Genomic DNA, 126,843 nt, shown 5'->3' with positions numbered 1-126,843 from the left:
TTATAGTAAACAAATCACAGCTTTTACGTGAAATTTCTTATAAAAATAACATTATCACAGTTTGCAAATCTAAAACTTCATAAACAACATAAGCGTACCTAGCAAACAGCACATTATAGTGAAAATAATTAAAGTAACAGAAACGAATACATAAAGTTCATACACGCCAACATTGAAAATCAGAATACAAAATAATAAATATATCTTATTGAAAAAAAAAGAACACAGATTTACAAAGGTCTTACATTTGTTTTTTTTTTTTTTCCTCTGTCTTTTAATAATATTTTCAATTGATGGTGTAATGTACTTCGATACAGCAAGCCTCTCTACACCTCTTAACCTACGAAGCGCAATCCGTTACACTTGCTCTCAAATTGTCTTAATTCTTTTCGTTCTCGATATTATGCTTCAGGATCGAATTTTAGATTGTTAAACACATTAAATACAAATTGAAATAATACCACTTAGCCTTACGTCCTCACTCAGTACAGTGAGTAAATTCATCCTTTCATCACTAACGATATCTTTATATTTTTCAACATGGAACACATCATAATGCCGCTATAAATTATATTTTATGCACCTGACATGTTTTTACAAGTAAGATATTGTCCATCTCTCTATTTTGGTTCTTTAAAAAAAAGAATAACACTTTCCAGTCATTGTTAAACTCAGTTCCAGATTTCTGCTTTGCGACATCCATGGAGATACACGTAGTACATAGTTCATCCCTGATCTCTACGAAACGAACTGGCACCGTGCCTAGTTTCCCCTTCACCTCACCGCTACCTTACAGACGGATAGCAGTCTTGCTCGCGAGGGAAAAAACATGATTTCATTTTCCCTTACGGGTAAAGGCTGGTTCACAATAAACCGGGAACGGAAACTGCAACTAGAACAAGAACAGAAATAATGTTAAAATAAATGTATTCAAATGTGAGCATTCACAATAGTTAATTGTGAATGCTCACATATAAATACATTTATTTTAACAATATTTCCGTTCTAGTTCTCGTTGTCGTTTCCGTTCCCGGTTTATTGTGAACCAGCCTTAAGACGTTCATACGAGAAGCCAATTGTCAGCCCTAGCCTATGTTGAGTTTTTGTGCAATTTATTAGATCGCGATTTTTGCAGTTTCTTTCTATTTAAAAATGACCCGCATTCTATTTTCACTAAATTCTAGATTGTTGTGGAGTAACGGTTACCGCGTCTAGCCGTGAAACCAGGTGGCCCGGGTTCGATTCCCGGTCGGGGCAAGTTACCTGGTTGAGGTTTTTTCCGGGGTTTTCTCTCAACCGAATATGAACAAATGCTGGGTAACTTTCGGTGCTGGACCCTAGACTCATTTTACCGGCATTATCATCTTCATCTCATTCAGACGCTAAATAACCTAAAATGTTGATAAAGCGTCGTAAAATAACCTACTAAAAATATATTATTGATTATACTAATTCTCTAACCCTGACGTCCCTTTAGCCTGTGTTATTTGTCCATACTATGCAACATAAAACTTGCTACAACCTTTTTTATCTGTAAGTTTGAGGCACTGAAGGAAACAAAAAAAAAAAAAAAGAGCGGTAACAATCGAACGAATTCAGTAATTTCCATTGCTACAATTTTGTGGTGTTCGGGTAAAGGGGGATAAGTCATTTTTTTGTGCGGATGGAATTTTGTTCCCCAGATGAACCTACAAGTTACAGTAAATTATGCAAGTGAATGTGCAAAAATCAAAGGAATACTAGCAGTTTTGATGTGTTTTATTTGTGTGGAAAATTATTTGCAATAAGGGTTCCAAGTTTAATTTTCATTTACCTCTAAACTCATTTTTGTGACTTACCTCTCTTTACCCAAACAACACAGAATTAATTATACAAGATGGATGTTCAAAGAAAAGTATGGCAAAATTTGAATCTGTGACTCGCGTACGACGTGAATTTCGTCGCGTATTTAACGAAGAACCACCACAGGAGCAAACTAGTACATTTTGTGATAATCATCTGGATGAAGTGCATGTAACAATTGCACTCTATAAAGAGTCAGAAGATGACGTTTCTTTAAAGCTTTGAACTGTTGTTTTCAGAAGTCCTACTTTTCGGGCACATTTACGAACTGATTTCTTTGGACACTCAACAAATGCTCTTTTCTTTGGACATCATATAATTAATTTGACAATGAAAATTATTGCAGTTTTTCAATTGTTACCGTCTTTTGTTCCTTTCAGTGCTTCAAAATTTCAGACGAAACACTTACAGAGTTTTATTTTCATCTGGCACCAATTTCTACATTTACTTATTAAAAAAAATATACTCCTCTGAATCCTCCCCCCGTGACTTTTGGGACACAGTGTATATTTTCTCTCCAGTAGCATTTGATCTGTAACAGTGAAAGGACGACGGCATTTACCTGAGGAAATTTATGGCACACGCTGTATATAAGACCACCTAATCAGTAACTTTTGAATTGGATCTTGGTAATAATTTGCATCTTATTGTGGTGGACTGAGTATGTTTTTATGCATGGTTCACATTGCTTACATGACGTGACTAAAATAGTGTTTATCAAAATATGTTTGTGCAGCCCTGTTGTATTTGGAGATTCATTAGAAATGGTGGCTCTCGTCTCTTGATCCATTCAATTGATATTGTGGCATACAGATTGACACCAGAAGCCAGGGTGCGAATTAACGGGAGGATTATTATTATTATTATTATTATTATTATTATTATTATTATTATTATTATTATTATTATTATTATTTTGTTTAATGAATGAATGTAGAAATTGGTGACAGAGTAATATAAAACTCTCAAAGTGCTACGTCTCCCCCGGTTGGAAAGTTATTCCTCTCTCATAAATTCATATTAACGTCCCTACCAGGGACATCTTCTATTCTCCCTTACAAAATATAATTGTTTTAATACGAGTATATGTGCTTTATAAAGTATGAAGTAAGCAAAGAAAATAATATTGATGTATTATCATTACCGGCAAGCTGACAACAATCAACAACTTAGGAATTACACATCTTATCTTAAGCCTGCTTATGGATATAATTATTATTATGATCAAGATGCAAGACAAGCAACTCAGTGCGACCAAGCGTTGAGCCATATCGAATGAGGATAATAATTTTATGTACGGTATTCTCTATCTAGGATTCTATTTCCCCCCCCCCCATCAGAAATCTTAATTCGCACCCTGCCACAGGAAAAAAAGTTAGTTCAGTTCCTGCCGTTGACAATCTCTCAAAATTGGCGGATAGTTGTCTTCCTAAGATATCAGCTCAAACTCAATGTGGAAAGGATAAAACTTGCGAAGCTAAACAATAGAAAAGGAAAAGAGATGTACCGGTATTTACTTCATGCATCTCTTTGAAACAAGCACATTAGTTCAGTCACTCAAACAATAGAAATGTGTACATCCTTTGCATTCTATAGTCCAGTTAAACATTCTACAGTACAATGCCATTCTGGAATGACTTCCGCAGAAGTCGTGCTCTGTTTGTGAATACACTGCTAATTTTTTTCAGAGTGGTTATACTCTTGTGTGGTCTTTGTAAAACCTAGCTTTAGCTCAGTTATCATATCCAAAGGGATAGGATTTCAGTTCCCGTCAGATGTAGTTAGACTTATTGTATGAAATGCTCTTGCATAGAAGATTTTTCTCAGAGTATTTGGGCTTTCTTGTAATTTTAATATCACAGTTACGCCAGAATTTCATATCACCAACTTATATGTCTTCTGAATAAAATTGGTTGTCGCAAATAAACGTTAATTATTAAATAAGTACCGGTACAACATTTTGTACCAATTTAGAAAAAAAATAGAATAGTTTATCGCCCTTTTAAGGCTCGATTAACCACATAACAAATTAGAATTCATTCCTATGTTTTAGCAATAGGCTATACTTCCACTAAAAACTCAATGAAGTTGAATGTTTTCGACAAAGTTTCTTATGACATAGGACGTGATGAGTTACAGGTCCTATGTCGCTTCCCGACTCCGGCGTTATATTCGCATGTGAGTTTGAAGAATAGGCACAGTCTAGTATAGGCTTATACAGTCACGAAGCTTGAGTTTGTGAGGGTACTAGGAACAATAGACTGTGCACGTACTATTTCGCAATGTCTGTAATGAGGCGATAGTAGCGATCCTAGTGGTTAGCAACTATCTATGGATGCATATTTACTACCTATTAAGCTTCATGACTGTATATACTAAACTGTGGAATAGGTGCACCCTTTGACACGGAAAATGGTCGCTCTTCTGTAACGTGCATTTGTCTTATTTGAGTGCCGTTCGGGTTAGCGCCTGATGCATACGGGGAAATATTTAGCATCGAGGTCCGAGAATGAAATCAAGCCGTAGCAGCGACGTATGTATATTACGAAAATATATATTCCCTGTGAAGCCTTTATGGCTTAGCGATAGAGCTCTTTCTTCTCGTTACAAAGAGCAGGCTTCTATGTAAAACGCACGCGTGTAAACACAGCGCACACGATGATTCCCGAGCTATTCCGAGGTGGGACTTAGTCTCTGAATAGCGACCAATTTCTGTGTCAAAGGGTGTACATGTAGACTATTTGAGTTTTGTAGAAACATTTGTTATAGATTAACGACTGAGTTGTTAGGCCACTAAAAAAATTGAAACATTTAAATTAAATTATAGTCACTGCGAAGATTAAAAATAATACTGTCATATTATGTTTTTATTACTTGAAAAAATATCAGCTAGCATTCTAGTGGATACTCGCTTCCCAGCGAAGCGGTCCGTGGCTCGATTCCCGGCGTGGACAGTGGAATAGATTAATATTTTGTCCACGTGACGAGTATTTGTCTTTGTTTCTTATCTTATGCTGTCCTGTTTTGTCTCAGTCATGGCTCTGTGCCGTGTTGACAACACGACCAGAGAGATTACAATGCGTTCCTGTCTGGTGTCGGTCCAAAACCATACCTTCCCTACATTGCATTGGGATGTAATCGGTATCGAAGGAGTAGATAGCAAATATACAGGGTGTTAAAAAGTGTCCAATACTTTAGGAGGTGCTAGTATGCATCAAAACAAGAAAATAATGTCTAATAAACATAGATCCTACAACACATTTTTTCTGAGATCAGAACACTTGTTCATAGGAGGTGCTCAATCTGACGTCCATTCACGGAAATGCATTCCTCTGCCCTTCGGGATAAGGAATCACGCACTCTTTGAAATTTGTTATTATACGTTAATAAGAAAGTCCTGATAACAATATCCAGTTAATCTCTGTGGTAGTACGTATGGCACTATTAATCTATCACCAAGAACGCCTGCCCATACGTTGATTGAGAATCGGTGTGATGCCTTGTTTCTTCAACTGCATGGGGATTTTCATCAGCCTACACGTGGTGATTACGAAAATTCACAACACCATCTCTGTTGAACGGCGCTCATATCCGTAACCATACTTTTGTTTTCAGTATTCCTTGCGACGTTCATTATTCCATGCCAGGGGTGTCAACTACTGTATGATTATCTGGTAGTCTGCTGTATTGTAGAGCAGAGAAATGCATTGACATGAATGGATGTCACATTGAGCACCAGTCCACATCTGTGGAGTAACGGCTAGCGCGTCTGACCGCGAAACCAGGTGGCCCGGGTTCGATTCCCGGTCGGGGCAAGTTACCTGGTTGAGGTTTCTTTCCGGGGTTTTCCCTCAACCCAATATGAGCAATTGCTGGGTAACTTTCTGTGCTGGACCCCGGACTCATTTCACCGGCATTGTCACCTTCATCTTCTCAGACGCTAAATAACCTAAGATGTTGATAAAGAGTCGTAAAATAAACTACTTGAGCACCTCCTATGAATAAGTATTCAGATCTCAGAAAGTATGTGTTGTAGGACCTATGTTTATTGGACATTATTTTCTTGTTTTGATGCATACTATCACCTCCTAAAATATTGGATACTTTTTTTAACACCCTGTATATAAGAGAAGAAAGAAAAAGATATTCTTGAATGATTTTAGTAATTACTAAGTAATTAATATTGTAAAATAATATTTTTTATATAAACACATGTTAAGATAAAGTTGTGAAATACCAGTTGTTCGGAAAGTCACTACGCACTTTATTGCAGTGCAGAGTATTAAATGTGCATGGTCAATCGTATCGAGCACATTTAGCTGGTGTCATGTCTGGGGAGCGTGGGGGCCATAGATTTGAGAGAGATTTTGTGTTCTCCAAAAAACCTGAGTCAAAATTTTATTAGAGTTCTGACTGCTGTCTGTGCAGTGACTCTGTTTTTACTGTTTTATTTTTTTAGAAACGTGCTTTTCAAGTTGGCCAATGAAATTGTACAGAATGTCAGAGCAATAACGTTCATTATTGATTGTTCCATTAAAGACAGTAGTATGGAAATGCCAACCCGAACTCCAAGTTTCTGACATGTTGTGGTGTGGCATGTAAATTGCGAATATATTTTAAGACCATAATCGTGTGTCAGGTGAGTTGGTATAGGCGTAAAAATGAACCAAGGCCTCGTCCTTATGAAAAGTAACGTCATGTACAGTAACAATTCTTTGTCGAATGAAATTTTGGTACCATTTGCACTAGCTTAATTACTTTTCGTGGTCAGCCGATTTCAGTTCTTGAACTGCCATTACCTTATAATTAGAAGGACAGTTTTGATTCATTTGAAACGGTTTTACAGTATGCGGTGTTTCAAGATAGATATAATATTAATGTTGTTGTGTTAACTTACGTATTGTTTTCGACGGGTTTTGCTTCATAGTCGGAAATATTCAGTAGCTACACTACGGTCAGTTTCCTCCCACTCCGGCTTCTTTCACTGAGCCTGTTTCACGTGATTTATCTATAAGTGCTCGGCCTGTAGCCTATTATGACGTGGAACTGGTGTTTTTCAAAATTTGTCAGAAAATATCTGCTGCACTAATTTCGTATCCATATCAGTTCCCGAAACACATATTGGAGAAGAAAAACATGTTCTTCGGGAAATTCATAACTAATGTCGACTACTCAATAGAATGCAGCAACTGTCACAAACATTATTGAAATATAGGATTGTCAGTTGATGAAGTCGAAAATAATCGCATTAATTTTATTGAGAAATCAACGTAGCGGGGTCAATAGAATTGTAGCAACTGCAAAAGAAAAGAAAAAAGTTTCTCTGGTTGGGTCATACAAATGTATAGTGATTTCCCGAACACTATGTCATTGGCGGAGTTATGGGGGGGAGGGGGGCACTGCTCCCCAAAACTTGGCCGAACTCTTTTTTTTTTTCTATTAAGATTAGAAAATATTGAATTCAAAAGATTTTTCTTGATTTTGTTCATGATTAAGTTTCTGTGTTTAAATTGACGAATTAATGTCTTCAGACCATGTGTCTGGATTATAATATTTATTTTAAATTTCTGAATGTATAAGAATTTCTATACCTCATTTGAGAAATGGAAGCACTGTAATGTTTCTTTTGTAACAGCCTGTACTGATATGTTAGAAGTCTGCAGGTGTTCAGGCCGTCACTTGGAGAAATATCAATAACATACTGCACAATAGTGCAGAAAAGAGAAAAGTTAACCAGGTATAATGTGTAAACTTAAAGACGAGATTAAATAAAATAATTAGAAATTACAGCTCATATAATATCTTGCTTTTTTAAATAAACAGATAAATTAAATGTAAAATTGGTCCACCGCTGTGGAGTAATGGTTAGCACGTCTGGCCACGAAACGAGTGGGCCCAGGTTCAAATCCCGGTTGGGACAAGTTACTTGGTTAGGGTTTTTCCTCAACCAATTGAAGCAGAATTGCTGGGTAATGTTCGAAGTTGGACCTCGGACTCATTTCGCCATCATTAATTCAGACATCATCCATACAATAGCTTGGGTTAAGTTCACGGTGCAGCGTGTTGTACTTGTACAAGAGCGCGGTCTCCGTACAAGAGGAAAAAAGAAAGAAGTACATTTGTAGATTTTGTTACAATTTTACTTTATTTGACAATACTTTTATTAAATGATCATATTCCGATATACTGCACCAAGGTCAAGCTGTAACGGGGGAGGAGATAAATGATGTCCCCATAATCTCGTTATGTCGGGATTTTATGGTTTTGCTTTCCCCCCCCCCCCACAAGGAAACGGTTCTCTTTCCGTCTATGCACTATGTGTTTTTAAGTATAGATTTGTAAAACATATTTTGAAAGCTGTCAGTTTATCATTTGTCTTTTACATACACAATTTTGTGATATTTTTTAAAGGAAAATTAGTAAGTTAAACTATAATATAGGATTTACATTTCTATGTTAAGACTTGACAGCATGTGTCTTACGACAATGTTACAAAACATTTCTATACAGCAACATCATTCACACTAATAATTCTTTGTCGAATGATATTTTGGAACCATTTGCAGTAGAAAGGTTTTGTTTGTGAGCCATAAAAAGATTCCAATGAATTACAACTAGTTGTTGTGTTCATTACTCTAATTTTATTGTCTGTTAACTGAAACTTCATGCTTGCCTGGCCAAAGTACTGAATTGACATGAACATAAACAAAAGCTGTTATTCTCTGCAGATTTCTTGTAGAAAGGTGGCTGTCTGAAGTTCATTAGTGAAAACACTTGTTTACTGCGAAACGTGTTAATTAGTTTTATGATAGCATTGTTAAGATGTTAGCGCAAACAACAAAACGTGTAAATGAAATTACGCAAGTATAAAAATAAACGGGTGAACCTCGGTTCCGAAGTTACCATTGAATAACGTTATGTAATGTATTTATATTATGTATGTTTTGAATTGCAATAAAATATGAGGTGTACAGCAAATTCAAGCATGTACCCGACACACTTGCTTCGGAATGCCTAACAGTATATTTTATTTTTATTTATTTATTTATTTCTTTATTTGACAATAAAATAGCGAACAACTATAGGATTTGTCAAAGAAAGAAAAACAGTAATTAAAACAGATATAACGAAACTTTATTAGCAATTGTACCAAAACTCTTAAACCAGTCATGTCAACTGATGCCCAGGAGAGACTGAGCGCTTCACAGCGGAAAGGAAAGAGACAGACGAAAGAGGTAGTATATGCCGCTTGGTCGAGCTATCTATATACAGGGATGGCCAGCACTGATTCAATGGATAAAGGGAAGAGAACTTATTAAAACTGTATCCATATTAATAGATTTGTCTGAGAAATATAAGTGCATTATAAGAATATAAGTTTTAATTTTATTGCTCATTTTTCACAAGCTCGCTTTTTTATTCAAAAGGAATATTTTCTCAACTTTTTTTTACAGAAAAGTGAAATTTTCAGATACCGGTATGTTTATTTTGTAGCTTTACAGGTACTGAAACGATGCTTTCGTAAATCTAATTTATCGTAAATACGTATTACTGAAGATAGTATACTGAAAAAAATACTATTGTAAAACTTCTTACAGTGATCATTGATTCAATAAGACAATATTGACTTTTATTCATTATCACACTGAAGATAGTGTATTAAACATTATGAAATATTTGCATGGAAAATGTTTGTAAGGAAATGAATTAACAAAGCAACTACTGTTACATCATAAACAAAACATTTGTGGCCATGTGTTGTAAAAACGTCAACTCTATAGCTTCAGCAGATTTCGAGAAAATAATTTAATAGTCTGATGACAGGAAGTTGAACACCAATATCACCTTATAAGCATAATGCGATAAGAGTTCTGTTATGTAATATTAGTTACAGTAAAACGTATACCTAGGTAACTTTGCTTTGTAGTGTAATATTGTTTTGATTAGTTTATTGATTACTTTTATAAGGCTAAAGATACCATCAATATCAATAAATTCCAACTTATTATGTCATACTCAATCTCTTTCTTTGGGATATCACTTTATTTATTATGTGTTTCATTCACTTAGTACAGTATAGTTGTCAGTGGCGTAGCATGAAATTTTGAGCAGGGGAAGCTAACTCAAGTTGTCTTTCATGTACGAGGAAACGTATTGCGTCTTAAAATAAATAGTAGTCGATGTCAAGTCAGCAGTCCGAAGATTGGTTGGAACCTCGTAAGTAACATCAATAAGGCATCACCTCAAATGGTACATAGTAAAATATGATTTGATGGTTTACACATATCTCTATAGAAACATACTATACGTATAATTTAACATTAGCTCACTCCCTGTCATATTTAGAAAAACCACAATATTAACGGTCAATAGGTACAGTGTTAGTAAAATTACATCCATCAACGTTAAAAACCACCGGCGTAGCTCTGTCGGCTAAGGCGCTTGCCTGCCGATCTGGAGTTGGGTTCGGGCTCGGGTTCGATTCCCGCTTGCGCTGATTACCTGGTTGGATTTCTTCCGAGGTTTTCCCCAACGTAAGGCAAATGTCAGGTAATCTATGGCGAATCGTCGGTCCTCATCTCGCCAAATACCATCTTGCTATCACCAATCCCATCGACGCTAAATAACCTAGTAGTTGATACAGAGTCGTTAAATAACCAAGTAAAAAAAATCAACGTTAAAATATTTATCAGAAGATAAATTAGTGTCAGGAACTGTTATTTAAGTCATTATTTATTATATCAGCCACAATGCACACTAACACTGCAACTGAACACAACTCACGAAAGGGATAACTCGGAAGCTAATTCTTTCCAGTGCTAAAGCTAGCTCCTTGCGAGCCTTGCGACCAGGGTAGTTTAGTTAGAAAGGGGTGGAAAATCTGCGGGGTGCGTTACATAGAAGAATGTGTGGAAGAAACGAGTCTGTGGAGGGGATTGTAAGCTGGTGTGTGCAGGCTTCATGTTTACTGCTGCATCACAAATCATCCTGAACTGCCGCATCACAACATTTAAGGCGTACTTATAAATTGTATTAAAATTAATAAATAATTTTGTTAATAAACTGCAGTTTATTATGGAGTTATTAACTGGGGAAGCTGAGCTTTTTAGCTTACATTGACGCTACGCCACTGATAGTTGTACTACTCGTACTATGGAATTTATGTTAATATTCTTTCTTAACTCTTTATTATGTTATCAACGTTTAAAACACAAGTGCAATATTAAGAAATTGGTGTTAGTAGGCTATTTTTGTTTTACAGACAATATAGAAAATATCAAACAGGAAAAAGCCATATAAAAATAACGACATAAAATTTCACGTTCCGTTTGAAGTTTGTGCACCACTGTTTTCTTAATCCAACAGGCTGCTTATTCATTTACATAATCCTTCCTCCTTCCATACCTAGCGCTTGATGCCCGCGCACGACGTCAAGGTCAGAAAAATGCGCTTGCTTTGACATCACTGTCTTAAAACATCAGAGCTAGTTAAAATAGGTATGGATACAGGTTTGAAAATTTCTCGTTTACTTACGTAGTTCACTCTCAGTATGTATAGTTTAGTTGCGACTCGTGTTCTTTGGGCGTGACAGCGATTCAAGATGGGAACTGAGCTATAATCTGTTGCATGTTTTCATTAATTCTGTAACAGTAAAATATTCAGTATGGAATAAAATAAATTACAGAAGTTATGTTGGTATGAGAGGTGAGACACTTGAAGGTGCTTAAGCGAAATGAGGAAGGGAACTACCTCAGCGCTCGTTTAACCAGTACAGTTGAGTGTGTGTGTCCCCCTCATCTCATCGCCAAAAAAAAAAAAAAAAAAAAAAAAAAGACGGGAGTTCAGTGCACGCGACTTGATTAAGTTTATACTTTTACAGCAATGTTCAGCATTTCGTGTGAATCAGGAGTTATTTTCTTTCTCGAACAAGTTTTATCTGTGTATAATGCAGTGTTGCCTAGTTGTTTTTGGATTAATTTGACGAATACGAGCAACAACACTACTTTCCTGACTTGTCAATGAAGCAGCTCCATCTGTGGAGACACACACCAGTCCAGTCCCGCGACAAATTTAATTATATTCTTTGGAAATTATCAACAATTTTAATAATATCTTCTGTCTTTGTATGTTCTGGCAAATGTTTACATTCTAGAATTTCATTAGCAACAGCACATTTATTAACATCAAAATAACGAACATTTATATGTAACTCGGCATCGTTAGGCACAACCACCGATTCATCAATCTCAGTCGCAAATTTTTGTCCATTTAATGCTTCCTACTATTTAATCAACATCTTGCGCCATGTCATGAATTCTACGCCCTACACTGGTGTTCATTATCTCTGATCATTCACGAAATGTATATGCTTATTTTGAATTGTACGTAACATCTAAGAAGTCTTCGCGTACCATCGGTTCAATACCACAACTCTATAGTGTTCTTTTACCCTGTTGATCTATATTGGACATTAATGTAATTTGTATTATTTTTGTTATGGTTTGTATTTGCATGTTCTATCTGGTAGGATGGAAGAAAAGGCCCTATAGCCTTAATCCTGTTAGATGAATAAATAAATAAATAAATTAATTAATTAATAAACAAACAAACAGGTAAGTAAACAAATAAATGAATAAATAGATAAGTAAACAAACAAAGAAATAAATAATCAAATAAATAAATAAAGTCTACTAAATGTTGGAAAAATAGAATTTCAGTTACAGCGATACTACTAATACTATTACGAATATTACTACTAGTTCTACTATACTATTATAACTCGTAGGCCACCGGTGTGGCTCAGTCGGTTAAGGCGCTTGCCTGCTGGTCTGACGTTGAGTTCGGGCGCGGGTTCGATCCCTGCTTGGGCTGATTACCTGGTTGAGTTTTTTCCGAGGTTTTCTCCAACCGTAATGTGAATGCAAGGTAATCTATGGCTAATCCTCGGCCTCATCTCGCCAAATACCATCTCGCTATCACCAATCTCATAGACGCTAAATAAATTAGTACGAGTAGTTGACACAGCGTCGTCAAATAACCAACTTAAAAAAATTATAACTCGTACCATAAGTCTACCAGTAGGCTACTATTGTAGAGTTACCAATTGTTGTGACACAATTCGGCGATACTCGAAAGAACTTTTGTTTCGTTACATCACTGATTACAATATGCACTTATTATTAATTGTATATCAGTATTGTGATGTATTTGTGTATTTCTCTGCGCCAGGAATCTTGCACAAGTTATAACTTCTGTTTCCCAATTTCTCTGAAAACTCTTTGAAGGTCGTATTGAAGTTCGTAATCATTATTAAGACTGAATTCACTAACTCTGTTGATAATCTTGTTAATTCATTCATAGTTTTCTACAGCTCTTTCACTGCAAACTCAGCATTCTTCAGTCTTCCCTATACAATCCATGTACTGTGCCTTAATATTGTCAATTATTTGTCCCGAACTTTCTTCCCTTTCACCATTCCTTCCAGTGTATCTTTCAGTTGGCAGTTTCTTCTTAGCCACTGACCCAGGCAATTTCTTTTCCTCTGATCAATTTCAGCATTATTTTTATTGGTAAAACAGGCTTAAAAACATACCTTGGAAGGACTCACTTTGACACTCAAAGCATTTTTATGTTTCTGTATATAGCACAGTGTTGAATGGTCGAATTCCTTTCAACACTCGCAACATTGAATGAAGAATTACAAACAACACGATGACGTAAGGCATTTGCACCGCGGAGAAGGAATGGAAACTTTGTCTGAAGAGTATCTGAAATAATACAAATGTCCGTTTTTTTTTAAGAGAGACATATTCCAATGCGCAATTCTTCGTTTCGCATTACAGATACTACCGGAACCACACGCTTGCCATGCTTGAACGTCGTCTGGGACAAATTATCAGGATAAAATCAGTAAACAGAAACTTTAAATATGTTTTGATATATCGATGAATAACATATCGATTGACGATAGCGAATAACGATTCGTTTGACAGCATATAAGGTACATTGCCAACATCCATAGTCGCTATATGGGATTTATTTCTATAAGCTCCCGGTTGGTTTGGATTCTTGAGTATGTTGATATAATTCACAAGGAAAATGTTTGAATTAAAGAAATAAAAATCTGGGACATTTTGGGAACAAATTTTAGCCGGGGACATCATAAAAACTCAAGAACTGTCTCCGGAAATCGTGGACGTCTGGTACTACCACCACCACCACCACTTCTACTAATACTACTGCTACCACTACTATTGCCACAGATACTATCGCTGTTACTGTCTCTGATACTACCACCACCGCCACCACCACTACCACTACTACTACTACTACTACTATTATTATTGCCACCACCACCACTACTACTACTACTACTACCACTACCACCACCACCACCACCACTACTACTACTACTACTACTACTACTGCTACTACTACTACTACTACTGCTACTACTACTACTACTACTACTACTACTACTACTACTACCACCACCACCACTTCTACTAGTAATACTGCTACTACTACTACTGCCACAGCTACTACCGCTGTTACTGTCTCTGATACTACCACTACTACTACTGCAAATAATGCCAATAACTATCACTACTCCTACCACTACTGGTGCTGCTACAAGTATGGTACTTTTACTACTAGTATTTCACTACCATCACTACTCCTACCACTACTACTACTATTACCACCACAACCACTACTACTACTACTACTACCACCACCACCACCACCACCACCACCACCACCACCACTACTACTACTACCACTACCACTACCACCACTTCTACTAATAATACTACTACTACCACTACTACTGCCACAGCTACTACCGCTGTTACTGTCTCTGATACTACCACCACCGCCACCACCACTACTACTACTACTACTGCTGGTGCTACTGCTGCTACTACTACTGCGGCTACTGCTGCTGCTGCTGCTGCTGCTACTGCTGCTGCTGCTGCTAACATTATCTCACAGCGCCTATAATAAGACGCACTCACCTTTGAATCTCTCGCACTGTTCGAAAACGAATTCCTTTAAGAGACTTTCTCGTGAGCAACAAACAGAACTAGTCTTTTTCCAGTATTCTGACTCCGTTCTTCTCCCGTGTCTTTGTGGCTTGTAATTAGTGAACTTAACTTTTATTTCCCCTGGATAACAACAGGTATCATTAAGTCAATCCGTGTAAGAGACAAATTAGCCAGAAATATTAGAAAAGAACCTGATAATATAAATCTAATAAATTATTACAAAAAAATACGGAAATACCTTAACTCTTATTATAAGAAACATGAAAACTCAGTATTATCAATCTCAATTTCAGAAGTATCGAAATAATCCTAGGAAATTTTGGCAAACTATTAATGAAGCCACAGACGTAAATGTGAACCAAAATAGTATCATATCAGAGATTTTAAATGAAGAGGGAGAAATATTTAAAAACAAAAAAGACATAGCTAATGAATTTAATAAATATTTCTCAAAAGTAGGACATAGCATTGCATCGAACATCAACAAATCGGCATTTAACATCGAAAATTATTGTAGTGACCATAATAAGCACGCATCTTCCTCCATGTTTTTATCACCAGTAACCGAAGAAGAAATTTATAATATTGTTAAATCCTTAAAAAATAATGTCTCACCGGGAATCGACAAAATTACAAATAACACATTAAAGATTATCATTAAACATATATTAAAACCGCTTGTTTATGTATTCAATCTATGTCTCACCCAAGGAGTTTTCCCAGAATCTCTGAAAAATGCTGTAGTTGTACCGGTCCATAAGTCGGGGGAAAGAAAAAGTCTGAATAACTATAGACCTATATTCTTGCTCTCTAGCTTCTCAAAGATATTAGAAAAATGTTTAAAAACAGATTAGTAAATTACTTAGAGAAAAATGAAATTCTGTCCAAACATCAGTATGGCTTCAGGAATAAATTATCTACGGATGACGCTATTATTGAAGTCACTGGTAAAATTATGCAGGAGTTGGATAACGGTTCTAAATGTTTAGGGATTTTCTTAGATTTAAGGAAAGCTTTTGACACGGTTAACCATCGTTTACTTCTGGACAAATTATTTGATATAGGAGTCAGGGGTATTGCGCATAAGTTATTTCAATCATACTTAAACAAAAGAACTCAGGTAACCAAAATTGATGATAATATCAGTGAAAATGTAAATATTGATATAGGTGTCCCTCAGGGAACAATTTTAGGTCCTATTCTATTTTAATATATGTTAATGATTTATTAAACATTGATCTGAAAGTACATATTGGCTCCTGTTATTCTTACGCTGATGATACGGTGGTGATTTTCAGTGGTTTAACTTGGGAGGACACTTATAAACATGCCAATGTAGGTATAAATTTGATCAAAACCTGGCTTGATGCAAATTTGCTATCTCTAAATATAACTAAAACTACTTTGGTGCCATTTTCTTTAACAGTCTCTGGATTGAACAAATTGAAATCACTTTCTCATTTAAAATTAATAATCCACAACTCATTTTGTAAACTCTCAACAACCTGTAAATGCCCTTGCCTGAAAGAATCTGTAGATGTGAAATACCTGGGAATTATTGTTGATCAGCACTTGAAATGGGATAGACAAATCACCTTTTTATGTAACAGGATACGTAAAACAATTTACAAATTAGTAAACCTTCGTCATTACTTGCGTACTCATGTATTACGTTTGGTTTATTTGGCTATAGTTGAATCTGTTATCCAATATGGTATAACTGGATGGGGAGGCATTATAAAAACTGCTCTTTTTCCTCTAATTATGTTGCAAAAACGTATAATCAAAATTTGTTTGAAAAGGCGACTGGATTATCCAACAAATTTGATCCATTCCGAATTGAATGTTTTTAGAATTGACCAAATTTATAAATACTCTTTAATGAAATTCTATCATAAAAATAGAATGAAATTTGTAGCTCAGCCACATGCTCATAATACAAGACGAAATGAAATTCTTAAATTAGTTGAACCTAAATAGTTCACATCTGCTGCTTTACTACACAGTACAAATTATGGTCCACGTCTATATAATTCGATAATAAAATTTCATCCAGAATTGACTACTTTAAGCAATGAAATTTTCTGATCCAGAATTAAAAAAATTATATGACAGACTTCCCTGTATATATATTATGTACCATGTATTGTAAAACAAGTTTATTTCTATCCTAAGTGTATTTTTCTATTTTATCTTGGTTACTATATCAACATGACCTGCACTAATTATACTACAAATAATAATTTAATATTAATCCATCAATCTAAACATCGTCTCTTTTTTCACTCAGTTATTACTAGTATTATTATTTAATAATTTTATTATAATCTTTATGTGAGTTTTTTTCTTAAGCATTTTGTCTACAAAGTATGTGTATCTATGTAACGGAACTGTCCCCGAACACGAGCTTTGCTCTTTCGGGGTATTTTAATGTAACGTTTTTATGTATATGTTATTATTAAATAAATAAATAAATTTATAATTTCATAATTGTAATGCGAATTAAACTCACTCCTTCATGATATGCATCTGCATGTTTGTGTTTAATGAATCCAAAAATTGACATTTTTCTGGCGCGAAATCAAAATTCAGTGAGGCGAAGATTTCTTGATGACGCTTCTTACTTGCAGATTTTGGAATCGATACCACACTATTTTGAATCTAAAAGTTACATGAAGAAAGCTTACAAAACTGTTTACTTACTTACTTACTTACATACGAATGACTTTCAAAAGAAAACTACCCCTTTATAGCGGGTGCATTTAGACAGAATTAACTTCTCTCCTATGTAACGAATTTTTATTAAACATTGTACGGAAGTTACAGGTAGCATATTTTTTTATACAAACTATATTTATGGTTCCAAAAGAGGTACTACCCATTTATAGGGGGTACAGTTAAACAAAATTAATAACTTTCATCCTATCTAACAGATTTTGATGAAACTTTATACTGAAGTTACAGGTAGAATATATTTTCTGTCTACGAAGCTTGATTATGTTTCTGTAAGAGGAACTACCCCTATATAGTGGTGCTTTTAGACGAAATTAATAACTTATTTTCTATATAATATATTTTTATGAAACTTTGTAAAGCAATTAGGTCTACAGGTAGCATACAGATGTAATTAGAATTTGTACAGAAAAATATATGCTACCTGTAATTTCTGTACAAAGTTTCACAAAAATTTGTTATGTAGGAGAGACGTTAACTTTGTGTAAAAGCGTCCCTATAAAGGCGTAGTTCCTCTTATGAAACCGTAAATATAGTTTGTATAAAAATATATGCTATCTGTAACTTCCGGTACAATGTTTCATAAAAATCTGTTAGCTAGGAGAAAAGTTATTAATTTTGTCTAAAACCACCCCTATAAAAGGATAGTTCCTCTTGCACAAACATAATCAGAGTTTGTACAGAAAAAATAGGTGCCATCTATAAGGTCTGTACAAAGTTTCATAGCAATCCGTTAGAATACAGAGAAATTATTAATTTTATCCCGCTAGACTGGGAAAATTGCACACTGTGCGACGTTTCGAAGATGTTCATCATCCTCGTCTTCAGGGTGAACTGATGACTAGGAAAAATCATGTGGGGAAAATTTAGTGGGAAGGGAGTAGGTCCGTGGCCTCATCCTTACAAATGGCCGTTGCAATGAATAAGTGAATGAGGAGGGGATTGGGAGAAGAAACATTAAAAGATACGAGAAAACGCGTCCTTGCAAGGGAGTTCGGAGCTGAGAAAGCTGTATATGGAGCTCCAAGCCTGTTAGCCACTTGTTTGACTCCGAGTTTCGCTGCTCCAATGACTTGGGAAGTTTTGTGCTCCATATTTATAGCGCCAGGGGAAGGAACCAGCTGAGGAGGAACTTGAATTGTGGATATGGAGAAGAATGGAGCGTGTGAAATGGGCAGATAGGATAAGAAATGAAACTGTGCTAGAAAGAGTGGGTGAAGAAAGAATGATGTAGGAACTGATCAGGAAGAGAAAAATAGTGGCAGGACTCTGACTAAGAAGAAAGTACCTACTGGAAAAGGCACCGGAAGAAATGGTGAACGGGAGAAGAATTCGGGGCAGAAGAAGATATCGAATGATAGATAACTTTAAGACACATGAATCATATGCGGAGACTAAGAGGAAGGCAGAAAAATAGGAATGCTGGGTTTGCAGTACAGGATCTGTTCTTAGCAGTGTTGCTATCTCGTACGATAATAATTATCGTTTTGTACGATAGTTTTGACTGTCCTACGATGTACGGTAATGCCCATAGGATAATTCCTTATTACCTATACGATAATTGGTCCTTCCTCATTCATGTGCTACACGAGAACTTGTATTTTCTAAAATATTAACTTCACGAAAGCAGAAGTTCGCAACCGTCTAGTTACTAATACCATGAATGCTCTGTTATTATCCTCACAATAGGTATGTGCCTACGGTGGCTGTGACAGATTTCAGTCAGGTGATCAGAGTGATCAATAAGAATAATCATGAAAAAAGAAATCGTCAACTCTAGGTACAAGCACCAAGGCAAATGACGATGAAGTTATCTCGAAAGATTAGTTTTATTATATAACATTTAATAAGAACACATATGTGTTAAAACACTGCATCCAATGAATAAGGGCCTTTAGTGTATTGTTTCGTGACATCAGAAATAAACAGATATTTTGAAGTACTGTTAATTCTAAAGCAATCCATATTTCTGTAAACATTTTCTTACGTATGAAGTAAAATACTATTTCAAAGCACTGGAAAATTAATCAAAACTTGTTTTAAGTATGTACACGATTTTAAATCTCTATAAAGACGAGAATTACTACTGTACGGTAATTTTGTACAAAAGGTAAATTTTAAGTATTTGCGCGATAATTCCTTGCAAATCGGGGACAACACTGGTCCGTAAAGTCTTTTCACACTATGACACCGGTGACGGTAACCAGTGACGGTCACTGATAGAGATACATTCGTTTGAATTGGAGTGTTCATATCAGGATACTGCAGTGTCTGACCCAGTCACAGTGACCCAGCAGTGACTCGCCCTCTACACATGTGACGGATAAGGTCACTGTGTCCAGACCAGTCACTACCAGACATTAATGTCTTTGAATTGGAGTGTTCACACTGGGACACCGATCACAAGACACAGCTTGCAGGTTGCCAACAAGACACTCACTCTGTACTCGAGCACAGTGAAACTAGTCATAATCCAGCAATGAGTTTGGATTTGATTAACACAGAAAATTTTATAAGTGAAGTAGAAAGTCGACCTGCTATTTGGGATATCAAAAGCGGTGACTATAGCAATAAAGTGATGAAAGCGAATGCTTGGCAAGAAATTATAGCTGTGTTTCTGCTTGATTTCAATGAGAAAAGTAGAGGAAAGTGCCCAAAACCGGACCCCCATTTTGATTTTGATTTAAAAAAATATAAAACAGTAAAAAAATTATGTTTTAAAAGAATGTAATATTTACTTTATAATGTTATGCACCATTTACATTTTACTTTCAGAAAATATAATTAAAAATTGGTATGAAAAAAATTATTTTCAATAACCTTACAATTTGGCGATTTGAAAAATAGTTCCCGAAATCGGACCCCTTGTGAAAATAATCAAAATAACACTAAACAAATTCGGAAAAAGGTATTAAATGAGAGAAAGCATAATCTAGTTTCAAAGTATAATATTACAATTACAGATTTTAGTTTTTAAAAAGAGATATAGAATGTATTCAAAAAAAATACACAAAACATACAACAGAATTAAATCGTTTGGCGACAAAAATCGCAGATGTTCGTGTCCTTTTTAGTCCCAGCACATAACACAAATGACCCAAAGTTCTTCTTTAGAATCCTCTGAAAATTTTCTGTCACAAAACACACATACCAAGCATCATCTTTGGATGGGAAAACTTTCGAGAAGAGATCCAATTCAGATATTCCAGAGGGCACGTTGTTTTCATCTTCGGTGCTTGATTCTCACATTTTTCACAAAATGTAGACGATTTTTCACGAATCCTTTCCCTTTTCTTGAAGGCAGTACTTCTGAACCACGTCCCTGGCCGCGATTGCTTTTACGTCCTTGAGCACGATTCCGTGCTTGTTGTTCGGCTTCCATTGCTTCTTTAGCTTTCTTAGCTTCCACCAATTGGGCTTCATAAGACGTAAATGTGGTGATTGTAGAACTGCAGATCTTTCGCCCCCTATTCGAGAACCTCTTTTTTAATTTTGGAATGGGAGTGATGTGAAACGGGCTTGTCTTAGAAGATGTGGAACCCTGAGGATCCTTAAGTGTAGCTGATGACAGAGGAACACCCTGACCTGCCGAAGATGTTGATCGTTGATTTGGGTCAAATTCTACAATAACTTGTGGTTCGTTCACATCACATTCTTCTCCGTTCTCTGGAAAGCTCTGATTTTCTCCTGTTCGTTTCTTTAACACAGATTCATAGAAAGAGAAATCTCGTTTTTTGTTTGCCTCTTCAATGTATTCGGCATCTGAAAACAGCTTCTTGTTCAAGGGTTGCTTTAAATTCATTGATTGCTATTTGAGCTGTTTGGCATCTAATATACGCTTTGTCAAACAGGTCCATTGCATCAAAAACACTGACAGCACGTTCATTGTTCCTTAACCACAGCCCGATTTCCTTGCTGTAGTGAACTTTGAGGAGACCCATGAAAGTTTTGTCCAAAGGTTGTAGTTTGTGTGAAGAGTGAGGTGGCAGCGACACAATTGTAACATGATTTGTTTTTGCCAAGTTGATCAATATTCTGTGTGTGGCTAAAGTGGTCATTCAAGAGCAACAGCACAGGTTTTTCCTTTGTAGGATTGGCAAACTCGTGAAGTGTCGAAACCACTGAGTGAAGGAGTTCATTTGGATCCACCCTGAATGGTATGCTGTAAAGATTGTTCCTTCCTTCCCCATTATTCTCTTGAAATTTGGAACAGAATTCCAATATAATAAGAGTGTGTACAAATACAGGTAGACTTTAAACATGAAAAAATAAGGTGTCCAGTTTAGGCAACTGAAGGGGGTCCGGTTTACGCGACTATAGCCAACATTTTGTTAACTCAATAGATTTTTAACCAAATATCTAAATTAAACGGTTTAATGACAAGCAGTAACCTTAAACCTTATCATTTAAGGATATATATAGATCGAATGGCTTAACTGCCAATATCTACGAGAAAAAACAAAAAATGTAGCACAGTGTAAAAACTTTTTCCACTGTCAAAACACATAATTGCGGACTAATAAGCAACAAGTGAAGCGGGCGACGTGTGTACTCCGCTACAGAGTGGTAGAAGCCTAAACTACTATTTACACTTACAAGGGAACCTTCTATCACCGTGAATTGAAAAGGCGGTAATGCCATATATTTTTGGAAAGAGGAAGCAAAAGTAAGTCAGCAGGTGAAATTTTTCCGCCTGAGCTCCATAGGGATAAGAGTTATGGGACTTTAAATTTAACATGACAGTCTGTGCGAAGTGACTCAATGTGCATACTCAAAGGTTAAAATGAAGTTGTTTTTGAAGTCACTGCATTGCAAACGTGATATTCAGCTGTTTTGCATCTGAATTGCAAACATTATGGATATCGATCTTCATGCAATGAAGAAATTCTGGGCGAAAATACTTGCGAAAGCATATCCTTCATATCTGCCTTCCACATATTCGCTGAATCAGAAGCATATGATTTGATGTTATATGAGTCAGCAGGTTTATTTTTAGGGAACATTTTCTGTGAATTGGCTGACAGAAGATACATTGGGGAAATGACTGACATAATCAGTAGGAGTACGTCGTCAAAACCTCTAATACTACTGTGGGATAAAATTTCTTCCCGCCTTTGAAACGCAGGGTTCGTCCGAAGTGAATCTCTTTTTTTCAAATCGACTTTGATCAGTGTTGAGGATCTAGCAAGAGTGAAGCCACGATCGATGAACAACAGCTTCATCTTCGACACGAAGCTGTCTGATTTCTGCTTCACCTCTGTCTCTTTGCTTGGAAGTTTCTACTCACTTTATGCGCCACAGAACGAGAAACGGTGCGATTCCGCTGCTTGAATCTCCATACCCACGAGTCAGAAGCTCTGAAGTTAAGACAGTCGTCAGGATCACCTGTATGCCCCAAAGCCTGATAGGTCTGTCGTGTATGACAGCGTTCGTACTTGACATTTCTTTGAAATGTTGCAGAACCATGGCATTATTATCTGCCGTTCCAGCTTTCTTCTTCTTCCTCTTCTTCTTCTTCTTCTTCTTCTTCACTTTTGCATCGTAATCGTAAAGCATCTTCCGTGTGATGAGAAGGAATCGATTTTTTTTTTACAGAGGTGAAGGATCGTCTCTTTCCGCTGATTGTATCGTTCGTATAGTCGAGCGATTTCTGCTCGTAATCGTCGTCGACTACGTTCTAATTCTTTTAGGAGAGAGACGTAAGAAGACGTGCTGATTTGTGACGACGCGATGTCTCCGTCTCTTCTGCGTCCTCCGCTTTCTGGCCGTCTTTTTGGCGCCTCGTCATTAGTTCGTCTTCTATGTCACCATAATCTTGCTGCCCATTTTCCACGTCCAAATCTGGTATTTCATCAATAAGAACGACGTGTACGTTTCCACGGCCTCCTGTTCGTCCTTTAACTCATTCTTCAACCGATGAAACATCCAGATAAATACGATAAATACGGTTTAGCGTCACTGGTGCCAAACTCGCGCACCAGCATCTGAACCACAACTTTCGGATCCATCCTGTATATGGCACAAATGAAACGTAAGTGTAGCTGTAACACCAGAATTAGCTCGAGAAAGACTTACCTTCCCGTAATAAAAGTAGGTGATCGCATCCTAGCGATAATACCCAGTATTACAGCTGCAATATCTCGTTTGCAATGCAGTGACTTAGGCCTAAAAAAACAGCTTCATTTTAAGCTTTAAGTGCGCACATTGAGTCACTTGCCACAGAATGTCATGTTAAATTTACAGTCCCATAACTTTTGTTCCTATGGAGCTCAGGCGGAAAAATTTCACCTGCTGACTTACTTTTGCGTCCTCTTTCCAAAAATATGCGGCATTACCGCCTTTTCAATTCACCATGATAGAAGGTCCCCTTGTTAGTACTGCTAGAGTTCAAGAGAATGCAGAGCCAGGAGACTGGGGGTCCACTTTAGGAGGAGGAGTCCGGTTTAGGGCACTTTCCTCTATGAATGAAAGAAACAAAATTGGTACCTAAGTTGCATATTTTCTTTTCCACTGTAAAGAACTCTAAATTACATTTCATGTGATGCTAAGTAACTATAATTACTTGGCAATTCATTCATTCATAGTGTTCTGCCCAAGGGCAGGTCTTTCATTACAAACCCAGCATTCTCCAGTCTTTCCTATTTTCTACCTTCTTCTTTGTCTCCTCATATGATCCATATATCTTAATGTCGTCTATCATTTGATATCTTCTTCTGCCCCGAACTCTTCTTCCAGTGCATCCTTCAGAAGGCAGTTTCTTCTCAACCAGTGATCCAGCCAATTCCTTTTCCTCTTTCTGAGCAGTTTTTCTTGGGAAAGGTAAATACGGTAGTTTTCCGTTGCTTTCCGCACACCACTCTCTCTTTCGCATCTTAAAAGATCCCAGGGGTCCCCAGTGTGTAATCTGTCAAATATGCTCAAAATAAAATAAAATAAAATAATACCACATTACCTTAAATTAAGAGAAAGTTTTTCATCTGATGAGATAGCTTTCCTTAATATCGTGTCCATCGCTGTGATTTCCTCTTTCACATTATTGTAGTAGTTCATCAAATGAAGATTTTGACATTCGGAAATACTGAAAAAAATTCCTGACATCTTGTCTCTAGTCGTCATACAGAATGTAAAACAAGCCTTTCTCCAGCCGATCATGTAGCAGTGAATGTCTGGGTTATGAACGTTTTTTCTTCATCCTCCTCTTGTTCAATAGCAGTAACAACAAAAGGTCCTCGCTCGAATCCATTTCACTAACTAATCACAAATTGTTTTATCAGAAGCTACTAATTAATCGGTTGACAATACTAGCTGTGTTCGACACCAGTGACACACGAGTGTTGACTGAAATCACAGGTGACCGTCACCGGTGTCCCAGTGTGAAAAGGGTCTAGGCAGAAAACTATGAATGAAAATGAACTATGATGGAACGACAGTCGGATTCATTTGACAGAGAAACTGCTACGAACTGGAAGATCTCAGGTTCAATTTCGGGTTGTGGCGGGATTTGTCTCATTGTCAGAAACTTCCAGCATGACCCCCGATCTACATAGCGTCTTGTAAAATTAAATTTCGCGTCTTTCCCGAGCGTGGTGTTGACCACAGAACGCACATCTAGTGCCGAGGTCATGATCAGACAGTGGATTTTCTGTTCCGATACTGAACGTTAGATGTAGGCCTATATCAGTTGCAGGGAGGTCATTGAACTCATTGCTACGGTCCCTACGTAAACCAAAGAAACGTGACATCTTGTCGCTGTGTTGGGACCGAAAATCCGCTGTCTGATCATGATTCTCCTCATGCGCGTTCATGGAGCGTGAAAGGGGCTATCGTTACCTTCACTATGACGGAGGTTTAAGTTTTATCGAAAATTAACAAAATTGTTTTCATTACTGTGATACTTGTTTTTAATATAAAACATTTTTTAATGTGTGAATTTTGTTTCTGGGTTCATTATGAATAGGGTAACCATATTCGCATCGGTATAAAAGGGGACACAAAGCTTCAAAAAGGAAACATTGTTCGAAAAAGAGGACAGAAAATGTGTAGTTAGATTTAGGCTTAGACCTATATTATACTTTAAATTACGTCAATATCTATTTTATTACAACATATTTACAGTACAGATATAGGCTTATATCATACTTAAAAGTATGTTAATATCTATTTTATTACAAGTTAAAATAATTATGAAAAAACTTAATAATAATGATTTTACAGTTAACTGCACATGAAAGTCAAGGGATCTATAATTATTAAAGAAGACAGAATATATCTATTTAGATTTACATTCGAAACTCGATCCCTCGATTTACTAGCTACTGTACCTCTAAGCCAAGATCACATAAATAACAGATTGGCCATCCCAATGTTAAAAACGGTACTAACTTGTAGAAAAGAACAACCACCAGGATCGCCACTGTCGACTAGTAACGACGACTAGATGGAAGTACAGTTGCTCCATGCAATTGAAATGAGAGTTATAACGTGACTTCTACTGTCGCTGGATGGCAGCATAGTGAAATTGATAAAAGTAGTCGCCTTCAAAGCCCATAAGAGTGATCAATATGTTACATGTGATCAGGGATGGAAGTACAGTTGCTCCATGCAATTGAAATGAGAGTTATAATGTGACTTCTACTGTCGCTGGATGGCAGCATAGTGAAATTGATAAAAGTAGTCGCCTTCAAAGCCCATAAGAGTAATCAATATGTTACATGTGATCAGGGATGGAAGTACAGTTGCTCCATGCAATTGAAATGAGAGTTACAACGTGACTTCTACTGTCGCTGGATGGCAGCATAGTGAAATTGATAAAAGCAGTCGCCTTCAAAGCCCATAAGAGTGATCAATTTGTTATATGTGATCAGGGATGGAAGTACAGTTGCTCCATGCAATTGAAATGAGAGTTACAACGTGACTTCTACTGTCACTGGATGGCAGCATAGTGAAATTGATAAAAGCAGTCGCCTTCAAAGCCCATAAGAGTGATCAATTTGTTATATGTGATCAGGGATGGAAGTACAGTTGCTCCATGCAATTGAAATGAGAGTTACAACGTGACTTCTACTGTCGCTGGATGGCAGCATAGTGAAATTGATAAAAGCAGTCGCCTTCAAAGCCCATAAGAGTGATCAATTTGTTATATGTGATCAGGGATGGAAGTACAGTTGCTCCATGCAATTGAAATGAGAGTTACAACGCGACTTCTACTGTCGCTGGATGGCAGCATAGTGAAATTGATAAAAGCAGTCGCCTTCAAAGCCCATAAGAGTGATCAATTTGTTATATGTGATCAGGGATGGAAGTACAGTTGCTCCATGCAATTGAAATGAGAGTTACAACGTGACTTCTACTGTCGCTGGATGGCAGCATAGTGAAATTGATAAAAGCAGTCGCCTTCAAAGCCCATAAGAGTGATCAATTTGTTATATGTGATCAGGGATGGAAATACAGTTGCTCCATCCAATTGAAATGAGAATTACAACGTGACTTCTACTGTCGCTGGATGGCAGCATAGTGAAATTGATAAAAGCAGTCGCCTTCAAAGCCCATAAGAGTGATCAATCTGTTACATGTGATCAGGGATGGAAGTACAGTTGCTCCATGCAATTCAAATGTGGCAGCATAATGAAATTGATAAAAGCAGTCGCCTTCAAAGCCCATAAGTGTGATCAATCTGTTATATGTGATCAGGGATGGAAGTACAGTTGCTCCATGCAATTCAAATGTGGCAGCATAATGAAATTGATAAAAGCAGTCGCCTTCAAAGCCCATAAGAGTGATCAATCTGTTACATGTGATCAGGGATGGAAGTACAGTTGCTCCATGCAATTCAAATGTGGCAGCATAATGAAATTGATAAAAGCAGTCGCCTTCAAAGCCCATAAGTGTGATCAATCTGTTATATGTGATCAGGGATGGAAGTACAGTTGCTCCATTCAATTCAAATGGAAGTTATAACGTGATTTCTTATGCAGTAATTAGATGGCAGCATAGTGAAATTGATAAAAGTTGTTGCCGTCAAATCCTATAAGGCTGAGCAATCTGTTATATATATGTGATCAGGACTCTGAGCAACGATCATAACAAGGAGGAGCAAAGAGAGTTATAATCGTTGGCAAAGAGTATATTCCGTAGATGCTGCTGCCATCTACAAGCAAATTATTTGAAAGAGACGTCAAATCAGATAATCTTAAAATATCAGGTATACAAGTTACGAAAAGGAGGACTTTTCTTGATTTTTTAAAAATCCGCCCGGACCCCGGACAAAGGCCTAAAAAGGAGAACATGTTCGGATAAAGGAGGACGTCTGGTCACCCTAATTATGAATAAAAATGCAGAACATGTTTGGTTCACAATATGGTATTTAACCTCATAGATATTAAATGTTGTTGACTCTTTCCATTGTGGTTTACGAAAAAGCAGAATTGGAGAAGTGTCTGAGCTAGGAGCTTGTTTTAAAGAAGGTAGCTAGCTAGTGTGGCATGTCGTGATTCATTAGCTGTGCTAAACGGTGTTTCAACCCATTATTAATTACAGTAATTTCGATGAGAATCGTTTACAGTGTATTGTTCTTCTGAATTATCCACATATAGCGTTACAGAAACACTTTATTTTTATTACAAAATGACCTGTTATTATGTACACGAACCTGGCTGTATAATTGTGTAGGTGTGCCCTATACAGCTTTCTACTAATTTACAGCTTTAAATATTCTGAAAGCTGTCATTCTATATTGAAAATCAAGGGAATTTGGGTTCATTTCCCGGAAGGAATATGGGAACTAATCAGGACAATCATTATTATTTTAATACAAGGCGCACATCAGATCTTCCTTCTGCTGGTCTCACCAGTTATAAAAAGAAATTCAATATTCATGGAGTCTTCAATGCACTACTTAATTATCGTAAAGCTTTGAAGGACCAAGAGAAAAAGTTCAGAACAGAGATGACAATATTCCTCAATAGCCTATTCATACTCCAGTGCTATTTCTCAACTGATGAACTGTTTAAGCTTGTAAATTTAATTATGCGTACTGTGTATTAAATATGTTTTTAATTTTTTTTTACTTGTTCTACATGACAAAACTACAATGCTGTTATAAGATCTATAGAATACAATACTCGTGCTAGTGTTTATGACGCCGTCGGCGTAGTTCAAGAGCGTTTGCTTGCATATCCGAAGCTGCGCCCAGACGTGGGTTCGATTGCCGCTTGGACTGATTACTGGATTGGTTTTTACGAGGTTTTTTCCCCAACTACACGACGAACGTCATTTAATCTATAGCGAATTTTCGGCCTATTCTCACCATTACCATCTCACTACCACCAATTCTATCGACGCTACATAACCTAACAGTTGATAGAGCGTTGTTAAATTAGCAATAAACAATTTCAATAAAGCGGTGTTCATTTAAAAACTTTTCACCTTGAATAATTTTAGATGTGCAGGGGACAAACATTTTTAGAAAAATATGTTATATTAGGTTTCGAGGGAGAAGTTCAAAATCACTGCTAATTGAATTTTCTGTTTCACCCCTTCATCTCCCACTCCCACTGTCGAATTTCAGTTGCATCCCTGTCTTCAGACACATCATTTTAAGGAAACCTTCATTTTAGAGTTTTCTTGAGTGCCAGAATTTCAGAAGCTACTGTTGGTAGAATTGTCCGTAAGTTTTTTGTAGCTATAGCTTGCAGTTAATGAGGTGATCCTACTGGGTGACGGTAGATAGGCCTATCCTTAAGGACAATTTGATACCTATACCTCGAAAGAATAACGCAATTAAATTATATTGCAGAATAAATTGGAATTTGGAAAAGACGTTCTCCTGTTTTTAATATTGGAGTACGTACTAATCTTTAAACAACTTTGATCATAATAGCTTGTGTTGATAATCAATAGACCGCTTAGTTTGCCAGAAATTATTCTGAGTACACCATAGGCTGTAACTTTGTAGAGCTAATACAATAAGATGAATAATGAAACTTAAATGATCATTTTATTTTTCAGAAGGAACTATATATTTGTTACAACGTCAGAACTAGAGAATAAACTTTCATGGTCCCCCCACTCTGTTGTATAATTAACACAAATATAAAAAATAAGCTATGATTTCAGATCTCTACAGATTCACACTAAACTTGTAATGAATGACGATGGTGATGGAAAATTGTTGAGGTATCGCAAGGGAATCGGGGAACCAGAAGAAAACCCCTGTGTTGCTGGACTACGGGCTTGTCCAATAAAGTCCAATATTTTTTTTTTCAAAATTTTCAGTGTGTTACAGTTGCCTATTCACCATTTTTTCACATTTACTTTGCACATCAGTGTTTAATGAATCATTTGAGTGGTCAAACACGCTTGTAGCTTCTCCGGTTGCTGAGTTACAACTGCAGAAATGGTCCGAAACTTGGTCATTTTTACCTGGCTTTCGGCCGCATTCCTCTTTTATTTCACGATCACCCATCATTGCACGCATACATCCTCACCCTATCGCGTGATAATACTGCCGTCCCCCTCAGGCTATTACAGATCGAGCTACAGGCGGTTCAAATGTCACCCTTTTTCGTCACACCCTATCTGCCGGCATGTTGTCCCATATCAGTGCAGACAAAGACGTATTCTACGTCAGTACGTTCACAAATGTTACGAGTGAGCCAATGCCTTCTAAACTCGTTACTGGGTGTAATTAACGAGTGAGATAACAATATGTTAACATTTTACTGAAAAAGTTTGGTGAAACACAAGAATCATAACAAATTGTTAAAATGTTAACATTCTGTTCACAACCAACGAGTTATTTATTTATTTGCGTGTTTATTTATTTATTATTTATTAACTTATTTCTTATGTTGTAGTTAGGACCATGAGGCCTTCTCTACCACACCGCCAGAAATACAAATACAGTAATAGAAAAAAATCGAACTATAAACTAAAGAAGATAAACTTGCGAATTCTAAATGAGGCAGTAGAGCAAGTGAACAGCTTCAGATACTGGGGGTGTACTATAAGCAGTAACATGAGCTACTGCCAAGAAGTCAAAAGGAGATTAGCAATGGCAAAGGAAGCTTTTAATAGAAAAAGGAGCATCTTCTGCGGACCTCTGGAGAAAGAACTAATGAAGAGACTGGTGAAGTGCTTTGTGTGGTGTGTAGCAGTGTATGGGGCAGAAATATGGACATTACGATGAAGTGAAGAGAAGCAACTGGAAGCATTTTAAATGTGGATATGGAGAAAGATGGAGCGTGTGAAATGAACAAACAGAATAAGAAACGAAGCTATGTTTGAAAGAGTGGGTGAAGAAAGAATGATGCTGAAACTGATCAGAAAGAGGAAAAGGAATTGGCTGTGTCACTGGTCGAGAAGAAACTGCCTTCGAAGGATGCACTGGAAGGAATGGTGAACGGGAGAAGAGCTCGGGGCAGAAGAAGGTATCAGATGATAGACGACATTAAGATATATGGGTCATATGAAGAGACAAAGAGGAAGGCAGAAAATAAGAAGGACTGGAGAATGCTGTGTTTGCAGTGAAAGACTTACCCTTGGAGAGAACACTATGATTGAATGAAACAAAGTAAAACCACACGAAAATATATACAGGCTAAGTCACACATTTTAAATGAATTATAAATTTTAAGATTTATTAGGCTACTCTTTTAACATGTGTAGATGAAAATGAGTAAATGTTTTGTAAAATTATGATTGTGATAATTCTAAGGATGGTAAACTTAAAGAATTGAATGTATTAAATACATTTGACGGGTGCTGTGCATCAATAGAAGAATAGCAATTAAAGTTGTATCCCGTAATCAGTGTTACGTAAGACAACGATATGTGAACCTTCGACAAATTTCATTTGCTGGAATCCACAAATGTAACTGCAGCTTTACTCGTACGTTTATACCCGGAGAACCTACAATGATAATTTTTATTTAAGAAAGAAAGGAAGAGACAATTTATTCACAACATGACTGGACGTTTTTATTGTCGTATATTTTTTGTCATAGCAGCCCGTATAACAAAAGTGAAATTGAGTGTTTATCTTACATAAACCAACATTCATGACAACCAATTACATCTGTCATATCTTAAGAATTGAATTCCGTAATCCCCCTCCTGTTGTTATAAGTATGTCTATAGAAATTTAGGAAGTGACGAAAGCGAACGAGTATATCCGACTGTGCCTAAGTGAAACCTGCTGCACCAAAATGTTCCGTACGGTAGGCTGTGACGCTGTGAGGCTGTGTCGAAATGACAGTGTTCAGCTCTGTGAAGATAGATTACACTTGAGTGAAAACATCTGCTTTCTTTCGCTGTGTCATGTTTATGTACGTCACTCCACACGAATCATAGCGAATAGCTGTTATTTTCCTGTCCTCTACGACTGTTTCAACATTTAATAAAAATTATTCCTTATGTTACCAAAGAGCAAAAGAAATCGCTTCCCTCACATTCCAGAACTAGAGTGAAACCGATTATGAAGCAATAATTAGAGTACTTGAGGATGTTGTCTTGCTTTTATTGTATAGCTCGCTCTAGGAACGATTACCGAAAAACAGTGGTGGCGTTACTGTCTGTTTTGACGTGTGTATGTAGGCACGCCGAGGGAGCGAGAGGTACGGGCCGATGGAAGTACTGCCTCTTCCAAGAAGATGAACAGATGGGGACATCACCTGTGGAAATGAAGAGCGTAGCAAGAGAAAAATTCGAAGCGAATTAAACGCTCAGCATTATGATTACGAATAAAATAATGATGCTCTGCGAGGGAACGCTCCATCATTTCATAATAAAATAAACGCACTTGGAACAAGGCACGTATTCACATGCAGTGGAACCGCAATTAACTATCACAATGCAAGACTGATTCTATCGATGTAGTTTCTCTTCCGACTGTACTCTTGAATATCATGTAAGTTATCTAGTGACCTTTCCTATTGCCCGCTCTTCCTTATCGAATTGTTTTGTTCGCATTCCTGTCGTCGGTAATTCCTGCTTTCGAGACCTATACCAGGTGGTTATAATTAAACTGGCAGTGTTCAGCGTAGCACAGTACGGACTGTAATGATCGTAGTAGTGTGAAACATCGTAGATATGCTAATTAAGCAATGTGCTCGCGAATTATGCAAAAAAAAATTAGTTCAAGTCTTGCTACCAGGTGAAAATATGGCGCTGTAAGCAGTCAGAACGTGGTATGGGCAGGAAAGATCAGACACATGAACACCTCGCGGGCCTGTCAGGTGTACAGTGACATCTGCACGTTATAGGGACCTGCTTGTGCACTCGTGATTCCAGCTTTGCAAGAACGCTCACTGTGACCACACCATTATCTTCATGCAAGATGGTGCAACACCACATGTCGCTCGCCATTGAATTATTTTCTTCGAGAAACTTTCAGTAAGAACCGCATCATCTCTAGGTAATTTCCAGATGCGTGGCCTTCAAGATCCCCCGATCTAAATCCATGTGACTTCTGGTTGTGGGGGTATTTGAAACATCGTGTCTATCAGGGACATATCCGGTCTCTGCCTCTTCTAAAGGCTAGCATACGACATGTCGCTCTGATTTCACCAATTATGCTGCGAGCAACTGTCGACCATGCCGTGTTACGGATGCAACTTGTTGTTGAGGTAGGAGGAGTGTTTGTAACCATTACTTACTTACAAATGGCTTTTAAGGAACCCGAAGGTTCATTGCCGCCCTCACATAAGCCCGCCAGCGGTCCCTATCCTGTGCAAGATTAATCCAGTCTCTATCATCATATCCCACCTCCCTCAAATCCATTTTAATATTATCCTCCCATCTACGTCTCGGCCTCCCTAAAGGTCTTCTTCCCCCCGGTCTCCCAACTAACACTCTATATGCATTTCTGGATTCGCCCATACGTGCTACATGCCCTGCCCATCTCAAACGTCTGGATTTAATGTTCCTAATTATGTCAGGTGAAGAATACAATGCGTGCAGTTCTGTGTTGTGTAACTTTCTCCATTCTCCTGTAACTTCATCCCGCTTAGCCCCAAATATTTTCCTTAGCACCTTATTCTCAAACACCCTGAACCTATGTTCCTCTCTCAGAGTGAGAGTCCAAGTTTCACAACCATACAGAAGAACCGGTAATATAACTGTTTTATAAATTCTAACTTTCAGATTTTTGGACAGCAGACTGGATGATAAGAGCTTCTCAACCGAATAATAACACGCATTTCCCATATTTATTCTGCGTTTAATTTCCTCCCGAGTGTCATTTATATTTGTTACTGTTGCTCCAAGATATTTGAATTTTTCCACCTCTTCGAAGGATAAATCTCCAATTTTTATATTTCCATTTCGTACAATATTCTGGTCACGAGACATAATCATATACTTTGTCTTTTCGGGATTTACTTCCAAACCGATCGCTCTACTTGCTTCAAGTAAAATTTCCGTGTTTTCCCTAATCATTTGTGTATTTTCTCCTAACATATTCACGTCATCCGCATAGACAAGAAGCTGATGTAACCCGTTCAATTCCAAACCCTGCCTGTTATCCTGAACTTTCCTAATGGCATATTCTAGAGCGAAGTTAAAAAGTAAAGGTGATAGTGCATCTCCCTGCTTTAGCCCGCAGTGAATTGGAAAAGCATCAGATAGAAACTTACCTATACGGACTCTGCTGTATGTTTCACTGAGACACATTTTAATTAATCGAACTAGTTTCTTGGGAATACCAAATTCAATAAGAATATCATATAATACTTCCCTCTTAACCGAGTCATAAGCCTTTTTGAAATCTATGAATAATTGATGTACTGTACCCTTATACTCCCATTTTTTCTCCATTATCTGTCGAATACAAAAAATCTGATCAATAGTCGATCTATTACGCCGAAAACCGCACTGATGATCCCCAATAATTTCATCTACATACGGAGTTAATCTTCTCAAAAGAATATTGGACAAAATTTTGTACGACGTCAACAAAAGTGATATTCCTCGAAAGTTACCACAGTTGGTTTTGTCCCCCTTTTTAAAAATAGGTACAATTATGGACTCCTTCCATTGTTCTGGTACAATTTCCTTTTCCCAAATAGCAAGTACAAGTTTATAAATTTCGCTATATAATGCACTCCAACCCTCATGTATTAATTCTGCTGGAATTTGATCGATACCTGGAGACTTGTACTTTTTCAGATTTTCTATCGCAATTTCGACTTCTGAAAGCGAGGGTTCGGGTATAAATGGCTCAGCAGTTTGTATTTCAATTTCGTCCCGATCATTTCTATTTGGCCTATGTACATTTAGTAGTTGCGCAAAATAGTTTTTCCATCTGTTTAGGATTGATGGAGAGTCTGCAAGCAAGTCACCATTCTCATCCTTGATCACGTTTACCCTTGGCTGATATCCGTTCTTAAATTCCTTTATACCCTTATATAAATCTCGAATGTTTTTATTCTTACTATTTGTTTCTACCTCATTCAGTTTTTCCTTCAAGTAACCTCTCTTTTTATTCCTAAGTGTACGACTTGCTTCCCGTCTTTCATTGAAATAATTATCTCTCTTCTCCTCAACTGGATCCTGTAAGAATTTCAATTTTGCCTATTTCCTTCTTTCTACTACCATGCAACAATATTCATCAAACCACGGTTCATTTTTCTTAGTTTCATAATAACCTATGCTCTGCTCAGCTGCAATTTTGATACTATCTCTGATATTTTCCCACACGCTATTAACATCTAACTCTTTATCAACTTCGTCGGAACTTTCTAAAGTGGCAAACCTATTCGAAATTTCGACCTGATAATTTTGCTTAGTTTCCTCGTCCTTTAATTTCAAAATATTGAATTTAGTAATATTAACTTGTTGCTCTACTCGCTTGGCTACTGATAATCTTTCTCTTAATTCTCCAATCACCAAATAATGGTCAGAATTACAGTCTGCACCCCTGAAAGTTCGAATATCTACTATACTAGTATGTCTCCGTTTATCTATCAAGATGTGATCTATTTGGTTGTGTGTCAATCCATCTGGAGAAGTCCAAGTATATTTATGTATATCCTTATGGGGGAATGTTGTACTTTTGACAATTAAATTTTTCGATGTGGCAAAGTTGACTAATCTAATTCCATTGTCACTACTAATTGCGTGTAGGCTCTTTTTTCCAATAGTAGGTCTAAAAATATCCTCCCGTCCTACTTTAGCATTGAAATCCCCCAATAAAATTTTCATGTGATATCTAGGGAACTGATCAAAAGTATGTTCCAATTCCTCATAGAAGCTATTCTTTATATGGTCGTCTTTCTCTTCTGTAGGGGCGTGAACATTTATAACTATGTTGTCGCACCATCTACCCTTAAGTGCTAAATATGATAACCTGTCACTGATAAATTCGACCTTTTTTACTGCTGATTTTATTCTTTTATGAACAAAGAATCCTGTTCCTAATTGGTGATTATTGTTTCCTTCCCCATAATACAACAAGTAATCTCCTATTTGTGATATGCCATTCCCATTTAACCTAACCTCTTGTACTCCTACGAAGTCCATTCTATATCTAGCTAGTTCTTTTGCTACTAATGTTACCCCTCCTGTTCTATAAAGACTAGTTACGTTCCAAGTGCCAAATCTCAAATCCTTATTCCTTTGCTGTGGTCGTGCCAGAGAATCAGTCCTATTCCGAGGCTTATTATAGGGATACGTAACAAGCTGTTTTTTACGGTGATGGGTTGTTAGCCCTTCGCCCAACCCCCAAGCTGGAGGACCACCCCTTATCGTCTGTCCACGACTGCTTATTCAATATATTCGCAGCTACCCTCCATATCTGGAGGCCGTCTCCTCTATCCGCAACCTGAGGACGCGCCATGCCGTGGTGATAGGGACCCACAATATAGTTCCTAATAAACACATCTATCAGAACCACCGTTATCATGTACTAATCTTGTTCTTACCTGTCTTTTTCCTGCGTCCATACCACGTTCTGACTGCTTACAGCGCCATATTTTCACCTGGTGACAAGAATTGGAACTAATTATTTTTTGGCATAATTCGCAAGCGCTTTGCTTAATTAGCAATTGTACGATGTTTCACACTCGTAAAATCATTACAGTCCGTGCTGTACTGCGCTGAACACGTCATTTATTTATAACCACCTGATAAATTTCGATTAAAAATGATATAATTTAAACAGTTTAAACAGTGAGCTTATTAGGTAAAGCAATTATCGAGTAAACTACATTTGCTTGGAGTGCACGCAGAAGCAGTTACGAAATGAAATAAAAATTCAGTTGTTATAATTCTATTCGCATGTTCTTCAGTGTTTGTGACTCGAAACATATACAGATATTGTGGTCGCAAGGAAAGAAGCAACTTCTGACAGCTCCATAACGCATATTTCTGAATTCCATTCGCTCACCAAATCCCTCAGCTTCCATACAGGCGGCACGGGTTCGATCCCCAACATGGTCGTGATGGTTCTTGTCATATGCAAAGCAAACATTGCCGACGACTTTTCTAATGATACTCTCGTTTCTCTCTTTCATTCCATAAACACACTTCACCTCCTCAATTCAACTGTCACCTACAATAGTTAAAAATAGGCTGGCGTAAAGTCTTGGGAATAGTACGGATCTCCGATGCTCATATAGGATTTAATGTGTCCCACACACGCTCATCCTTTGTTAACTTTTGTATGCACGCTTCAGACGTCTCAATCAAAAGTACGCTTGTATGGACGATATCGGGCAGTGTGGAATGAAATGTGGAGTTTTAACCTTTTGGAGTGCGCATTCCACGAGTGAACATGGTAGAAAATCGGCAAATGCCGAATGAGTTGATGCCTGATTTTATAGAACTCTATCAGCAACACGAATGTTATGGAAAGTGAAATCTCCAGTTTATGCTAATAGAAACTTATGAAATGAAGCATACTAGAAGCTTGTTAAGATCATTCAACCAACTTTTCCAATGCAGGCAAGGAATTTATGATTAAGAAAATAAACACAGCAAGGTTGTGTTTCCGGAAAGAAACTGAACGAGTCCAAACGGTCTGGTTCTCGAACTGGGACTGGGATTTGCTAGACTGGAGGTGTGAAGAAGTTCTTTTGTGACGTAGGATTAGTTACCTGTCATGGGGAATTAATTATCCCGAAAGATCGGACAACTGGTCTATAAAATTAATAAAGTTACATTTTATGTGGGCGAAAAAATACACCTAAACTTTTTTTAGGAACACTCCCATTCAGGAAAAGGATTTTTATATAGAATGTCCCAGAAGTGCCGTCCATATTATTAGAATATGTAACCCAAACCACGGTACTAGGAATGGCTAAACATGTTGGTTCAACGATTTTTAATATTTCAGGGAATATGAACTTTAATTGAATATAAATCGTCACCCCTCATACGTCTTCAAAATGCATCCATTATGAAACATGAACAATGCCAGTATAGGTCTGCTATATTATAATTTGAAGAAATGGATGACGTTTCTGGGACACGCTGTATAAAGAATGATTCAAAAAGATTTTGTGAAATGCTAGGTGATGAAAGATATGGCTATTTGGAACAGAAAATATAAATATATATGTAATGTTTTAAGTACGGCATCGTTTCGCAGATACAATATTTTGAAGTGTAATTTGAAACACGGTGATATTACGATGCGATTTATATTACATAGTGTTGCTATTATGTAATTAAGATTGTAATAAGATCAGAGCAACATTAAAATATGATTAAATACTTCATTATTAGTAATGCCCGTATGGACAGGTAAAGAAAGTTGTTGTACACAATATTATTGCAATCGTATATTGGAATATTTCAACTGTTGTTTAGTCAACTGTCCGAAGACAGGTCTGAATCCCACAAGTGATACAAAGAAGGCACCATTTATGAGGCAACTAGGTCAGAAGATAATGGGGTAGGGTGGCTAGTTCCTTTCCCCCTCCATTTCCGATTAGCTACATATTACACTAGATGCATACAAACAATTGTTCTTCCTCTGACACATATTGACAAGTGAGATGTAACTGCCTGATAATAGATATACATATCAACCACAATCTCAATCAGAGGTAATATTTCAACTGTATTTCGGAAATTACTGAAAATAATGGATCTGTTTATTAAAATTCTTCATTCCAAATAATGTTATTTTTCATCACATAGCATTTCACAGACACCTTTTGAATCACCTGGTATGCTATTAATTTGCATCACAGAACTTCCGATTTCATTTCCAGCTATAATGACAAGCACGGTAGCGATTCACGAAAATCAAGTAATGTTGACTTCAATGATCTTTAACATAGCTCAGCTGAATTCCTTTCTGTGCTAAAAACCGTCATTTTTTGCCGATAATATTCACTTTCGTGTTAATTTTAAAAGTGAAACGACAGACAACACATCCTTTGTACTGTGACGCTACCGTAGTGAGAGCGACCAGAGTAGTTCATAACCGATTCACTTTCTGAGTTCATGATTACGGTTGACTAATTACAAATAACGCGTTAACGTTAGAGTAATGCTTTTTAGTATTTAACTCTTCCGGAATAAATAATAATTTAATATGATTCATTATATCCTGATTTATTTTTTAAATTCTTTTTTGTATGTGTTGAAGCCTAAGAATGTTCTTGTGCCAAGCGTAAGTTTTTACCAAATTTCATTGCATTACAACTTGTTATGAAGCAGTTTTACGCATAGGGAAAATGGTACTAAGATCCACAAGACATTCATGTATCCTACATCATTTTTTCCTACATACAGAGTAATTCAGTGACTATGTTACAAACTCTTAGAGATGATAGAGGAGACAATTATGAACAACTTTCATATAGGAACCAATGTCCGAAAACTACCATTTGGTAGTTACAAGCCTAGATATGTTAGTCAGTGCAACCAGCTAGAATCGAACTCAAGGCCATTCTTTTGAAGTTTGGTTGCAGACGACCTGTTCTTGCAAACGTTGGTGACTTCTTATAAACGTGGTATAAGCTAGTTGGCATCGTAAATTATAAACTATCTACCAAAAAGAATTGGGCACTGTTTTTGCCCCTTTAGAACCTCGTGGTCTCACCTCTTGTTGCTATAACAGCAGCGACCCTGTCAGGCATGCTCTCCACTAGTTTGTGTAGGATATCCACTGGAATGCGTCGCCATCCCTCTTGCAACACGGCACTCAGTTGGACAAAGGAAGTTGGCCCTATGTTTCGGCGGCTACTATGCAATAGTATACAGACAATAATGTTCACTGGTTGGATCATGATCTCCACTGTCCAACTGAGTGCCATGTTGCAAGAGGAATGGTGACGCATTCCAGTGGATATCCTATACAAACAAGTGGAGAGCATGCCTGATAGGATGGCTGCTGTTATAGCAACAAGAGGTGGTACCATGAGGTCCTAAAGGGGCAAAAACAGTGCCCAATTACTTTTTGGTAGATAGTGTGTTTTGACTGATTAAATCTTGCAAATTTCCTTCCACTGCCTTTTACTCTTCCGTAAATGAAATGCATATCAACAAATCAGCAACTTTGACGTCCCTTCTGCCTGAGTTGTCTGTTCATGCTATGTGACACAAAACCTTATGAAGGGAAATGCACATACAATTTATTTGACATTCGCATTCGATCTACATATTGGCAACAATAGGCCTATACGGCCAATAGAATTTACCTGAACGAAACCTGGTTCCTGGCGAACAATCTATAAAAATAATGTTAAGGAATGAGAATGGTGAAATTTAATACATTTTTTCATTGATACACAATGTGAATTCTTTGTATATAAACATATCATTACTGCAACAACTTATATTCGACATTGATTTTGAAAAAAAAAAAAAGGGAGGGACCTAAATTGCACAAAAAACATAATACTTATAATAATTCACTAAAATGGATGTATCTCAGCCATATTTAAAGATAAATTTAAAATTTCGGTGACATTTTACTCCAAAAATTACGGTCTTTAAAATGTCTGGAGCACATTTGATACTCGATTTCTAAATTGTAAGATAAACAATTGCATTTAAAGAATTAAGTTTAGAGGTGATGCTTTTATGGATATATGCAGGTATATTTTTCATATACAACAAAATAAATTTATATTCAGAGAAAAGTTTCCTAATAACCTAAAAATATATGTACCAACTATCTTGCATGTAGCATTAATAATTGCGAAGATGCATACGTTTTTGTATGAAATAAAGCAAAAATCTAAGTTACGGAAATTTGCAATCCAAGTTTAGTTTATTTAAAAACTTCGAGCACCAGAGGTTTAAAAATGGCGACACAGCAGCTGACAACACCGTAAATGCACGTTAAATGTTATGTACTGTATTTTTCACATATGAAAGACTATTTTAAAGAAAAACAATTGAAATTGTGCTGGTTTTTCACTATATTTAACCATCCTTTCCCTTAAGCAATACGTCATTTTATCCAAAAATTATTATCATGTACAGAATTATATATACTTTTCGTTGCGAATTATCTTACGTTCAAAAGCGCGAACCCAAATCAGCGAAGTACTAGGTGTAGAGATGAGAATTTCGGTGGCCATGGATTAGCATTTCTTATCGAAAAGAAATTTTACACGCGAATAACTGCTGAAGCAAAACATAATACAAGATAATTGAAAACTCTGTTCATATTTTAAAGCGATAGGCTAATATCTTCATTTTATATAAGCGCATTACGGTGCACTCAAATTTTCTTTCATCTCTTGTTAATGATTCTTTTTCACTTGCGCTTAATCTTGATGTTACGGTTATTCTTTTATTAAATTTTATTTGAATTTCGATTATTTTTATCGTCTGTAGTGTTCTTTTAATGAGGTCGTGTAATATATCACTGTGACTTATTATTTTATAGTTAACATCAAATTCTCTGAGGCATGAAACATACAACAAGGAGTCATACGTGTTTATCTTTTCAATTAGGCCTACTTTGGTTTATGGTACTTTTGAAATAGATGGGCGAATGCTGATGGAAACCGAGATTTTGTTATTTACCTTGTACAGAGTGTCCACCATGAACCTGACACATTTGAAATTGCTGTTTTATTAAAAAAATCAGTACACCTCAACATGAGATCCTCTCGTTGCACGAAGAACATCTAGCCTGAATTCAATTTCCTGCCAGGTCTTCTGAAGCATCTCGGGCGTAACGGAATTGACGGCATCTCTTATGCGGCCGTGTAGCTGTTGAAGATCACGAATTTTGTGGCCTATATACACTTTGTTCTTGACATATCCCCACAAGAAAAAGTCTAGAGGGGTAATATCCGGTGATCGAGGTGGCCATCTTGTCGGTCCATCACGCCCAATCCAGCAACCGGGAAATTGTGTGTCGAGAAATTCTCGAACGATCAGGCTCCAATGTGATGGGGCGCCGTCCTGTTGAAAGATGACGTTTGGCTGCAATTGCATTAACTGAGGCACAACAAATTGATCCAACATGTCGAGGTAGGTATTGCGCGTAACTGTTTGTTCTGCAAAGAAAAAGGGGCCGATGATCAAATTGCGCATCAATCCGCACCACACATTTAATTTCGGACTGTCACGAATGTGTTCCACAATGCAGCGTGGGCTTTCTGACCCCCAAATATGCGCATTATGTGTGTTGACTTTGCCCGATAAATGAAAAGTGGCATCATCAGAAAAAGCAATGCGAGTTAAAAATGTTGGGTCTTCATCAATATGCTGTAACATGTCGATAGCAAATGCCTGCCTCTTATTACCGTCATCTGGTTTCAGTTCATGAACCAACTGCAATTTGTATGGATGAAACCCAAGAGAGCGATGCAGTATCTTATGTACCGTGGACTTCGGCATCTGCAGTTCTCGTCCCGCTTGTCGAACTGACTTGCGTGGACTTCGTTCATACGCCTGTCTCACTGCTGCTACACGATCCTCTGATACGCGCACATTACCGCCACCATGCAATTTCACCACACTTACCTTTGCCAACAAGTGCTGTTTCCATGTCTTAATGGTGTTCCGTGATGGTGGGTCCTTCTGGAACACGCGCCGAAAGTTGCGTTGCACTTGAATCACCGAATTTGTTTCAGCATACCACCAGATCGCTTGTGCTCGCTCTTGCGCTGTCGCCATTTTGATTTAAGCTACCGCAGCGCCACGTACAACCTCTCGCGCGGGTTTTTAAAAATAGCCAACGAAATTGCCACAGTTTCTCTACATATTGCAATGCATGTTACCGACTTATTTCCATTCATTGATTTTTGGCAGCCAAATGAAATGTGTTAGGTTCATGGTGGACACACTGTAGATTACAATAAGGCTACATTTTTTCTTTCTTTTTGTCTGTTCTGATTCTGCCACTAGCCAAACACTCAACAAGTCGGCTCTTTATGCCGAAGTTCTCAGTTCAGTTTATTTTATTGGAAATAATTCATCATCGGTTGTTTTTTCCTTATCTTCCATCACTTAGCAATTCCTTATACGCCTATAGTGTGTGTCTGATTAAAAGGTTTGGATTCTTCTTACTCGATTATCTTCTTCCAGATCTCTTTATTTTTAAATTCACAAGCATTGTTATTGCAATTGAAGTCGAATCATGTGGCATCATTCCGTCTCCAGATGGAGTGAAATTTTGGTGGAAAGAAATTATTTGCTTGAGAACCTAATTTTATGAAACATTTCCGTTATCTTTGCTATAATTCCACAATTTTTCTGTCGTTCAAGATCACTTTATCATCGGTGCTGGAAACAGAGGAAGACAATGTCACCGTCTAATATTTCTTGTAGGACAACTTCATGAGATTTCCTAACGTTAACAACGTTCTACGAAGCAAATAACTACATAGATATTAGAAACTGATGTCCACTCATTTATACGTTGTATAATGAGCATGGGAACTGTAACGTACGTACTATTGTTTTTCTAATGATATCACTAATACCTGAAAGAGCTGTCTTCAGCAAGTAAAAGCATTTTATATATATATATATATATATATATATATATATATATATATATATATATAAAGCTTTTCTGCGGGAAAAATACCTTTGGAGAGGCCGAGACGTAGATGGACAATAATATAAAAATGGGTTTGAGGAAGGCGAACCCTTTGCGAGGACACGTTTTGCGTACCTTTTAAGTTTTCTCCTTCCACTTCTCCTCTTTCAATTCAATTCAAGGTGAAATATAATGGTAGGAACTGGATTAATCTTGCTCAGGATAGGGACCGATGGCGGGCTTATGTGAGGGCGGCAATGAACCTCCGGGTTCCTTAAAAGCCATTTGTAAATAAGTAATTAATCACCCTCATCTGTGTATGGTATGAATAATATTTAATTTATTTTGATACCACATTCGTTTCCCCTGCATGGATTCCAAATTATTTTGCTTTAAATACATCACAATTTCAGTCAAGCAAGGTTTACTGTAATTAATTTACCTCTGATTGAGGGTCTGGCTGATATGTACATCTATTATCAGGCAGTACAGCTCACTTGTCGATATGTGTCAGAGGAAGAACAATAAATTGTTTGTATGCATCTGAACTCTGATTAGTGGAATATGTAACTATTCGGCGATATATGTAATGGAAGGGGAAAGGAACTGGCAACCCTACCCCATTATCTCCTGGCCTAGTTGCTTCATAAGTGATGTCTTGTTGGTATCACTTGTGAGGTTCAGACCTGTCTTCGGACAGTTGACTAAACAACAACACTGTATTTAATGACCACCGCATTAACAGAAATTGTGACCACATTTCTCGAATGTCTCGAAACGATGAAAATACAACATACTTACATTCTGCTCACAAAACTTTGGAGTGGACGTAAACTTGGTTGAGTGATATGCCACAAGTACAGTTCACTAATAAGGAGAGGACACGCTCTGTATATCACCGAATTAAATCAGATTTTGTGACATGAAAGTACAAGAGGTACTGTTTAAAGTCATACCTGATATGGGTAGCCAATGACCCCTCGTTTTGAAAATATTGGCTATTGTTTGTGACATACTTCCGTTAGGTGCTTCATAGGGAAGCATCATACTGTGTAACAGCGTAGCCCATATGGTTGGATGCTAAGTTGTTATCCAGACAACCTAAGTTCGAATCTTAACTGGTCCTATATTTTTTTCTTTTAATAATGATTAATATTGTGATCACAGTTATCTATTTACATATATCATATTTCTCAATGTATTGAACGCTTAATCATGTTTTAAACAAATTATAATTAACTAACATTGTACTGTAAAGGATAAACAATGAAATATTACTCATGTAGGCAGGTAAGATGTGTCACTGGTGTCTGTTCTGTTTCTGTAGCAGCTATTCCACTTCATTTTGTACCCGATTCATATGATAAATGTTATAAAAACACACAAAACATATATATTTCCTGCACCATGCACAGCAAATGAAAGAAGGTTGTCCACAGTCACACACATTTTTCCGCACTTTTACTGCGAAACAGATATCATTCACATTCACAAACACTTCTAATTCGTTTATTAATTTTGATGCATACCACGCATATTTCAACATGGCTTTGAATATAGGAGCTGACAACTGAAAATGAATAAAAAAGAAAAAAAAAGAAATAATAATAATAATAATAATAATAATAATAATAATAATAATAATAATAATAATAATAATAATAATATCAAGCTTTAAAAAATGAGAAGGCATTAGGATTCGAACTCAGGTTGCCTGGATGACAACTCAGCATCCAACCATATGAGCTACGTCGTTACACAGTCTAATGTTTTCCTATTAGACATCTAACGGAAGTATGTCACAAACAATAGCCAATATTTTCAAAACGAGGGGTGATTGGCCTCCCATACCATATATGACTTTAAACAGTAAGTCTTGTACTTACTTTCATGTCACAAAATCTGATTTAATTCGGTGATATACAGAGCGTGCCTTCTCCTTGTAAGTGGCCGTGCAGTGCCACGGATTTGTAAGTGATACAGATATTATAGCCTACAGATATTTGAACTTATTGAAAAATTTACTGGTATTTTTTTGGTTATTTAACGACGCTGTATCAACTGCGAGTTATTTATCGTTGATGGAATTGGTGATAGCGAGATGGTATTTAGCGAATTGAGGCCGAGGATTCGCCATAGATTACCTTACATTCGCCTTGCGGTTAGGGAAAACCTCGGAAAAACCAAACCAGATAATCAGCCCAAGCGGGATTCTAACCGCGCCCGAGCGCAACTCCAGATCGACAGGCAAGCGTCTTAGCCGATGATTTATGGCTATGGCCTTTACTGGTATATTATGCTAATAAGCAAGACTAACAATTTTCAATAGAAAATAGTAATAATAATAATAATAATAATAATAATAATAATAATAATAATAATATAATAGACTAGTTTTCTCAATTCAGCAGCTATTTTTCTTTCTTCTAAACTTTCGTTGAATAAAGTATAGCCTACAGATTCATGAATAGGTCTACTGGAGTTTGTTGTATTCTGAAACTGACTTCTTGTGAAAATTAATCTCTCGTTCTTCAAGGAAGAATATTAAGATTTGCTATTATTAAACATAATTATTGTTTCGGCCGTAGACAAGATTTAAGTAAAAACTAATTGCACGATGAAGACATAGTTGAAGATTAAATTTGCTGTAGAAATAATATAAAGTTCCACATGGCTGGTGAGACAACAGGCTGTTGGTTAATATCCTGTGCCAACCTGATCTAATCCGCACTGTCATAATAGTAGAGTTAAAAGACAATGAGATGGTTTCATAAGAGCTTTCCTAACTAGGTATAACTTGCGGATGACGTCAGATAATACAGTGCTGGTCACGAAAATGTCTTCCCTCTTGCCGAGATCTTGGTTTTCTGATTCTCTCTTGGACCTCCTCCTCGTTTTCGTATAGCATGGCGCAGTCGATACGGCAGTGACCAATGTCGATGGCATCTTTAACTATGTGCTCCACTTCGCCTCTTGTCGCCTGTCAACAATATTAATCTTAGAAGTATGATCAGTTCCGGTCTGTAGAACAAGCGGGTTTGCGAAATTGCTTGCTCAGAAAGGCGTTGTAATTGCGATATGCATTGATGTATTTTGACACTTTAATTAGATTCTTCATGCCGAGAGCAGAGAAATGGGCAATTAAGTTTTGCAAATAGGATGAAAGTATGTTTATACAAACAAACGAGGTGTTTGGTAACTAACTTGGTTTTATAAATCTGTGATATTTGGTCAGAACATAACTTCAAAATAGTCATTTCCTGCTGTCTACACTTACCAGACAATACATTAGGTGCGCACACTTACCCTCCTTCATTATATAGGACTGTAATTAACCAGACCAACAGAAACTCTTCATAACCGGTGTACACTTGGAACAATGCTTTTTATATAAGATAAAACACACATTGTTAGTTCTAACATAATATTTAAAATCTGTTCTTTAGTCTATATTATTCTCTTGGGTTACGTTCATTTTAGAATTTTATAAAATCATTGTTTTGAGTTTATCAGCAAATCATATTTTCAAAATGAATTAAGATGTAAGCTTTCATTTCTTTACTTCCATTGTTTCATAATGTTTCATATTTCCTTTAAAATTAAAGTCGTAATTGTTCAAATCTTAATTCAATATATTGTAACTACCAGCTGAGCAGATTATAGAGAAATCGTAACGCGGCAATGCATTCGGCCGAACAGCTCGCAGGTTACGCCTATAGAGTTTGTTATCCGTGTTACGCCACACAGTTTCAAATCACAAATTATTGTAAAATATTACGAAATATAAGCGATTAAAACGTCATTTATTCACCCAAATAAATACAGGAGTTGCAGAAAATGTCCACTTTCTTGTTCCGCAAAATTTTTGTTAACTCTTTAAGAAGCGACTCATCTCTTGATGCAGTTTCTGTTCAGGAATGAAGACTATGTTTTCCGGATGCTATTTTTCGTATTTTTCAGGACATTTGGCTCAGTTCTATACACATTTTCCTTTAGAATTAGTCAGAGATTATAGTAAAGTCTAGTAAGAAAGGCAAACGCATGCTTCCTTTTGCCATTGTACAGCCTTTGACATGGAAAATGGTCGCTCTCCTGTAGCATGAACTTGCCTAAGTGTCGTTCGGATTAACGCGAGATTCACAGGGGGAAATATTAAGCATCGAGGTCCGAGGATGAAGTCAAGTCGTAGCCGCGACGCATCTGTATGTCAAGAAACGACATATTCCCTATGAAGCCTTTATGTCTTAGCGAAAGAGTTCTTTCTTCTCATTGCAAGGACCGGACTTCAAATCTCTCTACGTAAAACGCACGCGTAAAAACTCAGACTCAGAGCACAAGATGTTTCCTAGTCTCTGAACAGCTTCTGTATCAAAGGGTATACATACAGCCGATTAATCCATGATCAACTTCATAAGGTCCACACCTGTGGAGTAACGGTCAGCGCGTCTGGCCGTGAAACCAGGTGGCCAGGGTTCGAATCCCGGTCGGGACAAGTTACCTGGTTGAGGTTTTTTTTCCGGGGTTTTCCCTTAACCCAATACGAGTAAATGCTGGGTAACTTTCGGTGCTGGACCATCGACTCATTTCACCGGCATTATCATCTTCATTTCATTCAGACGCTAAATAACCTGAGATATTGATACAGCGTCGTAAAATAACCCAATTAAAAAAAGCTTCATACAGTATTGGATGATAGAATTACAAATGAGGGGGTCAGAAGCAAAGGGGTATAAGTGCAGTTAAGTTATTTGTGAGAAAATATGGTTGAAGTACTTAAGATTTCGTAAATTTCGTGAAATGTTTTATTTCAATTTTAGTGTGTGGTGTTGTTAAAAGATGTATCCCATTGACACTAATTCATCAAACCATCCCATACAACACAAACATTCAGCTTTCCTTGCCATGACATACAAATTAAATTAATATACCATGAACAATGACAACTACACTGAAGAACTAAATATAATAAAATATACAGAATGTTTCCGGGCTAGTGTTACAAACTTTCAGGGATGATGGGGAAGGACACGTGTATCAATTTGAGACCAGGAACCCTGGTCCGTAAATGACTGAGTCGAAAGTTACAAGCAAAAATAGTTGTGTGGAAATGAAATAATTTTATTCCTATGTACACCTTATGTGTATTTATCTGTACATCTTACACATACTGTATTCATCTGACGTTGTTTACGTTTTCTACTTACAGTATTCCGTTCAGTGCGCTGTCTGAGGGATGGGGACAGGAAACTACACTAATGCAATGCAGATGGCGTAATAAGTAACGGACATGGTCAGTCCTTACATGTACGTCTGTAGACAGCAGTGTATGTACAAGTTGCAGTGTCCAGTCGATGAGTCCTAGTGAAATGGAGGAGTACAGGAAATCAGAATATGCAGACATGATTTTTGAATACGGATGAGCCAATGGAAACAGTAGAAAAGTTCACAGATTGTATCGGGCCGAGTACCCATGTAGGAGACATCCAGCTCATACTATCTTTCCACCACTTTTCCAAAAGTTAAGGGAAGGAGGGCACGTGGTGCGAAATTACAATTCCATTTCCACACAACTATTTTTGCTTATAACTTTCGACTCAGTCATTTCCGGACCAAATTATCTTATCTCAAATTGATACATGTGCCCTTCCCCATCATCCCTGAAAGTTTGTAACACCAGCCCAGAGACACCCTATATAACACAAGACAACGGATATAACCCTAACATAGTAGACACACTAATAAAAAAGGCAAAACAAAAACAGAACAAACCAACATAAACACCACACTAGAATAAATACATAACATTAACGTATCACAATACCAATACATACAAAATCGCTACTTCATTCAGAAAACTAAAATACAAGGTAGCACATAAAACAAATAACACAATACATAAATATCTAAATAATCATATCAAACATACAAATAAATATAATTCAACTGGTGTTTACAATTTAAAATGCAGTAGCTGCCCAGATTTTTACACAGGACAGGCAGGAATATCCTTTCAAACAAGATACAATGAACACATTAAAGCTATAACTAAACCCTACATCACATAAAATTACGCAGAACATATTACCAACAACAATCACGACTACAATAACATAGAAACAGATATGGAAATACTACACATAACACCAAAAAGTCCACAGTTAATTATATTAGAACAATACGAAATATACAAGCAACAATAACATACCCACACCACATACTTAATACACAATTACAGTTCAATACCCTTACATTATTCGACATCATAATACATGACACACAAACAACCATCCCCCACCATAAGAGCAACACACCCCCACCCTTACAACTGACGAATGCAAACGCCGGAAATCAAGATCAGCTGGAACAGCAGTAGTTCGAAGGACACTGAAGATGACATCATACCGATGTCGAAACGAGACCCGTCTGTCATAGGTACATAAAACATTGAATGTTTAATGTTTTAACTTGCCCTGGATGCACTTAACTCGTGTTTTTAGAAATGTCACTTGTACCCCTTTGCTTCTGACACCTTCAAATAAAAACATGTGCACCTTTTCCATGATACCTTCCATCAGTCAATATAAAAGTATTCTTTTTTCCTTGTAGTTTGGATGCTCACATGGCAAAGTCGCTTGAAAATTGAAAAGAATAACTCATATTCTGTCCGATACAAAAGTTATAAACATTTTCAATACAAACTCTTATATTTGCATTGAATCTTTTCGGAATATCCTTACCGACACATCTCACAAGATCGGAAACGTCTCTTTTGGTTCCAAGATTTACATTGTACAAATGCTGCCTTACATCTCTCTCTTTCAATGATTTAACCCCGTTTTTTAGTTTCATCGGCCAAAATTTCGCTTACTTAAGTTTGACGCCGGATTCCAAGTTGTATTGAAACGAAATTCCTGCTTAAAATATTCAAAACATTCCCATACTAATGTGGGAAGTTTTTACGTCATACGAATTTTTCATATTACAGTTGGAATCTCCTGGTAGAGGGGCAGAGAAGGCCTGACGGCCTTATCTCTACCAGGTTAAATAAATAAATACTAATAAAATAATGTTTCTTAAAATAGTTAATATAAGAGGATATTAACATGATCTTTAGACACTTAATCAAGACTATTTTTTTTCCTCACAATGAATCCCTTATTATTTTTGCATCACCTATATATTACTTGGCGAATCTCATCCTCTGATTAGCTAGTAAAGTACAGAAAGTGAGCATGAAAAAGTAACAAGGGATTTGAGGAATCCCTATGATTGCGCGTCATGTCCATACATGAATTAGATTAATGGATTAAAATAAATAAATACAATTTGCATAAAGTGTGCCCAGTAAAAGGAACGAAATACGCTACGAATAACAGTTCTTCAGTACCACCACCACCACCACCACCACCACCAATAATAAAATTATAACAATAACAATAGTGACGATGGTGATAATGTTGATTGGTAGTAAATAGTATTGCGCAAAATATTGGAAACATTTTCTTCCGTAATATTATATAAATGGTTAGAGAATATAGGCTATTTAAACCACTTAGAATTATGCTTAATGTACAGGATTTAGTAAAGAAATGTTTTCAGAAAATGGGAGGAGTGATAGTAGAAGGAAGATGAATAAAGTACATAAAATTTGCTGATAATATGACGTTCTTAGCAGAACAGGAGGCAATACTAAGGGATATCGTCGTTGTTCCTGCAATAACTCCTATGTACAAAATATACAACTTTTTAGTAGGATGAAAAAACACATTTATTCATCCTATGGAAGCCGTATATAGGGTATTGCAGGAATAACGACGATATGCTACTGGAGCTAAATGGCAACTGTGAGCACTATTGGATGAAGATAAATGCAAACAAGACGAAGGCCATGGGTATCGGAGGAAAAGAAAAAGTAAACGTGCGAATTCTAAATGAGACAATAGAGGAAGTGGACAGTTTCAAATACTTGGGGTGTACTATAAGCAGTAACTTGAGCTGTTGCCAGGAAATCAAAAGGAGGATAACAATGGCAAAGGAAGCTTTCAATACAAAAAGGAGCATCTTCTGCGGGCCTCTGGGAAAAGAACTAAGGAAGAGACTAGTGAAGTGCTTTCTGTGGGTTGTGGCATTGTTTGGGACAGAAGCATAGACATTACGACGAAATGAAGAGAAGCGAATAGAAACATTTGAAATGTGGATGATGGAGTATAATGGAACGTGTGAAGTGGACAGACAGAATAAGAAATGAAGCTGTGTTGGTAAGGGTGGGTGAAGGAAGAATGATAAAACTGACCAGGAAGAGAAAAAGGAATTGGTCGAGTCACTGGCTAAGAAGAAACTGTCTACTGAAGGATGCACTGGAAGAAATGGTGAACAAGAGAAGAGTTCGGGGCAGGCAGAAGAATATTTCAAATGATAGACGACATTAAGATATATGGATGATATGCGGAGACTAAGAGAAAGACAGAAAGTAGGAAATATTGGAGAATGCTGGGTTTGGAGTGAAGGACCTGGCTTTGGGCAGAAAATTATGAATGAATGGAGGCTTTGCTTCTGAATGATGAACACGTACCTAGTATGTGTAATGTTAGACTGTCAGAGCTTCCTCGTCCCTTGCAGATAACGGTTACATTTATTACCTGCACGCGTGACGTGGACACGGAAAGTGTCAAATATATTTTCACCAGTATGTAAATGTGTTGTTGTCCTTGGATGCATCTGATCTTCAGCGGACATGCAGACTTCCATCACACAAGATAGAAATACGTCTACCGTTAACTGGGGTGCGCGAAGTAATTGCGTTTGACATGCAACGAAATAACTTGTGCAAAATAAATTGCACACCAACTGTACACTGTTTGCTGATTGGCTGAAAGCTCTTGACATAATTGTGTAGCCATAGCTTAGTCGGCAAATGAGTCCTCACCCAACAACAGTGGGTTGGATTCCGGAAGATATGTTTTGATACTTGTCATGAATATGGGAACTGTAGTATAGGTTTTCTCAGAGTAATTTCGATTGGACTATATTTTTCATTGGACATTTGTCGCATTATCGCATGTAGGTAATATTTGAAGGATTCAGAACCATAGTGGGGCAAGCGCCATTTACCAGAACCGTAGAAAACAAGTGTTAAAATGAAGTTATTATCATAATTCAATGGAAACATATAGTAGTCCACACCTGTGGAGTAACGGTTAGTACGTCTGGCCGCGAAACCAGGTGGCCCGGGTTTGAATTCCTATCGGGACAAGTTACTTGGTTCAAGTTTTTTCCGGGGTTTTCCCTCAACCCAATATGAGAAAATGCTGGGTAACTTTTGGTGCTGGACCCCGGACACATTTCACCGGCATTATCACCTTCACCTCATTCAGACGCTAAATAACCTAAGCTGTTGATAAAGCGTCGTAAAATAACCTACTAAAAACATATAGCGAGTAATATAAAGTATACACATTCAAACTAAATGATATGTCAATCTTCATTAAACTATGGTATTCACTTAACTTTAACCCATGCTTTCTCCGTTTTTAATAAATGGCGCTTGGCCCACTATGGCTCTGAATCCTTCATTTCTAGGTAAAATATTAAAGACTTCAACTTCCCTTGTAATGATTATAACTTTGCAACACTTATTGCTAATATCATAAGTGAACTAAGAGATTTTAGGGTACTGGTGAGTTTATAAAATGAGGAGAATAATGCATATTCTCCTAAATATGAAATATAGTTTCGGCTTGCGTTTTTATTATATTTAGCGGATGCCTTGTTCTGTCGGAGCCCGGCCCCTTAGTCACTCGTAATGAGTGCATCTCTGTAAATAGTGTTGGACATTGTGCCACTGTCACACATTCTGTAACAGTACATGAGGATAGGCCACCAAAAGGGAACAGACAGGTGGAATTTAAACTGAGAAGGATTCTATCCGGTATCGGAACTGGGATCCGGTGTGGCTTAGTGGATAAAGCGTCAGCACGTAGAGCTGAAAGTCCGGGTTCGAATCCCGGTGCCGGAGAGAATTTTTCTCCGTTCTACCCATTCTTCACCATATGGTAATACAGAATTCCTGCACGGAAATATCGTATGTACTTCGGTACATCGTAGTGATACTTTAACACTGTGTTTAGAAAATAATTGAATCGGTCATTGTAAAAAGGTCATGTGTCAACTTTTTTTAAGAAAATGAGTTATGCATCGAACATTATGATATAGGAGTAGCCCGACCAGTCTGTGTAAGAATGTCATGAATACACTTTCAAACAGTGCTGTAATCGAAGCTTGAAATTTCTACTTCCTGCAGAAAAATCATGAGTCTTTGACTCGTGACCTTTTTGCACTGACTGACTTTAAACTGTAATCTATATTCAGAATGTTCATTGGCAGGAATTAAGTGTTTCATAGGAAAGCCTGGAAAATTCTGGTTTGCAGTGAAAGACCTGCCCTTGGGCAGAATACTATGAATGAAAAATGAATAGTATTTCCTTTTTATTTCAGAATTTAAAATACTCACTGTTGTCGCATTTGAAGGTGAGATTTTGTTCTGGAAAGATGTCGGAATCTGATTCTTCAAGTTTTATCAGCTAAAATACGTAGTCTCCATCTTACAGAGTCTGTCAAGTGAGTTCCAAGAGCAGAATTTATGGTCCACCGCAAAAGGTTAAAAAAAATTGTATGGCAATATTAATAAAATTTCTGTACGTAGTCAAAAAGAGGCAAATTTTTGTGGATTGACCTTTGATTTTGTGAAAAATTTGCCGCTGCCGAATATTCCTCTACAGAACATTTTTTATTTCAGACAGATATGGGTCTGCGTGTTTCGCATACGTAGTCAAAAAAATTAATCTCTCACATTTGCATGTATATCATGAAGGCGAAGCACCCAAAGGTGCAAATGACGTATACTCATTTCAGTTTCATTACATCGAGAAACATATTCCACAGAATGTAACCGACCTGCATCTATTCTGTGACGGGTGCGTCGGTCAAAATAAAAACAAAAAAATGATCCGCTTTTGTTTATCCGTGGTATCAACATGGAGATTCCAAAGTATAAAACATTACTTTCACAGCTTCCTGACAAATTATAGGAATTTTGGGACTGTAAAGAAACTTATAAAACATTATGTTAGAGTCTATGTACCTGAGGACTATGTTGTTATGATTAAAAAGGCGTCATGTAAGTTCTCAGTAGAAGATGCTGTGCCTGTACTTGGACTTTAAGCGATAGTGACCTATTTATTACAAGAAGACTTTTCTCTCAGAGTCAAATATGGGAAAAATTTCCAAGGAACATAAAATTTATTTTTCCCCTTCTAAGTGAATGGCGTTTGAATACAACTCAAGTTGCCCTGGTCAAGTGAAAACTGAGTAGTTCATCGATGGTGCCGGCACAAAGAAATTCAATCCCCTTCACAAGAATCCTGTACTTCCTACAGAGTTGGCTGAGCATAGTGTGAATTAACTCAATAGCTTTCCCAAAAAACGCTATGAAATGTTTCATAGTATATTTTTTTTTTCGAAAAGGAAACAAAATAGAGCAAAGTTGTATTAAATCTTTCTGTTTGATATATCTCGAAGAATAACTCCTTGAAATGACATGACTTACGGTTCATTCTGTATGCCATATACAGTTACTGTCAAATCGGCTGCCGTTTCTACCGTAGTAACTTCAGTTACTAAATCCTATTTACCGACGAAAGTATTCACAAACAGCTTAAAAATGGTCACAAGTGCATCTTACCTCTGTAACAAGAGATATTTCAAGTATCCTTCTGCTTCAGTATATTTCGATATCTGCGAAAATTGTACTGAAATGCTGGACTAATCTCTTCTTGCGAAATGTTCGAAATTTTTTATCTGGTATCTTAAACTTTTTGCATAACTTGAAACTACAAAAAAAATCGCTACAATATGCTCTACACCATTTTAAACCAATTTAAAAAGAACACACACAATTGTTTGCCTTACACTACGAACGAATGAGTAATCCCTTCATTGTTTTCAGAAAAATAGAAAAAACACAATAGACTGCAATAGATTACGTACAAATTAGTAATACCATCTGTAATTCACAACAACTGAGGTGAAGTGGACATACTCGTTATGCGACGGCTAGAAGAATTACTTTCATGGATAAAATCCATGACCCCATCGGGAATCGAATCCCCAACCTTCTGGTTTGCAGCGTTACATCTTAACCGCGACGCTACTGCTCTCTTTATCTTTTTTAGAGGGCCATTGCAATTCGGTCTGAGTTTTATATCTTCTGAAAAGAAAACGAAATAGCATCCAAATTTAACTATTTAGACCTAGTATTAAATTATGATGTACATGCAGCAGTGAATAAGGAATTTTATGTTCATTTTCATAATACAGTAACACAGTTTTTTAAAGAGGGAAAAATATTTTTTTTCATAAAATAGTTTATTAGGCCTATAAACTTTTTAATATATTTCTAGCATCCCACCACAACCGTGATACACGTACACAGCATAGCCTTGTTCAATACCATATCTTCAAACACTTCCTGCTTCCTTCACAATACACACAGCCCGTTTCTGGAATTCCTTGTCACAGGAAATCAGGAGTAGTCGGTATGCAGCGCCTTTTCCTTCCCAAACGTACAGCGGATCGAATAGTTTCTTCTGGTAGCTACATCTATTACGTCACGTGGATGCGCAAGCAAGATCGAATTGCAAGCAGGTACGCATGGGATCATTAAATAATAATGATGTAATGTATTATAAATATGCCCCTATAACGTCATATGACGTAGAAAGAACATTATCTTAGTTTAAACAAATTTTATGTGATGCATTCATAACCTCAGAATATATGTTTTCGTTCACTGCAACGGGATAGGTTTTGATAAACGAATTATTTGTGTATATTGTGTAAAATATAAACATTGATATAAATAATTGATTAAATGGCGATCTTACTCGTGTTAATTGTGTAATTACACAATTAACACGAGTAAGATCGCCATTTAATCAATTATTTATATTCAAGTGTTAAAAGTAGTGTACGAAAGATTCAACATGAAATATTGATAATTTGTATATTGATTTTTGTTATTATTTTGTCCCTGTAATGTCATGTGACGTAGAAAGAACATTTTCTAACCTTAAATTTTTACTGGCAGTTGTAGTAAAAGTTACGAATTTCGTAATCTCAGAATATATATGTTTTTGTTCACCGTAACGAAGTTTATTTCGTTAAATGAGTAAATTCAAAGTATTGCATATACGTAGAGTATTTACAGTTAATGTGTATCATGTTTACTATTATGTTCTATAATATATATATTGTATACTATTATATACAATACATAGGTAGAACATAATAGTAAACATGATACACATTAACTGTAAGTACTCTATGTATAATATATTCAATTAATTCATTTAACCAAATCGACTCCGTTATGGTGAACAAAAACATACACATTCTGAGATTATGTAATTGATATCTTTTACTATAACTGACAGTAAAAAAATTGTTTAAGCTAAGAAAATGTTCTTCCTACGTCACATGACATTACAGGGACAAAATAATAATAACAAAAATCAATATACAAATTATCAATATTTATATTTTGCACCATATATAATTCGTTTATCAAAACCTGTCCCGTTGCAGTGAATGAAAACATATTATATCCTGAGGTTATGAAATGCAAATCTTTTACGAATATCACATAAAATTTGTTTAAACTAAGAGAATGTTTCTTTCGTTATATGACGTTACAGGGGCATATTTATAATACATTACATCATTATTATTTAATGACCCCATGCGTACCTGCTTGCAATTCGACCTTGCTGTCCACACCTGTGGAGTAATGGTCAGCAATTCTGGCCGCGAAACCAGGTGGCCCGGGTTCGAACCCCGGTCGGGGCAAGTTACCTGGTTGAGGTTTTTTCCGGGGTTTTCCCTCAACCCAATACGAGCAAATGCTGGGTAACTTTCGGTGCTGGACCCCGGATTCATTTCACCGGCATTATCATCTTCATTTCATTCAGACGCTAAATAATCTAGATGTTGATAAAGCGTCGTAAAATAACCCAATAAAATAAAATAAAATAAATCGACCTTGCTTACGCATCCACGTGACGTAACATATGTAGCTACCAGAAGAAACTACTCGATTCGCTGTACGTTTGGGAACGAAAATGCGCTGTCTGGTAGTCGGAGTCTAAAATCTTTTAAGTATACTCTACTTATAAATGTTTGCATTGAACTTAACTAGACTCTTGCGGATATTTCTAAATAATTTGCTTTAAATGACCAAGTTATTCTCCTTTTTTTCCTGTATTTTTCTTTTTTTTATTATCTTGATATACTTATTACTTAATCTGTATCTGTACGCTATGTAGTACGTTTTTGCTATTCAACGTTTTATGTATTCTCCTATTACTGTAGTATACTAACTACATATTACATCCCAAGCGAATTAACCGTCGAATTTATCTCGTGCTGTTTATGTCTTATAAACTGTATATATTCCTCTTATATTATGTAATTGAATTTGATTATATGTAATTTTCTATTTTATTTTATGTAATATCTAAGGTATATTCTTTTGTGTTGTTTTGTATTCTGTTACATTATTTTGCATTTCATGTATATTATTGAAACCTGGTTGAGTGGAAGAGAAGGCCTTGTAGCCTTAATTCTGCCAGGCAAAATAAAACTACTTCTACTACTACTGGTACTGCTGCTACTACTATTACTACTACTACTACTACTACTACTACTCCTGCTGCTGCTACTACTGCTGCTGCTACCACCACCACCACCACCACCACTACTACTACTACTAATACTACTACTACTACTGCTGCTGCTGCTACTACTACTACTACTACTACTACTACTACTGCTACGCTTAATTATAATATCACGATTTCAACTGATGTGTATATCTCCGGTATTGTAATTGAGATTGAAATATTTCACCATTTCAATTTCTAACTTACTGATTTTTCCCCAAATGAGGAGGGCAGTTAAACCTACAAACTCAGTCCCCCTCCCGAAACAAGGACAATAACAAACGTTTTAATATTCGACTCCTTCAAAATAATGTGAAAAAACAGTATGGGCTTGTATGAATGTGAATTGTAGACTTGTTTGTTAATTTTCTACGGTTGACATAACTGCCGAGTTTTGTAAGACTAGACTTTAAATCAGCTGATGAGAGCGAAAGAAAGCGGTAAAACTCACGTGCTATAAAACCTGGCCGGGTAGCTCAGTTTGTAGACGAACTGCAGGATTACCAGGAAGGTTACTGGGTCCACTCATCCTCCTGTCAAATTGAGTACCGGATCCTTCCCGGAGAATATTCCATAGCGCACGCATAATCAGGTAATCGTCTGAAGCTTCAAAAGTGTAAAGGCCTATACCCTTTTCGCTGTAAGAAAAATCCTGATGTAAACACAAGCACATGGCTGTCATATCCGTGAGTGGCTCCCAGTCGAAACACACGACACAGGAAAATATAGTTCCTTATTTGGAAATCACAACCTTGTATTATTTGAAAATAAAAATTGAATTCTAGTTATTAAATACGACGAAACATATAACTTCACTCATATGTAAAACGTTATGTGAAAGAAAAGCTACTGTTATATTTTGTTGACCTTGTTCTCGTACGTACGTGTTAGCATGGCTTCTGCATACTCAATGTGTGCGGTTACTAAACATAAGAGTGGAAACCCTCTCAAAAGCGGAGAGAAAGAAATAGTGTTGAATGTATATAATAAATTATAAAGTAACAGTTTCCTAAGCAAACGAATTCATAGTAGTGAGGTTAGGTCTACTTTGACGAGTGACGGGAAATGTTTAACATGAAACAGAATGTACAGGAGTGGGCGGGATCATTTAGAATCTCTGGCGCCAAACTGCTGCCAATCAAGCCTCACTTCAGTCACGTGCCATTGTTTACTGTAGGATTATTCTTACAATGAAAACATTTATAGAAGTGTCTCTATCTCGAAAGATAAATAACACAATAATCACAATAATGGCGAAAATATCTTTCTTAAGTTCAAAGTTGTTCCTTCGAAAATAACAAATTAAATGGAAGGATTTCATCAAATAATTGCTTACATAATATTAGGTCATATACATTTTTATTCAAAATTTACTTGAATATGCCTATACAATCAATTTCATTTATTTCACAAACATTTATACTCGTGTAACAATCCATTCCTCTTCATCAGTCTCATTCACAGACTTTGCAAGTCCGTACAGAAGTTGCACCATACCACAGGTGTCTTCTCAATATTCCAGATGAAATGGATAATGCTTGTGATCCTTCAGCCTACAATAAAATTAATAAAACTTACCATTAGCAATACTGATTTTGTATTTTATAAGAAACTTACTTACTTACAAATGGCTTTTAGAGAACCCGGAGATTTATTGCCGCCCTCACATCAGCCCGCCATTGGTATCTATCTTGAGCAAGATTAATCCAGTCCCTACCATGATATCCCATCTCCCTCCAGTGTTGTCACTCAATTTGCCGTGAAAATACTAAAAATTATCGTTTTGGACGAAATTATCGTCTTTATAGAGATTTAAAATCGTGTAGGGTAAAGGTTGGTAGGTCTAATATTGTGATACGAGTAATATTGTGATAGTACTTTTTTGAGAATTTATTACTATTTTACTGAGCGAGAGAAAGACTGGTTTTGTGCAGAAACGTGTCCACGAATATTTCCTTAATACGTTGACGCAGAAAACTGATCTTCTTCTCGCTCAGTAAAATTGTAATAAATTCTCAAAAATAACTATCACAATATTATTTGTATCACAATATTACCAACCTTTATCCTACATACTTAAAATAAGTTTTGGTTAATTTTTCAGTACTTTTAAATAGTATTTTACTTCATACGTAATAAAATGTTTACAGAAATCTGGATTGTTTTGGAATTAATAATATTTCAAAATATGCTTCCAGGACGTTTCGTCAACAGCATGCGTCTACAGACATTTCGTAAACATTTGTTTGGTCAACGGACAGTATGGCTACAGTCTTTTCGCCTACATTTATTTAAGTCACGAGGAAAATTCACACAAGGACTTAACACAAAACATTTCGTAAACACAATTATCATTTCCATGGTTTTGGACATGAAGTTGTAATAAAAAGTTTTAGTATGCGTATGAACATGTATTGATTTTTAGTGCAGATTGTAACCAAAAGTTTCGATATGCCAAGACTAGTGCAATCCAACAGGGGCCAGCCTTTTTAGAGGACGAAATTTCAGAAATTGATTGTTATTCATATATCTGGACGTTTCTAGACAACATTCGCAAGAACCATCGTGAAAACAACATAATTATAACACAATTATTGGGAAGACACGACAATTAGATTAGATTAGATTAGATTAGATTAGATTAGATTAGATTTATTTATTTAACCTGGTAGAGATAAGGCCGTCAGGCCTTCTCTGCCCCTCTACCAGGGGATTACAACTATAACATGAACAATAAGATTACAATTAATATTAAATTTACAATTACAATTACAATAAAAATTAAAGTACGACAAGAATACCTGATTAATGAAAGCTAGACATTTTATCATAGAAGTTAAGAACAAAGAATATTTTTGTATTTACAAAATTACAAATTAAACCTACAATAACAAAATTCCATAGTGATGAAATTACCGGATATTGAGATATTTTGTGGTAGATTAAAAGAACTATTTACAAGAAACCATGTCTGAACGAGTCTCAATTACTGACCAAGTGCCTAGTAAGTTTGCGTTTGAATTGAATTTTATTTCGACAGTCCCTGATGCTAGCAGGTAACGAATTCCAGAGTCTTGGCAGGGCTATTGTGAAAGAGGATGAGTATGAGGAGGTGCGATGGGATGGTATTGTTAGTATTATTTCATGGCGAGAGCGTGTGTTCAGATTGTGGTGGGAAGAAAGGTAAGTGAAGCGAGACGACAGGTACGAAGGAATAGAAGAGTTCAAGATTTCGAAGACAATGTTAAGCGGCCTATTAAAAAGAAATATATTCTAAATCAGACAGAATTGAAAATATTGTACGGAAATACGATGAATATGAAATAAACAATGACATACCCCGTTATTTACGTTCAATCAGCTACAATTTTAAATTATACGCAGAAGACGCTTAGATGTTGTATGAATAGTACCGGTACAAGTAAAATTTACGTTTCACACTTCATTATTTCCATAGACAACGTAGATGATGTATAAATAGTAGAAATAAAATTTATGTTTTTACACTTAATTATTTCCATTCATACTCGTCAATTTTTCAATTGGCATACCCATAGTATTGACGAATTTAACAAATAGTCAAAATATTTCATTGACGAATTTCACAAATAGTCAAAATATTTCATTGACGAATTTCACAAATAGTCAAAATATTTCATTGACGAATTTCACAAATAGTCAAAATATTTCATTGACGAAATATCTGTTTTCGACATGCCCCTTGTCGAATCAGTTGTCAAACGCATCTTGATGACGAATTTCACAATCCGGCAAAATTAATCGTTGACAAATGTCTGTAGGCAGAACGTCTGCTATTCCAAAATATATGTTTATTTCTGATCTCGCAACACAAAATAATAAAGAAAGCCTTTATTTTTTGGATGCAGTGTTTTAACACAAATTTGTTCTTATTAAATGTTATACGATTATAATGAAACTAATCTCCAAAGATCACTTCATCGTCCCTAGCCTTGGTGCTTGTCCCTAGAGTTGACAATTTCTTTTTCCATGATAAAGTGTATTGTTACTCATCACTAGGGGGCGGATGTTGATGACCTAAAAATCTACTTAAAATGATCATTAAAATGCCCTTTAACTAATGGAAAAATGACATGAAATTAAAAGAAAATTGCATTTAAATATTACTCTCCGTACTCGCACCACAACTTCTTAAAAATTAGTCACCTTGTTTCAATGACTGCCCTGCAAATCTCGGAGAGAGGAGGCAACTTCCTGGAATTTAGCTAAGGTAAAGGAAAAGAACATGGAACAAAATGAAGGTTTTAAGGAAAAACTGTAGATTTTAATGTGGGTTTACAATGTGTTTCAATCATTGGTGGTCCTTGTCTCCTCCTTCCGCGCTTCACTTTTGTTACCAGATCTTCCAGCTGAGGGAATGTGAATGACAAAACAAATTGTGGACGCAGCGTGCATTCTTGCAATCTTTGTGTTAAAAATACTGTCTACTACAGTAGGCATCCCTTCCGAACCAAGTTGAGAACACAACGTCCTGTCCAGGACACGGTGAAAGTTTCCCTCCTTCCAAACATGAATTCTAAAGACACCCTCGTACCGACAAATGAACAGTAGCGGTCAAAGCCCTCACTTAAACTAAGTTGTTGTCAAGCATTTTATATTACTTCCATTGTGTGAAGTGAAGCCTTCAGTGGAATGAGGGATGGACTTTAGAGTCTGTTCCAAACTATAAAATTCAAACTTCACTGTTATTCATTTATTCAGTAAGTAATTACTACTGGCCTTTTCTTAGAAAATGATTTAACAGACCTATCGGTAAAGAAGAAAGTAAAATGCATTCCAAATAATCTAAAAGTTCTTCAAAGTATTGAAAATAACCAAAAAATTTCGAAAAAAATCAAAATGACCTATTAGTTCAAAAATGTAAAAAAATGCAAACGATACAATATGAGAATTTTTTTACGTTGATATTAACTTAGAAAGGCATTAATAGGCATCGTTCTAATGTGAAAAATAAGATGACTTTTCATCAACATCCGCCCCCTACTCATCACACTGATCGATGATCTGACTGTTGGCTGAAATTTGTCACATACACTACAGACACACTTTATGAGGATTATAACAGGTCATTCATGGTATTAGTAAGTAGACGGTTGCGAACTTTTGTTTTCGTCAAGTTAATATTTTAGAATATATGCGTCCCTTGTCACATTTTAAGTTTAACGTTATTATATTTCATATGCATAACTTTTCACTGGGATATACGGAGAATGAATAAATCTTTCCAATAGTTTAAAAGTCTTTGTATACATAAGGAAAGAATTCGAAAAACCACTTTTTAGATAGAGGTGCTAAAAACGTGTTTCGGAAAAAAATCTCGAAACCGATTTTTTTGCAGCATTTAGGCCTAGATTTGTTTCTATTAAAATAAAAATATCGACAGTGATAATGATTATGATGATGATGATGATGATGATGATGATGATGATGACTGTAAGCTCTGTATTCAAGAGAAAATATTGAATGTATTGATTTTCAAATAACGTGTCACTTTTTGCAACATTTCTGCTATCAGTTATTCAGTCATCTTGGTCATGCAGATGAATTCGAGTTTAATAAAAATTAGATAATATAAATATTTACCTTGGGTGACTGCATATTCTGGTATTTGTATTCAAGGAATCGATGGTTGCTACTTCATCTGGTGTCAGTGTAAAGTTCAGAGCTTCAAAATTGTCTTTTAGACGGTTCTTGTGGGCCGATTTTGGTATAGGTACCACACCATGCTGAATCTACAAGACAAATATTGTTTAATCTATTACAGACACATATTACTGTACTTATAAATAAACATTTAAAGGTCTATTATACAAACTTGTTTGTTAGACTTGTTAGCATACATATTTAAGGATAGTTATCGTAATTCAATTTTCACTTTTAGGCTATTTGGGAGAAAAATTAAATATTAAATATGTTATTTAAGTACAAAATGGAAATATAAAAATTGGAAATTTGTCCTTTGAAGAGATGGAAAAATTCGAATATCTTGGGGTAACAGTGACAAATATAAATGACCCTCGGAAGGAAATTAAACGCAGAATAAATATGAGAAATGCTTGTTATTATTCGGTTGAGAAGCTTTTGTCATTCAATCTGCTCTCAAAAAAGTTGAAAGAATTTATAAAAGAGTTATATTACCGGTTGTTCTGTATGGTTATGAAACTTGGAGTCTCACTTTGAGATAGGAACAGAGGTTAAGGGTGTTTGAGAATAAAATGCTTAGGAAAATATTTGTATTAAAAACAAGAGGAATGAATTTACAGAAGAATGGAGAAAGTTACATAACGCAGAACTGCACTCATTGTATTCTGCACCTGACATAATTAGGAACATTAAATCCAGACGTTTGAGATAGCACGTATGGGTGAATCCAAAAATACATATAGAATCTTAGTTGGGAGGCTGGAGGGAAACAGACTTTCGGGGAAGTCGAGACGTAGATGGGAGGATAATATTAAAATAGATTTGAGGGGGAATATGGTGGTAGAGACTGGATTAATCTTGCTGAGGATAGGAATCGATGGCGGGCTTATGTGAGGTCGGCAATGAACCTTCGGGTTCTCTAAAAGCCATAAGTAAGTAAGTAAGTAAGTAAGAAAGTAAGTCAGTTATTAATAAAATTCGTCATGTTTGAGAATGAAATAGAAAATAGTTAATTTTGTCATTCTTTATTACTCATTCCTTCATTCGAGGGTTTTCAGACTCTCTTTATCTTCTACCTTTACGCTTCAGTTAATATAAAATGGCTAATTCTTCAGTGTAAAGGAAATATCATGATGGTAGTAAAATAATATAATTATAACATATCTTATATTAAATTGGATTAAATTGTTACATAAAATTATCCTCACTAAAGAATTCAGACAAGGTTGTAGCCTATCTCCCACACTTTTAAATTCTGTTGGCCTATTTAGAAAGATTTTACAAGTTGGAATCTACAAGGTAGTGTGGGGGATATTTTAATCGAAGACTGTTGTGTAATATTCCTAAATTAGCCTATACGGATAACCAAATCGAAGAGCACAGGATTAATTTGTTCTGGGATACATATTAAGAACAATACATGACATTTATATACTGTATGATAAACGTGAACTAAATATCAATAAAACACGGAATGTTCACGTGTTAAATGTGACATAAGATCAGTCTAAATAATATATTTTTATTTTAGTAGGTTATTTTACGACGCTTTATCAACATCTTAGGTTATTTAGCGCCTGAATGAGATGAAGGTAATAATGTTGGTGAATTTAGTCCGGGGTCCAACACCGAAAGTTACCCAGCATTTGCTCATTGGGTTGAGGGAAAACCCAGGAAAAAAACCTAAACCAGGTAACTTGCCCCGATCGGGAGTCGAACCCGGGCCACCTGGTAAATAATATCATTTTAGAAACAAGTTGCATAAACTTGGAGTGGTTGTTAATAGTTAAAACACTGTAGAAATTAGAATCAGATTACCAAAAGAAAGGAAGGTTATAGATTGATTAAACTGAAGTTTTCTGGGAGAACCATATATCTAGACGAATGAAAAGAAGATTAGAAACATCTGTGGTAGAACGTTTCTTCTTCTGTGGCAGCGAAATTTTTATTGTTAAATAAAGCATAAAAATATGATGAAAACTTTGGAAATAGATTATTGAGAAGAGCAGGAAGGATCTCAGGAAAGAATAAAGTCCCTAATAAAATAATTCGAAACGTAATGAACGCAGAAGAGACAATAATAGAATACAAGACAGAAGTTTAAGATGATTACGACATGGTAAAAATGGCAGAAGACGGATGGCCAAAGAAACTGTTTGAATGATGGCAGCGAGGGAGATAGAAGAGGGTAAGGCCAAAGACCACCAAGCGCACACTGTTTATAGTAAGCGGGCACATTATGCCCAACCCTGACCTACCTTAATTACAGAAATCTGAGGAGCGAAGACGCCTTGGAAAGATTTACATGGAGATTGAAAGTGGAAAGTCTGCAAGGGTTGTAAAATCCATAAGAAGAAGACGACGGAAGTCCGATTTAAGAGTAAGGGAAGGTAATGAAACCTTTCTGTTGCTACAAAAAGCTAAATATCGATTTATTAACGTTTGTAATGGTTGTAATATGTTGTCTGTTTAAAGTTTATACCCATACGTTTCTCGAATAATTTCATCATACTGTATTTACGATTTATAGTGTTTAAAAAGTAACATTTTGTAATGTTTAATGTGTTGTTGCTATATTGAATAGGCCACATTCCCAAAACGTTGCTGATTAGACCAAATATTTTTGGCATTTCATATTGTTTATTCCAGAATAACATAATATATTCCGACTTTAATTGAATATACATTGCACGAGTGTATTCAAATGGTAGTAAAAGTTACTGAAACACGTGCAAAATATATAACAACATGTTATGTAAAATATATAGTAGCCTACATTGTATCATTTATATTTGCATTGTAGGAGGAATGTCAAAAAAGAAAAAATCTAGAAAGCCGAAAATAATTTCCAACACAGTTCTTAGAGTGTTTAACTATTTGAAGAACAAAATCAAAATGAGAAAACACAAAGGTACATTCATTCTTGCCCAAAGAAACGGGCACATTTTAAAGAAGACAAAAAATATTACTTCGTCCTTCCCAACGGTGCCATTCTCGGTCATTCAGTCTCAAAGTTCCAGTTTAATAAGTCAGTGCCGAAACTGTGGATCAAGTGCCAACACATTCTTCGTCCAGTACAAATTTTACTAGGACTCGCTGAGATTTCAACGCAGAAATCCGGCATTTGGAAAGCTGGCTGTGTAGTAAATGACGCGTTGTAAGTTCTTAAAATTGGAATTCTAATATCGACACCTAAGAAAGTGCTTTATGTAGAGTGTGGCATTATATGGGATAGAAACATGGATATTACAATGAAGTGAGGAGAAACGAAAAGAATCGTTTGAAATGTGGGTATGGAGAAGAATGGAACATGGGAGTGGACAGATAAAATAAAAAATGAAGCTGTGTCGGAAAGAGTGGGTGAAGAAAGAATGATGTTGAAACTGATTAAGAAGAGAAAAGAAATGGACTGGGTCATTGGTTGAGAAGAAATTTCTTACTGAAGGATGCACTGGAAGAAATGGTGCACGGGAAAAGAGTTCGGGGCAGAAGAAAATATCAGATGATAGACGACATTATGGATCGTATGAAGAGAGAAAGAGGAAGGGAGAAAATATGAAAGATTGGAGAAAGAAGCTAGGTTTGCAGCGAAAGATCTCCCTTCGGCAGAACGCTGAATGAATGAATGAATCAATGAATGAATGACACGTGTTGGAGAGACTCTCAACGTCCTAGATTCAGCATATTCAACATCATTTAAGATTTAAGACATCAGGGAATAGATCTTGAGACTTTAAGCACAACTTGTCCTCGACGACGACGACGACGACGATGATGATGACGATGATGATGGTGATGGTAATATTCGAATTTCTCACATTTCAACTGAAATATTTGTAGTCTTAAGAAGTAGTTTGAAATGCCTTCCTTTGCTTCATTCCTGATTTGAAGGAATTGTGTAATATTATGAACAAGGTATGTTCTTAGATTGCAAGACAATCATAATCTTACCAAGTAACGGAGGATGACCTGTGCCGGGCTCTTGCCCTTTTTATCTGCAATCGCTTTAATCTTTGAATCTTTGAGAGGCTGAGGATCATCGGGGGACTGAGCAATACTCGCTGGGCCTCCGAATGGACTGTATGCTGTCACCACTATGTTTTTCTTCTTGCAGAATTCGATGAGTTTTGTCTGGTTTAAGAAGGGATGACATTCCACCTGTAATAATGTAAATTAATAAGTACAAAGATATGTGTACAGATAAATATTTGGTACAATATGTACGTATTTCCGGTTTAATACCTTTCACTGTTTATCAGCTCTTGTATATCTAAAGCCAAGAAATTCTCATATCTGATGGCTCGAATTGTTGGGCTTACGCATAATTACATCCCAGCACGCAGTACCGTAAATACATCTCACAGACATAAATGTTTAATTATTTTTATAACTTGTAAGTATAACTTAAACGAAATTTCTACAATTTTAATGTTTAATTAATGCACTAAATATATTTACTATTAAATTTTTTCTTCAATCGTGAACTCGAACTTCAAGATATATTAGTTATTAACTTGTAATTGGAAGTTTAGAAATCTTCTCACCATTCTTGAGCTGCCAAAAGGGACAAAGAAACTTAACCATATAAATGTTTACAAGTTCACTGAAACATTGATTTTTTTGACAGTGAAACTTCTATAAGTACAGAGCAGCAAATACATTTTTAGATCAGTGGAAATATACCAAATTTTAGAGAAAGGTAAATATTACGAAAAAGTAAAGAGTGCCAATGAACTTAGTTTCATTTTGAATATAGGTGATGTTTTAGTAGAGCAATTTATCCTTTCAATGCAGCTGAGGTTACAATCGGGATAATAGATGTAGGTATTCCAAGCTTATTAAACACATCTTTCATGAAGAGAGTAGCGGTACCTCTTGCTCCAACCAGAAGTCCGATTACTTCAAGCTCTTTTAGCGGGTAGTTTTAGAGGTAACAGGGAATGGTGGGATTGTATATGTTATTTTTTTCCTTATCCACAGTATTTATTAGAAGTCTCTTGCAATTTCATTTTTTGTTTTGTTGCGGTTTACTTCAACTTCTTTTAGATATCTAATTCCTTCTTCCAGCGAGTAGTTTTTTTTTACGTCATATACTGTTTTCTTCTGCTGTCTTAGTTACTAAATTATAGAGCTCAATGCAGCAGGTGTCCGTGCTGTTTAAAAGAACATGAGATAATCACTTTTGATATAGTGGACACAAATTCAGAAGGAAGAGAAAACTTCGTTTGTTTGATGCTTAGATCAAAGTTACGTTAATCTAGATAAATATTATTTATTCGTTTGACTTTAAGTGAAACGACAAGTTAATAAGTTCGGATTTTGGTTATACATACTTGATTCTATCACGTTTCATGCTCCTTAGAATGACATTTTCCGAAAACCCCGTACATCAGAAGTTGTAAGTAATGCGACAAATTTCTTTATCTTTATTTCATCGGCGAGTAACAATATTTAGAAAATTTAAATTGCGTTACCGTAAAGAAAGTTTTAATACCAGAAAAATTGTGATTCTCTGTTATCTTCACATGCAAAAACATAGTTAAAATAAATTGTATTCAGAAAAGACATGCATTTCGGAAGAGACATTTTCGTAGAAGGATCATGAGAAGTTCATAAAGTACCTGATTCACTACAGGTTTGATGGTGGCGACTTCAAGCACTCGATCTATTTGTTTGCTGTTGAAGTTAGACAGGCCGATGCTCTTCGCAAGACCCGTCTTGACACATTTCTCCATCTCCTTCCACGTATCCACGTAGTCTACATCACTGTAAATTATTTTCCCTGATGAATCAGTAGGTATGAGGTCATCGCCTTCCTGTGGGTATAAAAATGAAGATTATTTCAATATCATAAAATACGAAGCAATCCAATTTAGTTTGACTGACTTCATCCCTTCGCCTGAGGTCTGTAATTGTAAGTGAAATCTGGACAATAAAATGTCGACGCCAGAATAGAAAATATTCAGTACATATAAGGTTCTTATTATCCAAAATTACAAGAGCAATATATGCAATCAGAAATAGAATCGATTCGAAAGAGGAGAATTGGGAAGACTAATTTAAAAGGTACGCAAAACGCGTCCTTGCAAGGGGTTGGAGGCTGTAAGAAACTAAATATGTGAGCTCCAAGCCTGTTGGCCACTAGTCTCACTCCGGTTTACGCTGCTCCACTGGAGTTCTAGAAAATTTGGAAGGGGAAAAGCCGAAAATGGACGTAACCTCTTAGGTACCACATACGCGAGGGGACGGAAATGTGATCAAGTGATCACAGGACGGGGCGAGGTGGAAATGGCTGGTGTAAATCTGCACATTGAAATGAACTCTGTCATATCGCAGTGCAGGAAGAGTCGAGAAGACTCGTTTGCTTGCCGTTAGGATGGCAGGTGTTATCTTGCACATTGAAAGGGGCTTAGCCATTTCGCAGTGCAAGTGGAGTCATGAAGACTCTGTCATCTGTTGTTCGATGACAAGGCAGTGAAGGCCGTCAGAAGAAGCGCCGTGAAATCTAAATCTGCAATTTGAGATGTTCCCTGTCCTTGCTCATCCCGACATTTGTCTTACGCCTTAGGAAAACCACGGAATACCTTAGGCAGGATGAGTTGTCTCATATAAGAGACTAACCAATTTGGTTATTAGGTAGGAGGTGATTGATTGTCATGAACCTTGTTGAATCGTCTCAATTTAGAGACCAGCCATTTGGCTTTATGGTGACTCAATTACGAAGAGATAGGCAGGGAGAGATGTAATTATTAATTAATTTAGAGTAATTAAGGGGGTTCATGGGGATATAAGTGCAGGTCCGTGGCCCATTTCTTTTAGGGCTCATCCCGACATTTGTCTTAGCGTCTTAGGAAAACCACGGAAAAACCTTAGGCAGGATGAGTTGTCTCAATTTCAGAGACTGCAATCAGAAATGTTGCGGCTCAACGGAACTTATAGTAGTTGTTTAAAATATAAATCAGAGGATAGAGGATACAGTGACAAATGGCTGAACTTTCTACAATTTACAAAAATATCGGCTGATGCATAGTTTTACTATACTACTTATACTTACGTGAAAGGTGATGTTGAACAGCACGCGGGGTTCAAACTACAGATTGGTACTCATGAGGAAGGTTGATTTTGTATATACTAATTTTGATATTTTGATATCAATAATGAATGCACTTAGTAATGAATTATAAATTTACGGGGCTGTAACTCAGGAAATAATGTCCTCACTGGATTCTAACTGCGGATTGGTACTTCATGGGAATGGTTGATTATGTATACTAATTTTGACATTTTGTGATCAATAATGAATACATTTACTAATGAATTATAACTTTAAGGTGCTTTGGCTTAGGAAATAATGCCCTCACTGGGTTCAATTACGGATTTGTACTTCTTGAAAAAAGTTCATTATGTATACTAAATTTGACATTTATTGATCAGTAATTGATATACTTACCAATGAATTACTGTATATCTTTACGTGACTCGGACTTAGGAAATAATACTCTTACTGGGTTCATGCTACAGATTGGTACTTCATGAGAAAGGTTCATTATGTATATTAATTTTGCCGTTTTTTGCATAGTTTCGGACTAGGGCGCATAGTACAAAAGCGGCTCTGCTGTCCGCTTCGTAAACTATGCATTTAATTAGGACTACATAGATAAAACCGTAACTTAATCCTTTGAATATTATCGCCAACTCGTTTCTATCATTCCATATTGTATTTCGTTACAAAAGCGCGTGAGAAAGTACGCGAGTACAGGTATTTTAGACCGCTGAAGTTTACCGTTGAATTCTCGGAGATAGTACGAGATTCCGATGCTGATATAGGAAGGACTTTAATTAATTAACTAATTAAAGGTTTACTGAATACACAGTATAGTTAAAGACTAAAGATGGATAAATGGTTTACATAATATTCTTACAGACTAAACTTAGGCCTACAGAATAATACGATATTCTACAGCCACAAAATTGCCCTGTCTCTGCCGTCCCTTGTACTCCACAGCTGTAATATTAGGCTTATTTGATTCCTCTTGGGATGTTCTTTTCTTCTATAGTGCTTGTCTCCACTTTTGCATTCATTCTACTTTAGAATTATGGGACATTTTGAAAGTTAAATTTTCATGATTACTTTTTGAAAGTTCGAAGTCCAGTCTATCGCGGATCATTAATTTCTTTCTTGCCTTTTTTAGTCGATCTCGTCGCGCTAGCTTGGCCGACACCTCAAACGTCCGCATCAGTTGAGATGCCAGGAAATTATTCGCATAAAATTTTCTCCGGAACACAGTTTTCGAGGCATGTTTTGTCTCGCCAGCCTTGCGGTTCAGACCAGTTTCGTTCGGATGTTTACGATTACGGGACCCCTTTCTCTACTCCGTAGTATACGTATACGTATACGTAGAGCGTATTCCATATCTCAGCGCTGAGCAATCTGATGGCATCACGGTGTTCCGAATTTCAACGATGTCACTGATGCTCCACCGATGTCGCACCGGTTCCATCAGCTTGCAGAGGTGATGGCAGTCTCCTTCAGCCGCCGTCAGTGAATCTGATTTGTTCTTATATAGGGCTGGAATTAGCAGATAAATGGCATCGTCCACTGTTGTGTCATGGCGGTATGTTCTGCTGTATTGTTTGTAATGTGCACAACGTAAAAATATGTTAATGGCTTATGAGCGAACATGTCAACGGACCAGTTATTACTACTGGTTCAAGAAATAAATTGTTTATGCTCTCTTTTCTTTGAACAAGATGGCAGTACGGAAATTTCGCAAAATCTTTCTAGCGTAGCACAGACAACTTGTACAGCCGCCATGATAGCCATCGAACCTTCCAGAAGTTTTGTTCCTATTTCGCTGCAGCATGACGTCATTGTTGTCCACCATTCCGGTGAGATTCGGAATACTTTTCGTTTCGCTAAGTTTCTTTTTTACAAAGTTACAAGCGGTACTAATGTAACACTTTTTTTGTACATCGTTAGCGAGCGATTGAGGATCTAGAGTGATTCTAGACAAAAACCAACCAGGTAATCAGCCAAGCGAGAATCGAACTCACATTCAAGCTCAGCTCCGGATTAGTAGGCAAACGTGCTACCACCTGACTAACATAGATTTAGGCCACCCGCCTGTTCTAGAGATTAGAAACGGGCTCTCGTGCTCCGAACTGCTTCCGTACATGGTTACGATCCCACTTCAGCTGTTGTCTATTTTTTATTAAGGTTTTATACAACTATAAGGCAAATATCATGTAATCCCATGGAAAGTTCTCGAACTCATCTCGCTATCGCGATTCCACCAACGCTAGATAGCTGCGAAGTTCGTACAGCGTCGTTAAGTGACAGATTTTAACTTGGAATTATGAATCCTAGCCATATGACATCATCCTCATGGACACAAGTGTCAATAAACCATCTCCGACCCGTGAGCTGACGGGTAAGAGAGATTAAAACTGCACTTACCTTGAACGCGTGTGGCCAGTGAACGAGGTACAGGTCGACGTAATCTAGTCCTAGGTCGGCGAGAGTTCTCTTACAAGTGGGCACCACCATGTCGGGACGATGGTACGTGTTCCACAGCTGAAACACCCCAAGTTAACATTTTTCAAAATGTAACGTGCTTCTGTGAAACACACAAATTGAAGATTGATAATTCTCTCTGGCCTAAAAATCAGTCCGCAGAATTACGAAACGTACCAAAATCATGTTTCATGAACTTTAAATTATAAAATATAAGCAAAAATTAAACAAATCTTTAATAAAAATGACAATAATTAATTTATTTTGTTCAGAAAATTCTTTTAGTAGACCCTATCAATAGAGCAAATTAAGAAAACCTAAATAGATACAGCCTATATAATACTTCCTGATTCGATATCAGAAGGTTGTTTGTTCAAATCATGTTGAGGTCACCAATATATAATGATTTAATAAAAATTAAACATCTTTGCTTTCATAAAATGGAACAATATGTATATCTTACTTTGTGTTTGTAATTGAATTGAATTGAATGTGTCGGTGAAGAAAAAAAGAAAATTGTATATAAACAAAACAATAACAGAATGCACAAAGAATACATTTTGTTGCCAACCCTATAGATTTTTAATATAATTATTTACATTATTTATCAATAAGTACAAAAAAATAACAAGAGATTATTCCGAAAAATATAGATAATTAGGCCTAATATCTGAGATTTTTCAATCATGTTTCCGTTATCGTTCGAATTTTCGACGACATTAATCTCTCGATTTGGGGATGAAAAATTCTCACCACGAGTTTCTGACTTCTTCATAATTGCATAATTCACTTATAAAACCTCCTCTGTTATTCAAGAGAGGAAAATTGGAACTAAACTTCGCTATTTATTCATCAATATAACCATTAAAATTAAATTTCGTCTGTGAAAATCAGTTTAATGTAATTTGAGTAATGGACTATTATAGAAACGAAATGAGAAGTTTGTAGTTTCGTGAAAGCATTTGGTGTTTTGTATATTATACAACCGACAAGTTCTTATATCATTCATTATCCTTGAGTGGTGACGCGGGGGCTTTTATGACCCCATCCAAATTGATTTACGTGCAGTGGAAAATATTATTACGGAATCACACTTTATCCACCCCTTACCTTTCCCTACATTCCTTGCCTTTTGTTTGAGGCAAAGATTTTATACTAACAAGACGGACATCTTTGCGACATGAACAACAGCGGCTTGACCTTGCGGAGAGTCAGCTGTGTACTCTGCATGTGTCATTAAGATTCAGCTACTCTGTAATTAATTTTAATTTATTCATAGTGTTTATGGTAGTATAATAATGTAGTGTGTACAAAGAAGATCCGAAGTATGTCTAGAAAGTATTATGCAGTATATGGTTGCAATAATCAGGAAATACAAAAGGATTCCCGATCTTTCTTTCGATTTGTGAAGAACAAGCCACAGCATGTATCTTACCGCTTTTGTAACGATTTTAAATAATAATTATATAATAATTATTACAATGAAATATAAGATTTACATTTAGCCCAATAGTTTCCATGTAACTCTGTAATTTCCCCATTTAGTTAACTTTTTCTGAAAATTTAAATCTTCCCTGTAGTAAAAAACAAATAAAGTTGGCTTAGATGCATTATAGGTACCGCCAGCCTATTTGATAATATCGATTCATAATCTTATCTGGATATACTACATTTTATTTATTTATTTTTTTTTTGTTCATGGAACATAATTGTGTTATTACTAATGTCGTAAAAGACGAGTATTTCCCCTGGAACAAAAAAAAATACAAATAGAGTACTGCTACTTCCGTTCACCTTTTTTTAGGAGATATGTAGCTGGCGGTACCTATAATGCATCGAATAATTTCAAGGGAAAAATTGTTCCGGGATCGATACCCGGCCCCGGAACAATTTTTCCCTTGAAATTATTCAAATCTGCTTTACAGGAAGCTTTACCTGAATGATTAGATTTGCATATAATGCATCGGTTCCAAAAAGTTAGTATTTTGTTATTTTCCCGCTTATGCCGTAATGCGTTGGCAAATAGGGTGAAATGCAGCAATGTCACAACACTCATATTTTCTATAAAGAGTACTGTACTGGAAATATGTGCTTCCTAAACACCAAACTTTTGCACTATACATTGCAATTTCAGGAGTGTATAATTCACAGTTTCTTGAATTTTTAGAGAGCAACAGGAACAATGATAAAGCCAAGTTGAAACAATGCATCCAAATTCCTACATGTGTAAATGCTATTTGTTATCATTGTTTGAATGTTTTTACTGACAAATGTGTTAGTGTACTAAATCAAAAGTCACTGAAAAAGGAAAAGGAAAAAAGAACACAAAAAAGTGCATCAAAGAATCCGAAAGCTAAAACAGTAATGCATGATTAATGTTATACATTAGAATCAATAAAGTGAAGAAGAATTGTGTAACTTTTGTTTTTTAATCATTTTTTCCTTCAAAATGATTTTCCTCTTACATTTAAGCTAAATACTGAACAAAATATGCATCTTACAAACTCTGATTTCTTCATCCAGTCCCCTAAATTAAATGAAGAGTTTGAATTCCCGCCTGATTTGTCAGGTCGAGCCGCTAGGAGCTCCACATGCAAGATGTCTCCCTATTATATCGTGCTAAATACTGCAAGATATCCGTCTTGTTAGTATAAAGCCTTTGTTTGAGGTCAGTAACATGGGGGTGGAAGGCGAAAATTCTAAGCAAAGAGCTTATTTTTTAAGCCGTGTGTTGAAAAGTGCAGGAAATACCCCAGGCCACCAGTCCCGTTGAGTGCTGCGTGTCTGTAATTTCACTGAGTGATCTGCTATCGAGAAGATGAGTTATTATTAAGTTATAGTTTTTAATGACTGATTTTAATATAACTTATTGGTTAATTTATAATTTACAATGAGTTACGAGGAAGATCAAGCATGGATTTTATCTCTAATGAAATCTGTCGAGGAAGAAGAAGAAATCTTAGGCGGCGAAATTGAAGATGAACTTGAAACAGTGAGTTATAATAGTGAAAGTGAATTGAGTGCAGAAGAGGAAGAAGATAACAGTGATGAAGTCATTCCTCTTTCTCAAATACCGTGCAATATTTATGAGAAAGATGCAAACAGCAAGTGTGCAAAGTTCATAGTGAAATTGTGTCTAAAATTGTGTATAAAGAAATGAAAATTTGTGTTCTTGATGCTACTGCCCATAACATATTCACTGTGATTTTTTATGCTAGTAGAGTGAATGGTTAATTATATGTATATATATATATATATATATATATATATATATATATATATATGTCTCAATGGGAGAGGACTTCCAATGATAGATCGTAGGTTCTTCTCTGGCATATGATTGGTTCTTCGTTGTCCAATCCCGTTGAATGGAGGGGAGTATTCTTATTAAAGAATAACCCTGATCAGGTCCGAAAGAAGACGGGAGTCCGTGTGGGGTGACCTTGAGTCCGTGCCTGTTGACCGGATGAAGGGGCGCCGCGTACATGTGGAGATACTGTATAAAATTTGATATGTTTTTCTAATCCCTTTCCATGTAGTATATCCAAGGGCTATTTTCAGTAATATCAAGTGTTGAAAAGTATATAAGTACGAAATAAGTTTATGTAACAAAAAAATATTGATTTTGTTTAGTATTGTACGACATTTTATTGGTTGGGTGAAAAATGACCCCACGCCACCTCTAATGTAAGTCATATGAGCGCCAAAGTAATGTAGTTCCACCGCCTGTAATGTATTCTGGATATTTTCTGACGAAATAAGTGATCTAAGCTTCTCAGTACTAACGAAATCTATGAGCCACGCTCGTAGAGTCTGAGCGAATAACGGCAAATTAGAGGCCCTGCCATTGCAGAAAGTTCCTTTGGATATAATAAAATTAAATAAGATTAAACAGAAAAAAAAATAAAAAAGGGAGAATAAAGTAATGAAATCCCAGTAGAAACAAGAATTAGTCAAGGTGACTATTTTGATCTTGGATGAAAAAATTAGAAAGATCTAAACCAAAAATGATACCTCCGTGGGAAACAAAGAAATAAAGATGCTACGTTACGGAGACGACGTTGTTTTCTTTGCTGAAACGAAAATGAACGAGTATTAATATTTAAATAGGCCTATTTTTGTATACATATGACTAGCTATGTAATTCCAAAGAAGATGTATTTGATCAAATAAATTAGGCCAACAAAATTCCGGATTGTTTAAGGGAAACAATTTGGAAAACTAAACACTTAGTCGATGCAAAAGTAAGAATAAACAAATCAGTTGTTAAACGAATTATATTTCATACACAGCAGAAACCAGGCCAGCCGCAAGTGAAGCAAGAAGTTTTCTAGAAACATGTGAGATGGAAGTTTTGAGGGCAATGAGAAAATAAACCAATAAGAGATCAAGTAAGATAGCAGGAAATGTACCGAAATTCTCATTGGATTCAAAATAGAGAAGAGAATGGGATCATGTAGGTCATATCGAAAATTGAAGTTACGTAAAGACAGCATACGATACATTTGTAATTATAAGACGCATAAGTAGCGAAAAGGACGTTGGAAAGATGGCATATATGAAGAATATTGAAAACAAACAAATAGGATGCTTATATTGGAAGATAGAAGAAGGCGCACAATTTTATTTTATTTTGACGTGGAGTTTTAAACGTTACTAATCTACATTAGCTGAAAAGATTATTTTTTTAACATTATATGTAAAATAATTGTTTCAATTAATACTATGTTCGGTCTAATACTTCTAAACCTAAATTAAATTGCACTGCATTACTTAAAATACCCTTTACTTCGTATTCCTGCAAGAGGAAAAATATTAACCGTGTGATGTTATTACAAGCCACAATAGAACGTACCTTACTAGTGATGAAGATGTCCTCTCTTTTTATGACGCCTTCAGCAATCTTAGCTCTGACTCCAGCTCCCACTTCTTTCTCGTTTTCGTAGAACATGGCGCAGTCAAGATGACGGTATCCAATATCAATGGCATCTTTCACTATTTGTTCTACCTCACCCGGATTCGCCTGTCGAGTAGAATAATTCATAAGTTTCAATGGCTGACATTAGTGAAATGTACCAATGCGAGAGGGTCTATAACTAATAGCAAGAATTCATAAAATAATGCAAATCAATATTTATCAGCTAATGCTGCTACTTCCTTTCATTTTTCCAGTTGCTGACTATTTACTTTAACATATTTCAACCCACAAAATCTTCAAAGTGTACTCGAATAAAAATTCATAACACTTTTGGAACTTCCAGTATTAACGTATGCCAGAGAAATCTAGACAATAACAGCCAACCAAGAATTAGAGCATCTGAATGTTACGAAAAAAACTGCACAATATACATGGTTAGAGATGAAGTAATTCTAAATTAATTTAAAGTCATTCCGGTTTTAGATGGAATTTACGAATACAAAAATAATTAGTTTGCACGGGTCCAACGGATGACATGACAACGGCTCTCAAAATAATTAAATTAATCTAGCGGAATAAGACGACAAGCATGCAATAAATTTATAAACTCATTTAGTATTCACATAATACTCCCTCCGTTCCAAAATATAGTATAGTAAGAAACAAACAAGTTTGATTTTTGCGCATTCGCGCATGAAATGTTTCGCGGTGTGGTAGGCCTATTCTGTTCAGTAGTGAAGGCACTATCAGACAATGCAGTTGTGAATGTTTCTAATGTTCTGTAGTGCATCAAACTATAATATTCAAATATTTCATTATGAACAGAAATCAAATGAGCACCTGCGGAAAATGTAACACCAACCCTGTCAATTTTGAATAGAACATCTGACTCTCAACAGTAGTACAGAAACGGGTTATAATTTATGACGGTTTTTATGTTAATTGGCCTCTCTCAAAACAATTTCTGTTTTTTATTATTAATTTTACATCACACAGAATGAAATGTACTTAATTTTTATGAATTTCTTACTTTAATTTATCAAATAAATAAGTATCTAGAAAATATATTAAAAGTACATTGAGAACTTTAAGAAACGTATACCAAATTTGGAACAGAGGGAGTATAAGGAAATCCTATTATTCAGTGCCTAGAGTGGAACTGATGAAGTATTGATGTAAAGAATAATCAACAGGCATTACGTTCAAATAGTGATGAATCTCTACACCAACAGACTACTTAGGCTGTATTTAAGATAAATTCTATTTCCGTTTTATTCAGAGCTATCCCTAAACACTATTCTTGCCTATTCATGCTTAGCTCAGAGTAATAACAATTGAGAATATTACTGATGTACTGTTAAGTTATGTCAATATTTAAATGAATAAATTAGAAATAAGTAAGCAAGCAAATAAGCGAATGAGGGAATGACTGTGTGAATGAGTGAATGAATAAATGAGTGAATCACTAATAAGAGTAATAAGTGAATAAATACGTAGATAAATATACGAATAGATGTGTAGACCAGTAGGTGAGTAGATAAATAGATAAATAAAATAAATAATTCACTGTGTTAAAATTATAAATTTATAGTGTTTCGTTACCTGACTGGTTAGTTTCGATATTGTTTGCATCATTCTCTGAATCCCAGACATGATTGACTAGTCTAGGATTCAGAGAATGATCCAAATAGCATCGAAACTATCACAATCAGGTAACAAAACAATAAATTTATAATGTTAACACAGTGAAGTCGTTATTTATTGAAATAACTTTACAGTACATCAGTGATTGATTATATAATTGATTATATAAGTGTTAAAAGGGAGTATTAAAAGTTAAGGATTGGGAATATGTTTGTTTCAGAAGTAGTTATGTAAAATATGATAATGTCACTAAGATAAGATATTTCTTGAATCTTTCCATCATATTACATGTCCTTATCTTCATTTGACCTTCTATCGTGAAGTACGAGTTCTCATAGGCCTATATTTACATAAAGATTTTGAAAATTGTAAATATGTTTCTGTATGTATTATATTATCAGTTTGTCGTTTATTCCTAAAAATTCAACATGCAAAGATGAATATAATAACTGCTGGGAATATGCGCCAAAACAAACAGTACTGAAATTATCGCTCGGCTACTGTGCATGTTTGCCTAGCAATCAAATATTTATTTATTTGCAAGAATATTTAGATATACTTTACATTCAATGCTTGGCTTACTGCTGCAATTATGGTTCTAACAACACAGGAAAAACTCCAATTGGACGTATAAATGACAAAGTTTAAAACATGTTTCAGATGTCTTTGGTGAAATGTTTCACAAACCGCCACCTAGTAACACGGGTATATTACAAGTTGTTGATACGACCATATATACACCCGCTTTGCTCCAGGAACTCTTTGGGAAATGCATAATTTCCCGTGGGACACATTTTCCTTATCCATTGCATTCATCTGACCTTACACCACCCGATACCCATGCATCTTTATGGAGAATTTACTGACAACAATGGTCAAATTGCGGTAAATTCGTAGATCCGTAGGCTTTTTTTCACCAACTGCGGCAATCTCTATTTGCAAATATGTTTGAGAATCTACGTGAACGTTATGAATGTAGGATAGAAAATAGTGGAGAGTACTGTATTTTGAACATGTGTTTTGTAAGAAAAAGTCATTGAACATGGAATTTTGTTTTATAAATATACGTTTATATTCCAGTTCATTAAAATGCTTCATTTGATTGTAGTCCATAGATTAATAGTTAAATAAAAGCGCAGTATGAATTTTCAGTAGATACTGTTTATTTTGGCGTATACTGTATTATGGAAGGAATTGACAAAACATAGACCTAGCCTTACTGCGCAAATAAATAGTGGTATTTACTACTGATCTTGAATGTTTGTTGGCGAAATAAAAATTCTATATTTAAAATATGTAGGCCTACAAAGAAAATATCTCAAGAAGAAGACCACGATTGAAGAAGCAATCAAGCTATTGCGCCTAGATTATCGTATCGATATTCCTGTAATAATAGCATCTTGTAACGATAATAATGATAATAGTGATATTAAATATAAAAATAATAAGTAATAATGATAATAATAATACCGTAATAATAATAATAATAATAATAATAATAATAATAATAATAATGTAAGCAAATATGAAAAAATGTGTTATGGTTAAAATTTATTTATTAACTATTGTAATCTGGCCTAACGGACTACTCTCCCTCTACGGCCACGTGGGTAAATAAAACGACTAGGATTCTTTTCTATCTTGTCGACCTATAGTATAGATATATAAACATTTTTATGGAATCCTAGCAGTAAAAAAAAGCTTGTTATGACGCTATAAATCCTGCACAATTGGCCTAATTCTGGCACTGGTGGCAGAAAAGGTTACCTTGCAACTAGTATTCCATGACATCATCACTGCCCTCACAACACAATTTTATACAAAGTACCTGTAATAAAAAGCTTCAAATCAACAACAAAATAACATTGTGTTAGAAACGGTTACTTAGCAACTATGTAATATATTACGTCATATTCAGTACTCATGTCCCTATTATGTCATAACATTACATTTTGTAAATTTATAATATAGGCCTATTTTTTACATACTTTAATGCTAGAATAGCATAAAACGTTGTATGTAACACGTATATAATCTTCATTATAAACACTCATGAAAATTATACACGTGTTACATAGGCCTAAAACGTGATTCTAGGAAAATTGGTCACGTTTATATTGGATACATCTACTATTGGTCATACCGAAATCGTCATATACATATTTGTCACTTGTGGAATATTTGTCACTCTCATCGATTTGTCACTGTGTTTGTGGTCACGTGGGGAATATTTGTCACATTTTTAATTTATAATATTAGACAAGGAATTTATGATTTATTAATGACGAAACTAATCAGGTACAAGTAAAATACTCTTCTGAATTAGGTGAAAACAGTTTGCATTAGGGTTAAATTAATATGTTTCCTAAAAAATTATGACCTATACCACGAAGATAAGTTAAAACATTCCCTTGTCTTTTATGTTTTTCATATTCTGTACAATTCTAGCTATTCGAGAATTCAGCTGCGTATACTTCCTCCTTTTCGTAGGTGGAGAATATCCAGCTTGTAATTTTTCGATGTCCCTGTCTATTTCTGTTACTCCACGTTGCAGTTGTTCCAAGAGATGATACAGAGATGGAAGAGCCCTTCCTATTAGCATGTTCAGTTTCGTGTGCCAATTTTCACATGTGTTAATTGTACCTGGCACATTTTCTACTGTGCGCTGATAACACAAATGACTATTATGCTTATCATAGAATACAATGACATTCGTATATATTGTAGCAATAATAATTATTATAATTAAATAAAATACAATGCATATTATTGTAGGATGCGAAAGACTTCAAAGAATCCTGTTCGACTTATGAAATGGGTTCCATTCTTGCTTCAAATAATATCGCCTTCGTCTAAAGCAGCCTTAATATCCTTTGGTCCATACACTTTGTAACATGCGACACGAACAATATAAGACCTATATTACACTATAAAATTTCTGTGTCACAGAATATGATAACATTTTTGATCAAATATATATGGTCAAATGTAAGATTTTGACTATATTATACTATGTCAAAACTTTTATCAATCTTTCATCACAGTTCTAATAATGGATCCACAACAGTTCTATGCTTGTTGTAACTGTAAAATTGCAGTAATGGTTATTGCATTAATACTAGAGAATAAATCAAATAAAAAATATATTTTGTCGGCTTAGAGTGTAAACCTGTTAATCAACAAAAAGGAAATTTTACAGGGGAAACAAAAACTTGGTATAAATTAACTCTGAAACTTTAGGACCAAATCCAAAATACAGCTGGTGAAGTTTTAGAGTTAGTTTATACTCAGTTGTTTGTTTCCCCTGTAAAATGTCCTTTTTGTTAGTTAGCAGGTTTACACTCTAAGCCGACTATTTGGGTTAGAGATTGGGGTAGGGAAAAAAGATACAAAAGAATCCATCAAACTCTACTACGAGAACTTCAGTATGAAGATGTGATATCCTGTATATACTAAGTATTTAATAATGGATGATGAAACATTTCTTGTGACTCATAATGTGATATTAAAAGGTTTGTGGTTTTCACAGACCATGTGCACTTAATGTCCACCATTTTCTTTCTTCTCAGTCACAGATTTTATGAAAGGTTTGATGATGGCCATAACTTTTATCCCAGAACTATGTCACAGATAGATGTGATCAAGGATGCTATATTACGCTGTAAAAGATTTTATCACATGTATTCTATCAAACTTCTGGACACAGAAATTTGATAGTGTAATATAGGCCTAATGCTTACGACCCCGCAATTCGTCTCACGTCCCGCAGTCACCGAAGTTCTCATTTAAACATGGACAGTGGTGACCTCACTCTCAACCGTAAGCTGAGCTGAAACGAGTAGTAATTACTTATACTAAGGTGGCATGTAAACAAACAGTGCCAATAAACATTTACATGGCTATGGACGACATCTTTCACTGCTACTTTATCTCTGTCATATCTCTGTAATATGGTCGCATACACTATTTGTTCATATTATATTTTTTCTTAGTTTTTAAGTGTAGATTACGATGCACATGTTTAAGTTACACAATTTATTACGGAACACTCTGTACGCATGTATGCAGACTGTACAAATTTGTCTGATATGTCGTGTAATGCACTCAATTTCGTTGTTTTCCGCATTTCGTAAAACGCTAATTAGGTTATTATTGTTATGGAGGTCTTATATCGACAACCTGTATCAAGTTGATTAACTCCTTATCTTTTGGAAGCAACTTGGTTGCCTGCCTACTGGTAATACAATGTGGGACTGTAATGAAATTGAAACCTAATTACAGTATTAAAAGTAACTTCCGTGTGTAGGTGTGGTCCCAATTCTGAAATTCAATTTGGCGAAATGACATTCTATTTTGTAGCGGAAAAACTGCAACAAAGCAGATATTTTGATCTTAATTTCAATGGAAAAGTGACTAACGAAGTTTACCGCCATTTGACAGAAAGGTTTTTTATTCTCCCATAGAAAAAAAAAATATGTTTTTTTAGGTTTCTTTTAAGAGAAACTTTTTTATCAGAGTCACAAACGAATTACAAAATAGCGAGTTTAGAGTTTCTGTTAGCGAAAAATATTTTGTCCAGCCGTACGGCTTCCTGTCTGTATACAGCTACGTTCTCTTTAACTTATAAACAGTTCAAATGAATAAGTAGTTGTTGTTTATCTTATGATGACATTGGACCCGGATTCGAATCCCGAAAATGGCCGAGCCGTATTTGTGATGGACAAAGATAAGGTAACTGGGGTTTTTTCTCTGAACTCTCCCTTTTCCCCTACATTACTCCACCGTCATTATACATAAAAATAATCATCATTAAAATATCGTAAACCAAAACAGTGTTGGAATGCTCTAATAGTGATTGGCATAGAGTCCGAGGACTACGCCTTCGGAGGGGTAAAAAGGCATCCTAATAAGACTTCACCGGAAACTTAAAAAGGGGAGAAGATGAAAAACAGTAAATTTTCATTTTTCCTTCCTTTAATATACTCTCCGATATGTAAAACTACATCACATAAAATTTCACGCCCATTTATGACATTGTCTGCTGTTGCGACGCCATTTTTAAAGCTTTGGTGCGCAGGGTTTCTGTTCGTTTCAATTTGCCGCAAAATATATATATATATATATATATATATATATATATATATTTCCTAAACTAAAAAAAACAATGACATAGCCACCGGCGTGGCTCAGTCGGTTAAAGCGCTTGCCTTCCGGTCTGAAGTTGCGCTCGGGCGCGGGTTCGATCCCCGCTTGTGGTGATTAACTGGTTGAGTTTTTTTCCGAGGTTTTCCCCAACCGTAAGGTGAATGCCAGATAATCTATGGCGAATCCTCGGCCTCATCTCGCCAAATACCATCTCGCTATCACCAATCTCATCGACGCTAAATAACCTCGTAGCTGATACAGCGTCGTTAAATAACTAAAAAAACAATGACATTCTGTGAAAACAAAAAAGCCATGAATTAAGTATGAAACTTTTCAAATAAGGAGGATTTACTTTTGAATTAAATTTTCTTCATTCACTCAATATGTGTTGGGGGGGGGGGGAAGGTAGATCGTGTATACATGGAGAATTTACAATGCAACAAATAATAGAAAAGCGACAAGAAAAGGACTTAGAAACTCAGCTATTATTTTTGGACATTAAAATGCCTTCGATAGGGTGATCAGAGGAACATTATGGATGATTTTAGAACAACAAGGATACCTCAGGCAGCTAATAGAAATTTTAAAAAGTCTGTATTGTGGTACAACCATATATATGAACACTAACATTGAAAACAAGACATTTTTAAATAAAACAAGGATTCAGACAGGGATGCTGGTTACTGCCTGTCCTATTAGTATTTACTTATAGCGTATTTCGAATCTCATCGGATTGGTGGAAACTAATAATGTCATGCTCCAGCGAAATAGGAAAAAAATAAAAACTAGTGGAAAGTTCAATGGCTTGTATGGCGGCTGTACAAGTTATTGTATGTGCTACGCTAGCAAGATTTTGCGAAATTTCCATACTGTCATCTCGCTCAAAGAAAAGAGAGCATAAACGATTTATTTAGTTTATTTGGTCCGTTGACATGTTCGTTCATAAGCCATTAACATATTTTTTTACATTGTGCACATTACAAACAATACGGCAGAACACACCGCCATGACACAACAGTGCACGATGTCATTCGTCTGCTAATTCTCGCCCTATACAAGAACCAATCAGATTCACTGATGGCGGCTGATGGAGACGGCCACCACTTCTGGAAGCTGATGGAACTGGTGCGACACCGGTGGAACGTCAGTGACGTCATAGCTAAAATTCGGAACATCCTGATGTCATCAGATTGCTCATTTCTGAGATTCAGAATACGCTCTTAGACGCCCTCTTATCTGAGTGGAAGAATTGTATCAGTGACGAAGGAATACTTATTGGACCGGATATAAAAATAAATATTTTAGCATTTGCAGATGATGTGGTGTTGATGGCAACCTCAGAAAAGATATACAGAAAATGGTCTATAAGTTTCACTCAGTAACCAAAAACCACAATTTTAATATATCCGTTATAAAGATCAAAGTAATAGCTTTCAAGGGCAGATACTCAATTAGATCAAAAGTACAAAGGAAATTCAATCATTGAGCAGATATCTCACATCCAATACTTGGGATGTGATATCACCTATCTAGAAAAAAAAAAAAAAAATATATATATATATACAACAAAACAGCAAAATTACAAGCAATGTGTGGAACCATACAAAGAACCTTTGTGAAAAAGACAAGAAAAGAAACGCAATTAAAACTGTATAAGACACTTGCTTTACCTGCATGTACAGTAGTGGCAAAAAAACCGGACCGACGGAATAATCAAAGTCCCCGAAATGAGCTATTGCGCATGCCAAGCCCACTTTCACAAGATAGCGAGTAATCTATTGAAATTGTTGTAGCTTCGACTGCTGACGTAGTCCATTTCGAAAGCCATTAGAAAATTATCTGGTAAAATTCATGTTCCGGGAATAATAAGTTAATTAAGTAGTAGAATATCGCTGCAATCGAAAAGTATTGGGAATAAATTTGAATAAGGAACAAAAAAAAGTTTCCTTCCCAGGCAGGATTCGAACCACGAAAGTCTTAGTTACCAGTCTATCGTGCTCTGGAGTGAACAAGGCTCTGAAATCAGCTACAAGGGTCGGTCCGGTTTTTTTTTTTTTTGCCACTACTGTACATATTTTAGCGAAACTTGGGTAATTAAATCAAAAGATAAGAACAGATTTGAAACATCTGAATTGAAATTCTTGCACTATGTGAAAGGATGCACACGAATGAACCATATAAGACGCGTTGATATTAGAGAAAAAATAAAGTCGAAGACATGATTTCACTTGTAACTAGATAGCAAAGTAATTGGAGTGAACATGCACTAAGAATGGAAAATGAAAGATTACCCAGCCTATCTATACAATCCAAATGGAAAACGACAGTTTGGAGACCCCGGAAGCGATGGACTGCTGTTTTGATTTCACCGTAAGAGGCTGAAAAGTCTAATACATGCTATTGATAATGATTATTGTTATTATTTATTTATAGAGGTATAAAATCTCCTAGGGGCACAATCTGGAAGTCCACACCTGTGGAGTAACGGTCAGCGCGTCTGGCCGCGAAACCAGGTGGTCCGGGTTCGAATCCCGGTCGGGGCAAGTTACCTGGTTGAGGTTTTTTCCGGGGTTTTCCCTCAACCCAATACGAGCAAATGCTGGGTAACTTTCGGTGCTGGACCCCGGACTCATTTCACCGGCATTATCACCTTCATTTCATTCAGACGCTAAATAACCTAGATGTTGATACAGCGTCGTAAAATAACCCAATAAAAAAAACAATCTGGAATCCGGAGGACAATTCCTTCCGGACCACCCTCTGAATTCATCACTGCTGGGGATGGGGCATGGGGATTGTTAAGGGTTGAGGCATGATGGCAAGAATGTCAGTATTGGATTCACGAAAGTCATCCAGCCACCTGTTGGACTGGAACAGTCATCGCTTATTGGCTTCATAATGGACTAAGTGCATAGATCCATCCATGGTTCGGTCATGGAAAAGTTAGCCAGCCAGCTAGCACAAGGTTGATGCAGTGCTTTATCTCAATCTGATTCAGTAGACGACAGAGTGCTAATTTAGCTCAACAATATTATTACAATGCACTTTACACTTCAGCTGAATCAGCTGATTTTTACCACCAAGCAACCGACGAAGCTCAGGCGATATATCGTCTGCCTGCTGTTCCGGAATGGCGCTCGGGCATGGGTTCGATACCCATTTGGACTGATTATCTGGTTTGGTTTTTTCCCCGAGGTTTTCACCAACTATAAAGTTTTATCCTGTCTTATTACTAACAATTAGTGTCTATTCGTAGGAATATTACACCTGGAGATTATCACTGAGGTTTCACCAACTATAAAATTTTATCCTGTCTTATTACTAACAATTAGTGTCTATTCGTAGGAATATTACACCTGGAGATTATCACTGAGGTTTCTAATTTTACTTTTATTGTTTGCTTTCGAACTCTGTGTCTTTACATTAGCTTCAAGATTTCGCGTGCATAGCGCTACTAGGTGAATGTAAAAACGTATCTCTGAATGTACAATTGAATACTCCCCCGTAATAAGGGTATATGATGAATGGTTTTCTTATGTACTTATATCCTTATTCCGGAGGGGGTATTCAATTATTGTGCATTCGTAGGAATATTTTGCCTGGTGTTTATTACTGAGATTTTAATTTAATTTCTATTTTTACTTTTTAACTCAGTGACTTAAGTTTCATTAGCTTCAAGATTTCGCCTCCATAGCACTAATAGGTGAATGTAAAAAAATATTTCTGAATATACAATTATTGTGTATTCGTAGCACTTAGGTGTCTAATTTAATTTTTATGTTTCGCTTCCGAACTCGATGATTTCCGTTTCATTAGCTTCAAGAGTTCATCTGAAAAATTATTGTCTATTCGTAGGAATACTATCCTGGAGATTATCACTAGGGTTTCTAATTTTATTTTTATTCTTTCTTTCTAACTCGGTGACTTAAGTTTCATTAGCTTCAAGATTTCGCCTGTATAGCAATGGGTGAATAAAACATATGTCTGAATGTACAGATATTGTGTATTCGTAGGAATATTGTGCCTGGAGTTTATCACTGAGATTTTAATTTTATTTTTTATTTTCCTTTCTAACTCGGTGACTTAAGTTTAATTAGTTTTGAGATTTCGCCTGTTTAGCAATAGATGAATGTAAAAACATACAATTATTGTGTATTCGTAGAAATATTGTGTCTGGAGTTTATCATTGAGGTTTTAATTTAATTTTAATTTTTTTCTTTCTAACTCAGTTTCATTAGCTTCAAGATTTCGCCTCCATAACATTAGGTGAATGTAAAAAACATATCTCTGAAAATACAATTATTGGGTGCATCCGTAGCACTGAGGTATCTAATTTAATTTTTATGTTTCACTTTCGAACTCAGTGACTTTCGTTTCAGTAACTTCCGTTTCACTAACTTCAAGATTTAATCTAAAAACATTCAAGCTTCAAGATTTCGCATTCATAGCACTAGGTGAATGTAAAAACATATCTCTGAATATACAAATGAAGCGTCGGCTGAAACAACGTTGTAAGTTACAAGATTTTCATTCGGCGTGTGTTTCCGTTTAATAATGTTGTATGTCATGTCACCTTGCTATACTCTTTGGCTTGGAACTGTCCATCAATGGAGTACGTGAAATTTGTCCACTCAAAAGTTTGCTACCCTATAAGAACAACGTTGTACGTGTACACATTTTTGCAGCTCCTGTAAATTTTACCAAATGTAACTTATAACGTTGTTCCAGCCGACGCTTCAATTATTGTGCATCCGTAGCATTGAGGTGTTGCCGGCCCGGATGGCTCAAGCGGTAGGGGCACGGCATGTCCCTATCGCTTGGTCCGAAGGGTTGTGGGTTCGAGTCCCGCCTCGGGCATGGGTGTTGTGATTGTATTAGTAAAAAAAAAAAGGTAAACAAACAGAAAACAAAAATAGATAACTTTGGAAAACGGCCTCTGGTCGGTCAAAATTTTTAAAAGTAAAAAAAAAAAAAAAAAAAGTGTTTAATTTAATGTTTATGTTTTGCTTTCGAACTCGGTGACTTCCGTTTCAGTGACTTCCATCTCGCTAACTTCAAGACTTCATCTAAAAACATTCAAGCTTCAAGATTTCGCCTTTATGGCACTCGATGAATGTAAGGACCTACCTCTCAATGTACAATTATTGTGTATTCATAGGGATATTGTACTTGGAGATTATCACTAAGCTTCCTAATTTAATTTTGATTTTTTATTTCGAACTGCGTGATTTCCGCTTCATTAGCTTCAAGATTTCGCCTTTATAGCACTAGGTGAATGTAAGGACATATCTTTGAATGTACAATTATTGTATATTTGTAGAAATACTGTACCTGGAAATTATCACTGCGGATTCTAATTTTAATTTTATTTTTGATTTCAAACTCCGTGACTTGCGTTTCAGTAGCTGCAAGATTTCGCCTGCATTGCACTAAGTGAATGTAATAACATATTTCTGAATGTACAATTATTGTATATTCGTAGAAATATTGTACCTGGAAATTATCACTATGTTTCTAATTTATTTTTTACGTTTGGTTTCGAACTCTGTGACTGCCATTTCATTAGCTACAAGATTTTGCCTTCATAGTACCAAATGAATGTAGAAACATAGGCCTATCTCTGAATGTACAAGTATAATACAGATTATTAAATAACTGATAATACCTTGAAAGTTCCCAAGCCCAGGATGGGAAAATCAGCGTTGTTGTTCAGCTTCACAGTGTGCACCATCTTTGCTACAGTCTTCGATGTCTTCGCCCGACTGACCTTGTTTTACAGCTATCGTTTCAGTTACTTAACGCGTGCATTATTCATTATCTCTTCGACGATATCACAAGCGTTTATTTTGGTTGCAAGCTGTTGGACTTGTGTAAGCTCTTACATAATGGCTGTTTGTCTATCTGCCAAATCAAAATGAATAAGGCGGTTCATGGATATCTTTCAGCGGCGTCGCGTGACATGTTGATATAGGGATGGGTTTTTTTAAGTGATTAAAATACAGTAGTCTGCTTTCGTTATATGTCGGAGTTGAGTTCCTGGAAATACTCGCTTATTGATGAATGTTTGAGTTGAATTTTCAAATTTTCTTTATTATTTCCTTGTAGCATAAGTTACAAGGATATTTACAGGGTCGAAGGTTGGCCGTGTTTACATGAAAGACGAAAGTGCATAGAACGAAACAGATTACACTGTTGATAATAGTTTTCTTTTAGATTTAACAATATTTCTTCAGGGAGCGAATCTGCAAATATGGTAAATTGTGTATAATCAAGGATACTCAAAAGTTTCAGTTTGGAGTTTTCAGAAAAGTTTTGAATAACATCAATATTTTGTTAACGTGCAATCGCCTATACACAATTTTCTTATCCTCTCCAGGGATTTCATCCAGCCGTGATCTCTATTGAGCTACATACAACTGTACCATTCATTTTGTGTATATATATATATATATATATATATATATATATATATATATATATATATATATAACTTTCTGAAGAGAATTGAAACCGAGTTTGCCAATAAATATTCTACCCTGTAAAGAATTAATAAAGAAACTGAGCAGGAGTTAGGGAAATCACTTGATCTGGTCCATGAGAAGTTGGATGAAAATTCACGACTAATCAAACAACAAGCTGAAAGCATTAAAACATGCTTAGAATCCATTGATGGTTTAAGAAAAGAGAACATGCTACTAAAAATACGAAACGAAAGCTCAGTTCGACGATTTGGATCAATATGGACGCCGAAATTCAATTGAAATACTGGTATTCCTGAAATGGCTAATGAAAATCTGTTGGAAATAGTAAAGAATATTGGATGTGCAATGGACATAGAAATTCAGCCTCAAATGATAGATTCTTGTCATCGATTAGGAAAATCGCCCGGTCAACCATCTGCTGCAGTAATTGTTAAGTTCGTTCGACGAATGGACAAGGATCAATTTATTCACTGGCGCAAAGTTAAGCGTAACCTGAAAGCTAGTCAGGTGGGCTTTTCTAATAATGACAATATACAGTAATATATATAAATCACAGTCTCACACGTTTGCGTAGGCACATTTACAATGAAGCTAGAAAGTTGAATAAACTTAAAAATTTTGCCTACCTATGGGTTGATAATGTTGGTAATATTAAACTCAAGAGACAAGAAGGGGATAGAAATATTCAGATTTTGAAAACAATAGATGATGTAGCTAAGTTAGCTTAATATCTATAGAATTTTACACATTTTTCAATTATTTTAAACCTCTTTTACGCATATTATGAGCATCAGTAGTAGATCTTTTACTATTTACTACCAAAATGTGAGAGGTCTCAACACAAAGACAACTGATTTATATTTAAATAGTCTTGTAATTTCACATAAAATTATAATATTGACTGAAACATAACTACATCATGGGGTATATAACACATAATTGTTTAATTCTAATTATAATGTTTATCTTTGTGATAGAACAGAAGAGGTGGTGAAGTCCTCATTGCGATTTCGTCGGACGTAGCCTCAAAAAGTGTCCATTTACCATTTGGTGATGTTGAAGCATTATGTATTCAAACAATTATTCATGGCCAGGTATATATTATTATTATTATTATTATTATTATTATTATTATTATTATTATTATTATTATTATTGGAGTGTATTTTCCGCCTGGCTCAAATTTAGAATATTATTTGTCATTTTACAGGGTTTTTGAAAATAATACAAATCTTCAAAATAAGCATTTATTAATCGCAGGGGACTTCAATTTGCCTCTAATTACAGGCACAAATTACAATCTTTTATGTGCTGGACCTTGTTACAGAGCTTCGTCACATTTTCTTTCTATGCATGACTTACAATCTATAAATAATATTTTAAATTCTAATGGAAAAACACTTGACTTGATTCTTACTAATTTCCATAGAATTGCCTATGTATTACAAGATGATTCTCCCCTTACATTTGTTGATACTTATCACACTGCCTTAAATGTTAATATGTCATTAAAGAGACAAAAATCGTTTGTTAAACAGAGTTATACTCATGTGTATAATTTCCAGAAAGCTCACTTCCTAGAATTGTATAAATTGTTTTCCAATGTTAACTGGCAATTGTTATCACAGTTTACTGATATTGATGTTGCTACGGATTACTTTTACTCAGTACTATATTCTTTAATGGACTCTACAGTTCCAAAGAAAAGAGTTTCAGCTAAAAAGAAATATCCATCCTGGTTTACAAAAGAAATTATAAATAATCTCAAGTTGAAAGAATATTTCAGGAGAAGGATGCATTTATCTCAGTATAATAAAGAACAATTTAAACAAATTAGAAAGAGAGTCAAAACTATGATAAATAATGCGTATCATAGTTAGGCTATGTTATTGAGATAGATAATACTTTTAAAAATGACTGTAAAGTACACTCAGGGACAAAAAAAGCCGGACACTTCTATATTTGCTTGTATTTTGTTGCCAATTATTTCAAAATGAAACAAAACCCATTTTAACAAAATAATGTTCCATTTAGCACCTTATACGACAACATTTGAAAAATATAAAAATCTCTGATGAGAAAATTTACAAAAAATTACAAAGGGCGTATAACTATGGCATCGTTTGGTCTAACTGTTTTTTTCATTTTATGGTGCCTTAAACATTGAAAACTCTTTTTAGTAACGGGTATTACCCCCTCTGGCTTGAATAACTGCATCCATACGTCTTGGCATGCTCTCAATTTGGTTAGCAATGTCTTCTTGAGGAATAAGTTCCCATTCTTCGCCAAGTGCTCGCCTCTAGTCTTGTAACGATTCTGGTATCGGTGTCTATTCTTAACACGCCGTCCCAGCATGTCTCACACGTGTACAATTCGGTTCATGTCTGGACTCCTTGCTGGCCATGGAAGAACATGGATTCCCACTTCTTGGAGATAATCTCCGACCGCATGGGCAATATGCGGCCGTGCATTATCATGCATTAAAACAAAATTATCGCCTACAAATTGGCCAAATGGCACAACATGATCAGCCAAACATTCATTTATATACCTATCAGCTGTTAGTCTTCCATTTTCAACAAAAACCAACTCTGTACGAGCATCCGTACACACTCCTGCCCAAACCATCACTCCACCACCTCCATACGGCACTTTTTCGGAAATGCAACACTGTGAAAATCGTTCTCCCCTCCTTCTCCAAACTCTTTCACGTCCATCAGGTGAGCACAGATTGAAACGGGGCTCATCGGTGAACAGAACACAGCTCCACTGTCCATTTCTCCAATCCCTGTGATCATTTGCAAAACGCAGTCGTTCAACTCTATGCATCCTGAGAAGTCTGGGACCAGTTGCAGGTCTACTTGATATCAGTCCACTTGCTTTCAACCTCCTCCTAACTGTTTTGGCCGAAATTGGGCGTCCATGCATGTTAACAAATTGCTGGGCTACACTAGTAGCTGGCAGGTTGCGCTCCCTAAGAACTCTCAACACCATATACCTGTCTTCATTTGGATTTGTAGCTCTTGGACAACACGAACCTGGTCTTCTGGGATATTCTAGGGTCTCTCTATACCGTTTTATGGCATCATGGGTTGTGCTTCTAGCCATATTCATAACATTTGCAATGTAACGTACACTGCGTCCATCATCGTAAAGGGCTACAGCTCGAGCTACATCTTCAGGTCGCATCTTGTTTTAAGACAAATGTTACAACCCCACTTAAACTCACAAAATGTAAAAATAAAGAAATAACGAATGATAACGATAATGAAGCACAAAATGGTTGAGACAAAATTGTTATAGCTGAGACTCCGAAAGCAAAATTGGAATATTTGGTTGTAATGGCTTGTTTATAAAAGAAAAAACAATCAACAATGTATACACGTCTCCATAACAACAGATGGCTACCATAATATTGTATGAGAAGATAATATTTTGCAAAATGCCAGTAAAGTGTCCGGTTTTTTTTGTCCCTGAGTGTATTTTGGAACTATATAAAAAATAAGAGAACTAGCAAAAATATCACAGCAAAGTTAATGACTAGGCAAGATCACATTTTTGATAGTAATGATTCTATTGCGGAAGCGTTTGCTGATACTTTAGTTCGGTTTACTCTGTAAACATATCACACAACCTTCAAAAAGAAAATACGGTAATACCGGATTTTATTAATTATCCATTAACAACTGAGCCTATAACTAGACAAGAATATATGACTGCCATAAAAAAATTAAAGCCTAAAAAATCTTGTGGCCCAGATGATTTACCTCCTTATGTATTGAAAGCTTGTTTCGAAGTACTTATGTATCCTTTATGTTTGTTGTATAATTTAATTTAAAAAACAAAAACTTTTCCGAAAATGTGTAAATTAACAAAGGTTTGCCCTGTGTTTAAATCTGGTGATAATAGTAAAATTAAAAATTATAGACCCATTGCAATAGTTTGTGCCCCGTCCAAGGTATTTGAGCAGATTCTATATACACGAATTTTTCAACATGTTTATAGTGCAATTGATATAAATCAGCATGGATTTTACACCCATAGGTCTACCACAACGAATCTAATTAATTTTACACAAAAGGCATTTAATACATTACATAATCGCAGAAATTTAGACGTGATATACCTTGACTTTTCCAAAGCGTTTGATAAAATTGACCATAAAATTTTAATTAATAAACTTTCAAGTTTTGGATTATCTTTTTCCTAATTTTATTACCCATGACTTCGCCCACTGAAAATATCAAGTCACTCTGGAATTTCTGAATTGAAGGTGAAATGAAACGAAACATAGTGCAGTATTTTAAGATGTTTTCAGTAAACTGTCGTGCCTTGCAATCTCATTAAAAAAATTGTCTTTACTCTTTGAGGATATACTCTCGTCATGCCCACTAATGCAAGACCTAATTTTCCAAGGCCCGTATAGAATGGCCAAGAATTGTTCTGTTCTGTCGAACAAGTTCGCTATGCTTTTCAATAGAAAACCTATCCTGATCACTTAAAGCAAATTCAATACTTATGGTTTTGCCAAAGAAATGCAGTTGTTTTCCCACACTTGTTGTGACTTGCAGAGTATTTGTGTCGTTTCCTGGATCTGTAAATATTATTTAAATCACTATAATCTGTATCATTCCACACAGATTTTTCACGATAAAATAATAAACAAAGACGCAAAAAAGTTTACTCATCCCTATACGTCTACAGCCAGTTTTATCTTCATTAACAACACAGAATTTTCCGATTCAGCAAACATACCTGCAGATGCGATTCTTAAATCACATAGGTTATTCTGTCGCTTGAAAGTTGTGGCAAAATTACACATTTAGGGCCTAGAGTTCTACAGAATGTTGTAGGTTAACTTGAAAGGCACTATAAATATAGCACAGCTCTCACAAATAATTTTTAAAAGTATTACTATTAGTAATAAAAAAATATGTCATGCAGCGAAGTTATAAAACACACAGAAAAATTGAATATAAGCACACGCGTGTCGCCAAATGTGGAACCTATATCACATCCGTTGGTCACGGTATAAGTAACGTTCTTCCACTCAGCAGTTGCCTGTTTTCATATAGCTCAACTGATGTGACTGACACTGTCACATTTTCACGCAGGCGCAGGACGCATTCTCTGGAATCTGCATACTGGTATAAGTGACGTTCTTCCACTCAGTAGTTGAACGTTGCCTCGCTCTGACGCACTCCTACTGATGCAACATACACAGTCACATTTCTTGGGAGTAAGAACTCGCCGGTAATAAATTGGTACGGGCGCGCGCCTTTGTCACTTCGTGTAATATATTTCCATTGCTGTAGCAGCGACATTTAAAATTTTAAAGTAATCTTAAAATAATAATTATTATTATTATGTGTAACAGGTATAACACGATACACATAAAATAAAGTACTGGTAAATAACGATAAATATATTTTTTGTTCAAAAAAATTCAGGGGATGTGACACCACCCGCATCCATACACGCTACGCTCCTGATATCTATATCAATCCAGCAAATTACTTTCTTAAGAAACGTTCAGGTGAAAATTTCTTTCAATACCGATCTGATTGCAGTTGAAATGGAATTCTTAAGAAAGTAATCCAGAAAATCAAGCGAAGGAAAACTAGAAGTAGAGAAATAACAAGACTGAAGAAAGCGGAGGAAAAAATAATTGAGAATATTATTGGACGAAGAAGATTCGGTGCTACTGTCATGTGTGGGCAGCAAGAGTAATGAAGGATATAGTTCTCAAAGTGGGGTCCGCGGCCCCCCTCCGAGGGTCCCCGAAACTCATTCTTGGTGTCCGCGATTATTTTGGACAGGGACATTTTTTCTTCATCCAGAATTATTTTTTTATTTGCCAATAATGTCAGAAGCGCATTGGGCTATGTTGACGAAACTTATAAATTCGTTCATTTGTTGTTGACAACCTTTGTGTGTTATTATTAGTTAAACATTGTAAAACTGTAATAAGAATTTTTTGTGTGACAATAATGTCTCAAGCACGTTGGCCGTTTTTGGAACAACTTATAAGCAGGGTTATACTTCAGTCCTGTCGTGCCCTAGGTACTATTTTTCAAAACCGGACGGCGCCGTGGCTCGGCATGTAATAATATTAGGCTTATTATTAAAAAAATTGTGCAGGATATGAAGCTATCCAAAATAATAATAATAATAATAATAATAATAATAATAATAATAATAATAATACTTTATTACTAGAACAAAGATACATATAGTTTTTTGTATAATAATCACTCTAGCACCCTAGAAAGAATAAGTTACATACTCGTGCTCAGGGACATTCCACATAATTTTAAGATATTTTATTAAATAACACAAAAAAGTAAAAAAAAAAAATAAAGAAAAAGGAAAACACAGATATCACAATAATTGGAACTTCAAATTTTCTCTCTAGACAATAATTTTAATTGATTTTTTTAAAGAAGGAGCATTAGCAAATTGTATGTTTGGGAATATAGCTTTTATCTTGTTATAAAGCCTTGGACCGAAGTTGCTACTGTGATTATAAGCTACAGTTGCGGTACATTTAGGTTCTGTCAATCATATGTTGTCTGATCTTTTGGTTTTATATTTATGTGAATACAAATTAAATATATTTCGGTTTTTATGTACGAAATTCAATAAGACATTGCTATAAATTTGATGGAAGTCAAGTACTTTAAATTCTGAATACAACAGTTCTGAAAGATGATCAGGAAGTTCATTAAGACATATTTTTATTATTCTTTTCTGTAGCAGAGTTATTGGCATGAGGGAGGTACTATAAGCACTACCATTGTATTTTAATATTACCATAATGAACTTTTAAATTAATTAAGTAATACAACTATTCAATTAAAAATCTGTTATATTATTAAAATTAGTTTTCACTATTAAAAATGGTAATTTTCATTGTACATATCACATACACGCCTAACTTAAATAATGAAATTAATTTACTGGTAGTCTATGGAAACCGGAAGAAATATAATATTTTTCTTAAATTTAGTAGCATGAGCGGGGCACTAATCACAGTAAGGTTTCTAAGTTCAACTAGTAAATAGCAATGAAGAGATTACTGTTCATTGGCAGTGGCATTATCGATACTGAAATACTTTCTTATAAAATGTCATATCACTTAGACCAATTTTTTATGTGTTCTTTCAAATCATCCAGCTTCCTTGTGGAAATACTTCTTGGAAATAATCACAGTAGGAAAGTAGGTCACATTGGAAATACTCGTAACTTCTACATATTATGGCTAACCAAACTGGACCTTATTTATTTCATTTTGGGAATGGGTCTTCTTTAGTTACGTGCAACGACGATCGCTATTTTTCTCTATCTCTAGTAGCCCCTCTGCAATTTTCCTGAATATGCTTATTTGTCGAAAATCAGCAGCATGTCCTGATTGTATGAACACTGAATAAAGTTCAACAGTATGCCCTGGATGTGCACACTTGTCGGAGTTCAACAATGTGTCCTGGATGTGCGATCAATATTATGTCCTGTCGTGCCTGCATTGTTGTCATTGTGACTGCCAAATCCAACAGCTTCTGTTATAGCCTACAGTAATGGGATGCCCAAATACAAGCAAATATTGAACTTACAGCATGAGAATTTGAGTTCAGCTTATGGTAATAAAATGTTTCTGACAGTAAGGTATGTGATGAAAATGTGTCTGGGTATCCTATAAAACACCTCATCCTTCGAAACTCGCCAATTTGAACGTGTATAAGAGAAATTGAAATAAAAAATGCAATGAATTAACTATAAATTATGTTTAATAATTTCAAGGGAAAAATTGTTCGGGGGCCGGATAACGAATCCGGGACCTTTGGCTGAGAGCGCCAACGCTCTACCGACTGAGCTACCCAGAAATTACCAAATCCCGCCTCAATTATTCCCTTTTATATCCACATACCTGAAGTGGGTTGACAAGACGTCAAAGACCTAAAATTGAGTGCACATTTTTCCTATCTGACTTAAATTTGGTTTTCTGTTAACGGATAGTGACGTGCATTATAGAAATCTGACTTTTCAGGAAGCTGTAAAGCTGACTTGAGTAATTGTTGGCGCGCTCAGCCAAAGGTACCGGGTTCGTTACTCGGTCCGGAACAATTTTTTTCTTGAAATTATTGAAGTCAGCTTTACAAGGAGCTATTCCTGAAAAGTCAGATTTATGTAAATTATGTTACTGGTAATAACAAAAATGATAACTGTATTATATATAATCTTAGTATTTTTATACGTAATATTATTTGTTTATTTATTTATTTATTTAATTTATATGTTTATTTATTTAACTAGCTAGCTAATGAGTACAAATTAAAATATTTGGAATAATATTATTAGTTACTGTTACAAATCGATGCTCAGTACTAAAGTAATGCAGTTTAGTGAAATTATGCCATCAAAATTCAATATGAAATGGATAGTCCTTGTGATCTCTCGCCCTGGAACAAACAGTATATGCATATAAACACATTAAATTGCACAAAACAGCAAAAAGAGATTATTAGAGTAATTTATAAATCTAAAGAAGCTTAATAGCTTTCAACACATTCCTTTCTATGTTAGTTTATTCGAAAACTAACATCAGATATTGAAAAATTGCAAAAAAAAATATATATATATATATTTTTGATGTACTCAATTTATCTTTTTTTCTATGTAAATAGAAGTAATAAGCAATTCCAAAACACTTTAAGTAGTTGTCACTACAATACGGCTATAATACTGGAAAATATAGATAGCAAAGTATCATTAGTTTTAAAGCATAATATATCATGTACAATGTAGTACAAGTACATGCTTTGCGGTTGACATTAACAGAACAAGATATACCAGAAATATTGGACTACGTACTCTATGAATGTACAAATTCTGATGTTCCTGTTAAACGTAGAAATATAATGCATTTCATCTTCTGTCAGCTCAAAGTCAAATATATTATAATTTTCTTCCAGATGTTGTTTATTTTCAGACTTTGGAATCGGTATTACTCCATGTTGTGTCTGTAAATTAACATAAAGTACAATAAAATTACATAAATGTGATAAACCTACCTTCAACTGATATTTTAAGAAACGAAAAAGGATTAGATTATTAATGTCTCTATATTATTGATTAAATAAAACACGTTCATGATTTATATTCTTCAATCCTTTGTAGCAAATTTTTGCATATCTCGTGACCAGAATATTGTACGAAATGGAAATATAAAAATTGGAGATTTATCCTTCAAAGGGGTGGAAAAATTCAAATATCTTCAAGCAACAGTAACAAATATAAATGACACTCGGGAGGAAATTAAACGGAGAATAAATATGGGAAATGCCTGTTATTATTCGATTGAGAAGCTTTTGTCATCTAGTCTGCTGTCAAAAAATCTGAAAGTTAGAATTTATAAAACAGTTATATTACCGGTTGTTCTGTATGGTTGTGAAACTTGGGCTCTCACTTTGAAAGAAGAACAGAGATTAAGAGTGTTTGAGAATAAGGTTCTTAGAAAAATATTTGGGGCTAAGAGGCATGAAGTTACAGGAGAATGGAGAAAGTTACACAACGAAGAACTGCACGCATTGTATTGTTCACTTGACATAATTAGGAACATTAAATCCAGACGTTTGAGATGGGCAGGGCATGTAGCACGTATGGGCGAATCCAGAAATGCATGTAGAGTGTTAGTTGGGAGACCGGAGGGAAAAAGACCTTTAGGGAGGCCGAGACGTAGATGGGACGATAATATTAAAATGGATTTGAGGGAGGTGGGATATGATGATAGAGACTGTATTAATTTTGCACAGGATAGGGACCGATGGCGGACTTATGTGAGGGCGGCAAGGAACCTGCGGGTTCCGTAAAAGCCATTTGTAAGTAAGTAAGGCCTAATTTAGTTTGAAGATATTAATATGGCTATATTGCTGATGACAGCCAAGTCTGCAGCTGAAACACGAGTATGTGATACGCATCATGTCTAATTTTTAGTAGTAATAATACTAATGAACCCGTTCTTGATACCACTTAAATTTATAGTATCGTGTTAGTTCAGGAACAGAAGCGTGGAAGTAGACAATTCGTATATTAGAGGCGATATAACTCATAATTGATGTTTATTTTTTCATAAGAGCCAAATAACTTAATAATGCCAGGGGTTTAGTCATTTGTGATACGTCTTCATTAATATTGCTTATTTTGTTCAACCCTGTGAAATTTATGTAGACTACTGGACTGTACCCGAGCACGAGCATTATGCTCATTTCGGGTATCTATTCATATGTATTCAATTCAAATGTAAATTGTAAATAAATTTGAATTTGAAATTTGAAATTTGATAATTGCTCTTGTTTGTTTTGAGTGTCATAACCTGTTTTACACTGTTATCTCATGTGAAGGCCTAATTGATGACACACATAGGCTATTGGAAGTAATTAAACAATATTTTATGAGACTTGCTACTGTTATTAATTAAAATAGTTATTAACGAATTTGTTCAGCATGAAAGTTTTATTGTATTCAAGTTATATACGAGTATATAGTATAAACACACACAAAAGACAAGGAAACAAACTTAAATATATCGGCAGGTAATAATGTAATATATATATATATGTATGTATGTATGTATTTTGCAATTCCGGACAGATAACAACTGAAATAAGGTTTGTCAGCGTAATGTGTTTACTCGTATATCTAACTCTCTAGTGGAGTGGAGATAATTGAGTGGAAAGCGAAACGGCTTTCCTAATTTGGATAACAGCCTAATAATTTGGCTGTTGTAATTAAGAATGAAATGGTATGTATCTCGTGATGGTAGAACATTGACTTTTAGGACGAATTCGTTTCATGTGTAATGACTAATGAGTAATAACATAGCATTAATATTTCAATCTACATGCCTTACCTGCATTCATGCTATAGGCGTACATAGTAAAATCTTTAATATTAACAGCAATATACTGTATCCACGGCATGCTAAGATCACTGTTTACACAATTATTGTTTTTTTTTTTCCACATTAAATGGAATGACTTAGCTTTTTGACATTTATTTATCGGTATACCACTAACTTTTTACATGGCTGGAAACCCGAGAAAGTTTCGGATCATCACGTCGCTAGGAAAGCGTCAGTAGTTATTTATTTATTTTCATATTTTACTTATTTATAACGATCTAAGAAAAAACTACACAGGCTACATGTTCATCAAAGCACCTTCATCACATAAATATAAACTTATATTTAACATTATTGATAATGATTTACACGAGCGGCAATTATAATGTAAGAATATGCAGTAATTCGTTAACAATATAAATAAAAGGAAATGGAAACACAAAAGAGAGATGTGACATGATAAATTAGTATTGACAAAAGTAAGAAATTTAATAGGTTGTAGGATACCTTAATTTCTAGTAGAACCAAAACAAAGAAAAATTGAGTTACTCCAGGTGAAAAATAAAGGTGAACGAGCTATAACATGAATGACATAGATAGATTTTTATATAAATTTTATTTCTGAATAGCTTTTCTGTACCATTATCATGCTTTGGCCTCCAATAAGGAAGAAAAATTGAATATCGTCCTTCAAAAGATAAGAGTAAAGAAGGTGTAGTAAGTTACATGGCTACTCAAAAGTCCGAAATATTTGAAAACCTTCTGATTTTCTTAAAAAGTAAGTAGGGTATATAGAAATATAAAAGAATGGAGTTTATTCAGCTATAAACCAATTTCATAACATTTAGATGTGGTCACCATTTTTCTCTCTTTCATGAGTAGCCCCTCTTCTAGGGAGTAGAACACCTTGCAGAATATCTTCAATTGCTTTACAGCCCAACACAATGATGAGAAATTGCACGGTAAATACATTAGTCCATTTGGAGTTCTGAATCTTCTCAGTGCGCTGGAACAATCTCTCTTACATTCATTGTAACACTGAATTAAACTGATTCGCATTTGTAGAAACAAAACCATTATTTTCTGATATTAATTTGTGAAAGGAATAAACATTAACTCATAAACTCACCGAAGAATAGCTTCAATTGCTGCTTTATTTTTCTTACTTCAATTGCTGTATTTTATTTCTTTCGCTGTAGCAACAATAGAGAAAAAATTAAAACACAAGTTTCTTTGAAAAAATAACCTTCCTTGCTTTTGGATAACCAATATAACAAAAAACAGTTTAATATATTTTTTGTTGCTATGGGATACATTCTTGAAAAGTGGCAGTTTAACAGTACAAATCGTTTTGCTTTCTGGCGCTTGCGAAAAAAGATCAGTAACAATAGTACAAAGATTGTTTCGTAGACATTTCCGAATTGACTTAGCAATATGTGAAGGCTGCAGTTTGTGTCACCTCTACCCAAAACCTTGAAGAAGTCATTCATTCATTCATTCATTCATTCATTCATTCATTCATTCATTCATTCATTCATTCATTTAGTGTTCTGCCGAAGGGCAGGTCTTTCACTGCAAACCCAGCTTTCTCCAATAATTTCTATTTTCTGCCTATAGGTCTCGCAAGCAGGGAATACCGACGGAAGGAATGCGAATGAAATATTGCGATAAGGAAGAGCGGGCAACAGGAAAGGTCACGAGATAGCTTGAATGGTATTCAAGAGTACAGTCGGAAGAGAAATGACATCGATAGAATCAGTCTTGCGTTGTGATAGTTACATTACGACTTTAGTTTGTTCCATTGCATGTGAATACGTGTCTTGTATCGCACGGTATTGTTATTTCATCCGTAAACATATGTTGCGCGTTTAATTAGCTTCGAATAGCGATATCCTCATTTGTTAATCTTGGAAGAGACAGTATTTCCATCGGCCCCCACTTCTCGCCCTTCGGCGTGCCTATATATAGGCTACACGTCAAAACAGAAAGCAACGCCACCATTGCTTTTCGGCAATCGTTCCTTGCGCAAGCTATACCTCTTTGTTACCTCATATGATCCATATATATTAATGTCGTCTATCATCTGATAAATTTTGAAGAAGTAATAGAGTGTCTTAAACAAATTATTTGCACATACTTATTGTATTATCATCAATACTTACTTCATAATAATCATATGAAAGTGTTACCATAAGTTTTAAAACTGAGTATATGTCGTTTCCTCGATTCTCTCTAAACCAGGCGTCTCAAGGCCAACGCATAAAAGTTGTTACACAGAGCAGATCTAGATAGGGTAGTCAGCTGAAGAGATATGCGCAATATCCGAAGATAGCCGATCGTTGATTATGTTACAAGCATGAGCGAGCTAAGTTGTAACTGTCGCGGGAGAAATGCCACAAAGCGGCACTTTTGAGTTGTACTGTCAAAATAGACGGTTGTTTTCGGAAGGAATAAAATTTCTTAAGTCGTTTTCAGTAATAATAATAATAATAATAATAATAATAATAATAATAAATGTATTTTCTAATTATATATTATGAGTAAAAAGAAGATATCTGAAGCATGTTACGTAATTTAAGCACAAGGAACTGGCTACCCTATCCCATTATCTCCTGGCCTAGTTACCTCATAAGTGGTGCCTTGTTGATATTACATGTGAGGTTCAGACCTGTCTTCGGACAGTTGACTAAACAACAAAATACTTCATTTCTAGTAAATGGTTTTTGGTATACCTCTTTTTTTAAGTTCATACTATGTTTAATAAAATAAAATTCAATGAAATAATAATACTTAAATTACAATTAAACTTGTTGATTGTTAAGGTACGTATTCTTATGATATGTCCTCTCAAATTATTTTCTCAAGTCCTTCAGTACTTCATTATATTTGTTATACTGGTCTTTATTCATATTAGGTAACAATTTTAGATTAATAAAGTGGTAACAGTTATCCACTTAAACTTGCAATTCCCACAATTTCGTTTTCCCTATGAAAGCTTTTATTTGTTCATACATTTCCGGTAATAAGGACATTCTTTCCTCGGAGATGGAGACAAAATCGTAGCGGTTACAGATGTTTATTCAAATGTCGCGGTCAATGACGTCATCCGGAGATACACGAACTGCTCCTGCATCTTGTTCCACTCTTACATTAAAAGAGAGAGAGAGAGAGAGAGAGAGAGAGAGAGAGAGAGAGAGAGAGAGAGAGAGGAGGTAGTGCTCCGAGAAGGCCCTATTGAGACGTCTGCTCTAAACTAACTCAACTGAACTGGGATCATGGAAATCATGGCTTCAATATAGCAGTGCTCACCAAGTATCTGAGAACGACTTGTGCCGCTGTTTTGTTGTACTTCGCGGTCAGAGGTTGAAGCCTCATGTCCTTCAGCAGTGGGGGCGTGTCTGGTTTGGCGTTACTTCCAGGACTTCCGAGAGGACAGTGCGCCGTAACTGCCATTCCCCTAACTTTGCTGAAGGCAATCAACTGCTCCTGAGTCAAGTAGGGATGGCACTCTATCTGTAAATACGTACAAACCATGAGCCACAGAGCAGAACAGATTAAGGGTACGGGAAAAGAACGAGCTTTGTCCACTTTAGCAAATTGTTCGGGAGAGCAATTTAAAAGTTTGTCTTTAGCGTATTTTTCCCTTGTATGCCAAATCTAAAATCGGTCATAGCACTTGGACGGTCACATTATCGCAGTGTTTCGTTCGTAGGATTAAACTACAGTACATAGAATTGTACTCCACACAATATGCATAACTCATTTTTAGAAAGAAAAAAGTGGACAAAGCTCTTTCTTTCTCTATATCCTTCAAATACTAACAAAGCTGGTTCGATCTGTGATGTATTTTGTAAAATTTGTAGATACAGCACAAAGCTATTGTGGAGTAGATGTTCGATGATGATGATGATGATGATGATGATGATGATGATAATGTACGTTGTGCTTAAATCTTTTGATCGCGCGTCCTTACAAGAGAATTTGGAGGTGTAAGAAATAATTTATGTGAGCTCCAAGCTTGTTGATCACTTGTTTCCGTTTCTTATCTTTCCGTTGAAGGAATTTAAGATAATTTCGAAAGAGAACAGTCTAAAATGCTAGCGCTGAAGAAGGTTAATTTGCATTTGTAGATGTGAACACATTTTCTGCTATGCATTTGCAACTTATTTATTTATTTATTTATTTATTTATTTATTTATTTATTTATTTATTTATTTAATTATTTATTTATATTTAATATGCTATACAACAGCCAGGAGCCAATAACAGTTCAGCACAAGACAATTCATTACAAAACATTAACAAACTTCGATTAAATCTGTCCTATACTCACTTCGTTCATCAGAAATCTGACAGGATCTTTCCAGGATTGAACTCAATAATAATAATAATAATAATAATAATAATAATAATAATAATAATAGCAATAATAATAAAATAAAATAAATTCAAATATTCATTCGTTCAAGGAGTAGAATGAATTGCTGTTTCATTTTCCGTAGCAAAAATAGTGAAACAAACATAAATTTCTGTGAAAATAAACATATTCTTTTGACTATTCTTCTATAAGTATACATTTTTAGAAAATTATGTGACTTTCAATTCTTAATGACTTTTCAATTTTGATTTAACAGTAGTTTATTTCAACTTTCCATTTCGACGACAGACGCGGTTCAAGAACTAGATGATAACACTGCGATAATGGAGTAATAGTATAATGTTAATGGCAGGAGAGACAGGAAAACTTCGATTGAATCTGTCCTACAGTCACTTCGTTCATCACAAATCTGACAGGATCTTTCCAGGATTGAACTCTATTCGCTGAGAAGCTATCCGACAACTGATCGATATGCGGTAAGGTCTTGTGTTTAATTGGCTTAGGAAATCCTTGCACAAGTTTGAAGGGACCTTTACAAACTATTTAGGACAAGGAATATAATTGAAGAATTGTGTAGTTGATATTACTTGATGAACTGCAGGTTTGATTGTAGCGATATCCATTATTCGCTGTATCTGCTTGCTGTTGAAGTTGGACAGACCTATACTTCTAGCTAGACCAAGCTTCACGCACTCTTCCATTGCTCTCCAGGTATCCACGTAATCCACATCGCTAGGAATTGCCCTTCCAGTGGCATCTCTTGGTTTTAGTTCTCGGCCTTCCTAGAAGAGAAAATAAAATGTGGAAGTAATATCCGTTGCATGAAGAGATGCTTATATAATTATGTGCAACGTTTCTTTAGAGAAGAACCACGCTGGAAAAATAATTCTTGATTGGACGTCACTATCGTAATAATAATAATAATAATAATAATAATAATAATAATAATAATAATAATAATAATGTATACATTGTGTTTAAATCTTTTAATCGCACGTTCTTGCAAAGGAATTTGGGTGTGTGAACGAGAATCTCTGTGAGCTCCAAGCTTGTTGGCCATTCGTCTCATTCCGTTTGTCACCGTTCCTTTGAAGGAATTTTAAGATAAATTTGAAGGACGTATCCTAAGAGCTGCCATATGAGTGAAAGGGCCGTGTCGAAAATCTCCTATAATTATGATGATGACGATGACGTGTAGAAGAGGAAATAGAAAGAGAAAGAATTAAAAGTTGTGCGATTTCGCTTTCTTGAAAGGAAATTTGAAGCTGTGAAGGAAAAGCTATGTGGGCTCCAATTCTGTTGACCACTTGTCTCACTCTGTATTCCAGTGTTCCGTGGGAAATCTCGAGGCACATTTTAATAGAAAATAGAGTAAGATGGACCGAATGGAAAACAACGAGGCACTATTTCATTTTGCACTTTTGTTTTTATGTTATCATGAGTGACAGAGTAACAGTTACATGTCCTTATAAGGTAGACGCTTTACGTCATAACCTAAAATTGCATATTAAAACATCAAATCCGAAAGAAGTACATAAAAAGAACTGAAAATTTACTCTTACTTACTTACAAATGGCTTTTAAGAAACCTGAAGGTTCATTGCCGCTCTCACATAAGCTCGCCATCGGTTCCTATCCTGTGTAAGATTAATCTACTCTCTATCATCATATCCCACCTCTCTCAAATTCATTTTAATGTTATCCTTCCATCTACGTCTTGACCTCTCAAAGGTCTTTTTCCCTTCGGTCTCCCAACTAACACTCTATAGGGTAAATTAGGGTCTGTTGGACAGTCGGACTGAAGTAGCCCCACTCGTGGCTACTTCCGTTATTGACTTCTAGCAGAATGTGGTGCCCACAAGTGGCGAGGTAACACGTTAAAGTACAAAGTGTCCAACATGTCCTACTGCCCAACTGACCCTAATTTATCATACGCATTTCTGGATTCGCTCATACGTGCTACATGCCCTGCCCATCATTTACTCACTTATTAAATATAAAGTGACAAAGACGAATGGCGACGAAATGATTGTGAATCAAGTCTGTAAAATAAAAAAAAACCTGAAAGACGAGATATAAAATGTCCTAGGAAAAGATGACTATATGAAGAAGGAATAGGTTGCAAGCCGATACTATCAAATGAAGGAGGAAAAATACCTTAATTAAATAACTGAAATATGGACGACTGTTCGGTTCAAATTTAATAATTTTAGCAGAACAATTTAATATAGTTAATGAAAAAAGAAACTGATATATCTTTGAGGAGAAAGAGGAGACAAATGATGAGACTTTAAATGGGAGTTGAACATCAACTCATGGAGCAAATAATATACATAACAAATTTGATAAAATTGAAACTGCAGATGCACAAAAAAATTTAATGGACCATTTAGGAATAATCATTTTTTAAAGCTGTGAGGCTTGTATGGGTAGTTTCTTCTTTACTTACTTCTACATATTACCCGAAAAAGAAAGCTAGTTTTAAATTTGCATGTGTGAGTGAGTGCACACATATCAAAAACAAATTATGTTAAAAGGATTAATTTTTTGTACACTTTCAGAAGTCGAGTGCGACAAAATTATACAGTTTTTATGATATTCGTGTAATAAATTGAAGTGTTTGCAAAGTTATTATGTATTTTAATTGAAGTGATTTTTGATAATGAAATAATTTTTAACACAAGTAACCACAGAAATACTAATATAGTAGTCTATTTTAAAGATTATTTCATTGAGAAATGGTAGTAAGCAATCACTCTCTTAACCTAATTTGATTTTAGATTTGTGTACGAATATTTATACATGCAAATTAAAAAAAAAATATATATATATATATTACACATAGTGTGCAATGGTGAGTAAAAAACAAGTGCGACACCTAGGAGTTATGTATCAAAATATTTCTAAATGATCCACTATAACGATGTAAAAATTACATAAAATTGTGATTACAACTTTTTATACATCTGCACTTTAAATTTAATATTAGCAAATTTCTAAGTTATAATTTATAACAAATGTAATGATTTCTCCATGTGTGTACGTAAGCTTACAACTGTCAAGTAGTTCTTGAGAGCTACTGAGACTCAAACAGGGTATTGTGTCTAATACAATGATTCCATGATGATGATATTATTATTTTTTTCAACCATTCTTTCCTCCAGTTTCAAGTTACAAGAATCCAAATCAAGTTTGAAGAATTATAAATTGTTTTTCTATTAACTTAAGTATATTTTTGTTCCTATTATGTGTAAGATTTACTAAATTTAAATACTGATGTTTTGTTTACCAATTTTAAAGAATTTGAACGTATAATTTCATAAGGTTGATGGTTGGAAGCCGTGACATGATTCGAAAGTAGTTTATATATTTTAGAAAAAAAAAAGTTACCATTCCGAAGCAAATTTATTTAGATATAGTCCTTCTTGCTTTGAAAGGTTCTATAGTAATAATGAACAACCATTTACACAGAATGAACTGAAGATCAAAATCTACCATGTAGGCCTACCAACAATTTTAACCGTATCAAGAAATGTGAATTTTGTAGAGTATTCTTTTCATTTAGACATTCTGATATGGCAGAAAGAATTTTCAATAACATAAACACTCATATACTGTATATCAATAGTGAATTAGGTCTTAGCATATATATCTGGTTCTTCCCTACTACCATTAATGCCGATTTTACGCTACCCTGTGGGGCTTTCATGGTCTGTAATGGAAATGACAAAAAAAAAAAAAAGGTCTGCTGCTGTTGTTCCTTACCGGAAAATATGTATGTATGTATGTATGTATGTATGTATGTATGTATGTATGTATGTATGTATGTATGTATGTTATGCCTACCCACTTCACTTTATGTGATTTGGGTTCCGCATATAGTGGATGGATGGCAGTACTGTTACCCATTTTCTAGTTGCACACCACTTCGGCGGGCCACGTTGTACATGGTGTGAATCTGTTGATGGTTATGTTGTGTACTAGGGTGAGTGTATGTGTAATTGTTCGTATAGTGTAGTGTATAGAATGGGTGATGATGAGGAAGAGAGAAGGGTAAACCCGGTGCCTGCACGTAGCCTACTCCTGTCGAATAGCACCAAGGGGGCCGCCAGGCTTAACGTCCCCGTCCGACGCACGAATCACTATCAACAGTGACATATGTCTTCACTTCTACATGAAAATATCTGACCCCGCCGGGTATCGAACCCGGGCCAGCTAGTCTCGAGGTAGACACGCTACCACAGAGCTAACTCAGCGTACATTACTGGATAATATTAGCAGCCATATATACCTGCCTTTAAATTTAGGTTCTATGTAAAATTTACCACCGCGGGTTTGAATTCTGGTTTGAACGTAGGTATTTATTACACGTGATATCGCACGTCTTAATATAAATTTAAAAGTCCAGATACGGATTTCGGCTTAGCGCTCTCCGGAATATTAGACATTCACCTAGTCTCATACGATGACAGCGATTAGTAAGTAAGCTTTTCATACTAGGTACTTGCTTCTGAATGATGCCTTATTGGTGTTCCTTATGAGTTCAAATCTGTCTTCGGACAGTTGACTAAACAACTAGCATACTGTTTCGTCTGATGACAATAAGTTTATTCCTGAGGAAAATTCCAAGAATGTAAGCAAACTTTTTACCAAAATTAGTTCTGAAACTTATTACTTTTGACTTTACCTTGACAGCAAATGGCCAGTGCATGAGGTATAGATCCAAAAAGTCCAAACCGAAGTCGGATAACGTTGTCTTACAGGCTGGAACTACTAAATCTGGTCGGTGATGTGTATTCCACAACTGAAATATATAAAATCCTTACAGTTGAGTAAAATAATAATCTAGGTAGTGAGAGACTAATTACAGATTAATATATGGGAGAGAAGGATCCTAAAAGAATATTCGAACTAGTTGATAACAGAAGTTTGTGGAGAGTAAGAACAAATGAAGAACTGATAGATCTCTTCCAAGGTATGGATCTAATCACAGTAATTAAAAACAGATCTTTGATAGGAACGTGTCTACTGCAAAACGACAGACCAAAGAAAGCATTGGACGGTAGATTAGAAGAAAGAAAAACTAGACATAGACAAGTGCAAGATGCTTGGATGGAGTTGAGTGTGATTTAGGAAAAATCGGTGTAAGAAGATGGAGGAAAGAAGCTGAGAATAGGAAGTCCTGAAATAACAGTTAAGGTTCTGGCGTGAGTGACTGACTGAATGAGTGAGAACAATATACGCTATCTCACCATCTATTTTTATGATAATAATATTCTTATATATCTCTTATTGTCTTTCTTAATACTGTATTTTAATCTTAGATCAGCCTTTTTAAGTCGCCACAATAGTTTGTTTTCTTATCGTTATTCCTTTAATCAAACTAAAATCCAAGTTGTATAATGAAATATATTTTTCTTACAATGTTTTATAGCTTTATTTCGTATTTATGGTATTCAAGTTTAATATTATACTCTGTTAGACATTACAACTTAAAACAGGGACGAACTTTCTGGCCGGTGGGGCATATTGCGTAGTAATTCAATAGTGGTGTCCACAAGTCTATTTTGCTGTGTATATTAGTTTCTTTCAACAAGAATCGGTCCTATAAATCGTTCTTCTGCTGGCCACATGTTTATCATAGACTCCCGTCTATGCGGGAATACCTAAAGCCATCTACCAAATCATTTACATTAACTGTTCCAGTTAATTTGTAAAGAACCCGTTTCTTTTGTGTACATTTTCGGTTGCGTACGTATCTAGGAAGCATTCGTCAGGATATGTCATCGACTTTTTTCAGTTACAGATCAAACGTGACTGCCGAGAAAAATATGTTGTGCATCGATGCTTACGAGATTATACGAGGTGGACCATTTAAGTTGATACTGTACAATATCTAAAAAACTAAGCGTTGTAGAAATAAATGTCTTGAATAAAAGTTGCTTGATATTATGGGGGAAAGTAAATGCCATTTGTCATGTTTTATTTGGAGGACGTTGTGATGGTTATTTTAGGGTCAATTTAATTTTTTTTTAAATAGGAACCTACATTTTTTATATTGTTTTCTCATTCCTCATAAAAAAACTAAACAACTTTTGTATGAAGCACTTTGCGATTTTTCTTACACCAACGTAAATAACAACAACAATTATGAATGGCTGTGTACGAAGAGCGCAATGAATGGTTGGACCCATTCGAAACAGTCCAGCATCACAGTAGGCGAGGAGGCAATGAGACATTGTGTCCGTTGTTTTGTAACCATTTGTGGACCATTTAAGTTGACACCGTCCAATATCTCCAAAACTAAGCATTGTAGAAAGAAATGTCTTGAATAAAAGTTGCTTGATATTATGGAGGAAAGTAAATACCATTTGTCGTGTTTTATTTGGAGAACGTTTGGATGGTCATTTGAGGGTCAAGGTACGTTTTTTAAATGGGAACCAATATTTTTTATTTAGTTTTCTTATTCCTCATCACAAAATAAACAGATTTTGTAAAACCATTTTGTAGTACATGGTTCTTTCACTGGTGTAGACAATAATTAAACATTGATAAAAGGTAGGTACACAGAGTATCACCACTGTACGGGCATTGTACAGAATTATTTCATAAGCATCGTACCTTAGCGTAATAAATGTTCAAAATAATGCCCATCTACCGCAATGCATTTTCCAACTCTGTGAAATTAAACATAACGTAAGCGTTAACTTAACGTTACAGTAAAATCAAGAAGTCATTCCATCATTCACGACGGGAACATAAACATAACAGCAAACATACTTGGTAACCATGGAAACATAACAAACGGCGCCATTTCCTCATATTCTGTCGTATACGTCAGCGCTCCACGATTGTGTTCTGTTTGCAAAACACGTAAGCATAAGCATGAAAGTTTGGAGTTTTCAGACTTTCATGTTAACGTCTTACGGTAATGTTTATGTCAATGCTTATGTGGATCATTGTGAATGATCCCATTTGGTACCCTGGGCGCAAAGTTCTGTGTTTATGTTACGGTTATGTTTAATTTTCATTGTGAATGGGCCTTTAAACGACTTGCATGGAACTGATGGTTGTTACTCGGTAATCGCTAATTGTAGGTACGTACCACCAGTGGATCCACCTGCACACGAAGGCGACTGCAAGTACACTAACGACAGAAATCGTCCTACCGTGGAAAGTAAACGAAACAACGGACACAATGTCTCATTGCCTCCTCGCCTACTTTGATGCTGGACTGTTTCGAATGGGTCCAACCATTCATTGCGCTCTTCGTACACAGCCATTCATAATTGTTGTTGTTATTTACGTTGGTGTAAGAACAATCGCAAAGTGCTTCATACAAAAGTGGTTTAGTTTTTTATGAAGAAATGAGAAAACAATATAAAAAATGTAGGTTCCTATTTAAAAAAAATTAAATTGACCCTAAAATAACCATCACAACGTCCTCCAAATAAAACACGACAAATGGCATTTACTTTCCCCCATAATATCAAGCAACTTTTATTCAAGACATTTATTTCTACAACGCTTAGTTTTTGAGATATTGTACAATATCAACTTAAATGGTCCACCCTGTATACAAGCTGGCGCATAGCACGATCGAGAGTGGGTCTCTGAGCGTCATGACAATTTCTGCCGCTAGGTTCGCCTCGCAGTCCTATTAAATGATGAATAGTTCCATTACTAAGCATTGTGTATCGTGAAAATTCTTTGATTAATTTTGCATTACTGATCGAGTACGAAGATATAAACATAACAACCATATTGCAGTCTTATTTGAGATTTATTGATGACTTGTTAAAGTCTGTGTGATGCATTTTGTCTCACTGTGAAAAGAGAGAGAAAGGAGATATATCTTACTTCGTCTGTGTTGTTATGGTGATGGGGGAGTGGAGCGATGCCGTCCGTCCATCCATCCAGTGTCGGAAGGGACTAGTTGATACATTCTGTAGCGCAAAATAAAATAACAAAATATCTCTCTTCGTACTGTGTAGTTCCGTCACTGAGATTGTCTTTCAAGAAACTGAGTTCCGGTAACCTGTACAGTAAGGAATCCTGAAAATTTACAATCCCCCTATAATCTCCACCCTCATTTGAAGGGACTTGGTTTTATTGCTACTGAGACAAGATAAACTTTACCAGGTATAAATATCAGTATGCAGATTTTCAGCGTCATTTAATGGAATTCACAATTTTGTTTCCAGAAAGTCTGAATTTATTCAATTAAAAATTTTGTTTCCAAATTACATTGTTCATCTGGTTCATTTACTTTGACAATTTGTTTTCAGTTCAGTGTTTTTCCTTCAGATTTCGTTCCCTTTAATTTGTTATAATTTTATTGCTGAAAGTAAGTTAACTACCGGTGTATTCTACTTTCAGACATTATTATTATTATTATTATTATTATTATTATTATTATTATTATTATTATTATCATCATCATCATCATTAAACTAGTATGGTTCTTAGTTTGTCTTGCCTTAAGACAATCAGTAGCGTTATTCGAGGAAAAGAGCATGATTTACCATCATCATTTATAGTGGCGAAATATTCCACGACAATGGTTAATTATTACTGCTGAATATTGACATATATGCGATTTGCATTATTTAGGATACAACATACGCAGCAATGCGATTTTAATGTTGAGCATGCCGAGTTTAGTGTAACGTACTCCCCTCATCCTCCAAGCCAAATCAAATATTATTACGATATTACGAGTAATAAATAAATAGATACATAAATGAATAAATAAATAAATAAATACTACAATTATTCGTTGTGATAAAGTACAATTATCACTGCATGGTGTACCGAAGATTTTACTTTATGTTTTCATTAAATTGACATGTCATGAGTGACGACAGAAAACAGTTCAGGGGAGCGAGATGCAGACATTACTAAACCATTTCTAATCACATATATTGTAGACTAACTTCCTAATTAATTTAATTCTAACTCTTAATTTAAAAACTGTTTACACAGACTAAAATATCATAGCATTTGCTATTACTATCCACTACAGGTTAATCAGCAGGCCTATTAGATATTTATTTTACCACTGCAAGGTGTGCAAGAAAAATCGCTGCTGTGACTGCTGTTTGGATTAGTAAAAATCATAACACTTTAACGTCAATATATTTTTAAAAAAGAAAGGGATAAGTTAGGCCCACTTACAAATGATTAAATTAAGAAGTCAGGGAAATGGAAGGTAATACAGTATCTTAATTCATTGGAATAATAATAATAATAATAATAATAATAATAATAATAATAATAATAATAATAATAAATACGTGAAAAGGGTAGACTACAGTGTTCATGTAATAGTACATTATGCAACGAGCCTATAATGATAGTAATTCAGACGCAAGTATGGATATTTATGAAACGAGCGCAAGCGAGTTTCATAATATTCATACGAGCGTCTTAATTACCATTATAGGCAAGTTTCATACGACTTTTTATGCTCGACCATATTTATAACTTGAAATTATTCAGATGTGTACATTTTATTTGTATCTGACAAGATCGGAAGTGACCTTGTTCTAGGTCGTGAATTGTGAGATGTGCGCAGACGCGAAAGTATTGATTTTTTCCGAGGAACAATAATGTCATTGACCTTGATGTAATCCCGTTAAACTTGATATAATCTTGATTATTGAATTCGACATTGAAAAACGAGATGACAGATTGAATTTATTTGAATATTATTTACAATTAACGCTAATTATTATAGTAACAGAACATAAACTTCTGCGACAGTATTGGATTTCCAGCCTCCGTGACTTTTCGCTAATTATCTTTCGATTGCATATCCGAGAATAATCGATACTTGCGGTTTTATAACGGTACAAAGCTGACTTGTCATTGGCTGAACACCTGTAAGCTGAGTTGCCATTGGCTGAACACCTGTTCTTTAATGGGCAGGTGTACTTTAATGACATGCATTAAAGGACTGCTACCAGATATATAGTTACTACATTTCAGCCATTCATTTTAATATAATTGAGACGTAGAAGTTTTGAAATTACGTCTATTGACCATAAATTATTGTACGAAGCATTTAATAAGCAACGGTGAGTCCTTTGAATGTCCCAAATGTCAATTTCATTTAATAATAATAATAATAATAATAATAATAATAATAATAATAATGGCTCTATTTAACCTGGCAGAGTCATTTAAGTGTTCTGCTATGAATATTTAGGAACGAACAACGCCCCGAGCGGCGGAATTGGCATTACGAGGGAACCACTTTAGATCCGTATTTCAAGCGCTATGCGCCAGCTTGTATAATCTCATAAGCAATGGTATGCATATTTCTGTTGGATAAAGAGCGGGAAGATTTTGTATTGTGTTGTATGGACAGATAACTCAGACTAAAGAGAAGTCAAGGTTAGGGCATTAGTATACTGCAAACTTCCATCCAGTGCAGTTTAGTTTAGTTCCTGACAATGCAGTAGAACTATATTAGAACAGCGAAACTTATTTATGATATGTATTTGAAAAATGTGTCATGCTATATTTCTACGAATATATCCTGTGTGTTCAACAACCATCTGATTCTAAAATCCAGAATTTAGTGGAAAAGTGAGGAAAACCGGCCAACTTTTAAATAAGAGAGATGGACGTAAATCGCATTCAAACTGAAGAGTAGCTTGCGATGACATAGTCTAGTCTATAGGTTAGAAAATCTTCTATGAAGTCGTTAAGAAAATTAGCTTAACAGACAGATGTATCCAAACATCAGTTTGGAAAGCGACGAAATTGTTGAAACTAAAGACTTATAAGACAACAGTTGTTCATATATTGGTTGAAACGGACCATGTAGTTTACTTAGTGTTCAGTTTTGTCAGTAGAGACGAAATCCAGAGTGCGTCTAGAAAACAGTAGACAGTTCTATTACTTATTATAATGTAAGTCGATAAATCATATCTGCAATGTAATGTAACTTATATATCGCAAGATTCCACTGCCAAAAGCTGACTCGCTGAATCACCACTAAATGAACTGTTACTTGCACATGTCACTTTTCGAACGGCGTCATACTAAGCGAAATCTAATCGAGACAACACAGAACAAATACAAAACACTGTAAACAAAGCCAATGCTTGTGTAAGGAAATTATTCAAAATCCCTGCTGGGAATCTAACCCAGACTGCCGAGTTCGTAATCATATACGTTATCATTTGAACAAAAGCGGGGAATATACTAGTATATGTAGGCCTATATGCATTCCGTTTTGTGGTAAATTGCACAAGTATGGATCGTAAAGTAACAATAACAGAAAATATTTAGTCCAACCAAAGCTAGAACAGTGATATGCGTTTACAATAGTTTTGTTTTGTAACAATGGAATTCCATCATGGACTCCAGCTGTGATTTTTGCAGTGTGACGAGTTAAACACGGGTGTAGGCGCTTTAGAAACGCGAAATAATAACTTGACTAAGACAAATGACAGCTTGTTCTTGAGCGCTTCGAAAAGTTCCTGCTTTCTAGTTCTGTATGCAGTTGTGTATCATTATTTAATTCCTTGTAATATTAAAAGATAAAATCTTATATTCTTTCGTCTGTATTTCTTACTTAATTATATCATAGCTTTTGCGATTTATGTTGTTTGTACTGAAAGAAGCTACGTTTTAATTGCATGCCTTCCATTTAAGTAATACAAGTTCCATTTTAGGAAAAATTAATTCAAGTATACTTTCTAAAAAGATAAGTAGATACATTAAACATTTCGCTGAGCTGGTGATGTGCTATTTTTTTCCGTCAGAGCTGTGACGAACAGTCTACAAAGCTTTGTAATACGCATTTGTTATAAGAGCACACTTTTCTCAAGAGGGCGACAGCAGTATGGTTCTCTGGCGACCAAATGTCGTCATACAGAGAGATGAGTTGCGAAAACGTCCGTCGTTACCTTTCCAGTGCACATAGTCACGAAGCTTGAGGTGAATTTTTGCATTTCTTGAGATTACAGCGCTCCAAGCGGCTGGCTGCTTGGAGTGCTAGGGACAAAGACTGTGCCGGCACTATTTCGTATTGTTTCTTATAAAGACAAGTTGTGTAAAGTATGAAATGTTAGTTACCGGTTGTGGTAAATGTTAATAACTAAAATAGAATAATTGGAAGAATAATATGGGGCAAGGAGGAGACGTTTGTAAGATTGTTTCAGATAAAGAAAAGTTAAAGTGTATAGGTTCGAAATAGGCTTATTTAACACCAGAGACACTGAATGTATTAGTTAACTAAATTAGATTGCCCTTAAGAGAAAAATGTGGTTTTAGGTTTAATAATAAAATATACTCATTTCTTATGGATTGCGAAAATCAAGTATCTGGCATTTTTTATGGCAGTGCTCATTAACTTAAATGTGGATCATTGTTTATTGTTTACTCAACTGCCCGAAGACAGGTCTGAACCTTACAAGTGATACCAAGAAGGGACTACTTATGAGGCAACTTAGACCAGGATATAATGGGGTAGGGTGGCCAGTTCCTTTAATAATTGCTAAAGCTCTACTCGATATAGGCTATCTGGTCTACACCAACAAGAGTGTTGTGAAGAAATTAAACTGTTGCTTTTGAAGATATTTGTTAGTGTTAGATTGCACTATATAATTAAATTTCACAATGAAATGCTTCACTCTGATCGAAAGAAATTTGAGGGGTTAGGTACAGCTTACAGCAGTAAAATTTTGGAAATATTTGACTTTTTTTTTCATTATTACTGTATCTTGTACAATAATGAAAATTAGAATGTGTAAAACACTGTCCTTCTACTATATAAAAATATTTTTACGATTTAAAAAAAAGTTATTTACATTTTTTTTTTCAAAATTCAGTTCACTGTGCAGTGATGAAGCGTTTCCCACATAACTCAAGAACTATTTAACATTCTGTGATGAAATTTTTGTGTGTATTTATGCATGTCATATCTACAGCATGATGCAAGATCACTTCTCTACCTTTGATAAATTGTCTGATAAAAAATAAATTCATTTAGAAAGTGGTCAAATATCAGTATCTTCTTTTAACACAAAATAAAAAAAATATATATTATTTATTAAGGAATGTAGTTGAAAGGGCATGATATTGTAAATAGGGATATCTTATGCGAAGTTTTACCGCTATATGGCAGGAGCGTTCCTTGCGGCACAACATGTTGTAGGGCTATGTTATGTCATATGCTACAGTTGATTACGTTTTCCCGCTTGTTGGTTTTCTGTGCGTGGCAAAATTATATTTACAATTATTTTGTATAACCTAGTAAAATTTAACATAATTCAATATTTTCTTACCTCATAATTTAATTTAATTTACAATAAATAACGTAAACCTGTATAATATTGAGCGATTCCCCGAGATGGGTGAGAAAATCTGCAGTATGCAGAATATAGATACGAGTAAATTGAATGTTCATAAACCTAAACGAGAACTTTGAGAACGAGATGCACGAATAAAAAAATTGGAACTATGTCGAAGGTGAATATTTCCTTGTTTAATCATTAGTATTTAAGAACCGTACGCTAAAAACAGGATATGGAGCCACTAATGTGGTTTTTTATAGGGAAGGGACTATCGAGATTGAATTCCTTGTATTTTTTTTATTGTAGTTGCAGAAAGATCAAATGCAATTTTTAATAGGATGATATAATATGATCGCAGTAGTATCACGATTATTCGTGCGTTTTGTCGGTTAAGGACATGCAGTTTTGAATACTATGTAGGATGATTTTGAAAATTTGAAGTTAAAACACGGTTTTAATAATTAGGGTACAGTACATTAAAAACAATATTCACGAAATGGATTTCACTACGGATCGTCCTGGATAATAAACATCCCAATTTATCGAGAGTTTACTGCAGGCGTAAACTTCGGAGACTCCTACTACTACTGCAAATAATCTAAGCTAACATAGCTTGCTATAGAGGGTGCGTATGTTTTTATTAATTTTTCTTTTTCCTCTTCCAAAATGAAACTGTAGTCAACAATTCCTTACCTACTTGAAGTAGTTACTTTTATTTAAAGCTAGCACTTTCGAGGCGCAATTTAATTATTTATATTTTTTTAAGGTTTAAAGCATATATTCAGAATATATCGGGACCTGATTGAAGACAGAAAGCTTTCCCTGGTTTTTACATATAGAAACCTAACAAAAATTTGCCATTTTTAGTATATCCTCAATGTTTATATACCGAAAAACAAATGCAAACGCAAAGCGCATCCCTCAAAGTACACGTGCGCTATCTGTCGGTGCTAGTTCAGAATATCCCTATATGAGTGTCAGCAATAAAATAAAAGAGAGAGAACATGAAAAAGTTAACAAGTTTATGAGTTATGAGAGAAACGCTTTATCACTGCACAATGAACTACCATCATTATGAATTTTGAAAAAAAAAAAATAATAATAATAATTTTTTTTAAATCATAAAAATTATTTTTTCATATAGCAGATGGACAATGTTTTACACATACCAATTTTCATTATTGTGCAAGATACAGTAATGGAGGGAAAAAATGTTGAATATTTCCAAAAACGTTACTGCTGTAAGCTGTACCTAACCCCTTAAAGTTCTGTCATCTAGTCTGTTGAAATTTCTAGAGAAATCGTCATCAGGCGTACTCCTTTCAGTGGATATGTTTTTGATTGTACTCATTTTATTATTTTTTATGTATTATATTATTAGAGACATATAAAAATTAAGTCTGTTGTAATAAAATTGATTGATCTTGTTTTATTTTTAATTCTGGTGTTGTCGTCCTACTTTGATAAATAGGCCTACACTACAAGTATCGGTACCCTTAAGCTACACTTATTAATTCATATTATTATTGTTATTATTATTAATTTGTAGTAATGGTAACTGCAAATTAATGTTTTAATAGTTCCGTAGTTCATTATCACACCACTCATTCAAGGTTATATTAAAATCCTGTTCGTTTTGCGTAAACATCCAAAAACAATATTATTACTATTTCTTGTATTTTCGAGTTTGTGGTGGAATTTAATATAGTTCATGAAAATAATAAATGAACCTTATGTATTTAATATTTCAATAATGGAAGGTATTAATTTTTCCAAAAGAACACGATAACGAAAGTATAATATATTTTGTCGTCTGCTAGGAAAAGGGTCTGTGATGAACTTGCAAGTAGCTAGCCACTAGGATCGCTACTATCCCCTGGCTGCATATTGCCTACGTATTGAGCTTTGTGACTGTATATACGAGAGCAGTGGTCGTCAGCATTCGCTAAATGGTAACGGGTAAGAAGTGTATAGCATTATGCACAGTCGTGCAGAAGGGAGAGGGAGGAAGCATACCCGCCAGCAGCCATGGATGACGCCAGTGCAATGTCTTATCCACGGGTAAGAGAGAGAGAGAGAGAGAGAGAGAGACTAGCCCGAGGGTGCACTGTGTTGATGACCGCCGTACTAAAGTACTAGACTGTGGTATTACCTTGCTAGTGACGAAGACATCCTCTCTTGTGATCACTCCTTCAGAGATTTTAACTCTGATTCCAGATCCGATTTCTTTCTCGTTTCCATATCGGTAAGCACAGTCAAAATGGCGGTATCCAATGTCAATTGCGTCCTTCACAGCACGTTCCGTTTTATCGAGGCTCGCCTGTAATAAAAAAATTAAAAACGATGTTTTATTTTGCCCATATTATTTGGAGTGAAAGTGCAGAAATAATAAAATAAAATAATGTGAGGCTTCTACGCTCGACAAAAGTTGAATATCTTAAGCTGTAAGTATGCAGTAATTTTGCCAATCTAGCTTTCAGGTAAAGCTCCCTGTGAAGCAGACATGAATAATTTCAAGGGAAAAATTGTTCCGGAACCGGGTATCGATCCTGGGACCTCTACCCGAACGTATTTGCGCTCTACCGACTGAGCTACCCAGGAATTCCACTCGACACCGTCTCAATTTTTTCCTTTATATCCACACACCTCGAGTGGGCTGACGAGACGCCAGAAACCCACATCGAGTGCACACAAACTCGGTGTGACTTGAAATTGTGGTTTTCTGTTAATATATACGTTACTGTAGGTACGTTAACAGAAAACCATGATCATGATCATCCTGCAGTAAATCTTGAAATACAACTATTCAGCTGATATATTTCACTTTAAATTAAGAAATGCTTTCCATATTTCCATATTTTTATTGCATGTATATTCTCGTAGTAATAAATAGGCCTATATTTTTACATTTCATCTGAGCCCAAGACTAAATAAAGTCTTACACTTATCCGAAAAAATTTGGAAAAAAAAAAATCGGAGATACTGATGTCGAATCTTGATCGGTTTCGAGTGGAATCTTATACTAGAGTAAAATGCGTAAAAAGTGGAAAAAAAAAAAAAATAATAATAATAATGATAATAATAATAATAATAATAATAATAATAATAATAATGATATCTAGATAAGAACGGGAAAATTGCCAACTCAGGAGTAGTGAATTATAAATATTAGATATATGAAGGAGGATACTAGGGCAAACAGTTGCGAGAGATAAAGTAGGATATAGTGCAGAGTGTAAATTATAGGTTTATAGGGTTAACAGGGATAATGAAAATAAAAGGCATCTAGGAATGTAACTTATGAGTATTGATAAGTATAATAGTAGGCAAAAAGATAATGATAAAATGGAACTAGAAAAAGATTGAGAAATAACAGAGCAATTTTTGCAATTTAAAGTATAATATTTTGTTACTAGTGAATTGAAGGGTGGTTCTATAGTAAACAGTAGCGATAAAAAAATATATAGAACAGAATTAATAATCAAAGAAGGATAGGAAGTGGTATGCAATATTAGTGATGACACTTAGAAAGGACTAATATTAGGATTAGTCAACAAATAAAGAATAGCAAATCAAATGTAGGATAAGTATGGAATAGTAGGATAGACGAGGAATAAGAGGGTATATAGGTAGTGATAATGGAGTATTTTAAGGCGCGTACTGCAAAAAAACTGTTGCTGTAATTCATGTTGATAGTGACATCGTATACAATGAATGTGAGATCGATCATTACATGACAAGGAAGTGCTGTGACGTAAATATACATAAATCATATCAATAATAATAATAATAATAATAATAATAATAATAATACGTCTAATAATAATAATAATAATAATAATCCTCATCCTCATCCTTTCAAGTAGTAGGCCTGGTGGCCTGTTAGGGCTTCCAATAAGTCATTTTTCTCGTGGTGTGTAGTGAAGCATCTGACTAGGTAATCTGATACGCTCCATTCTTTGCACATGCTGAAGCTAGTATTATCAGTATTGCTGTAGATGTTGTACTATAGGTGTTATTTCTAATTCGTCTGCAATGTCAGTGTTCCTCATGTGATCCAGAAGACTACTCGTATATCCAGCACTTCTTCGTAAAAATCTCATTTCTGCAGCTGTCGATCGTCCGTAAATGTTATTGGTATTTATCCATCTTTATGTGAATAACACTAAGCTTGTGTTAAGGAGAAAAGATAGTGAAATTTGAATTGTTTTTCCTAATAGACGCACAATTTCATTTTTCTGTATATAAAAATATCATTGCTGCAAGAAATTGAATTCATGATTGGTTTTTGAAAAAAAAAGTTCCCGAATAAAAACAGGAATAGTATATTATTTATCAATTCACTAAACTGGATATATTTCAACCACTTTCAAAGATAAATTAAAAATTACATCTTTAGAAATACTTTTATAGAAACATGGACGTTTATTTTTCAAATGCAACCTAATGACAAATTTCTACCCCAGAGAAAATGTTTCTTTTAGCCTAAAGAATGTGTGTACCAAATATCATGAATGTAGCATTAATTGTTCCGAAGATATACTTTAACTATATGTAGGCTGACGAATTACGTGAAATAAAGTAAAAAAGTGCGGTGAACATATAGAATTACCAAGTGTGGGGATCTTTGCCTTCAATCAATGTGCATGAAGTTTCTCTGCATAGTGAACATGTGGTGTGGCTTCACGGCCGTTTCATCATTGGTCCAGTTGAAGAGGTTGGCGCTCAGCTACTGCGATGTGCTTGGCCAGCATGTGATAATCCGCCCTACAGGAGAGAGATGCGTTGGACACAACTGCTTTCATGCAAGATGTGATTTCACCTCACATAGCTCATCCAGTTCAACAGCTTCTCCGTAAACACATTGGGTGACTATCGAATTGTTAGCCGATCGTTTCCAAATGCTTGGCCGTCCGGATCACCTGATCTCATTCCTTGTGATTTCTGGTTGTGAAACTATCTGAAAGACAGAGTTTATCAGGGGAATGTGCGTACATGTGGATATCTGAAGAGAAGCGTTTCAAGAGAGGATTCAGGCATACCTATGGAGATGCTTTGTACAGCCGTGCAGCATGACGCTTTCGGACTGTCCTGGACACTGATGGACACGATTTCGAGCATACTTTATAGTTTGACGGGTGCTATTTCCACAAAAACTAGGCATAATGAAAGATATAATAGCGAATTAAATGTGCTTCAAACGAATTGCTTATTCATGTCCTTGGCAATGTTCACATTACGTTTTCTGTTCGTGCGATCTATTGTTTTTCACATAGAGATGATTAAGTAGGGAAAATTTAATTTTAACCACTCCGTACTTGTTAAATTCGAGGGAAGAAATACCAGATTGTTGAAGTGCAGTTGTGGTTGGACGTTTTCCATTGCTGCTAAAGAAACTGAGATCTTGATATCATCGAATGTTGCGTATCATTGTGTTTGATATTTCTTTCCTCTTCATTTGAAGACGAAACACCTTGGTCTGTTTATTTCACCGGCAGTGGAAAAAGTCCGATCCCATGTTACTTCGCTTATGGGATTGTGGACTAAATTCGATCAGTGGTTTACTGATTAACTCCAATGTTACAAACATTAATTTACTTACGTTAAAAGTTCCAAGTCCGAGAACTGGAAGATCGTACCCATTGCAGAGTTTGACTGTTGGTACCATTTGAAATCCAGTGTTCCCACGAAATGTGGTGTGACTATTACGCCAGCTTTGCCAGCTTTCTGTGTGTTTAAGTGAACTTTGTCATTATTTGTGTAGTAATTTATTTTAATCTAGTTAATGTAAAAATGAATACAAAACAAGTTGAAGCACTGATATAATTGCCATATAAATATTTAAGTAGTCTGTTGGGTGGAGAAATAAATAGCATGTGGTACTGAATTATCATTCCATGAGGACGATGACAGTACTATGCTGGTAATTATCCGCATAAAGAAAGATAGTAGAAATTTAAGTGACTGCCAATGTTTCATCATTAGACTCATTTCCTTATCCTTATAGAAATAAAATTACGCGAAGTTCCTCATGTTTCTGTGTGGGTACCTATACCTTAACGTTGTCTGGTGATTCGGAGTTTCGCTTGCCCCTGGCTTCGATTCCCGCTTGTTTACTTAGTTGGATTTATTTCGAGGTTTTCCCAGTTATTGTGAGGCGAATATCAGTATTCATAAGACGAATCCTCGGCCTGATCTCACCAAATACCATCTCGCTATCACAATTCCATCTACACTAATTAACAATACTTGATATAGCGTCGTGAAAATAACCGATTGAAATTTAAAAAAAAAATCTTCGTCTTTGACCGTTATCCTTATCTTGAGCTCGTTCTCATCTTGCTCTGCCTGGCATCATCGTCGCGTACTCATAATTATCCTTGCTTTCTCATTATTATTTCTTCCTCACAAAATTTCACAATATCACTTTCAAAAATTTTATTTTCTCTTATCATTTGTTCCGTCATCTCATATAATATATTATGTCATGTCATAACATCAAGCTATTTTCCTTACATAACATCA

General features: G+C 35.6%; 2 protein-coding genes across 4 annotated transcripts; both read right to left on the bottom strand.

Annotated features, from left to right (window-relative positions):
• Window positions 1-59,691: 59,691 nt before the first annotated feature.
• On the bottom strand, window positions 59,692-91,177 carry LOC138697708 (aldo-keto reductase family 1 member B1-like). Of its 2 annotated transcripts, XM_069823198.1 has the most exons (8): window positions 90,918-91,035; window positions 81,875-81,935; window positions 78,401-78,568; window positions 73,489-73,605; window positions 69,653-69,847; window positions 67,983-68,189; window positions 63,972-64,120; window positions 59,692-59,902 (listed from the first exon to the last, which is right to left on the bottom strand). In XM_069823198.1, the coding sequence occupies exons 2-8, from the start codon at window positions 81,899-81,901 to the stop codon at window positions 59,860-59,862; spliced, it is 906 nt and encodes a 301-aa protein (XP_069679299.1). In that variant the 5' UTR covers window positions 81,902-81,935; window positions 90,918-91,035; the 3' UTR covers window positions 59,692-59,859. The 2 variants fall into 2 exon arrangements, with proteins under 2 accessions (XP_069679299.1, XP_069679291.1); XM_069823190.1 differs by lacking the exon at window positions 81,875-81,935 and having other exon boundaries at window positions 90,918-91,177.
• Window positions 91,178-99,970: 8,793 nt separating this feature from the next.
• LOC138697696 (aldo-keto reductase family 1 member B1-like) lies at window positions 99,971-126,049 on the bottom strand. 2 transcript variants are annotated; one of them, XM_069823170.1, is made up of 7 exons: window positions 125,921-126,049; window positions 122,471-122,638; window positions 111,696-111,812; window positions 107,597-107,791; window positions 105,941-106,144; window positions 100,603-100,751; window positions 99,971-100,190 (listed from the first exon to the last, which is right to left on the bottom strand). In XM_069823170.1, exons 1-7 carry the CDS (start codon window positions 125,984-125,986, stop codon window positions 100,148-100,150), a joined length of 942 nt encoding a protein of 313 aa, XP_069679271.1. In that variant the 5' UTR covers window positions 125,987-126,049; the 3' UTR covers window positions 99,971-100,147. The 2 variants fall into 2 exon arrangements, with proteins under 2 accessions (XP_069679271.1, XP_069679279.1); XM_069823178.1 differs by lacking the exon at window positions 111,696-111,812.
• Between the last annotated feature and the right edge of the window lie 794 nt (window positions 126,050-126,843).

Source organism: Periplaneta americana, chromosome 1 (genome assembly GCF_040183065.1).
Source record: "Periplaneta americana isolate PAMFEO1 chromosome 1, P.americana_PAMFEO1_priV1, whole genome shotgun sequence".
Taxonomy (NCBI): domain Eukaryota; kingdom Metazoa; phylum Arthropoda; class Insecta; order Blattodea; family Blattidae; genus Periplaneta; species Periplaneta americana.
This window is presented reverse-complemented; position numbering and strand designations above follow the sequence as displayed.

What these genes read in the sequence shown, in the direction of transcription:
- LOC138697708 (XM_069823190.1), bottom strand. Translation starts at nt 90,983, where the DNA reads ATGGTGCACACTGTGAAGCTGAACAACAACGCTGATTTTCCCATCCTG. An exon ending in TGGGCTTGGGAACTTTCAAG is followed by an intron (nt 78,569 to 90,917) that starts GTATTATCAGTT and finishes TCTACTCGACAG; the next exon opens with GCGAATCCGGGTGAGGTAGA. An exon ending in AGGTCATCCTCCGTTACTTG is followed by an intron (nt 64,121 to 67,982) that starts GTAAGATTATGA and finishes TTTGTCTTGTAG; the next exon opens with ATTCAGCATGGTGTGGTACC.
- LOC138697696 (XM_069823170.1), bottom strand. Translation starts at nt 125,986, where the DNA reads ATGGTACCAACAGTCAAACTCTGCAATGGGTACGATCTTCCAGTTCTC. An exon ending in ATGTCTTCGTCACTAGCAAG is followed by an intron (nt 111,813 to 122,470) that starts GTAATACCACAG and finishes TATATATTTCAG; the next exon opens with TTGTGGAATACACATCACCG. An exon ending in AAGTCGTTCTCAGATACTTG is followed by an intron (nt 100,752 to 105,940) that starts GTGAGCACTGCT and finishes GTTAATTTACAG; the next exon opens with ACACAACATGGAGTAATACC.